The sequence below is a fragment of the Danio aesculapii genome, chromosome 11 (genome assembly GCF_903798145.1).
Source record: "Danio aesculapii chromosome 11, fDanAes4.1, whole genome shotgun sequence".
NCBI classification, from domain to species: domain Eukaryota; kingdom Metazoa; phylum Chordata; class Actinopteri; order Cypriniformes; family Danionidae; genus Danio; species Danio aesculapii.
In genome coordinates, this window is record NC_079445.1 from 30,673,191 (window position 1) to 30,817,369 (window position 144,179).

A 144,179-nucleotide genomic window follows, 5' to 3' on the forward strand; every position below is an offset into this window, starting at 1 on the left:
AATAAGCAAGGTAAGCAGCCGCTTAGGGCCTCAGGAAATATGTGGGCCCTTAATAAATATATGTAGAAGTTTCTTTAAATGATATATAACATAGTTTTCATATGTTTTATGATGTAAGTCTAACAAATAAAATGTCAATGTAATCATTACATCTGTGTGAACGTGTTCCCCAAATTGTGGAACATGCCATTAGTAAAACCTCAGCAGTAAAATTAGATGTGGATTTAGTTTTAAAAACAAAATGGTTTATTTAGCAGTGAAGTCATTGTAATTTCACATTGAGAAAACAAATTATTTAAAATGTAGATATTGCATTATGTACAAATTATAGAAAAGATTGCAGGTTCTGAAAAAAAAGTTAATATGTTTTTAAAGATTTTTAAAAAGTGGCGTCACGGTGGCGCAGTGGGTAGTACAATAGCCTCACAGCAAGAATGTCACTGTTTCAAGCCTCGGCTGCGTCAGTTGGCATTTCTGTGTGGAGTTTGCATGTTCTTCCCGTGTTCGCGTGGGTTTCCTCCGGGTGCTCCGGTTTCCTTCCCACTATTTCAAAGACGTGCTATAGGTAAATTGGGTAAGCTAAAATATATATATATGTGTGTGTGTGTGTGTGTGTGTGTGTGTGTGTGTGTGTGTGTGTGTGTGTGTGTGTGTGTGTGTGTTTCCCAGTGATGGGTTGCAGCTAGAACTGCATTTGCTGTGTAAAACATGCTGGATAAGTTGGTGGTTCATTCCACTGTGGCGAGCCCAGATTAATAAAGGGACTAAGCCAAAAAAAACATGAATGAATGAAGATTTGAAAAAATAAAAAGAGTTCAGGACTGTTGAGCCCTATAGCTGGAATTGCTTAGGGCCCCCTAATCACTGAATACACCCCTGCTGACAAGATTTTTGTTAGCCTATAAACTATCATTACAATTCATTAAACTTTGTTGTGTCTTCTTTAAAGTGAATGGAAAATGCATGATTGTTATTAATAATTTGAGAGAAAATTTAACAGGACACATTTTAATGTACAGGAAAAAATAAAACCAAATTACTGTTACTGTTGCGATGCAAACCTCTTTTATTGAGCGTTTATTCATTCATCCATTCATTTTCTTTTCGGCTTAGTCCCTTAATTAATCTGGGGTCGCCACAGTGGAATGAACTGCCAACTTATCCAGTATATGTTTTACGCAGCGGATACCCTTCCAGCTGCAACCCATCACTGGGAAACACCCAAAGAAAGAAAGAAAGAAAGAAAGAATGAAAGAAAGAAAGAACTTAATATCCTTACCCTGTATTGTAGAAATATTATTTATCAATTTAATTGTAAGTTTTTATCTGTATATCTCATTCCATTTTTTAATCATGAATAACCGCTAGATGGCACCATGCCATTTCACTAAGAATCACTTTATGCAGTCATGCAGAGTTTACAAGTATCCATTAAATTCTAGTTTAGAGTTTTTGCATATAATGTAGGTTTAAGATTATTCTCTATTCGCTATTAAAGATCTACTATTATTCTTTATATTCCGATAATACACAGTACAATTAAGAAATATTTATAGCTACAAAACTGAAGATCAAAACGGAAATCATTCAAATGGTAGGCAGGCAGGCAGGCAGGCAGGCAGGCAGACAGGCAGACAGACAGACAGACAGACAGACAGACAGACAGACAGACAGACAGACAGACAGACAGATAGATAGATAGATAGATAGATAGATAGATAGATAGATAGATAGATAGATAGATAGATAGATAGATAGATAGATCTAATAGTGGTTACTGTGTGATACTAAAATAACCCATTTTAAAATAAATAGAATACTAAAAACTACAGACATTTAAATATATAAATTTAAATATATAAATATATATATGTGTGTGTGTGTATATATATATATATATATATATATATATATATATATATATATATATATATATATATATATATATATATAACAAAATTATCATTGCAGATCAAATAAATCATTACATAACTATAAAAAAATTCTACATTACTTAACAGTAAAAATATGAGGTTGGGTGCTTCATAAGGTGGATTTTTTATCAAAACATGAATAAAATTATTACTAATTAATTTTTTAATTCACAAAAACTATATAAATAGCATATAAATTTATTTTCAAAAATATTTAACCCAACGCTGGGTTTGTCCATATGTACTTGAATGTGTCAAAATATAGTTGAAATATAGATTCATATTCATTTAGTGTAACAGATATAACAATGTAAAAAAATTAAACATGTTTATTCTGACCTGTGTTTATTGAAATATTTATTGAAATTAAAAGGTGGCAAATGGATAAAACATAGGATAGGTTTAATAAACAGGACAAACTGTACTGAACGTGAAAAATAAAACCATGTTTATTTTATTGTTGTAATGCAAACCCCTTTAACTTGATTTATATAACATTTAAATTGTTAAAAATAAAAGAAAGAAAAAAAAACGTAATACCCTTCCCCTGTTTTGAAGAAATATTATTCATTAATTTACTTGTAAGTTTTATCTCTATTTCTCATTCCATTTTTCAATCATGATTAATCGCTAGATGGCACCATGCGCTTTTCACCAACAATCACTTCATGCAGTCAGAGTTTTGAAGTATCCATTAAATTCTAGTTTATTTCTATTTTTTTTATTAAGTTTATTTCTCTGGGACAAACAGCATCTTTGCATATAATGTAAGTTTAAGAGTGACATATTTCCGCAATTTGCTATTATTCTCTATAGGCCTAATATAATTATGAAATATTTTATCTACAGAACCCACATAAGAAAAAAATATTCAAATGACAGATAGATAGATAGATAGATAGATAGATAGATAGATAGATAGATAGATAGATAGATAGATAGATAGATAGATAGATAGATAGATAGATAGATAGATAGATAGATAGATAGATAGATAGTAGGCCTAATATGCATAATACTAATTCAGTCATAATTTACGAAGTCTTTCTCTTTCTACGTGCTGTTCTTTTTCATCTCAGCAGAATAAACAGTGTGATCTGTCTGTTGAATTGATCTTTCAGCTCAGCCCCCACACACACACAAACAACCTCGCCAAAAGAGAACATCAATTTGGATGCATGCATGTATGAAATGTAACACATCCGAGCAGGAACGCATATTATCATTTCTCAACCGAACCCTTCGCTTCTTCTGGACCATTCTGAGGCTTCCTCCGTCGCGATTGGCCGCGGAGGGGTTTGGTTCGGCCGCTATTGGTGTGAACAGTCCGCCACTCACTCAGCTTGGTGCCGCTTCGCCTGGTCGCTCATTTATAAAGCCTACTATAGCGAACGTCTGGCTCATGAATATTAACCAGTCAGCTGATTGGACGAGTCCGCACGGATAGCAGGAAACGTTAGCGATACGTGCTTAATATTCATGAGCCGATCCTTCGTCGTACTGCGGTTAGTAATTTCGCGTTGTTAGGTTGTCAATGGCTCAGAATGAAGGTGGATACTGTTGCAGCTGTGATGATGGGTTACCACTGCAGGTGAAAATGAAAACATCGTTACTTGGCGACGCGAGAGGACAGTTTGCGCATCGTCGTCTTGGATATAAGTAAGTATTTCGGTTGTGGCTCTTTTCCGGTAATGTACAGTATTATCGCTGTGCTTGGTTTGTGCGCTTGATGTTAGATGTTTGTGGCTGTTACATCGCTGATGTGAACGGACAAACACGCACACCTCCTACCCACACACTCCAGGAGACCGAAGTCAGCTGTTGTTAATTATGTCATGGGTTTAAGACAGTATTAATTACGTAAATCGTCTTTATTTTGCCTGGCTACTTTGTACTAATGGTTGTGATTTTTTTTTTTCATCATTCTTCATCATATTTTTTTACTGTTCATTTAAGAGTGGGTGTGAGTGGTGTGGGCTATCAGTCATTTCTTGATGCTGTCAGGTAGATAAGATGCTTAAAATAATGATAGAACTTTCATCCACCTACGAATATTTCGAGCGCGCTCACACACATACTTACGCACGCGCATACCGCACAACACATCAGATGCAGACATGCGCCGCTTTTATGCTCAATGCACAAACATACAAGGAGATGTCGGCGTCACGACGTGACCTGCGAAACGCATGTGGAAATGCATACGAGTGCTAATGCAACGGGTTCTGGCCATAATTGCAACGCAGATGATACCTGTCGCACAGCTGAGGTAACTGAGATGATGTTTTTAACACATTACATCACTGACTTCTGGCTCGGTATAGGATTCTGTCCTTGTTCACCCACCTGTAATTCTCATTCAGACTGAGCTATGTTGTTTTGCTGTTCCCAAAACTATTGGGAAATTCATGATGCTGCGTCTTGAAGAACTGTGGCACTTGTTTATTATCACTTCAGACAAACCTAATCATGACAATCCTACACACATCCTGTCTCATGTCATTCCATGCACATACATATAAAATATGCATTAAACCGTGCTACTGATTCGATGCATATGCATGCAAAATATACATTGGATCTGCACGAATGACTCTGTTTGACCTCTCTTCTGTTCCTCCTCAGGTGAGCAAACGTGTGTGCATGCATAGTGTACTAGTATGTGTGTGCGTGGATTATGAGAAGAGCATTGTGACCAACCGGGAGCAGATTTTTGCTGCAATGACCTGTCTGAGCAGCGATTCCTGTCCCGTCCTCTGGCCTTCCGCTCCTCTCAGCCCAGACATGCACCACCTCGGCATCTTTTGACTTCATGAAGATTCCTGACATCGGTAATGTGATGAATAAATTTGAGGTCCTTGGGATTGTAGGAGAGGGTGAGCGCATCTTTTGTAGATATTGTTTGTTGATGAGGAATAAGCATCTATGATACTTTTAAGATTTGCAAATCAAACTCTTTTTTTTTTTTTTTTTTTTTTTTTTTTTTTTGTCATTACATAGGAGCCTATGGGGTGGTCCTGAAATGCAGACACAAGGTAAGACACGTTTTTGCAGAAACCTGTTGGTCAGCATGCTAAGTAGTGCTGAAGAAAGTTCTCTGTAAATATGTCAAGGCCCTGATATGCTCAAAGTGATTTTTTTTCTCTATAGCAAATATCAAAATGATGGAGGTGAGAAGAGGTAGTTCACTCAAAACCTTAAATTTGCTCACCATGTACTCACACAAATGATTCTAAACTTTCATGCGTTTCTTTCTTCTGTTGAACACTGAACAAGATATTTTGAAGAATGTCGGAAGAAAGTGGCCATTGAAGTTGAATTAAAAATAAATACAAAAATTCAGCATACATTTCTTTGTTCAACAAGAAAGAAACTCAAAGAGGGTTGGAACAAGTAAATCATGTGAGTAAATGATGACAAAATTTTCATTTTTTTGGGTGAACTGTGTCTTTAAGAAAGCATCTGATAATAGCTATGATGTTTGCGCAATCACTTCTCTATTCAAGTCACATTTACTATATAGCACATTATGCAGGAAACCACTTCAAAACAAGCAGCTTTACAGTATTAAACATAAAAAAAAAATGTCAGTTTTGCTTTAAATTACAATTGCACTTCAATTTTTCCTTTAGGCAATTTTTACCTGGTTTTCTGACCTCAATAAACAGAGTAAATTAACCAGAGAAGATTTCAAATGTCTCTTAATAATCTATATATGTCAAATCTATATTTCTTTCACGTTTAAAGGGCATTAAAACAATGAATTGTTCATTTAAGGACTCTTTTATTGTCAACATTTCACAAATCTAAAGCGCAATATTTACAATGATAAATCTAACCCTGGCTCACAAAACTCTTTGCTTATGTTGCATGCCTGCATATTTGGGAATTGCTAAAATACATTATATGAGTCAAAATGATTGATTTTTATTTCATGCTAAAAGTCATTAGAATATTAAATAAAGATCATGTTTCATGAAGACATTTTGTAAAAAAAAAAACGCATTAGTAATCTGCAATGCTAAGAATGGAATTTGGACAACTTTTAAAGGTGATTTTTCTCAGTATTATTTATATTTTAAATCCTCGGATTCCATATTTCAAATAGTTGCAACTTTGTCAAATATTGTTCTATCCAAACAAACCATACACCAATAGAAAAACGTATTTATTCAGCTTTCAGATAACATATAAATTAGGCCTGCACAATACTGGAAAATTCTAACATCACGATATTTTTTATTTTGCGATATATCTATCTATAAATACAATTTCACCAGATGACTTCTTTCTCTATTTGGAAAGAAATCATTATGTTAGATCAATTAGGATGATTCTGCAGTGGGAGTGCATCTGCATAAAATCTAATAAACAATCTATAATATTTTTGGGGTCCCCCGACAGATCTTCTTTGCAGTGCTATTATGTATTTGCATGTTGTGAGTATTTTCATGCACATGTTTAGTCAGAGATTGATGAATTAATGTTTACTATTTGCATCTCCATAAAATCTAATAAACAATCTGTAAACTTTTTGGGGCCACTGACACGTTTTCATTGTGCTCTGTGCTATTTGCAATGCGTTTCTGTATTAGCATGTGTTGTGAGTATTCTCATGCATAACAATCTATAAATACAATCAAGAAAGAGATACAACTGAAATAAAGTGTTTTATTGTTTCCCGAGTCTAACAGTATTCAACACTCTCAGAAATAAAAGTATGTGAGCTGTCACTGGGGTGGTAACTTTTCAAAACGTACACATTTGAACTTAAAGGGTGTATTTTGGTACCTCAAAAGTATGTGTTAGAACCTAAACATTTTAAGAAGAACACTTTTGTACTTTTTAGGTACTAATATGTACCATTGAGGTATTAATTTGGACCTTTTAGGTAAAAATTTGGACCTTTTGAAAAGGTACCACCCCAGTGACAGCTAACGTACCTTTATTTCTGAGAGTGAAGTACAGTAACTGAATGATATAAATAAAAATAATTCAATAAAATTAATCATAGTTAAGGTCACAAACGGTACAATTTCTTATACCTGAATGTTTTTAAAATCGTTAAACAATCACAGGCATCAAAAACACATGCAAATGATAAGTTATAATACAAAGTCAACATTGAATATCCTGCAATGTGTGATTGTGAACTATCAAATTGCCATGTCAATGCTGAAACGATATATATTATGCAGCCCTAATATAAATCTCAATTTCCAAAAATTTACACTTATGAATAGTTTTTCTATCCAGGGTCAGACATATTTCTAAAACTGAACCACAGCCACCTATTATTATGCTATCGCAGTAGACCAACAGTTTTCAAACTCCTGAAACAAACTCCAAAACGACCTGACTTTGTGCATAATGGTGTCATCTCAGTTCATTCTTTGATTTCACTTAAAGTATATCAGTGCCTTTATACAGTCTGTTTGATTCATGCTTACTTGCTTTTTGAAATGTTAAATATGTATATGCCCAAACACATGGCTTTCTGTTAATATGATCTGTAGAGGTGAGGCTAGTTTCTCATTTAACCGCAAGGGAAAAATTTGACTTAACCTTTATGGGCCTTGTGACTGTGACTTTCCCAGAAGAGTTGCACAACACATTTAAACTCTTTAAGCGGTACATTTGTTGAGAGATTTCTTTTACAAATATATTTTCAATTGTAATATGGCATGGTTCCCTAGCAACTGGTTCTTTTAAAATTGTGGGTTTCTCCAAATGCATTGCTTGTGGCCTAGTTGGCAGATTTGCTTCATTGTTTGGGAGGAATTTTCAGACAGCCGAACATCGCTAGACTAACTCAGAATAAGGTAAAAATGGGTGTATTATCAACCAGCAGGAGGTGCTTTTATTGAAATGACTGCCGTGCGGTTGGGAGATGCGGAGTCCTTATTTGTTCCATTATGCAGGGATTTCTGTGTGTTTTAGGCGCTGTATATGTTTAACGCTTCACGCTCATTTAGCCTCGGACATCACTGTTGATGTGTTTGATCGATATACTTAAAAACTAAGCATCCAAACTGAATTACTTGCTGTTGAAGGCAAACTTATTAACCCTCATTTGATATTTTTATTCTTTATTTATATTTCACAAGTGATGTTTAATAGAGCAAATAATCCACTTGCTCATTTGAATTGAGAAAATATTTGTTTATGACCACTTTTTTAGCTATATTGCACATTAAAGGGAATTTTATATAAAATGATGGTGTACACAACCATCTCTGGATCACATCTGCTGCATCACAGACACCAATATTTTAACAATTTTTAAAAATATTATCACATTCTGGCCATCTGATATTAGGTGTGGCTGAACTATTGTTTAAGCATCGATATCGCAATGTGTGTATCTGCAATAGTCACATCGCATGATTAGATTATTTGTAAAGATTAAAAGATAAAGATATTATTAAATATCGTTTTTTATTGATGCAATGATGACCATGTTTGTTTGTTTATTTTACATTTCATTGTTAAATTTTTGTAACTGAATATAGTTTGACTTGTCAGAAAATTAGAAAGTACTGTTTATTTATTTAATTATTGCTTGTTATTTATTCTAGTTTATGCAGACACTCTGCATAGAAAAAGGCTTGATCACCCCAGTCGGTCTAAATTATTGAAATCTTTCCAAAAAGAGATATTCAGATCATCAGCTTGAATTATATTCATATCGCAATATATATCGCAGCAAAATAAAATATCACGATGTCAGAGTTTCACAGTATTGTGCAGTCCTAATGGATACATCTCGAGGTTTTTTCCTTCACTTTCTTCACTTGGTGAAGTTTGTTCCTCGCTGCTGTCACTACTGGCTTGCATGGTTTGGGAGTGTTTGCTCTACAGTATTTGGATTTTCAGTAGTGAAATTTAAACCGCACTGAACTGAACTTAAACTCTGAAAACTGGACTGACACACTTTCAGTTTACTATATTCTTCTATGTTAAGCTGCTTTGACACAATTTACATTGTAAAAGCGCTATACAAATAAACATGAATTGAAGAAAAAAAAATTAATATATTTGTCAATGTGAATTTTATTTATATAGCACTATTAAACACAACCAGAGGTTGACCAATGTGCTGCACCATACACATCACAGGGAAAAAAATATAAAATTATAGCTAAAACAGACCATTTTCATTGACAAAATGCCAAATCAAAGAGGCAAGTTTTCAACCTAGATTTAAAAACAGACAGGGATGAAACAGATCTAAAACAAAGAGGCAGAGCATTCCACAACCTAAGACCAGCTACTGCGCAGTCATGTCACCTCTGCATTTTAGCCACGATTTAGGGATGCATAACAATCTCTGGTTAGATGACCGAAGAGACCGACCAGGCTGATGCTCAATTAACATGTCTGACAGATAAGATGGTGCAAGGCCATTTAGAGATTTAAAAACCAAGAGAACAATTTTAAAAGTGACTCTAGTGCACAGGCAGCCAGTGCAAAGAGCGTAAAACTGGCGTAATGTGGTCATGTTTCTTGGTACCTGTTAAAAGCCTTGCAGCAGCATTTTGAACTGATATATTGCGATCGTGATTTTCGAAACTATGGCTTTGTAAACGTTTATTGTTGAGCCTCCCCATAAATTTTGATATAGCGCATAGATCCGGAAGCTGCTTTGCATAACGTCAACAAAACAAGCAGATTTCCTATTTTTTTCCTTCTGGAAAAAAATTATTTATTTATTTTACTTTGGCTGAAATAAAAGCCATTTTTAACACAGGTTAAGGTCAATATTAACCTTTTTTTTTCGATTGACTACAGAACAAACCACTGTTGTCCAATGGCTTGCCTAGTGAACCTAATTAACCTGGTTACGCCTTTAAATATTGCTTTAAGCTGAATACTACTATCTTACAAAACAACTAGTGAAATATTATGTACTGTCATCATGACAAAGAGAAAAGAAATGAGTTTTTAGAATTTAGTTATTAAAACTCATTCATTCATTCATTTTTCTTTGGCGGCATCACAGTGGCGCAGTGGGTAGCACAATTGCCTCACAGCAAGAAGGTCGCTGGTTTGAACTGGGTCAGTTGGCACTTTTGTGTGCAGTTTGGATGTTCTCCCCGTGTTAGCGTGGGTTTTTTTCCGGGTGCTCTGGTTTCCCCCACAGTCCAAAGACATGGACTATAGTTGAATTAGGTAAGCTAAACTTGTCCATAGTGTATGTGTGTGAATAAGTGTGTATGGATGTTTCCCAGTGATGGGTTGCAGCTGGAAGGGCATCTGCTGTGTAAAACATATGCTGGATTAGTTGGCGGTTCCTTCCGCTGTGGCGACCCCAGATTAATAAAGGGACTAAGCCGAAAAGAAAATGAATGAATGAATTTTCTTTCGGCTTAGTCTTTATTTCAGAGGTCACCACAGCGGAATGAACCACCAGCTAATCCAGCATATGTTTTACTGGGTACTGGGAAACACCTATACACACTCATTCACACACAGACACACACACACACACACACACACACCCCCACACACACACACACACACTCATATACTACGGCCAGTTTAGTTTATTCAGTTCACCTATAGTGCATGTCTTTGGACTGTGGGGGAAACTGGAGCACCTGGAAGAAACAGGCACCCACACAAACATGGGGAGAACATTCAAACTCCACACAGAAAAACCAAGTGGTTCAGTCGGGACTCAAACCAGTGACCTTCTTGCTGTGAGGCAACAGTGTTCACCACTGAGCCACCGTGCCGCCGTTATTAAAATTATTACGTTTAAAAATCCTCATTAAAGAGAAAAAAATTCACAGGAGGGCTAATATTTTTACTTTATCTGTACATGGAGTTTAATAGGAGTTTACATGTTGAATTTAGTTTTGAGCAGATGTTCAACAACAGATTTGGACACGATGACATCACCGGAATTGAACATTTTTATGATCATATCTCTCTGTCTGTTGGGGTTATTTTCATGGTTGCTCTCTGTGTGTCCTGGATGCTGTTGGGATTTGAGTCATGTTTGCCTGGCCAGGATCTGTCTTCACGCCTGGCCAGACAGCAGCAGTGTGGCTCGATGATGAATGACAGTACAGTGCAAAAGCATGGTTAGGGCTCATTACACTTTAGATTTCACTGACCTCAGCGCACACACCTCAGAGGCAACAATGATGCTGTACCATGCACATTCATATAGCTGCCTTTATCTTCCCAGAAGCAGTTTTTTAAAGCCTAAATAAGATGTTTACTCTTTTCCATCATTCTAAATGTAAATGGTCCAATTTCACATCATCAAAATTCTGCTTATATGAAACCTAAATATGTTTGCTTTAGGGCTGCACAAAATATCGTTTCAGCATCAATATTGCAATGTGCGCATCAGCAATAGTTACATCGCAAGATATGCAGTGTTGAGTCTGAATTTGAGTTGACCAAGTGCTCCAGAATTGTAATGATTTATTTTTTTAGACTTAGTTTTTATAGATTTTTTTAAGAACATATAACCAGTGGGAACAAACAAACAAACAAAAATAAGAAGAAATTGGTGGCTCTTCTTTTTACCATTTGCCGGTTATAGCTTTTTTACTTGTTACAGAATTGTATTTAATTACTGTATTTATATGGAATTTATACAATTTATGCAAAAAAAAGTTCATACTTAGAACTTGTCTTGTTTCTAGTTCAAATATCTACATTTCAAAGTGAAAACAAGATTAATTTACTGGCAGATAATTTTGCTTGTTTTTGAAGTTGAAAACAAAACAATATTTTTCACTTGATCTAAGAGTTTTTAGATATTTGGACTAGAAATGAGTCAAAGCAAAGTAAGAAAAGCATTTTTTGCATTGTGATTTTTCAATTTCTCTACCCGAATACTGCTAGACTCCCCACAAAACAATCAAATAGTGCTATTAAAACTTTCTTGTGAAAAAGTATTTATTGCAGAAAAATAAAATCTAGCATTTTTCCAATATTGTGCAGCTCTAGTTTGTTTACATGGGAGTAAAGACAGATTCACAAATGTATGAATTTATAGCTTCAGAAATCGGAGATAAAATGTGGATAGACATTGCTTAGTTTAAATATTTTGTTTTTCTTTTCCCTCCATTAGAATGTGGAAAACATTCAACTACAACACGATCCTATTTTTATTTAAAAGTTTAATCAAAAAATACTGACAGCTATTAAAATGTCATTAAGTGTAACAATAGTTTATATACTAAATGATCTTATCGTGCATATTTAGAACATAAATATTCTGAATAATCCAAAATATAGTTTGGATTAATGATCAGAATGCTTCCCCAAAATATTAATTATTTATGATTTTTTAAAATCTATATACTTTGCCACAGTCCTTAAAACCACTTGGTTTACCCATTTGTCAGAAAACAAATGTAATGCTTTAAAAATATAATAAAATGTAATATGATATTTGTACATATTCTAACCTGTTCTTTCATATATTTTAATAAGTATGATGTTTAATTTTTGCAAACATATATCTGTTGTGTTGGATGAGAATGAAACATTATTTCAGACATATATTTACATTAGATTTTTTAGAAAAGTTCATTGAAACATTCAGTTTTGCTTTAGTACATTTTATTTTATGCAGGAACGCATGTGCAGCCTTTAAACATTTAAATTCACTATAGACTGTAAGACTTGTTTCTGTATGACGTAAGCATGTACTTATTTGTAAATCCAAAATTCCAAGTAGCTGAATTCAGTTGTTTATCTGATGTTTATATATTTATATATATATATATATATATATATATATATATATATATATATATATATATATATATATATATATATATATATTTATTTATTTATTTTTTTTTTTTTTTGTTTGTTTTTTGTTTTTTTTTTATATTTATTTATTTATTATTAATATTATTATTAATAGGGCTCCATTATTAATTGGAGGTGATTTTTTTTTTTTTTTTTTTTTTTTTTTTTTTATGCACATTTTGTCAGTAAGGCCGGATATGTAACCAGCAGTAAATCTCCATCACATGCTTTTAGATGGAGCAGAATTTATTACACAGAGCCATAGTTCCCTGACAAGCTACACAAAAAAATGCAGACTATTTAATGAGAGCAATGTGATTCTGTGATTGGACCACTGTTTGTGTCTCTTTCAGTGATCTACGGCTCTGTGTTGGCTCTACATTTAAAAGGATGTGAAAATATTACATTTAATAACATTTATTGCTTTCATTCCAAACTCACTTCGTAACTTCAGTCGAGTGTCTGAAATAAATCTGACTGTTAGATGATTTCATAATCATCATAATCATCATAAATTATTAATCATATTGAATCAATAAAAGCAGTGAAATCCTCTTTGATTTCCTGGGCCTCTTCTCTCTTGTGGCGTATTTGCAGTTTTCGGATGAGAGCGCCCTCTGGCCTTTTGAGAAGATTTACTACTGATCACAGAGCTGTCTTGACAAGATGTGCATTACAAGATTTAGCTAAATTGTGATTTTGATTTTATCATGCAGCATTAAGTAGGATTATTCCAGATCCACACCATCAGTTTTTCCACACCCTTGAAATTTTATTTGGATCTCACTGAATCTTATAATTTAAAGATTTTATTAAGAAAGTTTTCAATCTAAATTAACCGGCAACAGACTATATGGTTCATGTAGCTGCAGAAAGTCAGAAGTTTGTTTTGGCATAAGTTATGTTAAATAATCAGCGTGCCACAGAATTGATCGTGGATAGGAAATAAACCAATCATATTTCCATATATAATTACATTCTTCCACTCCAACTTCCCATGCATCATTGTTATGATAATGAAGCAGATAAATTGAGCAGCAAGTAAACTCCTCAGCTCGTGCCAGAACAGAAAACCAGGCTTGTGCTTTTAGTAACTAGTCAGTCAGCACTTTACCTGCTTCATTAAATACATTCCAAATTGCGGCTGAAATGGCTGTTTCTTTTTGTCACGTTCTGTCTTGTTTCTCTTTCACCTTTCATTATTCACTAATGTAAATATGTCAGCAGTCTATTTACAAACATTCAGAATAGCACCGATCACCAGAAGAAATGTGCTAAACTTGTGTTTTGCTACACACCTGATTAAGAACTGTCTGATTGAGGCTTAAGGCGGCATGGTGGCTTAGTGGTTAACACTGTCGCCTCACAGCAAGAAGGTTGCTTGGTTAAGTCCATAAGACTTTGCATGTTTCCCCCTATGTTCGTGTGGGTTTCCTCTGGGTGCTTTAGTTTCCCCCACAGTCCAAAGACATGCGCTATAGGTGAATTGAATAAACTAAATTGGCCGTAGTGTGTGTGTGTGAATGAGTGTGTAATGGTGTTTCCCAGTACTGGGTTGCAGCTGGATGGGCATCTGCTGTGAAAAACATATGCAGGAATAGTCAGCGGTTCATTGCGCTGTGGGGACCCCTGACAAGGGATTAAAGCTGAAGGAAAATGAATGAATGATTGAGGTTTTGAAAGCAAGGCTGTATCGAACCTTTTTTAGATACTATAGATTACAATTTTAGGGATGACTTTTCGTGTTGAGTAAAGCCATTGCTTGACTTTGGTTGTAGAATATAATAGATTGAATTACAGTTTGTTCTGGTCATTTATTTAGATTAGATAAGCTGCATACCACAAGTGCTAAACTGGGAATTGGGACATTTCTTGATTTAGTTTTACTTTGCTTGATTGTGTTTGTCAGTATATACTTTTTATTCTACTTTGCCTAGAAAATATATATTTTTATGCTATCAGTAGGCCCACACTGAATCTGCATGTGCAGAAACCTGCAGATTTTTATTCCATCATTGAATCTTTTTATTTACTCTATAGAGTCTGTTGTGTTAATGTGTGTAAATTAATATTTATTCAGCCTTTAAATTCATTTCAGGAATATTATTAACTGATATGAAAATGTTCATATGATTTATTCACAATACAGTTTGTAAAGTAATATTTTCTGTCATTATAGACATTATATGAGAGACTTTTGTTTACCAAATAAAGTAAATCAAATGGGATTTTCAATGTAAATATCAAATACAAGTTATAAAGGTATCATTCTTTTATTTTATATGTCAAGTTTTTAGTTATGATGCTCACAAAATCATTCTGCATAAATCTGCAGTTTTACCAAATTTTGCGCAGAAATCGCTAAAAATGTCAGCAGATGTCTGGCCCTAGCTATTACTCAAAGGTTATGGAAAAGTCAATAAGATGCTTATTTTGTCTTATTGTCAAACAATTATAATCTGTGTCTGTTTGCTAAAATAAATTCAGCCTTAATAAAGATAAGAGACTTTAAAAAAGAGTCATTTTAAACTTTTGACATTAGAGCCTCTCAAAAATGTTTAAATAAATGAGTTAATAAATTGTGATTTTACATTTTTGTGTTATCTTTCAAACCCATCCAAATCATTTACCCATTTATAAGCAGTACATTATTAATAATTTAAAAAGAGGGATCTTTTATTATAGCAAGTAAGGATCAGCTTATAGTTTTACATAAATATGTCTGTTATGCTGAATGGAACCAATAACATGGAATTTTATTCCACAAACATTATTTAAGGCATTAAACCGTATACTTTTAAATATGCTTTCTATCTTTATTAAAGTTTATTTTACTCAATAATATCTTGTTTATACAACAATTATATAAAAACAATAATAATGAAATGGTGAAATGATCACATTTGATGATGATTGATGTTCACAGTGAGCTGAACAGATCTTTAATCTCCATTGCTTTGTGCAACGTCCTGTCTTGTTGACATACCTGTCAACCCTCCCGTTTTTCCCGGGATTCTCCAGTATTTCTATCCCGCTATCATCCAGTAAAGGTATTTTCCCGCATTTTCTCTGCATGGTGTGCATATTCCTTATTTTCACATCCCAATGTTGACAGGTATGCTTGTTGATATCATTATACATGTTACTACAGAGACATGTTAATATGCAGCTGTCAATCAATTCGGTGGGCGGGGAAACCACACTGCTACATCATGTTGTGGTGGGCCTTGAAATGGGAGGGATTTGTATCCTATTTTAACGTCAGGAAAGTTAAAAAAAGAGGGTCACGCTTTATTTTGATGGACCGTTTGTTGAATTTAAGTTACATAATTCACAACTTATTCTCAGTAGATTATACGAAGATGTTGTGTTGGGGTTAGAGTTTGTGTAAGTTGACATGTACTTGTCTTGCAAAGTTTCTTATAGTCATTTAAATGTCTGTTGAAGGAGCGATATCAACAGATATTAAGCAGACAGTCTACTAATACTCAAATGGACCATCAAAATAAAGTGTTACCAAAAAGAGACTTGTTTCTATCACCCCAATATGACTGTGGACACACTATACCTACACACAGTTCTGTACAAACAGCTTACAAAAGATGATTTTCATCATAGGTGCTCTTTAAAAAATATATGTACTACAAGTTGTATTAATATTGATTTACACCAAGCACATACCATTCACATATTTAATCAAGCTTTATATGGCTACTGTGTGCATCCTGAAGCATCTCTCTTCAAATAAACGAATCAGCGATGCATTTGTGCATTTAAAAGAACCCACCATCACACATTCACTTAGAGCCGTAATGGAGAAGCACGTATTGTTCATTATTTTAACAGGCACAAATGGAAAAACATGAAGCTGTTAAGTCTGCTGTGGGAAAAGCTGAATGTGCATCTGTTGAGTGACTCTTTATACAGCAACTGGAGAGCTGATGTGTTATTATCTACAGTAATCGTCATAGTGCATTTTACTATCTGATTAGCATATCGGGAGAATATGTATGGATGAATAAAGGAGCGAGTAAGTAAACATAACACAGCATTTAATTCATTCATATTTAATGTTTACAATTATTACTTGCAGCAAAACACATTCAGTGTGTCTGGTTTAGTTGCAGTTCCCTAGAAGTATTTTTGAGATCCAAACTACCCAAGCAAGGCTTTAAATAGCTGAGCTCTTCACTCCAAACTGAAAACCCTCTTGTTTCTGACAATTGGCACTGGCTTCTGTATTGTTTCTCTCAAGTCTACCCAAGTGATGTTATCCCAGCAAGCAGGGGCCATGAAAAGGCTCTTTGTGCATGACCAAACACAACAAGAACTGCTGTTTGTGCCTGTCTTTGCTCAAGAAATTCTTCTGCACCTTGAATTTCTGCACTGTCGCCTTTGAGTAGTTATATAGATTATATAGAATAGAAAGCGGTTAAAAGTAAAGTTTACCCAAAACAATTATTCGTCCTGGTGTAGTTCTTTTGCTGTATGTGATTTTTTTTGGATCTGTTTTTGTAGCCTGTGGCTTTAAATTCGATTGAACTGCCTGTCCTCGTCCACTGTTTCCATGTGCGTGTGTGCTTCTCCTGCGTTTCATCAGATAAACAGCAGTCAGTGATTGAAACAGACTCAGATGAAGCTGAAATTCAGCTCATTAGTCAAAAACACCAAGTAAGTTTATTTTATGTATTTGTGGTGGAGTTTATTCAAGCCTTTCTGAAATGAGTCTCACACAAATGATGTTCACAGTACACACACATATTAGCGTTTACTGACACCATGCGGCTGTGGTGATTATAGCGGTTAAGAATTACGTAGCGATTTTACTACAGACATGCTTTGTTTTAAAAACATTTTAAACTTCTAAAACTTATAAAATCCATAATTATGGAAAAGATTGGACATATATTGAAAGGAAAATCCAAGTTATTTCAGGAGCTGTGGGAAATTCCTTTGACCTGTCTTGGCATTGATTATAAGCCTACTATTTATACTTAACTGTGCACACTGCGATATTGTAATATTGTTTTGAATTAGACCACACTGCTGGGTTTTTTTTAAATTAATTTTTATTTATTTATTTTTCTTTTCTCTTCAGTCTTTTTCCCTTAAAATACTATATACTGTTTACGTTCGACTCATTACTGTGTATACAACTCATTTTGAACAAATAAAAAAAACTCATCTGTTAAAAAAACAGATCTTTTAATCCCAGTTTATTTGCAAAAAATTATTCGGTGGACATGTGTATACAAGTTATTCTAGAAACATGCTGCCTGTCAATCAATTCAGTGGGCGGGGAAAACCACACTCCTACAACACATTGCACTGGGTCTCAGAATGACTGGGATTTGAGTCTTATTTTAACATCAGGAAATTTTAAAAAGGTTTTAAAATTTTGGAGAAATTTTTCATGTGTTTCTATCACCCCAATATGACTGTGGACACAACATACCTACACACAGTTCTGTCCAAACAGCTTACAAAAGATGGTTTTCATCATAGGTGCCCTTTAAATAATACATTAAATATAGTTTTGTTTTTTCCAAATTAACTCAATTGTATCTCTCTCAGAACACTTAAATTAAACATACAGCATGTGCAACCTGGGGCTAATCTTCATACCTTTGCATCTTTAAAAAACAAAAAGCTAATTCTGCCATTCACTGACATTATGTGGATGAGCGCTAACAGCATAGGCGAAGCGTGTGTAAGGTTGGGGAAGTCTTAGCCTCCACCTGGCCAGAGACCATGGAGATAGCAGCAAAGAAAAAAAATGCATTGAAAACATGTAACAGGTGTAAGGCGTAATATAAATGTAATTTAATGTTGATAATTAACAGAACACTTTAGCTATTGTAAGTTTATCAATCAAATTTAAAGTCCCCCTCCGCACAAAAATTAAACTATCCAACCCCGCACGTAGCACTATTGAGCGCTGTTTATTGCTGGAGTTTGCAGCAGCTCTGAAAACCAAACAAAAAGTGCTGGCCAGCGGACTATTTTGTTTTGCTGGTCAAGGATATAAGTAATAAAACGACAAATGAGTATTACGAGAGAGGTATTATATATTATTCTGGTTTTATTTGTTTTCAGCATAAATTGGTAGTTTCATTGTAACGTAGTCTAGCCTAAAGTGTAGTAATCTTGTTCAGGCAATCGTTTGGAGTTTTATCTTTTAAAGGTCAAATATTTATTGCTGAATTACAAGTTCGGTTTTCGATTGGCCTCGTGAAAAAGAGAATGATTTCATATTCTCGGGGCTGGCACGTCCAGAGGTGACCTAGGCGACCGCCCAGGGTGGCAGAATATTGAGAGCTGCGTCCGCGATGATACATTTTCAGCTTTATTACTTCTGTTTTCAGAGTCACATGATCCTTCACAAATCACTCAAATATTATTATTGTTATTATTTTTATTATTATTATTGTTAATAGTAATAAAAGCAACAAGTAGTAATAATTTCATTTGAAACTGCATACAGTAAGTAATAAATAAATATTTAATAAATAAGTATTTAGCAATTTTTTTATATTTAATAAATGCAGCCATTGATGAACAGAATAATTTTAATCAGATTTTTAAATAAAAGTAATAATAATAAAAAATAAATAAACTAACCTCAAACTTTTTAACCGGTAGTGTAGATCAGTGGGTGAGTTTAATAAAATAATTTAATGTGCATGTTGAATATAATAGACGTTTGTTGATAGGTGGTGCTTTTGTTAAAACCTCTTCTTAGTCGGTCGCAAATCTTTTTAAATGCATTAAAGGGCAGCGCATACAGTATATTAGCCTTACCCTGGAGTTTGTTCACACTCCGCCTAAGGCTAACAGGACATTGATTTAGTATTTTTTAAAGTGGGTTTAAAAAGGAAAGCCATACAACATTACAGCAACACCACAGTGTTTTTTAATAGACTGAATACATTTTTTTTCTTGAGAGAACTATCCTTCGTTATGTATTTGTCAGTCTAAATGTCATTCACTCTACTGCGATGGTCAGTTAAATTCTATTAGCGTCTCCACAGTTTGTTTTCAAGCTTGCTTCATTAAAATGAGTGAGAAGACATCAAATGCATGCAGCAAGGCAGCAATTTATTTATTTGTCAGCAATGTGCAATCACACCCACGCTGATTAGCATTTGAACATCTCATGTTTTAAGATCTATTAAACGGCTGTTTGATTTGCCGTTGATGTGAAACTCAATAAGGCTGTTTTATACGCTCTCTTCAGACGCACAAGGCCTGTGAGTGACTGGTATCATCTGAGTTTAAAAGCTTGTTCCTTTGGAGAGGAATATTTATTTTTATAGCGTATCAGTGGAATTGAGGGCAGAGGAGGAAGAGGGACGTGAGTTTGCATTAGCATTAAATAGGTCACCTTGAGTGGGATCGCTGGTTGTGTTCGCTGGCCGTGTTCAGATGACTGTGCAAGGCGCCGTGGATGAGATTGTGTGTGACAGAAATGCCAAGATGGAGAGAGATTGTCTACATTTGAATTCTAGCCTTTTTGATGCTTGAAACTGAAACTGGGTGGTGGTAGGGTGGCATTATAGTCAAACTCACTGGCTTGTTGGATTGGATAATCGAGTGTGATAATGGATGTTGTTCTAGTTCTGGTACTGATATTGCTTAATCATTTAGGTTATGTTAGTTTGCAAAAATCTTAATATCAAAGATTTTATCAGTTTAACAACAGGGTTTCTGCATCGATCTTTGATATTTTATTAAGGGATAGTTCACCCAAAAATTTAAAATAGCTTTTAATTGACTCACTGTTGTATACATACATACATGCATACATACATACATACATACATACATGCATATACACACAGTTGAAGCTCCTTTTTTTTATATATATATTTCCCAAATAATGTTTAACAGAGCAAGGAAATTTTCACAGTATGCCTGATAATATTTTTTTCTTCTGAAGAAAGTCTTATTTGTTTTGTTTTGGCTAGAATAAAATCAGTTTTAATTTTTTTTTAATCCATTTTAAGGTCAAAATTATTAGCCCCTTTAAGCTATATTTTTACAGAACAAACCATCGTTATACATTAACTTGCCTAATGATCCTAACCTGCCTAGTTAACTTAATTAACCTAGTTAAGCCTTTAAATGTCACTTTAAGCTGTATAGAAGTGTCTTGAAAAATATCTAATTAAAATGTTATTTACTGTCATCATGGCAAAGATAAAGTCAGTTATTAGAAATGAGTTATTAAAACTATTATGTTTAGAAATGTGTGAAATGTGTTTCTCTCCGTAAAACAGAAACTGGGGAAAAAATAAACAAGGGGTCCAATAATTCTGATTTATATATCTGACTATATATACACAGTTGGTGACACTTCAAAAGCACCATTACCGCTGCATGTGCCGCCCCGGCACTAAGGGATTAAGAATGTGTTTTTAGGTGTAACAGCAGTTTGCGACTATGCCACCAGGGGGCACAAAGGGACGGGATGCGAATAGACATATACAGTAGCTGTAAATACCCTGCTACTTGTAAATGAAGATGAAATAATGAAACAAAGCATTGTAATTCCTTCATTAATTATTAAAAAACTTGTTAACAAGCTTTATTATCAATGTACACATACAGTACCATCCTATCTAGTATTGTGAATAGAAAGCTGAAAATTGCTCATCAGTTTTAGCTGATGAAGTCTATGGTTAAAGCACCACCCAGCAGTCAAAAGCTGTAGGCGCATTTACTGCTGTGATGGTAGGTGCAGCAGCAGAGGAAACATATTGAACCGTTAACATCTGTATATATTATACAGTGCTCAACATAAACCAGATAATCTAATAAATATTTTTATCCATTTCTCAGTGAATATATGTAATATATTTTGGTGCATTTGAACAAAACAGATTTATTAAACGGATATATTTATTAAAATAATATTTTACTCACCAAACATCTTTAAAAATAGGAAGTATACAAAATATCAGCAAAATGTTTTAAAAAAAGTGCTTCTCTTGAATTCTGCTCTTTAAAAAAAAATGTAATTAATATTTTTCCCTAACATATAAATTTGGGTGTACTAATTTTGGACTGTTGTCACAAGGTATTTTGTTAGATATGCTCCAGATTTGGCTTCAGTGCTGACTAATCTAATGTATATGCACAAATATAATATTGTGTAGCTTCCTATAAAAAGTATGAAATATGGGAGAAAATTGTGAGGGATGTATTCATATATGTTGAGCACTGTGTGTGTATATATATATATATATACACACACTCACATACAGGCAAAACATAATACATGTGGAAAGGATGTTTTATTAATGTTACCAAATTATAAATACATGCTGCTGTTTAGGATTTTTATATAAATAAATACTAGGAAGGAGTTGGTTTGCAAAGCAATATTAACAGCTTTTAAACATTGATCGTGACAATAAATGTTTCCTAAGCAGCGTATTAGCTTAATTTATGACTAATAATTTGAGACTGGAGATTGGAGAAATGATGCTGAAAATTCAACTTTGACAATAAAAAAATGGATTAAGATAGAAATTGATTATCTGAAATAGCAATATATTATTTATATCATTGTATAATTCTGTATAGCCTTGTTGATCAAAAGACTTTTGTTATTTATGAATATAAAAGCTTTCCGTTGATGTTTTGGTTTGTTAGGATAGGACAATATTTAACTGAGATATTTGCTATTTGACGATCTGGAATCTGAGGGTTTAATAAAATACCTCTAAATATTCAGAAAATCGCCTTACAGTAGTAAATTTACAGTTGTCTTGATGAAAGATGATCTTTACTAAATATTCCAATGATTTCTGGCATAACATCTATATGAATCATTATAACTCAATGTATTGCAGGCTGTTCCCACAAATATACCCATGCAAAACATAAGACCTTAGTCCTTTTTCATCTTTGACCCCTTTATAAATCAAATACATTTAAGCCAGTCGTCCGTAAGTCTAAAAGAACAAGAGAATTAAACCAGCAGATTTACCAACACAAATTAAATTGTGAGCGGTGATTAATTTTAGCGTCTGGCCTGGATTAATCTGCAACCAAGCAAATGAGTTCATGTTATAAACGACACAGTTTGTTTCTTTCACTCTTGCTTTATGAGCGGGAATGGTGCTTTAATTCCAGAGGCGGGCCTGGTAATAAATTGAAAACATCATGAAGGCTTAAAATGGATTGTAATAACCGCTTACAGGGTATTCTTTAGCGTTTTTACACGTGCCTGTGTCATTGTGTGGCTCTCAAGGCTAAGCTGCCCCTCCGTGTGTCTAATGTAAACATGTCTGTGGTATTAATAGAACAACGGCTGCGTAGTCAATGAAACACAATCAATATGTGGGACTCTCTTGCTCCATTGTATGGATCTTATGGAAGACAACATGCAGTGCTGTGTGCTCTACTGGCCACAGCTTATGCAACCTTTCAGGAATGGCTAATAGTTTATGTCAGTGAGGAAAAAAAGAGCTGAATCAGCTTAGTCAATAACATCTTTTTTGGTTAATGTTACTGTTATACTAAGTATCACATAATAATACCCTGTAAACCTGAATTTGAACACAAGCAAATGCAAACTATTAGATTTTAGTTTATTCAAAGTGAAACGAGTTATGGCTTTAAATTTAAAAACAAAACTCAAAGGCTATCCTGTGGCCAATGGATTAAGGAAATGACTAGCAATCTTGCTCTGGAGAAGCTGACATACACCATAAAGCAAAATGACAAGATTTTTATCAAATATAGACTCCCTTTCAACACTTTCTTAACCAGGTGGACCATGCAACATTTTTTATGTTTGAGCTTTTAAACCCTTGTTGGTGTCTTATTGTATTTTTTTGGGTGATACGGTGGCTCAATGGTTAGCACTGTTGTCTCACAGCAAGAAGGTCACTGGTTCGAATCCCGGCTGGGTCATTCGGCATTTCAGTGTGGAGTTTGTTTGTTCTTGTTTTGCATGGGTTTCCTCTGCATGCTCTGGTTTCCCCCACAGTCCAAAGACGTGCACTATAAATGAATAGAATAAACAAAATTGTCTGTAGTGTATGAATGAGAGTGTATGGGTGTTTTCCAGTTCTGAGTTGTGGCTAGAAGGGCATCCACTGTGTGCTGGATGAGTTGGTGGTTCATTCAGCTGTGGCGCCCCTGATGAATAAAAGGACGAAGCCAAAAGAAAACGAATGAATATCACTATTTTGACTATATTTTTAATCAAATAAACAGCCTTGGGTACTACACGAATAGAAGTTTAATGGAAAATTGGGTAGCGCTTCAGTTTAATTAGTGAATTATTACCTGCATATTATTAATACATTGGCTATTTATTTGTGCTTGCACACATATTTTGCATGATCTTATTCTACATCCCTAATGCTACAAAACATAACTACAACCTGCATAAGTATTATTTAGAAATGTATTAGTAATTAATTAATTAATTAAGTATTATTATTAGAAAATTAGGAGTTTGAGGCAAAAGTCATAGTTAATGGGTTTTATTAGCGGGAATTGTACCTTATAATAAAGTGTAACCATATTAATATTTAATTCAAATGCACTGCTCAGAAAGTAAAGATGGATATTTATTTTTGTACTGTACATTATTATTATATGGTGACTGCTTTGTTTTAAATGAATGATTTAAGTTTCAGTAATTAAGATGAGAACGTGGTACAAAAGTCAGCAAGTTGCTTGTTTTTGGATAAAGAAATATTATTAACTGATCAGATGTTACTGTAAAGGCATGTATAATGTTACAGAAGATTTCTATAACTTTATATTAATGTGACACTGAATTTGTCTTCAGTTACAGACATAAATCATGTATAAAGTATATTTATACTCTAAGATAAAAACATAATAATAATATTACAAAATTGACAGTTTTTTTATCAAATAAACATCCTTTGGTGCTACAAGATTAGTAGTATAATGAAAAATGTTACTTTTTGTCATTTTATTTTTCACTTTTGTGATCCATACAGCAAAAAAAAAACCCAGATAGAGTTCCTTAAACAAGAGCTGACAAAAGTAGGAGGATTTAATACACATGACTCTGTGAGACCCCATGAATAGAAAAGCTATCAGATTTAGCTGTGAACTGCTCCGTTTCTCCTGGAGGCAAACAGGGCTTGAGTTCACCACGGTTTGCCAGCTCAGGAACCCAACTTGGCATGAGAGAAGTTTTGTTTCCTGTGTTAGCAGCAAGGACAATTAAGGTTGCACCAGCTTCGTTGGCAATATGAAATTAGATCCGTAGTGTGTAGTTGTACCAAAGTGCGTGCGGATGTTAGAACGGATGCCAACATTGTTATTAAAGTAAGCGATATACTAAATGTTGGCTGAACTAAGGTCTGCTATATTTTATGGTTTAGCTGTCTGTAAAATTGCATCTGATTATTTACTAAGCGACGTACAGTAACTTAATGCATGTGGTTAGACATGTCCCTGCACAGGTGTCTGTAAAGTTCAACTATTGACTTTCTGAGCTCATGTTGAGAGAAATACCCTCTCAGATGATCTGACCTCCCACCCTCTGAATGCCACAATGAAAAGCTGCGGAGCCAAAGGCACTCGATGAACCCAGCTCATGAAGAATATGTGTATGTGCTGGCGTTTTTGAAGAAATTAGATTATGCCGCTTCTTACATTACGTTTAAAGTGAATATTGATAAAAAGCTGATTAATTTGTTCCAGAAACTGATGTTTTATTTTGTTGGTTCACACACTTACAGTATTGTGGCAGTTTGGAAATCAAAACGGCGGAGAGATTTTGATAAGATAAATGGGTAACATTTTACTTGAAGGGCTGTTCATAGGTTGTGAAACCTTTATAATCAAATGTGAACACTCACAATTACCATAAAACACAGTAATTTTAACTGTTCGAACATTTAGTGTAGCTTGTGTTATTTACGAAGCAATACAGCATTTATCGCTAACTCTTTACTTGAAGGGCTGTTCATAAGACTGCCGTTAAACCTTTATAATCATGACATGACACGTCATGAATGTGAATGAGATTTTATGCATGCTTACGACAACTGTTATTAAGTGTCATTTGCTTAGTTACAAAGATGACATTGTTTGTCATGACAACTTGACATTACCAAGACAGCATAACTTGTCATAAATCTGTCATAAGCGTGATTGTCATGAGCCTGTGTTTGTCATTAAAAGTCTCATTACTCTGAGAAATCATTTTTAACAGCGTAATTAATATTCAATGACATTTTAATGGCAAATTTAGCTCGTGCTTGTGTAGTTGAGGTCAAAACAATATTAATGACGCTGTTATAAAATTCATGATATATTTATAATGGCTTCATGACAATCAGACTTATGACAAGTTGACAAAGTTGTCATGACAAAGACAAAAAGAGATTGTGATGTATTTGTGTATGTTAAGTTGTTAAACAAAGAATGTCATCTTTGCATTTAAAATGTCATAACTGAGTGATTGACACTTACATTAATACAAACTAATTTTGAGAGGAGCATGTGATATGATTGATCGTGGCTGGCCTATCATCTATAATCAGCAATAATTCAAATTTCACCCTACTACCTTATGGGGCTGGGCAATAAAATCAATATCGGTATTTATTGAACACCATTGTCATGTTGATAATAAAAAAGTTTGGTACGTAGTTTCGGTATGAAGCGCTATAGTTTAATTAAAACATGGCTGCTGAGTGCACGCCTTGGAAGCAATGCCAATAAGCTAAAGCCTGATTTATACTTTCGCCTGGCGCCACATCGTGCACCTTTGCTGACTGCGTGCGCACCTCACGAAACAGACGAGGCTTTATACTTTTATACTTGTTCGCCGTTGTGATATTCTTTAAAATGACAGAGGGTGGTCAAAAGAAACCCACCGTAATGTCAGATGGATAACCATAGAAGAAGGAAGTTTCCGGAACTACGTCATATAATTTAAACTCGTTCAAGATTTTAAAACTAAATATTGTTATTGTTTATATAAATTATTTTAATAAGTATAAAGATTTTTATAACCATTAAGATTTTATTTTAATCAAACTGTGATGCATCACTTGCTTTTGTTCATTATTAAAACTTATTAAAATATTAATGACAACAGAACATGGGTAGCTATAATTATCGATTTCGACTGATATGAAACATGATATCATGATAGTTTTATCTTCGTTTTGGAAGAATCCCTCCTTCCACCCCATCTCTTTCTTTTCCTCCATTTACCAGGGGGAGCTCTCAAGACCTACCTGATCTCGCACCCCCTATAAGCTTGTCAACCAGACAGGAGCCCTGGGTTCAATTATCTCAGATCTCAAGGTTCTGTCCTGGGACAGCATGCCAAACCTGCTAATAGCGTCAAGCATATCTAAGTGTGAACTCTTGAAAGTCTTAGTGATAAATGCTGTATTGCTTTGTAGTTAATATACAAGCTACACACTAAATGTTCAAACTTTATGGTTCTGTGAGCTGCCACACAAGATCATCACATTGGAAAAGTCATATATATCAAAATAAATATATAATACAGATGTTAAAAACGTTTAGTTTACAAATCATGCACGACTCCTGTCATCTCTGGCTCTGTTTATTCCTGATATTAAGATGCAATTTGGTCAATCGAATTGCAAGACGAGAAGACATTCACACCTAGTGTTTTAAATCCTTTTTTTATCAAGAGAGGGCAGAGTTTATAGGTGGGTGTAGTGTATGTATGGGCCTTTTCAGATTTTTCAGTCTAAATAAACTCATGATATTTACATATGAGCTGTTTCTGCTCTGATAGCTAGAGAGCGTTGTGCTTTTTACATCTGAGACATCTTTATGAATGTACTGTATCTATTGTGAAATGTTTGGCATATTTCTCGGTGATGTCATGTTGTGTTGATAACATGCTCAGCTTTGTGATTTTAAAACTGGAAATGTACAGATATGGACATTTTGGATGATACAGATAACTCTTGAAGCCAATAACTGATATACTGTATATATGCTGATATAAATCTTGATATATTGATATGATTTTTTTGAGCCTGATCACAAAAAATAAAGCAAACAGCGAGTATGTTTACATGGACACCAAAAATTCGATTTTAATCCGATTAAGACAATACTCTGATTGGGAGTCTACCATGTAAACAGAGATTTAGTTTTATTAATTTAATCCAATTAAGGAACTAAACAGAACAGAATTAGGACATGTGGGGTATGGACAAGTGCAGTACAGACATCTAAACACCACAAACAAATTATTGTCATAGTGTAGGATTTTCACTGCATGACTCCGCATACATGTAAACGTAGTCATATACAGTGGAGAGCTGATTTTGCAGAAGACAAAAGGTTTACTTAAACTTAACTTAAAATCTTTTCAAAATCGTTTACATATTTCTCTTCTAACATTTTATTGGTTTTATTTACATTTTTGTGGACTAATTTCAGTTCATTAGAAAATGGACATAAAGAGCTTTTTTCAACGAAAAGTGTAAGTCGCATAAACTCAAGTTCGCTACTGAATGAGTCCATCATGATAATGCCACTTTGCTACTGTTTTTCACCGCTTTTACGGTCAGTCTAACATTATAGCAGACTGATGTACTGTTAGTCTGAACAAAATTTCCTGAAAACTACATGTAAAAAATACATACCTACACCTACATGTAAACACCTACATGTAAAAGTATATGACCCTGCCAGTTCTCCTAACCTCTTAGAGTGACATCTCCAATTTTGGTTGAAACAATTTGTCAGAAAAACTACAGCCTGTGCTCCATATTTTAATAATACTATAAGACATGTTTAATTTGCACAAAAAATAAACAAAAGTCTTTATTAAACTCTCTTTTTATCAGTTAATAAACATTATTTTAACATGACAATTTCAGGCCTGAAGCCAGCTTATTGAAAGGAGGGGTTATTTGTTTTCTGAAAAACAGAACCTTTTTGCAGTTATTCACCTGATTAATTATTCATTCTGTTTAATTGAGGTATAGATATTACATTTTAGTCACATATTAAGAACTCATTTTTGCTGGATTATCTTGTTGGATAGTTATTAGAACTACCATTTTGTCAAATTGCTTTTTTAAAATAGAACTTAAAATTCTTAGAAAAAAGAAATGAAGAGTTCAGTTGCCAAAACCTCTAAAGGCCATGTAAAATGAGCATTTTTCTCAGCCTCGTATATTTATGTTCAGTTATTTCACTTTAAAGGCAATGGAAAGGATGTATTCGTCACTATAAAAGTAAAATCACACAGTCCACACACAGGAGTTGGAGAAAAATGCTAATTTTAGAAGAAAATATTAAATGGTATTTAGAGGTATTTGCATCTAAACTCTTCAAATATGAAAATATACTTATTTTTTAAATAAAAAAAAATTTGATCATAATTTTTTTGGGGGGAAATCTGTTAAAACTTTATTTAAATAAAAAAATGAAGCCCATCATCAAATGATAAACTGGCCAGTGCATTCAACCTTCCTCAGTGAGAATTTGGCCATTTGAATAAGATAAATTCAATAATAATAATCCAACTTTTGGTCTTTCAAACCACCTGAACCCTCTTGGCTACATGCCTGACTATTTAATTTAACTTATTAATTGTATAAAGAGAGGATTAATTAATAATATATTTTAATAGCAGTTAAATAATTAATAGCAATATATAATATAAAAATAATATTCATTCTTGGCGGGGGTGTGGAGGGATTGTATTCACTTGTCCCCACCAAAGTCAAGGGCAAACCTACGCCCTTGGTTCAACTAGTACAAATTAAAACAACTTACTCTCCAATAGCATAAACAAATAAGAATTTATTGTCCATTTCTGAAATGGCTGCTGATATACTGTATCATGCATCACTATTTACAACTAAAATATGTTAATATTGTTTTGTGAAAGTTTTCTGTGGCATCGCAGTTTTTGCTAAGGACAACGTTCACATTTCATGTGCATCATTTCAATTAAAACGATAAAAAAAATGCATAAACCTGTAACAAGGCAGTTATTCATTCATTCATTCATTCATTCATTTTCCTTTGACTTATTTCCTTATTTATCAGAGATCACTACAGTGGAATGAACCGCCAACTGTTCCAGCATATGTTTTACACAGCGGATGCCCTTCTAGCCACAACCCAGTACTGGGAAACATCCATACACTCTCGCATTCACACACACACACACACACACACATACACTATAGCTAATTTAGTTTCTCCAATTCACCTATACCACATGTCTTTGAACTTGTAGGAAAAGCTGGAGCACCTGGAGGTAACCCACGCAAACACAGGAAGAACATGCAAACTCCACACAGCAATGCCAACTGGCACAGCTGGGACTCAAACCAGTGACCTTTTTGCTGTTTGGCAAAAGTGCTAACCACTGAGCCACCGTGCCAGCCATAAGTCAATTATTGACTGAATAAATGAAAGAATTGAAAGTAGAAATGAAAGTAGAATAAAAAACAAAGTAAATCTCTGAACATAATAAAGAGTACTGAGCACAGACTGACCATAGGATGTCTGATTACACAGCTCACGTAACACTAGCAGAGGCACGTTTTTGAACCTTGTTAGGAATTAAAAACAACAAGCTTTTCACTTGTAATCCTACTGTCTACCCATGCTAGAGTTATAGACACACAGGCTCCCTCATAGACCCCCTCGGACTGTTGGTAATGATATATTGACTTCTCTGAGTGCTTTAGACCCCCATCAGCCCCTCTATGTTTCCCATCAACCACCCAAAATCAACAGCATGTCTTTCACAAGTACACCTGACCTATACATTAACATGCTGTAATCCAAAACGGAAACAACAAGCTTAAGATCAGATTACCTGTCACCAAATATGACAGACGAGGCATTGTTTGATGTCACTCTGTATCATCACAGGATTCTGGCTGGAAGGTAAAGGCATATTTTTAGTGCATATGTACTTTTTGTAAATAGAATTATGGGTTGGTCTCCATGGTTATTAGAAATATGAGACATGGACACTGTGTGTGTGTGTGTGTGTGTGTGTGTGTGTGTGTGTGTGTGGTGGGTTTCAAAGCTGTGAAAGTCTCAGCTTCTCCATAAACACCTTTCAGATCTCCCCAACACCCCCCCCCCTCCCTGCTTTCTTCACTGTCCATGACTCATTCACCCCCCTATATATACACTGAGACAGACAGACAGGTTTGTCAAGTAAGTGAAGAAGCTAAAAATATGCAATTCCTAAATGATGTAGCAAATGTGTTGAGGTTGTTACACAATTACAAAGCAGGTTATTATGCATTTTCTGCATGCGATACTTAAGACAGGAAGCATCCAAATTCCTGTAATTTAACGTGATTCGCTTGAGGGATAGTTTGACCCTAAAATGAAAATTGTCATCATTTACTCACCCTCATGTCATTCTGAACCTGAATGCTTATTTTCATCTGTAAAACACAGACACACACAAAAAGGAGGAAAATCAGTCTGGTCAGAACAACATTAGGTTTTAGTACTTTGTGTAAACTATAGACTGTAAAAAGATATGGGCGTAGTATCCGTGACATCACACATAGGTTTCTGTAGAGCGCAAATGACGCTACAAGTGGGTGTGGCCAACCGTCGACATTTTGTTCACTCGTCATCGTTCTGACTAGGGGTTACCAAAAAAGGGCAAAGAGGTGGGGCATGAGTGGAGCTACAGATTCCTGCTAGCATTTTGCTTAGACAGGCTTTTCTTTGGGAGAAACGCTTAATACTTCATAAGCTGCAATTCATTTGTGTTCTGATCACATGTGCTTGGTTGTACACTATATCAATAAAGTGTTTAGTCTTTTAAAAACACTGTTGTAATACATTGAGCCACTAAACATTGTTCTTATGTTTTTCTACCAGTGGAAAATGCGAATTATTCCAAACACTTTTTAAATATAATCTGTGTTAGTAAATGCAAGGCTTATTATAAAATCCAGGCATAAAATTCCATGACAACATTTCAGATGACTGTTTTATAGCCTACAGCTAATCAATCTGTCAGATTCTGGAGTGCATTCAAGTTCTTAAATAAACTATAAATGATAAATGATCTTAAATAAAACAAATACATTTACAGATATGGTATACACTCACCTGGGAGACGGAGGCCACTTGAACGGTTTGTGAGCACAATTAAGTGCACAGCATGCCATATCTAAAGCCACATTAAACAAACACAAATGCAATGTATATGCTGAGCTCAGTGGATAATCAGCCGGAATGACATGACTGTGACCAGCGAGACCTAACTGTCACTCAAGTAGCCACATCCTTAATTAATGCAGACTTAATATAACTTAATATAAATGAAACAGATGAGTTATAAAAAAATTCACCCACTCACAGTTGTCATGAAGGGTAATATTAGCTACTGTATATTACATTGGGGTCAATAGAAATGTGCTCTATTTTGGAGCCTGGTCTAGCATAATTTTGATGAATTGCAGTTTCAGTTACTTTCGTATTTGCTTCACGAGAAAGAGCGGGATGTTGCCACTTGGTGTAAACAAATAAAAAAAGATGTCCTACTAAAAAAGCATGCGTTTCATCTGTTAATTTACAAAACAACAACATTTTCTTGAGAATAGGTTTCAATTTGCAACTTTCTGAAAGCAATGTTGTATATAATATAACTTACTGTCTGTAAAGTCTAGTGTAACTATTTCAGCTACTTTGCTGATGTAACTGATTACATTTGTAATTTCAAAAACTTAATGTCAATACATGTACCTAGTTACTCCTCATTGTCTTCCTTCATGTTCAGAGTCAACCAGAAAATAATATTTTGTCACTGTGCTATGCTTAAAAAATGACTAAAGAACAACCACACATTACTACAGATGTACAGCCTAGGCTCTTTGGAAATACATGCTCCAGCCTACATTTTTGTAACTCCTGGTAGGTTTGGTTGTACATTTCAGATGACAAATCCACTAGAGGGTGCTGTCTACATTTTTGTGAATCTGAATTTTGTGAATCTGAATTTTGTTACTTAGGATGTTGTAACCAGGGCCGGCCACCTAGGGCGGCGTCCACAACAACCACCCCCTCCCCGTTCTTCACTTTCATGAGGGCGGCATGAACCTTGTGAAGATTGTCGTTTGCCCAGAGCACCAACCAATAGTATTTTCAAAAGCAAACATAAGAAAAAAGTGAGCTGTGACTATGTTGTTTTACCATGATTTTACATTGTGTTTATATGTCTTGTGGAACCATGCTTCACCGGACTCAAACCTGAGTGTCTTTATTAAGTACAGCACAGTACAAAATGAGTGATCTGACTAAAGTTGTCCATATATATATATATATATATATATATATATATATATATATATATATATATATATATATATATATATATATATATATATAAATCATCAGTGTGAAAAGGAACAAAATTTGTTGGCAGCATACTACCCTCTAGTGTTATTGTTACAGAACTGCATTTTTGCTGTTTTGCTATAGTGTAGGCCAGGGGTCAGGAACCTTTTTTAGCAAAGAGCCATTTCAGATTTTTTTTTTTTATCGAATGCATTTTTTTAAAGAGCCATATGGATTGTGTGTATATAACAAAATTTTTATTTATGTCCATGCACAACTCAAAGACAAACAAATATGCCCGATTCATAATGCATGAAGAAAGGACAATTTACTGATTTTTTCTTTTTCTTTTTACCATCGCCACTCATGAATGTTTGAATTTACGTGCATGAGGTTACGATAGAAATGTAAGAAATATAACTTGCCCTTTATTGTTGTCGTGATTCAAGTTAAACTACAGCACCACATATGCACATTGGTTAAAATGTCCTTTTATTGTAAACCAGGTTCTTATTCATTTTGCTGTAGAAAATACCTTATAAAGGGAACTGTAATTGCATTTTCAATAGGAAACTGTTTTCTAGTAAAAGGTGTATATATATATTTTTTATTTTGAAATATTATTGAAGAGAGAGACAGCTGGAGAGCCACATATTTTTGGTCAAAGAGCCACATGTGGCTCCCAAGCCATAGGTTCCCTACCCCTAGTGTAGGCTGAGCCATAGTGAAAACACTATCCGCAATCTCTAGATAGCCTTCGGTCTCTGCAGGTTATGTTCTGTGGCATAGGTGTGCACTGAAATGGGAAAAATAGGGCTTTTTAAATATGCAGCATCTTTTGCATGGAACAACCTGGAAACAAAGTTGCAGTTTAAAGAGTTGGTTTCATTACATGCTTTTAAAAAGATTTGAAATGATTTGGAATTTGAAAGGTTCTGACTAGTTTTAATGGTCATTGTGTGTTTTGATGGATGAATGATGCTATCTGTTTTTTTTTTTTTTTGTTAAACCCATGTAAACTGTATACTGCTTGATCTTGGCCAGGAGACTCTTGTAAAAGATTTTTAATCTCAATGTGCAGTTTTCCTGGTAAAATAAAGGCTATATTATTAATAATATTATATTTCCAATAAACTGTATTGCACATGTAGTAGTTTAATCTTGATCTAAAGCCTTGAGTCCTGGCCTTGTGATATAAAGCAGCCTGGTCTTTCTGCAAGAAGCCCATGTAGGGATCCAGATAACTCAATATATGGAAAAGCTACTCCCTTATCCAGCCCCACATGCATGCTGTGCCTCTTAATCATTTCTGATCGTGAATCATATCTCTTCATGACAAGCTGCTCTTAAAGTGAGAATGACTTGTAGTTCCAGTGCGGAGGAGCAGTATGAGGAAGCCTTCAAGGCACTCACTGCTGCACCGGAGGCGTCAGGTAGAGCCAGCGCCTCCATCCAGCCTTTTTGTGGGAGATTCAGTTGGGATATTCTTTCAGTCTAATTGCAGCTGGATCAAATGCGAGCCTCGGCGGTCTGCTGGAATCGGGCAATCGATGGATTTCAGCCAAGAGTTGACAAACAGGCTGTTGTGAAAAAAGAAAAATAGTGCAGTAAAATGCATACTGCTGTTGTTTGTTGACTTGATAATCTTTATGAAAAGTACTATTGTGGTATTGGTGGAACTGTGCTATAGTGATGCTATCAGCTTCTTGCACACCCAATGCATTTGATCTAATGTATGCATGTTCTATGGGTCAATCAGTATGTGTCATTTGATGACCGATGTTTGATAATTATTACTGATAACTGATATATTGAGCAATATCTAGTCAATATACCCCAATAGTTGATAGTTGATTCTGATTGGTCAAACATGACATTCCAATGTATATTAAATATCCTCATAACAACCAATTAAATGAATAACACAGGCTCATCTGTGTACTATGAATCATCTTGACTGTTAGTGAATATACACTCTAAGAACTGCTAGGTTGTTGTGACCCAACGTTAGACCAAACATGGATAAACCCAATGTTGGGTTCATTTTTTTTTAATAGTTTTGAATTACTTTTTTTTTTTTTTTGTAATGGCAGGTTTTTGTCCATATTTGAACCAATGTTACACTACAATAACCCAGCATTTTTAGAGTGTATTTATATATATATATATATATATATATATATATATATATATACATATATATATATATATATATATATATATATATATATATATATATATATATATATATATATATATATATATATATATATATATATATATATATATATATATATATAAATAAATAAATATGTGTGAGTGAGTGAGTGAGAGAGAGAGAGATGATCAGTCCCGCCACTGTTCTTTAATGTTTGGTGCCACCTCATGACAAAATAATAATAAGATAATGTAGCCTTACCCTAATCCTACTTTACAGGTGGACAAATCTAAACTAGTTTTCATTAAAACAAATATAAATATGCATATAATAAATAATACTGCTACTAATAATAACGTTATACAAAAGAAAGTTGTCATGAATAAACTAAAAAAGATGAGGCATGGAGGTAGTGGTTTTTACATTTATGTAGAAAATAATATTTTTGTAACATTTTAATCCTTTAACTTTTTTCATATGTAAAGGTATTAGTGTATTGCTGTACATCCTGTGTGTATTAAGCAATGTATAAGCATTTGGACCTGCATAGGTGCATAAATAACACAATGCGCTGGATTTTAGACCAGGTTTTAGTTGGTAAATGTCTTAGTCTATTTCAGTTTCTCAAAATAGCAACGCGCAACAATGCGCCTTAACACACCTCCTTTATAAACGAGCACACCCAAGAGTCCACGAAGTGGTGCAAATGGATTTGCTATTTAAACAACGTGGTGCAAAACGGGAAAATTAGGGTTGCGCTGGTCTGAAAATAGCAACAAATCACGCCATGCACCTCTTGCGCCGGGTGTATGATAGGGCCCAATATTTCTAGAAAAAAAAACATTGTGCATTTCCGAGTGTGCTTTACACAGGTGAGTGAGCTTGACAAACCACCTGTGGAAATACTCTTCTTTCTACATACACCTGACACTTTACCTAAACACCATCTTACAAGGACTCAATAAGGAAAACAATGTTTACCTGTGAATGTGTCACAAATCATTTTCACCACTTGTTTTCTTCAAACTTAAATAACTTTTTTCTGCACAATATTGTTCGGTCTTATGTAAAAGTACTTGTGTAGTCTGATTTAGGTTATGTGTATTTACTGTACAATATGTACAGTTTGTGTAGTTAGTATAGTTAGATTACCACTCCTGTATGTTAGTTATGTAGCTCATACTTCCAGTGTTGTTTTCATATTCATAATTGTTCATTCACGTATCGCCGTGATCCTGCGAGAGACAACATTTTGTTCCACTGTATGTCCACACATGTAGTGGAATGACAATAAAGCTCAACTTGACTTGAATTGACTTGACTATTTCACATGTATAAGTGTTTATAATATCTCTCGCATTGAGCTATTTGGTTCGCAACCAAAAAGTATTCCTACAAAAACTGAATTCACACAATTCTCTAATGAAGCATGAGTGACTGCAACAATGGTACATGTAGTCCCAATACAAAATCTTAAAGATGGCCACACGCTTGTTTTGCTGGTGAAAAAGGCCTATACTAACTCTAATAGCTAGCGACACAAGCACTGCAATTATATCCAATTTAGTGGAGTACAATTAGATGGCTTTTTGTGTGTGTCCTCTGTGCAACATTTTAACAACATCAGAGGGAATACTGGTTACACCATATTACAGCATGAATATCTTATTAAATACTGTGGTATTTCTATAGTCCTCTCAATTACTTACAGGAGACCTATTATACAACAATCACTTTTATAAGGGGTTTAAACACAGTTGTGTGGCAACAGTCTATGAATATAACCAACTTCTAATGGTAAAAATAAGAGGTGTGACGAGACACCTTCTCCACAAGACGAAACACAAGATCAGGTTTACGAGAACGAGATGAGATTTTTACGCTATTTTAAAGATATCTTCAATGATGAAATGTATATATGGAAAAAAGTATTTCATCCAACTGAGGGTGGTGGGGTGGGGTAGAGGAATCACAAAATGCAAAACTATTTAGGTGCTTTTTTTTTAAATCAACTTGCAGTGAATGTTATTTATTTCACTTCTATTTTAATGAGTTCTATGCAGTAAAGGTCATGCAAATTCTGCAAAATATTTAGCTTATATATGAATGGAAAATAGGGCGGCGAAATGGTGGCCCAGTGGGTAGCGCTGTCGCCTCACAGCAAGAAGGACACTGGTTTGAGCCTCGGCTGGGTCAGTTGGCATTTCTGTGTGGAGTTTGCATGTTCTCCCCGTTTTCGCGAGGGTTTCCTCCGGGTGCTCTGGTTTCCTCCACAGGTCCAAAGACATGCACTATAGGTGAATTGAATAAGCTAAATTGTCCGTAGTGTATGTATGTGAATGAGAGTGTTTGGGTGTTTCCCACTGTTGAGTTGCAGCTGGAAGGGCATCCGCTGCATAAAACATGTGCTGGATAAGTTGTCGGTTCATTCCGCTGTGGCGACCCCTGATTAATAAAGGCACTAAGCCGAAAAGATAATGAATGAATGAATGAATGGAAAGTAGTCTTTTTATATATGATTTTAAATATTAGCTAAATATTTGCTAATGTTTATATGTATTTTGTCTGCGGTCCTTTACTGGCTAAATAGGTGCTGAGAATTGTGTCAAACAGCCATCTGTCTATGGCTTATCCTGTAGCAAAATGCAGCTGTAAGTCCTAAATGACGGTAATAGTTTGACTATGGCGTTTACATGTCTGTACTGCACTTCAACAATGTGACTAAAATAGGAATACTCTTAATTCGATTTGTGCTTATGACTATTATGACTTTAAGCATATCTAAAGTGCTAATCCATCGCATGGGTTCGAAGCATGGTTAATGTGTGTGGCTGTAGTTGTAGCCTTTGTTGGACCGGACGCGGCAGCTGTTAAACTCCAGTGAAAAAAAAAAAAAAAAAAAACAGTTACATCACACTAGGGTTGGGCCAATAGACATCACGATCCTTTGCCCCGCCCCTTCACAGCAGCAACACACTCGTGAAAAATACACACTTAGTCCCCGTTTACACTAATTAGTCTTAGTATTAAAATGGTATTTTAGAACGGAAACAATCCACATCCGCACTGGCATTTCACCTAGCATTTCTGAAAATCTCTCCTTCCACACTATACCGCTGAAAACGAACATCACGTGTACACACTGTCATGTGCTGTAGCGTATGCACGCGTCAGCGGGTGCTTTGGGCACAAAACCCCAGAGAACAGTGCAGGTCGGACAGTTTATCAAGGATGTACCAGTAGATCGTGTCTCACTATAGTTGTTAAACTTGATATTCTATTAATCTAACGACTCTTCGATCTTTTGAATCAATCAGGTAACGTGTCTCAGCGTCAGTACACTGCTTTAATCATTCACTTTCACGCTTGTACGTTTTAGCTAAAAGCTCAGATACTGTTGGTTAGTTTCTGTTGGTTGTGCACCTTTTTTACCAACCAAGTTTGTCGACGCTATTATAACGACACTGATCACTCTGTCTATTTATTGGCAGATTCCCACGAAAAAGTGATTGACAGGTGGTAATTTGTGTGTAACTTATCTTTATTTATTTGTGATTTGGCTATGGGTAAAACAAAGACCATGTGGGTCAGGTAGTTGAAATGCTAAGCTACAAATGATTAATTCATTATGAAATAAAGAATTATTCATAAATAGTTAATTCACCACTGTCTATGAAGATGATGCCATCATCCATAGTGATGTTTCACATTAGACATCGTACGATGCCAAATTGGTTGACATCGCCCAACCCTACATCACACCCGCCCACCCAACCATGGGACGCATGCAACACCAAGACCGGTCTGGGTTTCCAGGTGTGTGCAAAGCACTTGATTTGCACTCCAAATTCAAACCTGCCTCCAATAGTCCATGCTAGTTTCACCCCCACGCTCCATCATGCTAACTCATGAGACAACGTTTCACCTTGACGAATCTCGTCCCGATTTAATCTCGCAAAATGAGATCTTGTCACACCCCTAGTAAAAATTATTATTTTTTTATAATGACACTTGATAAAAAAGTCTGCAGAAACACTTTGATTGACATCATCTCGTTGTGCATGTCATCAGAAGGCAATAGCCCCGCCCATTAGTGACAGTCTCTCCCTCATTAGCATAGGACATTAGTCTTGTTTTTGAATCTGCCACTATGCTGACACACAGGCATTTGTAGCTGTGCCCTCTTTTGAAAAGAGCTCAATCTCATTTGAATTTAAAGCGGCAGTCACCAAAATGGCATAAATAGGATCAAAGCATCAAAGGGGCAGTTAGCAGCTGGCAGTTAAAACACAGTCTTGGTTTTTGACATACAGAAGAATGATGGTTCAGTATCCATTTATCTGGGTGTTGTGGTCTAGAAGACTGTCTGGAGTTTGTCCTGAGTGAGTGTTTACTGTGTACAATTGTGATAAATGGATGGGTTTTAGCAGCTAGCATGATCTTAGTGTGAATGCCTTTGCTATGAAGGGAGCAAATCGAGAGCTCTGAATGATAAAGATAGGAAAAAGCAGCTTCGTCCAACAGCACAGATGACAGGGACTCTGTGTGACTGACAGTGGGTGAGCGTTTCTCCACCGCGAGGCCTGCTGAACACATGGCTAAATATGTGCATGCAATACTTCCGCCTAATAATTAGACATCCCAGTATAAAATGATTATCTATTCTTTGAAAACAGGCGCATTGTTCCATTTAGCAGGATTGTCAGGGCCTTTGTCATGAAAATACGCCATTGTGGCTTATTTGAATTTGATGCAACCGGAAAGTGGTTTGTCTAAGGTTCGGTTCTTTTTTGTGCAAGTCTCAGTTGTTTGATTTACATGTCGAGCCTATTAAAAGCTTGTTAATAAAGCGTGTGTTTGAGAAACAGCTCGAACTGATTTACATATCTGTTTTGCAGGAGACAAAAGAGCTTGTGGCCATTAAGAAGTTCAAGGACAGTGAAGGTAAAAGGATACAACTGAATGCTTACTGTTTTACCACACATGCAATTTGCCAGTTGTAGACTTTGAAATGAGCTACAATAACATTGATGCGTGCCATTAAGTGTTACTTTCATTAATCAGACTATAACTGACTGTTTGGTTAGTTCTTAAGCAATTATTGTATAAAAAATTATTTATCTGAAATCATTGTAGCTATTTTATTTATTAGAGATGCACGATATATCGGCAGCCATATTGTTATCGGCCGATAAATGTTATTTTTATGCATTTAACCTATTATTTTTATGCAACAGTCAAGTTGCTTGTTAATTTTCTATGCAAAGAAAAGGAAATAATCTATTTTTGGCATGCTAATTTATGTGAAATCGTGAATATAGGTCTATATAATCACCTTGCAGTTTTGAAATTATTGTTCTTTTTTGCTTTGAGTATGCTACTCTAAGATCTGTTCAAACTTTTATAATGTTTTTAAAATAAAATCAGTTGATCACTGTATAAAAATATAACATTTTGAAATATTTATTTTTATTGGCTAATACATCGGTTATCGGCCTCCAAATCTAAAAGTTATTGGTTTTCGATATCAGCCCAAAAATCGATATCGGTGCACCCCTATTATTTATGAGTATAACTATTTAAATGCAGTAAATAATAATAAAAATAAGCAGCATAAAATAGAATTTTATCACTTAAATGGCAAAACTATTTACAGTTGAAGAATTATTAGCCCCCCTTCGAATTTTTTATTTCTTTTTTTAAATATTTACCAAATGATGTTTAACTGAGCAAGGACATTTTCACAATATGTCTAATAATGTTTTTTTCTTCTGGAGAAAGTCTTATTTGTTTATTTCAGCTAGAATAAAAGCAGTTTAAATTTTTTTTTTAATTTTAAGGTCAAAATTATTAGCCCCTTTAAGTTAATTATTTTTTTAATAGTCTACAGAACAAACCATTGTTATACAATAACTTGCCTAATTACCCTACCTGCCTAGTTAATTGAATTAGCGTAGTTAAGCCTTTAAAGGTCACTTTAAGCTGTATAGAAGTGTCTTGAAAATATCTGTTAAAATATTATTTACTGTCATCATGGCAAAGATAAAATAAATCAGTTATTAGAAATGAGTTATTAAAATTATTATGTTTAGAAATGTGTTAACAAAATTTTCTCTACGTTAAACAGAAATTGGGGAAAAAATAAACAGGGGGCTAATAATTCTGACTTCAGTGTATATATAATGAAAGGGTTTTTATATTTGACTAAAACCAAACATTAACATTAAAACAATATTTAACATTCATATTTGTTTTACTCTATAAAGGTTTCTATAACACTTTTTTAAAATTTCAAATAACAATATTATTATTTAAGGCTTTTTTTCAGAAAATGAAGATTAGACTAATAAATGTTATTTGTTGTCCTTAAATCAATATTGTGGTTTCAGGTATAAAACATTGGTAATGTGCTGTCTAAAAGGTTATACACAGCAAATTGCAAAGTTTTAATTTCACTCTCAAAGTATGAAAATGAACACTTATTCAGTGTTTATAGATGTCCACACTAAATCGAGTTAAATTTACACTTGAAATAGAGTTATATTTCTTACACTTGCGTAGTGTTTAAAAAAACACTGCTAGTGTTAACAGTTAGCTCCCTTTCCCACTCCCTTTCCCTATTTGTCCGGAGAAAACGTTAAAACTACACTCAGTGTTAATAACTTAACGCTAAGAGTGTTCTTCATTATAGTGTTCATACTAGGTTGATATTTAAAGGTATTTTAGTCATATTTAATATTGATTGCATTACAGGACAGTCTGCATTGATAAGGTAAAAAACAGTCAAAACGATGTACAAGTTTAAGCTTTTATTTTTAACGATGCACCTTAAGTGCAACAGTTAAACCCATAAAAGATGTTTACTGTCGAAAACTCTGTGAGAGTCTTAAATGGGAAATTAAAGACATGCCAAGTGGTACACATAGTAGACTTATAAAAAGTTCATCAACAGCACTCAAGGAGTTGGTTCCTGCACAAGGGATAAGATGTTGGGATGAGAAATTGTCGATCCTCCCTGATCCTAGTAGATATGGCTGGTGGCCATCCCTCTCACTGATAGCCTTCAATGCTGGTGCAAGTATGCAAAAAAAACAGCCAAAATCATTCCATGAAATGCAGGAAACCAGTTAGGAAATGTTAAATGCTGTTGATGAAAACAGCACTAAAAATAAAACAAAACCACACAAACCACCTTAACCCAAAGTACAAAAATAAAACCTTTAATGGGTCCGTGTATCATCTGTTCATTTGATTATTCTATTTATTCTGGAAAACAAAACAAAAGAAAAATATTCAATATTTCGTTTTACTGTTTATTCTGTAGGCACAAAAAAAAGAAAAAAAAAGCTCATCGGTTAACCTGTTTTTAACTCAAAACGGAGAATTGAAACAAACACAAAAACAAAATAACGAGTCAAAAAACTGCATTTATTTATTTGACGAACGCCAAAAAAAAAAACTTTTTCTGCCCACTGGTCAATAGCTATGAGACTGTAGGATTTAAAATCAAACTTCACTTATCCACTCAGGCATAAAACAGGTACATATACACCTAAAAATTACTCGCGTATACACCTATACTATTGGATGTTCAAAACAATATGAAAAATATGAAACTAGCGTTAACATGAACTTGATGCATGCATACACCCACATACACACACACACACACATATTCGCAACGTGCAAACACACCTATACACACTGCTTGACCTTCATTGTAGTAGTGTGACAGAAAATTTGTTTTTACCACAAAAAAGTCATCCATTTTTTGAATACCCCCTCAGTCCATCCGAGATGTAACTTACTTTCTTCAACAGAATATAACTTAAGAATTGTGTGGAAATTCAAGTTCTACAAGTTAACAGCATTCAAGTGACTGCATAAAAAGTTTCAAAAGGTATATTTTTAACATAGACTATCAAAAACATGACATTTTTTTTATATAAAAAATGCTCTTTTAAATTTCAATAGTTTAAGGAATAAAACAAAATATGTTTTCCTCAAATACAATATAGATTTAAACGTCAAAAGAGATTTATAGTCTTAATATTTTTTTAAAAAGTACATTTTAAATTGCTAATAACACTACAGTAGTTACTTAATTATTTCTTTTATAAATGATATTGGAAACAAAACAAAATAATGGTAGAGGTTTCAATCGTTAATCAATTTTGCATCAAACAGCATTAAAATATAGTTAATATTTTATAGGAGTTAAATATGTTTATTTCAGATCTAGAGGTTTTCACAACAAAAAGAAAAGATTTGCACCTTTAATACTTTAAAAGGTAATAGCACACCAAAGTATATCCTATTTATGAGAAGAGCCTTTTATAATGCCACCTTCTTCTGAGAGCTCCAAATCACATTTATTTTACTCTAGAAAACACAAGCACCCTCTCGATCCTCTCTAACCCCCAGTGTGTCTCCACAGAGAATGAGGAAGTTAAAGAGACGACGTTACGGGAGCTCAAGATGCTCCGTACGCTCAAACAAGACAACATCGTAGAACTGAAAGAGGCTTTCCGTCGACGGGGGAAACTCTACCTGGTGTTTGAATATGTGGAGAAGGTCAGATTTTTTACTTTCATTTATTATTTAATTTGTTTTTATTAAATTGCCGTGGCTTATACTATGCCAGATAAAACACATTTCCAAATTTTCATTGCCAATCTTGTAATCGTTTTTTGGTTTAATTTTGAATGTACACAATCAGCGCAGAGCCTCAGGGATCAGAAAGAGGCTGGATTGACCCCTTCCAGATCCAGATTTTTTTTTTAACTTTCTCAATAATATGTTGTTGTTTGAATAGTTGTCAAAGATGATGATGTTTTGATATGTATTTCAGAATATGCTGGAGTTATTGGAGGAACTGCCCAATGGTGCACTGCCTGATAAAGTACGAAGCTACATCTTTCAGCTGATCAAAGCTATTCACTGGTGCCACAAGAATGAGATCGTCCACAGAGGCATGACAGTGTTTATATCTTTATTTTTTAAATAGTTTATAGGTTTGTTTTACTTTACAAAAGTTACTTGTACTTAAAAAACATAATAATATATGTGTGTGTACAGGTTTATGTGGTTTACAGAGATACAAACTTTTATAATGACATGGGTATAATGTAGTTGTTAATGCTATTAGGGTTGATGGATGGATGGATGGATGGATGGATGGATGGATGGATGCATAGATGGATACTATAAATGGCTGTGATTTAATACTGCAGAAGGATGATATTAGGGTAGATTGGATGGATGGATGGATGGATGGATGGATGGATGGATGGATGGATAGATGGATACTATAAATGGCTGTGATTTAATACTGCAGAAGGATGATATTAGGGTAGATTGGATGGATGGATGGATGGATGGATGGATGGATGGATACTATAAATGGCTGTGAATTAATACTGCAGAAGGATGATATTAGGGTAGATATGATGAATAGATGGATGGATGGATACTATAAATGGCTGATGAAAAAATAATGCAGAAGGAAAATATTAGGCTAGATATGATAGATGGATGGATTGGATGGATGGATAGATGGATACTATAAATGGCTGATGGATACTATAAATGGCTGATGAATAAATACTGCAGAAGGATGATATTAGGGTAGATATGATGGATGGGTGGATTGGATGGAGGGATGGATGGATGGATACTATAAATGGCTGTGAATTAATACTGCAGAAGGATGATATTAGGGTAGATATGATGGATGGATGGATACTATAAATGGCTGATAAATAAATACTGCAGAAGGAAAATATTAGGCTAGATATGATAGATGGATGGATTGGATGGATGGAGAGATGGATACTATAAATGGCTGATGAATAAATACTGTAGAAGGATGATATTAGGGTAGATATGATGGATGGATGGAGGGATGGATGGATACTATAAATGGCTGATAAATAAATACTGCAGAAGGATGATATTAGGGTAGATATGATGGATGGATGGATGGATGGATGGATACTATAAATGGCTGATAAGTAAATACTGTAGGGGATGAATGGATTTAACTTACGGATGGATAATATAGATATATGAAAAGAAACTTTCATTGGAAGGGTAGATGAATGGATGGATATACTGTAGATAGAAGAATACAATGGAAGAATAAATAGATACTGTAGATGGATATACATGATAGATGGATGCAAATTGGATTGGATGGATTATATAGATATATCGACAACTACTTCAGTGGATGGGTGGGTGAATGATGGATCAATACATAGGTACAGCAGATGGATAGATGCTGTAGATGGATGAATATGATGGATGGATGGAAGGATTATATAGATGTATGGATAGATACTGCAGTGGATGGGTGGGGGAATGGATGGTTATGATGGATGGTTATATGGATGAATAGATACTATGGATAGATAGATATATGGATGGATGCTTCAGATAGGTGGATAGATAGGATAAATATGTTGTAAATATGCATAGGATGGATGGATTGAATAAATAAATACTATAGATAGATAGAAGGATAGATCCTATGGTCGGCGCCAATGGTGTAGTGGTTAGTGCGTCGACACATGCACTCCGGTGCTCATGGCGACCCAAGTTTGATTCCCGCCTCGTGGTTTTATGCCGATCCTTCCCCTCTCTCTGCTCCCCATCTACTGTCCTATCCATTAAAGGTGAAAACCCCGAAAAAATAATTATAAAAAAAGGATAGGTCCTGTGGATGGATGAATACATACTATAGATAGATGGATAGATAAATTGTATAGATGGCTAGACACTGAATAGATATGGGTGGATGGATGGATGGTGGATAGATGGATGGATAGACATACTTTAGATAGATGGATGATGATGATAGATTGATACTTTAGATGACTTAATATGATGGATGAATGGATGGATGGATGGATGGATACAATGGATAAATAAACAGATGAATGTGAGTGGGTAGTATATAGAGAGATACTATCTGGTGGATAAATGGCATGGATGGATCAGACAGACAGACAGACAGACAGACAGACAGATAGACAGACAGACAGACAGATAGATAGATAGATAGATAGATAGATAGATAGATAGATAGATAGATAGATAGATAGATAGATAGATAGATAGATAGATAGATAGATAGATAGATAGATAGATAGATAGATTCTTACTAGACTTAATTATGAACTGAATGTTTGTCTTTTATTTTAAGTAATTAATTATGTGTGATCTGTTTAATCTCATTTTCAACATCTCTCAATAATTGTTAGTGCAATTGTTGTGTACAAAATGGTGTTGTGAACACAAACTGAGCTTTCTAAGAAAATCTCCATCTCCTTTGATCTTATGTGCAGATATCAAGCCTGAGAATCTCCTCATCAGCGCCAATGATATCCTGAAGCTATGTGATTTCGGTAAGAAGAGGCTTTCACTCGTCTGATTCAGGACCCGCCACCCCCATATTCACACTGATCTCTCGCTGAATGCTCGGTTCTCCTTTCCAGGCGTCATGAGTCCCACAGTGACGTCTGAAAACAAACAAAAAAAATCATCTGAAATTGGATTTAAGTGGAAAAGGAGTTAAACCATTTGTCCAAATCACACTGCACGCAAAGGTTTGAGTGACCGAGCTCATTCTGTGCAATGCACATTCAACATTGATTTTTGTGTTGTTTCAGATTTTATGAAATGCAAGATGAAAGAAAAATTCACGCTTATGACAGAAAATGACAATATTGGGAGTAGCAATAAATTAGTATTAGTAGCATTAGTAGTATTATTATTAGTAGGAGTATTGTTGTTATTGATATAATTACTGTATTGTTGCGCATTTGAGGTCCTAACAGTATATTTATTATTTGTGGATAATATAATATAATTAATCAAATGTTATGGGAGTTTTTTTGTTTGTTATTTAGTTAAGTTATTTTTTCATTGATGCTATGCTACTGTACATAAAAATTGCTCTGGTTTAAAAAAAAAAACATTTATATTATCATATATCATAAGTGTGTGTATGAGCAATATTACACAAGTAGCATTTTGATGTGGCTGTATATCGGCACTGGTGGGAGGCATGCCTTAGTGTCCCACCTGTGATGATATACAGCCACATCGCACTGCTTTGAGTGTGATATTGCGTTTATACCACAGTTTGACAGCATAAGCGTGTATATAAAAAAGAAAATCAAACACTAGAGCACGGGAGTCTAAAAACACTTTTGTAAGAGGAACTACTTTCTTCCACCACTCCTTCACATCTGCAGCTGACATCAGAACAGCAAAAACTGTTCAAAAACACAACTTTAGAGCTAGTATTTGAATGATTCTCTAGCGTAATGTCTAAAGTGATGACAAAACAGGTGATTTTGCTTACATTTTAAGATTATAAGGCTGAACAGCATGAAATGCCATCAGTCTACAGATATAGCTCCCAGTATTTCTGTATTGCAATCGGAAGATCACAGTATTGATATGGTGTACAGCACTACAATATACAAAAGATCGAATTAGAAAGAAGTTTACCTGTTTATTAATAATTAATTATTAATCATTTAATAATGATCCGCTGTAATTACACAGTTTTTCTCTTAGGGCTTATTATGCGGTCTCTGTTGCCATATTGTGAATGAATACGTCAACAATCTTTGCCCAAAAACAGGCTAACTCTCTCTGAGTTTTCGCTCAGAATATCATAAATATTTAAAAACAGGCACTATCCTTATAAATAAACAGCATAGTTGCAGTCTAAACAACTACATTCTCAACTAAAAAAGCCTCAAAAGTACATTATGTTGCCCAACAGCAGCAATATTTGTCAAATTGTAGAGTGTCCTCTGCTTGGTGCTGTATGTGGGGGGAGTAATACACAAGAGTGCAGGGTTAAGAGGCTGGACAAATGCTGCCACTGGCAGATTATTGCACTGCTATCAGCCAATATATATATATTGCTTGTTTAATCAAGATTAAATTATATATCAAGTCATTATATCTTTTATATAATTGTAATTGTATATAATCAGTTACATAGATTCATACCTTGATATAAATGCATAAATTAACAATATACACAGTGCATATAAAGATATTTTTTTATTTGTATGTATTATATTGTATATCAACAACATACACTTAGGTCCATTAATATTTGGACATCGACACAATTCTAACATTTTTGGCTCTATACACCATCACAAATTTGAGTGTATTTACATCCAAATCAGGTGAACGGTGTAGGAATTACAACAGTTTGCATATGTCCCTCCCACTTGTTAAGGGTTCAAAAGTAATTGGACAATTGGCTTCTAAGCTGTTTCATGGCCAGGTGTGTGTTATTCCCTCAACATCCCAATTCCAACAGTAGATAAAAGAACCAGAGTTCATTTTAAGTGTGCTATTTGCATTTGGAATCTGTTACTGTCAACTCTCAAAATGAGATCCAAAGAGCTGTCACTATCAGTCGAGCAAGCCATCATTAGGCTGAAAAAACAAAACAAATCCATCAGAGAAACAGCAAAAACATTAGGCAAGGCAAAAACAACTGTTTAAAGCATTCTTGGATCCGGAAGACCACGGAAACTACTGTGGTGGACGACCGAAGAATTCTTTTCCTGGTGAAGAAAAACACCCTTCACAACAGTTGGCCAGATCAAAAACACTCTTCAGAATGAAGGTGTACTTGTGTCAGAGTCAACAATCAAGAGAAGACTACACCAAAGTGAATACAGAGGGTTCACCACAAGATGTAAACCATTGGTGAGCCTCAAAAATAAGAAGACAAGATTAGAGTTCTAAAAAAGCCTTCACAGTGCTGGAACAACATCCTATGGACAGATGAGATCAAGATTAACATGTACAAGAGTGATGGGAAGACAGTAGTATGGAGAAGGAAAGGAACTGCTCATGATCCCAAGCAGTGAAGCATGGTGGTGGTAGTAGTGACATGGCGTGTGCATGTATGGCTGTCAATGGAACTGGTTCTCTTGTATTTATTGATGATGTGACTGCTGACAAAAGCAGCAGGATGAATTCTGAAATGTTTCAGGCAATATTTTCTGCTCATATTAAGCCAAATGCTTCAGAACTCATTGGACGGTGCTTCACAGTGCAGATTGAGAATGACCCAAAGCATTCTGCAAAAGCAGTTTTTGAAGGAAAAGATGTGGAATGTTATGCAATGGCTAAGTCCATCACTTGACCTGAATCTGATTGAGCATGCACGATGTCACTTGCTGAAGACAAAACTGAGGAAAAAATGCCCCAAGAACAAGCAGTAACTGAAGACAATTGCTGTAGAGGCCTGGCAGAGCACCACCAGAAAGGAAACCCAGCGTCTGGTAACTATGCATTCCAGACTTTGTAACCAAATATTAAACAGTGCAAGTTTGATTTATGATTATTGTTTTGTCCAATTACTTTTGGCCCCTTAACAAGTGGGAGGCATACATGCAAACTGTTGAAATTCCTACTGCGTTCACCTGATTTGGGTGTAAATTCCCTCAAATTAAAGCTGACAGTCTGCAGTTAAAGCACATCTTGTTCATTTCATTTCAAACCCATTGTGTTGGTGTAAAGAGCCAAAAATGTTAGAATTGTGTCGATGTCCATTCCAAATATTTATGAACCTAACAGTATTTAGTAATAAAAAGATCTAAATGAACAATATTAGATAACATTGAAATTGCCCAGTATCTTAAATATAGTAAGTTACTCTGTGTTTGCAATCTTTAAGGATAATTTGAGCATAATTTAAATTATGAGCGCCTTGTTGCCTGACAATATGTTTCAAGCTCACTTGGGTAGTATTGTTTGACTCTATAAGATACAATCAAAACACAAGCTGTCATCTCAGCACCTGATGAATCACATATTGTACTTGGTAACCTCCAGGTTGTGCTCCTGATTGAATGTATATATTCACTCAGGGTTCAATTTTGCCTCCACACAATGAATGGCACGGAAATTGAGCATGACTCACTCCACAGGCTTCTCTCTAAGACTTTTATTTTTAGAGGAAAAGAATATGGAAGATTAATTAAGGTCTCTGAATGTTGCTCAGATATCTTTTCTCTCTCTTCGTCTCTCTCTTTATGTCTTGATCCGGACCGGTCACCCTTTAGGTTTTGCCCGAAATCTGTCTGAAGGTAGCGATGCCAACTATACCGAGTATGTGGCGACCAGGTGGTACCGTTCACCTGAACTGCTCCTCGGGTAAGCCCTGATATATGCACTTTCTATTTCATGCTTTTGAAGGTGATAACAACTGAAACATGACAACAAATCTTTCATCTGTAAAGCCTGAAGGCATGATAAAAAATCAAACATGAGCGCTAATATGCATCAAGGGCAGAACCTTTTTAAAAATGTAGATTTGATATATCCATTAGATGTGACATTAGGAGTGCGGTGCATGATTATTTGTCCTTGTCGCCATTATTTTCTAGTGTGTGTGTCACTAGACTAGATGAATGCTGTGGAACATTTTTTGAAACTCTCACCATTTAAATTCCTCCCACACAAATATTCTCTCCCTCCCTCTTGCTGTGTGTGTGTTAGTGCAAAGATTTGTGTCTCAGTGTTATGTCTATCTATCTGCCTCTGTCTCCGCATGCATCTCTGCTCATGCCTCTTCCTTTATTATTAGTGTTTTTTTACAAGACCTCAACCCTTGACGTGACACACATGGTGGTGTGTTAATCGTCCTGCACTGGACTGAATGATACAGCTTTGAGAACTGTTGCTGTTAACTTTACTTTTCTGAGCAGTCACATTTAGGATTTTGGCTTGATTTGTTGTCTTGACTTGGTTCACAAATGTCCAAATATCTCAAAATTCTTAAATCATAAACATTTTCTACATGAGCAAAAAACATTGTCTTGTTTGAAGAGTTTTTATACAAGTAAAATAATCTGCCAGTGGGGTAAAGTATAAGTAAAATAATCTGCCAATGTGGTAAAGTATAAGTAAAATCTGTCAGTGGGGTAAAGTATAAGTAAAATAATCTGCCAGTGGGGTAAAGTATAAGTAAAATAATCTGCCAATGGGGTAAAGTATAAGTAAAATAATCTGCCAGTGGGGTAAAGTATAAGTAAAATAATCTGCCAATGGGGTAAAGTATAAGTAAAATAATCTGCCAATGAGGTAAAGTATAAGTAAAATAATCTGCCAATGTGGTAAAGTATAAGTAAAATCTGTCAGTGGGGTAAAGTATAAGTAAAATAATCTGCCAATGGGGTAAAGTATAAGTAAAATAATCTGCCAATGGGGTAAAGTATAAGTAAAATAATCTGCCAGTGGGGTAAAGTATAAGTAAATTAATCTGCCAATGGGGTAAAGTATAAGTAAAATAATCTGCCAATGTGGTAAAGTATAAGTAAAATAATCTGCCAATGGGGTAAAGTATAAGTAAAATAATCTGCCAATGGGGTAAAGTATAAGTAAAATAATCTGCCAATGGGGTAAAGTATAAGTAAAATAATCTGCCAATGGGGTAAAGTATAAGTAAAATCTGTCAGTGGGGTAAAGTATAAGTAAAATAATCTGCCAATGGGGTAAAGTATAAGTAAAATAATCTGCCAATGGGGTAAAGTATAAGTAAAATAATCTGCCAGTGGGGTAAAGTATAAGTAAAATAATCTGCCAATGGGGTAAAGTATAAGTAAAATAATCTGCCAATGAGGTAAAGTATAAGTAAAATAATCTGCCAATGAGGTAAAGTATAAGTAAAATAATCTGCCAATGAGGTAAAGTATAAGTAAAATAATCTGCCAATGGGGTAAAGTATAAGTAAAATAATCTGCCAATGCGGTAAAGTATAAGTAAAATAATCTGCCAATGTGGTAAAGTATAAGTAAAATCTGTCAGTGGGGTAAAGTATAAGTAAAATAATCTGCCAATGGGGTAAAGTATAAGTAAAATAATCTGCCAATGTGGTAAAGTATAAGTAAAATCTGTCAGTGGGGTAAAGTATAAGTAAAATAATCTGCCAATGGGGTAAAGTATAAGTAAAATAATCTGCCAATGGGGTAAAGTATAAGTAAAATAATCTGCCAGTGGGGTAAAGTATAAGTAAAATAATCTGCCAATGGGGTAAAGTATAAGTAAAATAATCTGCCAATGAGGTAAAGTATAAGTAAAATAATCTGCCAATGAGGTAAAGTATAAGTAAAATAATCTGCCAATGGGGTAAAGTATAAGTAAAATAATCTGCCAATGCGGTAAAGTATAAGTAAAATAATCTGCCAATGTGGTAAAGTATAAGTAAAATCTGTCAGTGGGGTAAAGTATAAGTAAAATAATCTGCCAATGGGGTAAAGTATAAGTAAAATAATCTGCCAATGTGGTAAAGTATAAGTAAAATCTGTCAGTGGGGTAAAGTATAAGTAAAATAATCTGCCAATGGGGTAAAGTATAAGTAAAATAATCTGCCAATGAGGTAAAGTATAAGTAAAATAATCTGCCAATGGGGTAAAGTATAAGTAAAATAATCTGCCAATGGGGTAAAGTATAAGTAAAATAATCTGCCAATGCGGTAAAGTATAAGTAAAATAATCTGCCAATGGGGTAAAGTATAAGTAAAATAATCTGCCAATGGGGTAAAGTATAAGTAAAATAATCTGCCAATGTGGTAAAGTACAAGTAAAATAATCTGCCAGTGGGGTAAAGTATAAGTAAAATAATCTGCCAGTGGGGTAAAGTATAAGTAAAATAATCTGCCAATGTGGTAAAGTATAAGTAAAATAATCTGCCAGTGGGGTAAAGTATAGTAAAATAATCTGCCAATGGGGTAAAGTATAAGTAAAATAATCTGCCAATGGGGTAAAGTATAAGTAAAATAATCTGCCAATGGGGTAAAGTATAAGTAAAATAATCTGCCAATGGGGTAAAGTATAAGTAAAATAATCTGCCAATGGGGTAAAGTATAAGTAAAATAATCTGCCAATGGGGTAAAGTATAAGTAAAATAATCTGCCAGTGGGGTAAAGTATAAGTAAAATAATCTGCCAGTGGGGTAAAGTATAAGTAAAATAATCTGCCAATGGGGTAAAGTATAAGTAAAATAATCTGCCAATGGGGTAAAGTATAAGTAAAATAATCTGCCAATGGGGTAAAGTATAAGTAAAATAATCTGCCAATGTGGTAAAGTATAAGTAAAATAATCTGCCAGTGGGGTAAAGTATAAGTAAAATAATCTGCCAGTGGGGTAAAGTATAGTAAAATAATCTGCCAATGGGGTAAAGTATAAGTAAAATAATCTGCCAATGGGGTAAAGTATAAGTAAAATAATCTGCCAATGGGGTAAAGTATAAGTAAAATAATCTGCCAATGGGGTAAAGTATAAGTAAAATAATCTGCCAATGGGGTAAAGTATAAGTAAAATAATCTGCCAGTGGGGTAAAGTATAAGTAAAACAATCTGCCAGTGGGGTAAAGTATAAGTAAAATAATCTGCCAGTGGGGTAAAGCTAAATAGTCTTGTTTTTGCTTTGAAAGTAAACTTTTTGCTTGCCCCATTGGCAGATTATTTTGCTTATTTTAAGTAAAAACTTGTTTAATTTGGACGTTATTTCTAAAAACAAGATAAAAATGTGATAAAAATCATCTTTTTGAAACTGTTTGGGCAGATCTGAGTGTAGGTATATATATATAGTGTGTCTACAGTCATATTGGAGTGATATAAAGAATGTGTTTTTTTAAATTTCCTTATGTTAAAATAGGATCCAAATCCCTTCCATTTTGAGACCCACCACAATGTGATTCAGGAGTGCGGTTTCCCCGCCCACCAAATTGATTGACAGCTACGTATTAACATGTCTCCATAGTAACGCATATAATCATATCAACAGGACAGGACATGCACAAAGCAGCTGGGATTAAAAGATCTGTTAAGCTCTCTGTGATCATCAATCATCATCAGATGTGATCAAGAAATCGGTGTTTGTAATGAATTACAGCGATTTTTACCGTCTTTATCATCACAGCCGCATATCAGTACAGTTATAAAAGAAGATGCTTTAATCTCAGTTTGTGGATGTTAAATCAGGTTTATTTTGTACATTTAACATAACGGATATCCATACAGCAGTGGATATTAACGTGTATCCTGTCACATTTGCCGTGCAAAAACTGTGCGCGCTATGTTTAACTTTGCACTGTTTTTGCACAGCAAATGTGACAGGATACACGTGTGGTATTTCTTACAAACGTTACATGAGATCTGCTTCCTTCATGTCTGTCACGGTGCTGTTTATCTGATACAGTTGAGGCAGAGATTGAGGCACTCTCTGACAGGCACGTGGGAACGGTGGGCAAGGAGAACTAGCATTAAAGCCACAGGCAACAAAAACAGCTAAAAGATGCTCAGAGCTGAAATTTGCAAACTTCTGAAAGGTATGATATATAATCTGATGGGTGTTTTAGCTGAAACTTTACAGACACATTCTGGAGACACAAAAGGCATATTTTAAATCTTGAAAAAGTGGTAAAATAGGTGCAAATTCCTTATAATATAAGTATAAAACATAAAAAGTATAGAATTTTTTTCACAGGACATCATTCCGTCTTAATTCTGTAAACTTTAGATCTCAGAACTTCCTCACTGTTTCAAAAACACATTTTCTCAAGCTGCCAAACAGCTTATTTCAGATGTTGTCTTAGTATGATGTAGTAGTTTGAAGAAATATGCATAGATAGTGGAGACTAGATAGTATACTAGAGATAAGGGCTGCACAATGTATAGTTTCAGCATTGATATCGCAATGTGCAAATATGCAATAGTCACATCACAGAATCTCATTTACAATTAGTTCTGCTTGTACTTAACCAGGAAACAGTTCAAAAACACAAGCAAAGTTTAACCCTAATTGAGTGAACAAAGTGTAAGCGTTTAAGACTGCAAGCTAACTGAAACCATTTGAGAACAAGAAATCATGAAAAAATGTAGGTTTATAATAGATTAATTGTATTTTATTACACTGATGATTATACGGTGTTATTATTTTACATCTGATTGCATGGTTTAATTACGTTTTACCTCAATACAGTTAGAATATCCAGAAAACCGTAAAGCACCGTCTCTTTTTCATTTGTGTCTTTCTTCTATTGTATTTGTGAAATTTGTTTATTATACTTTATACTTTATAAAAATTACATCAATATAACAATACTCACAGAAAAACTAAATATTACATTGTCAGTTTTGTCCAATATCATGCTGCTCTACTAGAGATGCAAACACAGGAATCTTCAAGCAACAGAACAATAGACATGTGTCGTATGTTTAGAGTACAAGATGTTGTGAAGTGCCAAGCTTTGGTCTATTGTATTGCCTTTCTTGCCATTGTAACACCATGTGTGCATTGGAAATGTACCTTTGTCATGGTACCTTTGTCTTTGTCTACGGTATTTCCTGATGTCAGAAGTACACTGAACACCATAGGAACATCCTTGATACTATATGGAACTTCCATAGTAACCACCTAGCATCACCCTAGATACTACCCTTAAAGGGATAGTTCCCTCAAACATGTAAAGTCTGGCCTATTTTACTCCTCCACTTGTTCCAAATCTATTTGAATTTCGTCTGTTGAACACAAGGGAAGGTACCCAGCAAACAATTCTGTGTTTAATAGACGTCTAATAGACATTTAAACTTAGATAGCTTGGCTAAAATAAGGCTAAATTTTGGGCTGTCAGTGAAAATCTAATAGACATCTAAGAATATCCCAAAACTAGACTAGTCATCCAATAGACATATTAGACAGACTTTCTAAGTGTAATCATTAATTTCTGCTTATTTTATGACTAGACTAGTCTAGTTTTGGCTTATTCTTATACGTGCATTAGATTTTCACTAACAGCCCAAATTCAGCATTGTTTAAGCCAAGACGACTATGTTTAGATTTCTTTTAAAAACAAAAAATGCTTGCTGGGTATATTGAATAATGTTGGAAAAACAGAATACGGTCAATATTTAGAATATCTTCTTGTTTTGTGTTGAACAGGAAAAAAGTTAATTAATTACTAATATGAACCAATTGAGTGTGATAACATTTTAATTTTTGGGTAACCTAACCCACAGGTTTCAAAACAACCAGCTAGCAAACACAAGATATTTCTATAAACACCCATAACAATCACCTAGTAGCACCCTAGGTACAAAAATCTAAGCAACCACCAGGCAACATCCTAAGATACTAGCCTTAACTTCCATAAGAACCACCTAGCAACACCCAAGACAATACCCTCAACTTTCATAGCAACATCCAAGTTATTACCCTAAACATCAATAGCAGCTACACAACGTTGAGTTATTTATTTATCCCAATGGTTGATTTAAAAACATTTGGTGCTTTGTTGGGTTATTTTTAACATTTATTTGTGTTATTTATTATTAACTCAACCAGTTGGATTATATATTTGGTGCTTTGTTGGGTTATTTTTAACCTTTATTGTGTTATTTATTTAATAACTTATCCAGTTGGGTTTAAAATTTTGAATTTCAAGTCAACAGATTTAACTGACGCAGAACAGCTGTATTAATATGCGTACGTAATGTTGTTTTTGCATTGTAAAGTTTATTTAAGCTCTAACGCAATAATATATATACTTTTAATTTACCTCTCTGTGTCATGTTTTTTATATCCGTTTCACCAACATTCTTCATTATTGATGATACATACGCACGATTCATAGCTGATCTATATTAAATTGATAAAAACCCTTAAGTGTCTGGATCTTATAATGTAATGAAAATAAAGCATTATCAATATTTTTAAAAACTGCATGTTATTTATTTACGCAGCCATAATATAAAATTAATAGTAGTATTAGTAATTGACCCTTCGCTAAGCACCCCCCTTCTTAGTTACTGTTGTTACGCCTGTCAAGCTTTCATGCCTGGCACGTCTAATACAATATGTATGCGCCGGTCTCAGACATTGCCAGCGATATCATTTGTTATTGTTGGTGAACAGGTGAGATATCTGAGAAAGCCAGACAAATAAGAACTGCAGTATGCATTACAGGGGTATATTCACGACATAATTATCAACCGATAAGCAAATAATTTAATCAAAATTGAAGCTAAAGCCTAGCCGTCTCGTACGCTGACCATTCAGCAGATTAGTTCATGCACAGCAGCAGAGGTGACATTTAAAGATAATCGAATAATAACAAATTAAGACGTGATTTCCCTTTTTTGCCAAAAAGCCTGATAGACTAATTGTTGAAATATAGCGTTACTAACCGACGAGGAAACATGCATGGACTTCTACATAATTTATTCATAGAAAGAACAGCCAGAAAGGTGAAATTGATGAATTTGTGCCAAATATTAGCACCTATAACTATATAAAAAAATTTATAAATTGAAATGCAAATCAAAGTATAAATAGCAGAAGTGAACAAATAGATTTTCACTAGCAGCAAATATTAATCCGACACCAAATATAAAAGTAGACACCAACCCGCTATAACGTCGTCACCAATGACTAAATCTCCAAAAGACAGACGAAAACAGTGAATTGTAGCTCTGACATGGACATGGGGGTTATTAATGACTGAAAAACAGCTGCGGGTGAAGTATATTGATCATAAGGGCTCAGTTTGTGATCATATCTCGGTTTTGTTCTGTTAATATGTAATCCAAATGTTAATAGCTTGAATAGATAGAAATATTACTGGATTGTGCTGCTTTTACCGCCCCTCACAAAGCTTGATCCATGCAGGCATTTCTCCCCTTGGGTGTTAGGTTTTGAAAAGGGGGAAAAAAATTTATACCACCCCATCTAAACTTTTAGGATACCGACTATAAGATTTGCACAATCCATATGCACAACTCTTTGGCTTGTTTCCCACGTTCGAAAGCTTGACAGACCTCCCGCGTGTAGCTACGATTGCTAAGCCACGATTGGTGTGTGGCAGTCTTCGGGTGTGGCTTAGCGAAGGGTCAGTAGTAGCAATAGTAATACCAGAATGGAAAAAAATAACATTTAATCAAAATAACCCAGTGCACTGGGTTAAACTATATTACCCAATGCTCTAGGTTAAAATAACCCATAGCTAGTAAAGTGCTATAATAACTTATAAATGGGTTATATGTTAAGGTATTTTTAACCCAACTATTTTAACGGGGTAAATATTAACAGCCTTAACATTAACAATATGGTAAGTACCCTCTAAAGGCCATACTAGCTGCAACATCCCATTTCTTCATTCTTAACATCTTATGCAATGTCAAGCACCATACATTTCCTCAGAAAACTTATCTCTTATCTGTCAACAAAACAAAATCTACTTTACTGGTGCCTACTTGACCCTTTTACTGATACGTTTAAACAACTTGAGTAATTTAACTACATCTATTTGTCCATCTTCTTTAAAGATGTGATGTGAAGTCGATCTCAATGTGGTTGAATGCTTGACTTATATTTGTCTTCTGCTTGGCTCTCGTAGGGCTCCATATGGGAAGGCGGTGGACATGTGGTCGGTGGGGTGTATTTTGGGAGAGCTCAGTGATGGGCAGCCCCTGTTTCCGGGCGAGAGTGAAATCGACCAGCTCTTCACCATTCAGAAGGTGTTGGGCCCTTTACCACCAGAGCAGATGAAGCTGTTCTACAACAACCCTCGTTTCGCCGGACTGAGAGTAAGGGCCTGTTTTAGTGCTTCTCTCCAATGTCCTGTTCTGCCCTGTGCTTCTCGCCTCTTCTCTCCTCTCCTCTCCTTTCCGATGGCACAGATCCCAGGATTCTGAATAAGTGGCTGCCTGTGACTCATGTGTCGCTATCTGCCGGCGTGAAACACAACTGGCTTTGCCTTGACAGAGCGGATCACAGTACATAATATTCACACGCATGCACATACGCTCACGCATACATGGCCTCAAAAAAAGTATTTGGAGCCTTTTGGATGTTCACGTCTCATTTTAAAGATGTTTTGTTTCTGGAAGTGGTTAGAGCTTGCCCTTTCGTAAACATTTTTGCAGGGGTTTTCATTTGCAGTAAAAACTGACGGGATATACATTAGCTGATTGCACTGCCAATTACCAAATGAAGGATAAATGTATGTGAAATTTTGAATTGAGTCACGAGTTTACATGTAGTTTAGCGAAGGATCAGTAGTAGCAATAGTAATACCAGAATAGAAAAAAATAACATTTAATCAAAATAACCCAGTGCAGCACTGGGTTAAATTACTTAACCCAATGCATTGGGTTAAAATGACCCATAGTTGGTAAGGTGCTATGATAACTTATAGTTGGGTTATATGTTGGGGTATTTTTAACCCAACTATTTTATCGGGGTAAATATTAACAGCCTTGACATTAACAATATGGTAAATACTCTCAGAAGGTTACCAAATGACGGATAAATGTATGTAGATTTTGAATTGAGTCACGAGTTTACATGTAGATTAGTTTATAGATGTGAAAACCAAGGATTAAAAAACACTTGTCAAGTGCAAGCAATCACTTTAACGTGTTTCATTTACTAGTAAGTCGGCAGCTAGCTCTCTGCAACTCTCACATGGTTGCCCACTGAAGCTAAGTAGGGCTGCGCCTGGTCTGTACATGGATGGGAGACCACATGAGAAAGCTAGGTTGCTGTCGAAAATGGTGTTAGTGAGGCCAGGAGAGGGCACTCATCCTGCGGTCTGTGTGGGTCCTAATGCTCCAGTATATAGGGGACTCTATACTGCTCAGTGAGCTCCGCCTTTTGGATGAGACCTTAAACTGAGATCCTGACTCTCTGTGGCTTTGAGTGTCTTGAAAAGCGCTATATAAATGTAAGGAATTATTATTATTATTAGTAGTAGTAGTAGTAGTAGTAGTAGTAGTAGTAATTCAGTAACTACAATTGTTCATATTTGTATTTTTCCATTTTATTTTATCTTAATTTCATTTGAAGAACTGTAAAAATTGTTTAGTCATTTATTTATTATAGTCATGCATTTATTTAATGGTAATGCTCCCTTAGATAACAGTGAAATACTTAAAGTTATATGCAGTTGCCATTCTACAAAACCGAGAAGATTTTCATTCAACTTCAAAAGACAAATTAAGGTTTGTCTTTTGTAAGTTCACCAAAATTTTTGACCACACTAGTGAATATAATCCAAAGCTCAAAGCAAGCACCACTTGAAAGTTAATCAGCGTTTATATATGAATTATAGACTAAATTAATCCTACATCATGTGAAGTGGGGGTTACACTGTAATGTGTAAACTCTGCACAGAAACGTCGGCTGGATAAGGACTAGAACCAGTGACTGTCTTGCTGTGAGGCAACAGTGCTAACCACTTGGCCACCATGCCACTTATCTAGGAAAGGAGGAGGAGTAGGGGTGGAGGGGGGATTCTTTAAAACGAAGATGGCTGTTATATGGACTTAGGGTATTTATAGTGGTTTAGGAATCGTCTGTTGGTGAATCATAAATTGAATTTTGCGGGACCAGCCGCAAGCAATCATAAGGACGTGATCCTCTCGAAATTAGTTTAGAAATAAACTTCACTTTGTGTTAATTGTATCCATTAGGGTTGGGCGATGTCGACTAATGTGGTATCATACGATGTCTAATTTGAAACATCGTGATGGATGATGGCATCGTCGTCATAGGTGGTGGTGAATTCATTATTTATGAATAATTCATTAATTCATAACAAATTATTTATTTGTAGCCTACCATTTCAACTATCTGACCCACATGGTCTTTGTGTTACCCATAACCAAATCATACATAAATAAAGCCATGAATAGACAGTGATCGGTGTCATTATAATGGCGTCGACAAAACTTGGTTAGTAAAAAAGGTGCACAGCCAGCAGGAACCAACTAACGGTATCCAAGGTTTTCGCTAAAATTATTTTTTGTAAGCTGTTTGGACAGATCTGTGTGTAGGTATAGTGTGTCTACAGTCATATTGGGGTGATCCAAATCCCTGCAATTCTGAGGCTCACTACAACATGAAGTAGGAGTGCGGTTTCCCTGCCCACCGAATTAATTGACAGCCGTGTATTAACATGACTCCATAGTAACGGGTATAAAATCCACAAGACAGGACTTGCGTAAAGCAACTGGGATTAAAAGATTTGTTTAGGTCTCTGTGATCAGCTGCACCTCAAGAATGACTTTTATAACTTATTATCACGATTTAAAATCAGTGCTTCTTTGTAATAAAGACAGTAGCATCGCTGCGTTATTCATTATCACAGCCGCATGTCAGTACAATTATAAAAGAAGACGCTCTATTCTTGTCTGTCACTGTACTGTTTATCTACGTGAGACACAGCAGGTGAAGGCTACACCCATCAGAGCGATCTCTTTGGCTCAGTCAGGCACAGTCAACAAAAACAACTACAATGTCTTAAAGGCTCAAATTTCCCAGATTCAGAAAGGTACAATAAATAATCTGATGGGTATTTTGAGCTGAACAGACACATTCTGGAGACAAAAGACTTATCTTAAATCTTGAAAAAGGGGTAAAATAGGTGCCTTTTAAAGCACTCTATTCATATGGTTTTTGTTGTTGTTTGATCGTTTTGAAGCATCAGGGTTTTTGCTGAATAGACTTATGAATGTTGAACTATGAAACAAATGTCTCATTGTTTATGATATCAGAGTGAGTAAATCATGTTTTTCATTTAAATGTAATTAGCCAACCATTATTATATAATATTTCTAATTAAAAATGTAGTTGTTCTGCATTATTCTGTAGTCCTCTCTGTCTGTGTTTAATTATATTTGTGTGTGTGTGTGTGTGTGTGTGTGTGTTTTGATGACAGTTTCCTTCTGTAAGTCACCCTCAGACGCTTGATCGAAGGTACCTGGGCATCATCAGTGGACTCATGTTGGATTTAATGAAGGTAAAGCAGTCTGTAATGCTCATCAGAGAACAGCATTCCCTTTCCAATCTCAGCCGCTGTGATATATTTGGTGTTGATTTATTTTTAAATAAACCGCAGATGTCATATCACCCCCAAGTGCAAAGTGTTATTAGAGATTGAATTTGAATGAGCTTTATTGTTCTACTGTGGCACGACTCTCCTCCGTTTTTTACTGTATCAGAACCTGCTGTGCCTGAACCCCACCGAACGCTTTCTGACAGAGCAGTGTCTGAACCACCCAGTGTTTCAAGGTCTGAGAGGGCCTGAGCAGCCAGCTGTCCCGTCACCCACCCCGCCGCGCTCCTCCAAGAGAAAACCCTATCACGGAGACAACACCATACCCAGCCGGTCAGCTATAGCTACTTTAATTAATGCCTTGAAGACGAAAGTTGTGCTTTCTATGTCGATAAGCAAGGAAAATGCTCAAATGATGATTGATAAGTGTTTCGGCTCAGCTTCAGAATTGTCATTTTTGTAGAAAACACACAGTAGAGACCCAAAACAGCCAGAGTAACACCTGATATTTTGTACAAATGTATTTAGATTTTTAAAGGTATTTACACATATTTAGATGTATCAAAAAAGCTGAATATATACCTCACGTTTTGTGTGTGTGTTCTATTTATGTATAACTTTATATACACATTTAAGAATTACTTAAAGTAAGAATTTAGCCTTGAAACAAAGTTTTTTTTAAACCATTATTGTATTTATTAAAGGTGCCATATACTGCATTGGTTTAAGTTAAATTGTTCTCTGATATCTACATAGTAGGTTTATGGCTTCAGTAAGTTAAAACAATCTCCAGAAATGGATTTTTAAGCTAATTTATTACTCCATAAAATATCCATAGAATCAGAAGGTCCATGATTGACCATATATGGTTTGTGTCTGTAATATTAATGATTTTTGCTCTAAAGTGCCACTCTTACAGACACACACACACACACACACACAGCATGATGTATGCTGAACACAGACAAATATATACCCAATCAGAGAAACGATAACCTATTTTGCTCACTAGATCTGTTGTAGAAAAAGGCTAAATTATAATTAAACTTGTGTGACAGAGATGTATTGCGTTGTATTTTGTTACAAGGCAAAGAACAGATGACAATTGAGCTAAGTGATTTGACAGGATTCAGCAGTCGACACGTGTTTGTTGAAACATACACATCAAATTTCATATCATAAAATTTCACATTCAATCAACATGATAAATTAACAAAAGATGTAACTAAACAACCCTTATGCCTCTTCAGTGTAGAGATGAATAAATGTGTAATCAGTAAATCATGCATTTTGTATCCTGAGGCCAGTTTGACACGTGCTATTGCTGTCGTTGTCCAGTAACGCACAGTAAACAATTTGGGGCTCACATTTTCAAAATAAAAGTCCCACATACATAGTGAGTGAAATATGTGCTTAAAATAACAGAGGGAGGAAAATTATTACTGTTGTATCACTAGAACACATTTGGCTTATCAAAAGCAGTCTGAGGCGTGCATATTGATAATCTCAGAGCTTTTTTTAATGATTTCAGAGCTGCGTATGAGTTGTGTTCTTTTGATGATGTGTCTGGTCGTCAGGTCTGAATGAATGACCAAAAGTAGGTATACATGCAAATGCGGAGGGGGTGGCCCATGAGTCTTGTCACAGTTTGTTTTGTCCTCTGATTGGCCCGTTGTTCACTTCCGTTGTTTTACACTTGTGGAATTTACATGAAAACTAGGAAACAGTGGTGTCTGAGACTCACTGTATGCCCATTTCCGTATAATGATCTTTTATTACTTTACTATGCCTTGGTATACCCAGATTTGAATTATAGGGCACATTTAATATTTTGGATTTTCTGTTTTGTTTTTGTTGTTTTTAGTAGGGATGAGATTACTATGAATCTATGGGATTAACTATACATTTTCATGATTTTTTTTAAACAAAACATTTACAATGCAATTTATTTAAAGTGATGCATAACGTAGGATATATGCATTCTACATGTATGCCTACATGTATACCATGCAGAGTTTGTCCAAACCACAACCGTATCATGTGTCTCTCTACAGAAGTCACGGCAGTAAGAGTTCAAGTCACCGGCGTGCGAACAGCAAAGACTGCTCCTCTCTACCACGCCACGAGGACCTCCACAGGAGCACCGACAGCTTCCTAAACGGCACCAACATGCCGACCTCATCCACCTTGAGTCCTACACTACACCCTAAAAGCTACCAGGCCCAGACTCTCAGCCGCTCGGCCTCTTCCAACAAAGACCTGGCCAACAACAACCTTCCACATCTTCTCAGCCCTAAAGATGCGAAAGGAAAGACAGAGTTTGATTTCAATCTGGGGCCTAAAGTTGGAGTTGCCTCCGTGGGTATGGACACCTCTACCGGCAAGTACCTCAAATCATCCAAACAAGGCCGTCACTCATCCTTCCTGGAAGGGAAGACAAGCACGCTGCAGTCCGGGGACAAGCACAGTCGGCACAACTACATGGAGTCCTCGCACGGATCCATGCCTTCCACGTCCTCCTCCAAAAGCTCCTCGTCCTTCCTCAGCCTGTCTAAGAGCCACGGCGCACTTAACGACGCCAAGTCTGTGAGCAATATAGCAGAGACACGACTCCACCTGGATGATCCCATGGCGGGATCAGGTTCAGGCTCCCGATACTTCCCGTCCAGCTGCCTGGATCTAAACGCAGCTCCCGGTAGCCCCAGAGGTGAACGGCATGCTGGGACGGAGCGGCAGGGTCATAGTCCCAGCGGCCGGGGGAGCAATCGCCTCGAAGGGGGGACTCTAGACTCGCGGCGCTCCTCGGGACGGAAAAAGACGCCAGATGAACCGAAGCCTACTGATACTCTGGATCCAAGCAGAGCTGCGGGAGGCCATGCTCACAATCTCCCATCGCCACACGAATCCTATCCTTACGGTCTTGGCTACACCAGCCCGTTCTCCTCGCAGCAGCGGCCTCATCGGCACTCCATGTACGTGCGGAGAGAGCGACACCGGCCGCACGGCCAGGAGAACAATTTGGTGGTTGGACAGGGAGTGCCAACGCGTGCCAGCAGCCTACAGCTCCTCTCACCGCAGCTCCAGCACCGCACACTCCCACGCCACAACACCAGTTCCTCCAGAGAAGAGCTCACGCAGGATCTGAGCAGGGTCAGTGACCTGCTCTGCTTTCATCCTAGTGTCCTGTGGCATATTAAACCTTAAAATCTCGCTAAAATGCTCTACTCTGTCCATTCCCATGGTATTTAATATCTAAGCAGGAATGCCCTGTATATCTCTGTCTGAATATTTACACAATTTTTTTTCCAAACAGCAGTGCTTGTTCACCGTAATAATTTCTTGAGATTCAATTGTTGTGTTGGCTTGTGTGTGTGTGTGTTTGTGATCTAATTTAAGATACAGCTCTGCTGCATCCTGTATTCATGCATTTTGTTTCGTTCTATCTGATTATTACATGCACGCTCTCAGTGTCTCCCAGTGTCTGCTTATTTTGCTGTGTGTTTATGTCTGCAGAATGACCAGTCTCCAAAAGAGAAGCCTCATTCTCGCCCTCTGATTAAAGATTCGACGAGGGACAACACAGCTTCCTTCCACACACAACGCCCAAAAAACGAGGTCCGAGGTCTCAGCAGGACCCTCAAAACGCGTCCACTCACACACTCAAACTCGCAAGATGCTATTGTTTTTCATGCTTTGTCTTACCTTTTTTTTAATGCATTAAAGCAAATCACATTTAGCTTTGAGATCATTGATATGGATGTTTTTTAAATGTTCATGTCATTGCATTAACTGCTAGCTCATTGAAGATCTAGGTTGTCAGTTAAAGGGAAAGTTCATCTAAAGCCCAATGTATAGTTTATTTTTTTTACACATATGCAAGCATCAGTTTTGTAACATGTTGCCTGATTTTTTTTTTTTTCTCTCCTTTTTTTATACCCTTTCACATACACCTAAAGGGTGCTTTCAAACCGGGCTCATATTTTCAGAAGCTGGTATGTTTATTACCTATAGCTTAGTTCATTTGGGCCAATATGAACACAGCAATCAGGTTTAAAATGAACTCTGGTGCAGTTCACTTGTAGTGAAAAAGCAATCTGAACCAACAAACTAATTGGCTTTATTGTAATGTAAAGCAAAAAAATTAAAAAGATTTAGTTGAAATTTTGTAGGTTGTAAATTTCTTTAGCAAATTTAGTTTGAATTTAATTGTATTATATTTCCATTTCCAAATATGTTTGGTGACTAAAATCATTTTAATAAATATATCTGTTTAATAGATTCAATTCAATTCACCTTTATTTGTATAGCGCTTTTACAATGTAGATTGTGTCAAAGCAGCTTCACATAAAGGGTCATAGTAAATAGGAACAGTGTAGTTCAGTTTGTAGTGTTTAAATTCAGTTCAGTTTAGCTCAGTTCAGTGTGGTTTAATAATCACTACTGAGAGTCCAAACACTGAAGAGCAAATCCAACGATGCGCAGCTCTACAGATCCCGAACCATGGAAGCCAGTGGTGACAGCGGAGAGGGAAAAAAACTTCACTAATTGGCGAAAGTGAAGAAAAATAACCTTGAGAGAAACTAGACCTAGTTGGGCACGACCATTTTAATTTCTCGGCTAGCCAAACGTCTTGTGCAGAGCTGCAGTCTCGGTGGCGGAGGCTGGAAGCTGGCCTCAGCAAAGACTCGTCTGTCCCTGGAAGACTAGACTAGATCTGTTTTGTTTAAATGCACCAAAATACATTGCCTATATTCACTGAGAAATTGATAAAAATATTCATTTTTAAAATGGGGTGTACTCATTTATGCTGAGCACTGTATGTTAAGCTATGACTTCCCAGAATAAATTGTAAGTTCACCTGAAGCACAGATGATGTGAAGTACTTTGAAAACACTGTGTTCGACTGTACATTTAAGAATAAAAATTATACTTTGGGCTTAAAACGAAAGTTTTTGCATACCATCACCATTATACGAGGGTGAGCAAATGTGACAGAAATGTCATTTTTCTGGTGAACTATCCCTTTAACCTTTCCTATTTTTCTTCAACTTAATAGTTCTTTTCTCCCCAAACCAACGATCAGTTACAGTAAGAGTATGTACAGTCAGCAGCTAAAGCCCTGTACTTTCCTGTATTGTGACCATCTTCTTGTAACTCAGGCTGGGATGTACCATGACACTCATATGGAGGACGGGACCTCATCCAAGGAGAACAGGATCATCTACAGTGACTCCATGCCTCGTAGAGTAGGAAGCTTTTACAGAGGTAATAACTTTTTTTTACTGTTGCACAATAAACAAACCAAATGTTCATTTGCTGATTTTTTTTTTTTTTCATTTTTGAATCCAATTCAGACAATCTCTTGGACTGGTGGTAGCACTTTTAGCTTAGCATGGCCGCAGCAGACAGAATGATAGTGTGCAGTGCTGTTACTTTGCTAGGGGATATTTTCAATCACTACATAATGTTATTGCGCCTGCTGCAGCCATGCTATGGCAGCAAAGTTCTTACGCTGGATAGAGAGTACCCAGGAAGCAATTTTGTGGTTAATAGATGTCTAAAAGACATCTAAACGTAGACAGCTTGACTAAAACAAGGCTAAACGTGGACTATCAATGAAAAATCTAATAGACATCTAAGAATTGCCAAAAACTAGACTAGTCGTCAAATAGACAGATTAGACTTCATATGTGTAGTCATTCATTTCTGTTTATTTGATGACCTGTCTAGTTTTGGCCTATTCTTACAATAGATGTCTATTAGATTTTCACTGAAAGCTCAAGTTTAGTCTTGTTTTAGCCAAGCAACTATGTTTAGACGTCTACTAGACATCTATTAGAAATCATTTAAAAACATGGTCGTGTAGTTTATGTCTACATTTTTATATTAATGAAGTATAATTTGTGACTTAAGCTTTGTTTCTGGGATGTATTTGTTGTTTTTTTGTGCAGTCCCATCTCCTCGACCTGACAACACGTTTCATGAGACCGCTGGACAGAGCAGAGTACAAGCGGTGGCGGCAGAAAACCCAACCATGACGAACCACTCCAAACGTCAGACCAATTTTGACCCTTGGTGAGTACAGACGCTTGTTGAGGAATCACACCCTTTGTCTAGATCAGGGGTGCCCAAACTTGTTCATATGAAGGGCCAAAAACCAAATATCATTAATAGCCATAGGCCAAAGATAAATATAACAAAAACTATTTACATTAAAATTGCCATGGGTAGTTTCCTAATTAGTTTCAAAATATTAAAAAAATAAATAGAAAACATTACTTTAAATCGTATTAACTAATGCAGTATAACTTTAGAACTTATTGCAATAAAAACAATCACATTTAGGCAAGCAGAATCTACCTTTGCCTTGATTTGCTCACCAAAGACTCTGCATTGTCCTCTATCCATCGTATTTTAAACTAAATCTAATTAATTTACATAATTAACATTGAAACATTTATTTTCATATAGCTTTTTGTAGCTGAAGAGTAAAACCAACAAGTAAAAGGTTACATTAAATTCGAATTGATGATCTCTAAACCATTCTCAGATGGCCTAGGGGGCCAAATCGAAGGTTACCATGGGCCAACATTGGCCTGCAGGCCCTTGTTTGGGCATCTCTGATCTAGATAAATGCATCACAGACTTAACACATCACAGACTGTTAAATTACTCATGCCATCCAAGATTTTTATCTTAGGAAAATCATTAAAGATTTTTGCTGAAAGTAAATTTGAGCAAACTTTCATTTTGGGTTGACCTAATTTTTTTAAACATAAAGTGAAAAAAATTATTTCTTTCAACTTTATGGGATTATTATTCTTTATACAACAGTTCTGTCTGGTTCTTGAATCTGATTGGCTGATAGCCGTACAATATTCTGCCAGTAACAGCACTCGTGCAGCCTCTTAACCCTTCACCCTTGAGTATTAATCCACCCACATACAGCAACAAGCAGAGGACACTCTACACTTTGATAAATATTGCAGCTGTTGGACAACATATTGTACTTTTGATGCTTTTTTAGTCGCAAACGTAGCTGTTTAGATTGCAACTATGCAGTTTATTTATAAGGATAGCGCCTATTTTAAAATATTTATAATATTTTGAGAGACAGCTCATCAGTTGCCATTACCCTGTCTTTGAGCAAAGACGGTTGACGATGTTCATCCACAAGATGGCGACAGAGAACACTTAACAAGCCCTAAAAGAAAAACAGCGTAATTTTAAACTACAGCTGATCAAATCATTATTAAACAGGTAAATGACTTTCTAAGTCGATCTCTCTTTTTTGTATGTTGTAGTGCTGAATTTATACCATAGTAATATTGTAATCTTCTGATTGCAACAGAATCAAAAATCTCTATAGACAGATGGCATTTCATGCTGTTCAGCCTTATAATCTTAAAATGAGAGCAAAAATGACCTGTTTTGTCATCAATTTAGACATTACGCTAGAGAATCATTCAAATACTAGCTTTAAAGTGACGTTAGTGAATGAGCAACGGTTTCTGCTGTTCTGACGTCAGCTGCAGATGTGAATGAATGGCGGAAGAAAGTAGTTCCTCTTACAATAGGGTTTTTAGACTCTCCGTGTTTGATTTTCTTTTTTATATACACATGATTATGCCATCAAACTGTTGTATAAACACAATATCACACTCGTAGCAGTGACATTGCACTACTATGCTTGTGATTTTGCTCCTTAATTTCCTTACAATGCATTTATTATACAGTTTTTACATTTATTTTATTTTTATCTTAAAACACAACCCAGATCTGTATTTCTCTGTGAGATTCATTCTGTAATATGTGCATATTTATAGGAATAATTCGGAGGCTATGGTCATGAACCCACCAGAGGTCCCGAAACAAAAAGAAAAACAAGGTTTCTTTCGAGCCATAAAAAAGAAAAAGAAAAAATCGCAGCCGGTAAGAATGACCTGTTCACCTGAGTACTCATTATATTTCTCTTTGTTGACTCAAAATGGTATCAGATGGATTAAGGAGATATTGTAGTAATGCTTAAGCCAGGAAATCTTTTCTGTCTGAGTATTGTTTTTATTATTATTTTTTCACATGTATGTATGCGTGTTGCTTAGCTGCTGTGTTTGTGTGTTTATGTATGTCTGTCTGCTAGTGACTGAACTTAATTTATTTTATACACAATAGTGTGGGACAGAAGAATACTGTCTAATTTTAGAGACAAGCTTTTCCCTGTTCAGTCTCAATCAGTTAAAAATTTAAAGTGGACGAGTCATCCTCTCCCCCCATAAAAACAGGCCGTCCACTTGTCCAAATAATGGCGGACAGAATCCAGCAGAGACTCTCACTGCAGTTCAGTAGCTTTTCCCCATAATAGCCATATGGAGAGCATTACAGACCCAAGCAGCATGTGTGTGGCAGAAACTGTGCTCTGTCCACAAATATTGAGCCAGAGAACCGTATGTTCATCTGCTGTATTCAACAACAAAAGATGTTTGCTGATAATAGAATGAGCCACTGGGGTTTTGTGCGTCTTATATTGCAGACGGACGGCAACGCGGGAAGGAACCCGAGCATCAAGAAAAGCCTTTTCCCCCTCTTTAACTCAAAGAATAGCTTAAAGCATAACTCTTCTGTCAAAGTGCTCCCTGTTGTCCCGCAGCCCATGGTATTGCTCGCATAAAACCGCGCCGCTGTACTAAATAAACACATCTCCACTGCATGACATGTTAAATGTAGTGGTGTTCTTTCACTGGGTGTCTTTTTCTGATTTTTTTTCTTCCTTTTTTTCTTTTGACAGAGACATTTTTAACAAGTAAAACATCAGGTCCAGATTTGATGCTTTAAATATTGTAAATAAATGAATTAGATAATATGTTGATTAATTTATTGAGATTTCTTTCTATTTTTTTCTATTTTATTATATTTGCTGAGAAAGAGCTCCAGGTTGTATCATTTTAAATTATGTAAAACATTTATTGTGGCAATAACTTAACTGACATCAATGTAAATGTGTAAAATTATATTAACACTGTTTCTACAGGTTTCATCAAATCAAATTTAAGACTTTTTAAACACCATTATGAATAAAATTTCAGACTTACACAAGGCTAAACTGTTATCTAATGGCCCAGTTAAACCATTAAAAACTAATGTTATTGTAAGGAAAATAATTAAACCATATGTTTATACATGGAATCTTAAATAGAGTTGGTAAATAAGAGTTAATAAATAAACGTTTGTTAACTTTTATTGAGATGAAATGATTGTGATGATGAAGTGATTGCATTGGTGTTGGCCCGATTGGGTAGCTTTACATGGACATAGGCAAATTAAGACTTGTTTAAAATGATTTAAGACCTAATGCACAATATTTCAGTGAGTTTAAAACCTAAAATTGTGATTTTGAAATTTTTAAGACCGTGCGGGCACCCTGATTAAGGTTTAACTCAAATGTACATCATAAAACTAATTGCACATTTTATTGAACTGTGTATTGAGGCATATAGTATTGTTATTTATATAAATATTATTACATTTATGTATATTTGTTTATTTTGTAAAATATTTAAATACATATTATATTTAATTTATATGTTACTTGTTAATATTAACATAAATGCCTCCCTATATAAGTACTGAATTAAAAATGACTGACAAGAATGAATACTTTGAAATGATGTAATGCATGTCTTGTGGCAGGAAGTCATTTAATTTAATTTAATAACACTTTTTTTTTTACATAATTTATTGTGTTTGTGTGTAGATTCATAAAATCCAAAGATAATTTTCGCAAAATAAACTGATAAAAATGAAAAATAAACCAGCTTTATAGTAACAAATATAAATGTGTAATGTAAATGAATGTAAAAGTATATTCTCTATATATTTATATAATATATATTAGAGAAAAAACACTAATTGTTTATTATATAGGCCCTTTTAGAGTACAACAAAGAATTTTTTTACAATCCTATTTGCTAAAATAATAAAAGAAAAACTCCATGATGGTGTTGTCAAGACTTTCAGAAAAAGGACAAAAAATAGTGCAAGACTGATGACAGCAGCCAGAGGAGAGAATAAGGTCAGATTTACTCTCAGCCCTATAGATGCTGCATTACAAACACCTCACATAAGCGGTAATTTGTTTTGTGTAATTTGATGCAACGATGATATAATACATACATAAATGCAAATAAATGTTCATACGTTTTTAAAAATTCAAATATTAAAAGCTTTCAATAATTTAAGATTATGATGATTATTAAACGCATCATAACAGTCTTGTGAAAATGGTCCAATATTGTTGTATATAATGAAAGATATTCAATTTGATGGGTATCAAACCAAATGAGGCAAAAAAATACTGATGTAACAGATCTGGTTCAGTATGTTTTACACACCAGACATCATTGCTTTTAGTTATCGCTAGCATCGCAGAAGCATCAGCATGTGCTGTGTAAGATGCATGAACTCATAACCGTCTTTAGCAGTGCCTGCTCAAAGAAGATGCACGTTTTCTCATCTACCATTCTCCAAACCTGGGGCAGAGCAGGAGAAGTGCTCAAAATATCTTCAAAAGCAAACTCTCTGTCTTCTCTACACACACATACAGACACACTTCAGAAACATTTGCACATTTTAGTACAAAAGTTCAGAAACTGGGCACGTTCCCCAAACACACGGCTTCAATAAACCTGAAACACTTGTCAAAGGCAGACACTGAAATCAATGATTTTAGATCTCAAATTGTTTCCATCAAATGAATGTTGTGAGCTGGCTAAAAGGGAACGTTTCCAGTCTTCTGACCTAATGCACGTCATTATTATGAGTGAATTTGAGTTGGGAAAGGCGTAAAGTGTGCGTAAATCCCAGCATTCAGATGGTTTCATTGCTGTTGTGGTTTGCACTGTTTGCCAGGTACCTAGTGAAACCCAGCAGGACCAGCTCGTGTTACAGAGACCGGTCAAATCCTCGTCTCATCACAGCAGTCGACACCGCAACCGAGACCGCGAGCGCGAACGGGACATGGAGAGAGACCGAGAGCGCGAACGGGACCGAAACCGCGACAGAGATCGTGATCGGGACAGGGACAACACTTGGCCTCCAGAAAAGCAGCCAGAAGTGCAGCCTCAGGTGAAGAAACTCTGATCTGACGATTAAATTCTTTATTCCTAATGGGTTCCATGCCATGTCTTTAAAATATGGGGATTTATTTTAATCAAATCAAATCACTTTTATTGTCACATCATCAGCAGCACATGTGCTGTGTTGAGTGAAAAGCTTAGGTGCTGGCTCCACAATACAGATTTTTACAGACAGGTGCTGGCTCCAGACAGTGCAAAATACAGATTTTTACAGACAATTTAATATAGTATTTTCAGTTTCAACAAATAAATGAATGCTTAAATCTATTTATCTGATGTTGTAAAAAGAACCTTGTGAAACTGAAAAAAGTCACATTAACCTTATCGGTGGCTGTAAAACTCTTGCTGTGCATATAGCCCATACATTCATAAATGTTTGATCTTATTTGGACACATTCATCAACGTGAACCGCATGTAACGACGTGAAACATGCATGTTTATTTTAAAAAAAAAATGGTTCTATTTTTGCTGTTAATTTTCTCAATTAATAGCAGATTAATTCCAGCTGTAGGTGACTTTATTTCTTCAGCAGTGATTTTAAGCTAAAACTGTTGCTTTCAGCTGAGAGTTAAAAACAACAAAAGCTCAAACAGGCAATGCCAAACATGTTGATACATTGAGAAATGGAATAATCAGTCTGTGCAGTAAACAACATTATTTACAACATGATTAGGATTCAACAAGTAGCCAGTTTAGGCTGTAAAATATGCTCTAATATTCTACTGAGAAAAAAAAGTCACCTAATTTTAAGGTGCAATAGGTGATTGACTTCAGAAACTATGCTTTTCTTGCTGGTTGATAATAATAATTCCTTACATTTATATAGCGCTTTTCTAGACACTCAAAGCGCTTTACACATTGAGGGGAATCTCCTCATCCACCACCAGTGTGCAGCATCCACCTGGATGACACGACGGCAACCATATTGCGCCAGACCGCACACCACACATCAGCTGATTGGTGGAGAGGAGACAGAGTGATGAAGCCAATTTTGATATGAGGATGGTTAAGAGGCCATGATAGACAGACGCCAGTGGGCAAATTTGGCCAGGATTCCGGGGTTAAACCCCTACTCTTTTTTGAAGGGCATCCTGGGATTTTTAACAATCACATAGAGTCAGAACCTCAGTTTAACGTCTCATCCGGAAGACGGCGCTCACTGAGCAGAATAGAGTCATCTGCTGGCCTCACTAACACCACTTCCGGCAACAACCTAGCTTTCCCATGTGGTCTCCCATCCAGGTACTAACTGGCCGCAGCCCTGCTTAGCTCCAGTGTGCGACCATGTGAGAGTTGCAGAGAGCTAGCTGCCAGTAAAAAGTTAAAAGTCTCTACATATCCTGATAGAAATCTTTAATGTTTCCAAGAAATCAAAACCCACCATATGATTTTGTGCTAGTTATTTGGTGAACAATTCAAATATGTAATATGAAAATGCACTTTCTGTTTGTTTTCAGTTAAATTGTCACTGTTTTGTCATTTAATATTCAGTTTCTCTAGGAACTGCGTCACAATACAAAAGAAATTAACGATTGCAGCTTCCGGTTTATGGGGACTTTAAATTAAGTTGTCCAAATATATTTATACAGTATGTATTTTAATAATCTGGGGAAGGTGTAGGAGAAAAGTCCAATCAAAACATTCGGTAGAAACGTAAGGATAAACTGTCCTACCTGCCCGTCAAAAAAAGTACAGTAATGGCATACCTCTCTGCACTCTGTTCACACAGAAATGATTATGTCATCGGTGCACAAACATCAACAACCTACCTTCTTTTTTAAATTTTGGTATTGTAATTACTAACTTTACTATAAAGTTTTCTGTTTGGCGAATGTCCTAACCAGATTCATCCAAACCTGAACTTGTTTACTAGTGTAATTAAATCATTTTAACAAATATATTGTAAGATATTGAGTTTTTTTTTTGTTATTTTTTATTTTAAATGCTTCATTTATTTTATTAAATTAATTTAATACATTTGTGAAATACTGTTATAGTAGCTGCACAAGATTTTATGGTCATTTATTGCACTTCATTACTATAGCTTTCAGTGTCACATGACCTTTCAAAAATCATTGTGATAATGACTTGGTTCTGTATACATTTATTACTACACTTAAAATCTCTTGTACTGCATGTACATTTTGTGAAATATTTTATTTGTAATATTTAAAATCTTATTTGATGCATATAATGAATCCTTGCTGAATACGAGTATTAATAATAAAAACCCTACCCTGGCATTTTATGCATGCACACACAAACCCAAGCACACAGACATGCATTTTTAATCCTGTTTTCCGGTTTTAGAACCAGCCTCTAAAGTCCCTGCGGAAGCTCCTCCACCTCTCCTCTCCTGCTACATCCAATCAGCCTCCACCTCCCGATCGCTCGGCCGAACTGCGCTTCCAGCCCCTTCCAAACCCCCCTTCGAAAGCCAACCTGAATGAAGTCCGAGGACACCCGGCAGGCAGCCTGACCCCCAACACCAAGAGCCGCAAACCCCACAACTACCCTCTGCCAGGCCAGATCGAGTCCAGCTGGCACGTCTCTGCTCTGAATCGGGCAGAGGGCACGCCGTACCCCGACCAATTGGCAAACAAAGGTGGGCAGAACGGTATCGGCTTCACTAGAGCCGCACGCACCAGGATGCCGAACCTCAATGATCTGAAAGAAACGGCCCTTTAGAGAAGGAAGGCCCCCAGGTGGCCGCTTGGTGTACTTGTTTTTTCCCTCCTTTTCCTTCCTGGCTACCTATGGAATGCTATTGTTCATACAGTGGTACTCAATGCCACTTCTGGCCAGAAGGTGGCAATAGTTATGTCTCAGATTTGTTTTTTAAAGCATCCACATTTGATAGAATTTGTATTATTGTTCATTACATCTGGGTTCAGTTTTCTGTTGAATATATCTTATTGATGACGATGATATGAATCTATGTATTTGTATATGGAAACTTAGGGACGGGGGAACGACAAAAAAAACTAAAAAAATCTGTGGAATTGTAAGAGCTTTAGTTTATACACAAGAGAATGTATAAATATTTAATGTGTAATAATTCTATATTTCATGGAGATTATTTAATGAATTATCGGTGTGTTCATAGTTACCATGTACAGAGTGCATTTTATGGTTGTAACAAAAGTACTTATTGTTTCGGAGTTATTTTCCTCTCTTTGTTTTCTGATATGAATTCTACAGTGCGGACTAGGTCAATATTACACACTGTCTCATACTGCAGGTTAATGAGTCCATCGGTTATTGAATCAGCCCTATTTAAAACGGCATATCAGCAAACTACTGATGCTTCCTAACCAGGTTCTGTGTTATTTTTCATTAAATCCACATCCCATGATGGCTATTTGTCTCACTTTACCCATAGGCCATGTTTTACAGTGTTTTGCTACCTCCCGTAAGGTTGCTGTTCAAAACTGGTATTAAACTAACATTAACCAAGGGCCCTATGATCTCTGTGATGCAGAATACAGATGGAAACCAGTCATAAAAATGGGATTTACTGCATAACATGGAATTTCACAGAATTTGCCTAATTAAAATTAATCAGAAACAGGCATGTGCACATGATCCAATTAAATATGAAGTCACAACAACAACAAAAAATGTAAATATTGAGTCTGTGCAAGAAGCAGTTACACTCATCTGCCGATATAACTACAAGGACAGGAATTTCATCTATGGAATGTGATTGGGGCCAAAAGTATGATACGATGATTTTTATCTGGTAAAATAAGAAAATGCTTATAAAGTGATTCTTATCTTATTGGCAAAATCTGACATTGCAATATTTTGTTTAGCTGTGTTATCTATTGCGAAACAAATATAATTGAATAGCTCTATTTAAAAAGATTTCAATTTTTATCAAGTGGGGTGATCAAGTCTTTTTCCATGAAGTGCGTCTGCATAAAATATAATCAATTACAAATATATGACAGAGCAAAATTCCAAGTTAAATAATCAATGCTTTATGGTTTTCTGTGAAGTCTAAGAGCATATAAATACAAAAATGTAACAATCAAACCTGAAATAATATGGTCATCTTCATATAAATCATTTCATACAATATTATCAAAATCAGGGGTGCCCAAACTCAGACCTGGAGGACCGGTGTCCTGCAGAGTTTAGTTCCAAACCCTAATTAGACACACCTGAACCAGCTAATCAAGCTCTTACTGTGTATACTAGAAACCTCCAGGTAGGTGTGTTAAAGGAAGTTGGAGCCAAACTATGCAGCACACCGGCCCTCCAGGACTGGGTTGGGGAACCTCCGATCAAAATAATATCTTTATATTTCAATATTTAGAAAATAATCTAATCCTGCGATGTGGCTATTGCGGATACACACATTGCGATAATGATGATATATTGTTCAGCCCTAGCTCTGTAGTTTGATATGGAAGGCTAAAAGGGCCAAAAGTGTTTAAATGAGGCGTCTGAAATTTGAGTCTATATATACAAACATCAGGTGTGAAATTTATTCATGAAGGAGACAAGCTAAACACTTTTGACCCCCAATGGCCTGCATTGAGTCACTTTACAAGCATTTTCTCTAAGAAAAAACTAGCAACATGTCATAAAAAAGATATTCGAGCATCTTTATGACCACCTTTTAAAACATCTATTTTAAAGTTTAATTTAAAGAAATTGAAAGAAAAGCAGACATACTATAACTATTGTACAACAGAATGTACTTCCTAATGTAATGCTGATAATACTATTACAACAAAGGATTTTTACAATATTTCCTCCACTAACTTTAATTTTAACAAAAAAAAGGAGATTTAATAAGTAAACAAAACATGTTTAATGTAGAAAAAAACATAAGTTGTAACTTTTTATAAATATAATTTTAAGTTTCATGATGACATCAAATGAATTCGAAAGTTAACAAAATGGAATTTGGAAATGGATTTCATAGGGCCCTACGGTACATAATGCACGGGGATCAGATAGAGCTTGTTTTTGGCGTCAGTTCATTAGAGCCCAGATCCCTGAAGAGCTGGATTTCCTGTGAATAATGAATTTGACCAGGGGCCCCCGGGGGCCTTGCCGTGTCTCTAGACCCCACCAGCTGGTGAATAAGTGTGACTTTGCCTCTAGCATGAGCGATGGTTTACTCAAGGTTGTGCGAGTTAAGTCTGTTTCTCTGTCCTGACATGACTTCCAGCAGGGATTCAGCAGCATGTGCGCGTGATTCTTTTAACAAACTGAATAACTGCCGCTTTTATTTTAATCAGTTTAACGGCATGTTTTTTGAAGAGATAAAAGCATTGCCTCGGGACCCGGTAAAAGGGTTTCAAAGACGTAATGCAGTTATTGATCTGTTTGCAGGTGGGAGATGTAGTGAGATTTGCGAGTGGCCCCTGAAACACAGCACATTACCATTCAGTGAGTACGTTGACATGGACACCAATAATCTGATTTTAATATGATTAAAACAATACTCTGATTAGGAGTCTACCATGTAAACAGAGATTTTTGATTACCTTAATCTGACTAAAGTCATAATCGAACTAAACAGAAATGGAATTAAGAGATGTGGAGTATGCCGCTTTTAGTCGCATTATTGAAGTGCAGTACAGACATCTAAACAACGCAATCAAACTATTTTCGTAGTGTAGGATTTTCACTTGCATTTTGCGACAGGATAGTCTATAGACCATTTCAATGTAGTCATGTCATTGGCCCTACATTTCCTGCTTGTTATCAAACTATTTCATAACTGTAACAAGAGCCAATTCAATCATAACTTAATGTTAAAACAGCTATCATAATATTATTTATCAATATGCGACTCTTTTTGGATTCTCAGAAGCTACAGAAATTAAAGGAGCATTGTTTTTGTTTACATTACTCAAAATGGTCTATACACATGGCTGTTTGTCACTATTCTCTGCACCTACCGAGTCAGTGAAGGACCACAGACACGTGCATTGCGAAATGTGAAGGTTTTTTCCCATACAGTGTGCGGTATCAAATTCCATTAAAACAACACTTTTCCAGCAGTTCATACTCGTCCAATATCTCGTTTGTCATGGAGGGTGTGCATGAAATGTTCCTAAATGAAAGTGAAAGTGCCAAACTGCAGTTAAAGTCGACAAATTAAAAATAAAACTCCCGTATTCACATGAAACTCCGGAGGAAATGTGGATCGTGTGGTGACGCAATGATGTTAATCGAATTATGTAAAAGGGGATCATGAAAGGAACATTCAAAAAGCAACTCGTGTAAACACCTTAATCATATTATTGTCTTCTTCAGATTAAGGCAATTAATTTGATTACTGATGTCCATGTAAACATAGTCAGTGTTTCCTTTAGATTTATCTCACTGTACGTGTTTTATTTTTGTTTAAATACATTCTACAAACACAGATCGAAATGAGATGGATATGAAATATGCAAAACAGCCGTATTACAAATTCCAGGCATTTGGAAACCGATGCAAACAGAGCAATATATCATAACTTTGAGGTGAATTTACAAGCCTTGCTTATATTTTTAATTATTTCCATTCACTATCACAACAGGCACTTTGCTCAACAAATAAACCTGCTCACAAAATTCCCCCCGCAAAAAAACAGAGAGAGCTTTTTAATTTCAGCTACTCTAAGTGAAATGCATCTTTAATATTATTTTCTGTTTGGTTATTTTCAATGGTGCACTTTAATCAGACATTTCTCACAGGTGTTTGTGTTGATATGGTGTTTGACTAAAGCAGATCTCTGTACCTATCTAATCTTCTACATACAGTATCTGAGCTCCGTCCTTCACATGGATGGTTTCAGATTAATTATGTTCAAGTTACACATTCAAAAACAGTATTTACAGTAATTTTCTATTGAACATCAAGTCATATTTTATCTGTTCTTGTTTATATCTGTTGATTCTGGCATCTAAGCACTATTTTACAGTGTTATGTGTTAAGTTCTTTTTCTTTTTTAGAAATTTTGGTTATGGTCTGTATATCACCAATCAAGTTCCGTTGTTTTTGTCCATTTTTGCTGTGTTTCAGCACTCATTGTTAAACTGCCATGCAATAACAAACTGTTGGTTTTTGTTTTGTTGATGATGATGATGATTTGTCTTCAGTATGCTTGGGATAGTTCACCCAAAAATTTAATCATCATTTACTCACCCTCAAGTGGTTTATGAGTTTCTTTTTTTGCCGAACACAAAGACATTTTGAAGAAAGCTGAAAACCTGTAACCATTGACTTCCATACAGGTATCTAGTGTGTGTGCCAGTACAGGTGTCTTAGAATTTAATTGATAACACCCTTTCCTTTGGCCCTCATGTTCAGCAACTAATGAAAAAATTAAAAGGAATTAAATTAAAAGAAATCTTGTCTTTCGGGCAGCACGGTGGCCTCACAGCAAGAACGTCACTGGTTTGAGCCTCGACTGGGTCAGTTAGCATTTCTGTGTGAAGTTTGCGTGTTCTCCCTGTGTTCGCGTGGGTTTCCTCTGGGTGCTCTGGTTTCCCTCACAACTCCAAAGACATGCGGTACAGGTGTATTGGGTAAGCTAAATTGTCCGTAGTGTATGAGTGTGAATGGAAGTGTATGGGTATTTCCCAGTGATGGGTTGCAGCTGGAAAGGCATCCACTGTGTAAAACGTGCTGGATATGTTGGTGGTTCATTGTTGTTGTCTGTTGGAAGGAATGCGTCAATAGAGCCGCCATTTTAGTACAGGGTAGCGCTTCCTTGAAATGAATGTGGGACCAAGGTGCAGTGGAGGACTGGCCATCCAGAGAAAGAGATATATTCACATATATATTCATGTATAATCAGGAGTTTCCCGGTGGTCAGTATGCAAGTATTTTATTTAATATCGAAAATTATAATTTTACATCACTTTTCTACATGGATAGACAAGTGACCGTACGGGCATTCCTGACAAAGAGCGTGTGCTTGTGTGCATAGAAATGTATTTTCCTCCCTCCCTGTTAAATTGGATTTAATCCATGTCCTGAAACACAATCCTGCTTTCACTTCTAATTCTAACAAAGGGAGCGATTCGTTTGTAAATGAATCTTCGTTATGAATGATTTACTTACTTAGCCAACAATAATACAAGTTTCTAGCACCACAGCATCTTGTTGTCATATTTATTTTTCACTGTTTGCTTATTTTATTCAACAAAACTAGCATAAGCCTAGTATTTAGTGCGACAACTTACGACTACTACTTTAGCTACTTTGCCTTATAGTCAGTGCAGTAAGAGACTGTATTATTTTCAATAATGTTTCCTGTTTAGCACAAAAGTTCGTACCATACAAAAACGATAAAAAATGTAATCTTACCTATAAATTGAGATGCCTCTGTGCTTTGTTTTCGTTGTTTGCTCGTTACTACACCCGTACACAGCACTAAAGTCCAGCATCTTCACATTGGCTTTAGTCTTGACTAGTGCAGTTGAATGACATTTGTCCTGGGAGCACTGTACAAATGTGGCGGCGCTATTGACACTCATGGTCCGTATGCAATATCTAATATATATATCTATGACTAAAGTAATCATTGGCGGGCACGCAGGCGTCCTCTCAGTAGTAAACAAACAGTGTGTCAGCATGTGCGTGATTTCGTGACCGCAAATATGTCATTACATTAAGACAGAAATGACATTTTTGGGAGATTTATACCTTAGAAATACAGTATGTGACACTTTTAACACCATATGGAGGTGTCCATGTTGCTGAGCAATGTATATAAGACAATGTGAAGACTTGTGTGACCACCTTTACGCTTCTCTCCTGATCATATAATTAATATAATTATTATAACTTAATATAATTAGCTGAAAGCAGAATTAAGATCGCATGTAAGATCAAATCGAGATCGCAATCTTTCAATCCATCGTGCAGCCCTAGTGCGTACTGGAATGGGAAAAAAGCTACTAAATATGCAGCACCTTTTGCATGGAATAACCTCCAAGCAAAGTTGCAGTTTAAAGAGTTGGTTTCACTACATGCTTTTAAAAAGATTTGAAATGATTTGGAGTTTGAAACATTGTCCTGTAGATGTTCTGAATAGATACAATAGAAAATACAAATACTATAAAAGTCAATGGTTACAGGTCTTTAAAATATATATTCTTTGTGTCCATCAAAAGAAACTCATAATGTATTGAAACAAGGAAATGTTGAGTAAATGATGACCCAATTAGAATTTTTTGGGTGAACTATCCCTTTAAGTATTTTCAGGTTAGCATTAGAGACATGAATCACTTTGTTCCTGAGTAGTGCTGTTTGCCTTTTAAGAGTACTTTATCCTGCCCAAAGTATTAGAATATGATTCCATCTCTGCCGGATTAACACCTTGTCCATAAATGCTCTGACATGCTTTAATCTGCAGCACGTTGGCACAGTTTGTCTCAGCGGTGCCAGGTAATCCTCCATCCACCAGCTGTTAGGGCTGCCAAGATAAATAGTTTGGCTGCGCCAGCTGCGGTGGGGTCACCTGCGAGTTTTCACTGACCAGCCTTGTAAACCTACATTTGCATTATGTAGAATGTCATTTATTCTGCATTTACTGTCATTCTTTTTATGTTTTTTTTTAATTGTATGAAGTTGAGTCATGCAAACAGAAAATCAGGGCAATTCACACCACGTCACTATACCAGACTACTAAAATATTTCAGTTTCTAACATAGAAAAGGGATCTTTGAAGGGCTGCATCTGTCAACATTTCTGTCAAAATAGAGCCTGATGGATGTGTGATATAGGGTGAATATACTGTACAATACAGTTTTAAAGTTTGGGGTCAGTCATTTATATATATATATATTAAAGGCGCTATATTTTATAAATGATTTTTGTTTATTTTTATTAATTCCTTAATAGGATGTGATGATTGTTTCATTCTGTGACACATGAAACACATGCTTATAATGCACAGGGTATAATGTAATGCATTGGTTTTATCATTCTGCCTTGTATTACTAATGTGACATAAAAAATAAGGGACCAATTCAAACTAGTCTTGCATGGCCAGATTGCGTACAAGTGTGGCGATTTGTAAAGTTAAGATTCCTGCTATTTTAACAATTAAATTATACTGCTTAATTGTGACTAGTTTTCACTTTACTCCTTAGACATTCTCCACAAAAAGTGAAGTAGCCATGTTTTGTTTAGTTTTTTTGGCGCGTTTGTTTAACAGTCGTTTAATACCATGTTTAAACCTTGGTTATTGTCGTAAAACCATGTTGAGCGTGTGTGGTGATCAAAGTTTAATGAGATAATCGTGGTATTTTTGTATTAATTGTAGTAAAATCATGGCTTATTTTCCTGGGGGCTGTTTTCCCGTTAAATAGCATCGTTAAGTATGTGTATTATATAACATCAGATATATTTTATAATCGAACTATTGCCACAGTATAATCTTAATTAGACCTACCTCATCTGCTGACATGATAACGCTGAATAACAGAGCTTTCTTGATGGCTTTCTCATCGCTTACTCGTTTCTTGCCTGTTTGTTTTGTTTCTGAGAGGAAAGCGCGCGCTCGGACAGTTATAATACACATTCATTTGCGTTCATGTTTTCGGCTGCAGTTCAGTAAATGACCACGGGTGTCGCTAAAAACAAAACTTTCTGAATCTACACAGCCTCATTAAAACATTCAGGAAGGATGCAATATATTGATCAAAAGTGACAGTAAATATAATAATACAGTTTCAAATGCATTCTGTTCTATTGAGTGTTCCATTTTAAAATACTAGATCATTTTATAGTAAATACTATAGTGTTTTTGAATGAGAGCGGAGATGAAAGTACCATTTTTAAAAGATAATGTTTTAGACAGAAATATATTTTTGCTGTGGTTGCTAACTCATAAGTGTGGTCTATCAATATGGGGTGGTATTTTGAACAAATATAGAACAACTTAAAAAATAATTTCACTTTAAACATGTTGCTCATTTGACCCCATCAGCAGGGAAAAAAGTAACAACAATATTTGCTAGATTTACTGGCTTAATCCTGTTAATTTTAAATATATCTGACTATGACCTTGTTAATGTTTACTAAAAACATATTTTGCAAAAAAAAAAAAAAATTAAACAGCATTTCCATTTTAAATTTCAGCTCCATCAAATGTTTCAAAAGCAATTCATCAATGCAAAATGTTAAATATTTTTTAAAAATGTGAATATTTTTATTAATATTTTTTATATTTATTATTATTGGCAATTTGCATTCACTTCATAAAACATCTGAATCAAAACACTGAAAACTCTTATGTGTAAATGAAAAATAAGGTTTGTCTATTAGCAGCGGGACATAAATAACAGAGTAACATTCATCCCCACAGAATGAACTTTTATGGATGATTTACTTTTAAACTGAAAAACTCAGAGACGTTCCTGGAGGCCCACCACCTCTGCACATTTTCCGAGTCTCCTTAGCCAAACACACCTGAATCAGATCATCAGCTTATTAGCAGACTGAAAGACCTGTAAAGGGTGTGACAGACAAAGGAAACATCCAAAACATGCCATGTTGGTGATCCTTTCGGAACATTGTTGAGAAACACGGCTGTAAATTGATCATTACTGTGATGCATGAAAAGAGAAACACAACTTGTAATAAGGAAAAAGTACCGCTCTAATAATTCACTTTCTGCATTTAAAAACTGAAGTTCAGACCTAACTGCCGGACACGGTCCCGAAATCAGCTGATATTTGGCAGCTTTATCGGGGGTTGCATGCTAAATGTGCTGTTATAGCCTGGAAAGCAAATGTTGCCAGGGCTTTAAGAAAATAGCTTTGTTACTTTCGTCCCACGTTACTTTCGTCCCCACTTCTCCTAATATATACTGTAGTGGTGTATTATAGTGCTGAAGTATTTAACACATGTTGCTAATGTAAGCTACAGTGGACTGTATTGTGAACTGATAAACTATAATAAATACTGGAGTATACTTTAGTTTTTACTACAGTTAACTGGGGTGTATAGTATAATATAACCTATATTGTAATAATTTCTATAACAATAGTTATTGCATTGCCACAGAAATTATAAAACTACCAAAACAGATTAATTTAAGTACTTTACTGTGGTGTGGTTCAAAACATTATGTATCTGCTATAAATTACTATAGTATTTTTTCATACTGCTCAGTTTTCAACTCTAGCATATTAACGATTTCTGAAGAATCATGTGAACCATTTTAGTGTATAAAATCACTATTTTTAAATAGAGTACAATAGATAACAGTTCATTCAGGTTGTCATAATTACATTATATTATGACATTGTTATATTATTATTATTATATACATTTACTGTATTTTTGATCAAATAAATGCGCCTTTTAAGAGCTTTTTCAAGAGCATTTATGAATCTTAAAGACCCCAAACTTTTGAACGGTAATGTAGGTGAAGTCAAGATGGTATTTTAGGAATGGCTAATATATTGGACTGTGTTTTTAATAAGCAGGGTTTTTGACTGCCTTAAATGTATGTGAAGGAGACTGTGAAGGTAATTTGCTTGTTTCTTGGTTCACTGCCATACCGAAGGATACCTGCAGGTACTGACAACTCATCTGTCATGGTTTAATAGCCATTGACAGCTTGTCTTATGTTGGCTTGAAGCATCTATCATCCAAAGAGGATGCCGTGAGCGTTCCAGTATCTGAGCTGTTGAATGCAGAGATATAAACATTCAGGTTCATCCCCAGAAGTGCACAGAAAAGATTAACCATTCGTTAGACATCTTCATATTTGCATATTCCTGTGGCTTAGCGATGACTAGAAGCTGTATCCAGTTAGAATGTATTTATCGCTTCTGTCAGTTTACCATTGGACAAATGTTGATGTCTGCATACGAATGTACTGTGAGAGACCCAGTGGTCAGATTGCATCTTTCATGATTATCAATCTTTTCTACTTCACGCATATTTCCATCTATAGCAGTTGTGCCAACTAAAGCCATTGTGAAGGCCAAAGGTTTACAATCTATCAGGAACAGAAGTTTTTTTCTGTCAGATGAGCATCTGTTTTGTCTATCGTTCTTTTTATTTTAGTAGAATGATGTCTGAATCTGTCATAGAATGTACTTGGATCTGTTTTTTGTTTTATTTAAATGTTAAGACTGTTCCTATTAGATGTTGAACTGTTTTGCTGAGTCTGTTTGAGTCCTGTTTACTGATTCAAGGTCTATTGTTGAATTGTGTCCTTGCTCTTTCTGCTTGACAGGATTGATATAAACAACATACTGGATTTGTTAAAAAAAATCAAACTGTTTTCCATTTAGACAACAGCCATCATTTAGGTTACTAGGAATCAGCTACAACCACAGAGAATCAGCATTTTTTCACAGCTTGCATGTTCGTTTATGACATAATTGGCTTTTAAATGTTGCTTTCAGTTACTTTTAGATTTAATTACACCTACAGAACGCATGTGGAACACAAGTGGAACACAGGTGGAACACAATTGGAACGCATGTGAAACACAAGTGGAACACATGTGGAATGCATATGGAACACAACTGGAATACTAGCGGTGGGTTTGGAACATTTCTGTGAAAGAAAATGTTATTATCACTTTTTCATATAAAAATGTTCCAGATTGTTGTGTTCCATGTCACATTTCCATATAAAAAATGTGTCCACATGTTCCACTTGTGATCCATTTGTGATTTTACCATGTGAATCTCTCATATTAATTCCACCCAGCAAAGAAAATGCTATGAGAGTCCACAATCGGGTGGATAGAACCTGCATCTATCCACCCGATTGAGTCTGTAATCTGAATGTTTTGCTTTTCCTTTAACATTTAGCTCAAACAAAATTACCACCACTCACTCAGCACTTTTGTCTATGTCTTTTGTGAAGACTATTTGTCTGTGTGTGTTCTCTTTAGGGTACAAGGGAGGGGGAAAGCACCCTAAACATTATTTGATTTAAGTCCAGGCATGTCTGAATTCAACAGCGTTTATAATGTATATTCTGCTGTAATTAATAACAATTAAATAATAATGTCTACCCAACTGCTGTATATTCTAGCTTGTATTATTTCATTGCAAACACCTGTCAGTGTACATGCATATTTGCTCAAGTAGCCTGAATGTAGCCTTAAACCACTTTCGACCATTAAATATCCTGGTTAATACCATTAAATAACTAAAAATATATATATTGGTCATCATTCATAATATCTTCACGCACAAAAAAGGACATAAATAATACAAAGATTTCATAGTAGCATTGATTACAAAAATAAATCCTCAAAAAGAATGAAACAGACAAAAGAAACCAGCCTTCATTTCTGTTCTCCATCAAACGGCATATTGTATCTAGCAATGTGCATCAACAGATTGCCTGGGAAGTTGAATTGAGTTAATTGCATGCAATGAACCATTAAGTGGGTCACAGAAGGTGATCGTCCGGCTTTATAATCTGCGATCATTTGGCTATTTCTCTCTTTTTTTAACAGACAACAGTCGGACTGGGATGTGAACAATTTCAAAACTAGCTTTCTGCAGTAAAGGGAGGAGCTTTGAGATAAAGGGCATTAGATAAGGCCATTAGGGCTCTGTGGATTACAGTAATCCAGCCCCTTTAACATCAGTGCGGTGGTCCACCACTCGAAAAATAAACATCATGGAGTACAGACTGCAGAACACGGTACTGTTAGCCATCCTGCTGGTGTCTCAAGGTATGTGCTGTTGAGTATTTTCACTACATTTGCAGTAATTAATAAAAAAGTGGATTAAATTTTTAAAAAGTATGTAATTATAAATATTTTGTAAAAAAAATGTTTTTATGCATTTAAATAATCTGCATTTAAATCGTGTCAATTAAAATAATAAATAATAATAATAATATTTTTTTACTCTCCAACATTTTCCATAGGTTTTCTTGGTCTGCAGGCACAAACGGTAATTAAAACATTTGATATTGATATTAAAAGTAATTAAACAACAATCATTTTTATAATACCAATGTGTGTTCAGGATGGCGAAAGCAACGATACATGGGCTGGAAAATCCTGCAAATGTGATTGCGATGATTCCTCCAGCAAGATGCTTTCCAAGGGTTCATCAAGTTGGCCACAGGAGATGGGCTGCATGCCAGGTACAAAAGAGAAAAACACTAAAATGTTGAAGAAAATCTGCTATTCATGTCATGACAATGTGTTTTTAGACTTTTATCATTGGTTTCTGATTTTGCTCTCAGCTCTGCTACTATCAAGTGTTTTAAATCAGAACGTGTCAAGCAAATGTATCATTTATTAATTATTAATTCATTAAATAGTAACTGTTTTAATTGGCTTAGGGTGAATTTTAAATCAATTCCCATTGAAATCTGAATGAAGCTTTGCACTGTTAAAAAAAAATAAAGCTTTCTATTGGCATTGATGATTCTATGAAAAACCTGTAACCTCCACAAATGGAGGATGCTTAAAAATATGTTTTTAGAAAATGGTTCTTTTTCAGTGAAAGGTTCTTTGTGGAACCCATAATGGTTCTCAACGGACTCACTATAAAAATCCCCTTTTTATTTTTAAGAGTGTTCGCTCTTTGGGAATTGAGATGGATGGATTAGTTAGCAGTAGCTGGTGCCCTTCGGAAACAGAAGGCAGGGCATGTGTGAATGAGCTGGCTCCCGGACAAGCCTCCACCTGCAGTGGCACAGAAAGTCATTAATCATTTGGTTGCAGCGTCACCTGGGCCATGTGCGCCATCACCGTATCCCATTGGCACACCACCACAGGGCAGACATGCTCCATTAACACAGAGCAGCTCGTGTTCAGAGTCCTCCGACGAGACTGATGTGTTACAATTAAATGATAAGGAAAGTTGAGAAAGATGGAACAAATCAGCATGCAGGTTGGTAATCTCATTATGTGGAGATGTTAAGATTACCAAGAATTACCAAGACTACCAAGATTACTCAGAATTGGCAAGATTAACAAGAATAGGACCTGTCAGTCAAACTATTGAAAGCAGGGCACGGACAGGTCAGAGTGGCACTGGCTTATGACCTCAGGACAGAACTTTACAATTGACATTATTTGTTTACGTTTTAAGCTAAGGAAAATTTATATTGAGATTTGTGTTTATAGGCCTATTATTGGTTATCTGCTATTAATGAGATTAAAAAAGGAGTAAGAAAAATAGTTTAAAAATGTTGGAAACCTGAAATTTCATTTAAGCTAAAAATGTATATAAAGATTTGTATTCATTAGCCTGGATATCGGTTATCGGTTTCCAAATATAATGACTTATCGCTTAACAATATCATACAAATTTATATGTTGGTGGAAGTTAATTTCAAGATTTGTGTTTACATGGCTCTTATATGTTATCTGCTTCCAGATATAATGAGATTAAAAATCTGTTTAAAAAAATGTTTAAAAATGTTGGAAACCAGCAATTTCGTTTAAGTGAAAATTCATATAAAGATTGTATTGTATTCATTAGCCTAGATATCGGTTATCGGTTTCCAAATATAATGACTTATCGGTTAACAATATCACCCAAATTTACATACTGGTGGAAGTTAATATCAAGATTTGTGTTTTGATTGTATGCCTAAATATTGGTTATCTGCTTCTTCACAAAAAAGAGTTAATGGTACAACAGTAAAAAAAATATATTATCTCTTAGCCTACATATCGGTTATTGACTTCCAAATATAACAAATAGACATTTATTAGTTAATGGTATAACCTAAATTTCAATATTGGTGATAAAAATTTGACCTAGATGTCAGTTATTGGCTTTTAAATATAAAAAATAATTGCTAATAACTAAACATATTCATAGGTCTAATTATTGCTTTATATAATGATTATCAGAGTATCAAAATTTCCATATCGATACATACCTAATCCAAAAGATGACGTAAAACATGGCATCATGGCAGCCCAATAAGATCATTTTTGTCCTTTTGTTTAAAAAACAGCATGTAATATCCCTCTATAAGGATTACACTATAGGTCTGTGTGCTGTGTGCTGTCAATTATGCATGTATTCTGCTGATAAAGTCCTTTTTCACGTTTTATTTTCAGTTATGGCAAAAACAAATCCAGCTTAAACTGTTAAGCGTTCTCTCTTTCAGCCAAAAATGCTAATGCAGCTTTAATATGTGCATTTTTATCTCATTTACTTTAAAGCTATGTATGTTAGGTTACAAGTACGCCACTATGAAATTACTGACCTTGCTACTAATTAGTGTGTCGACACCCTTAAAAACAGAAATTTAACTCAGGATACATGTGTTTTATTTTCTTTTAATTTCATTTAAAGTACTACGCGAAGTTGGCATGTCAAAAAGAGCATCCTAAATCCTTGATAAGAGGGACTGTTATGTAAAAACACTGATGTGGAACTGAAGCTTTAGTGTGGAACGTGACCATCTGCCAGCCTAAAGTCTTAATGGATGTTGATCTTTCGGTATGGGGAACTAAAGCTTTTGGGATTGAAAAAAGTCACAAGCAGCAGAAGAGCGGAAGCATGGATTTATAGAGCCGGCAGATTAACGCTTTGTCCATTTCTCTTTAACACAGCGGGACAAAGAAATCTCTCTGATCGCGTGACTAATGTTTTATTAAGCCTCCTGTCAGATCCGTCGGACATCCTGCGAGCTTTTTTTGAAAAAATTTTGGCAATTCATAGCTGATTTTGGAGTTAGAAATCCTGAACTGAGCTGATGCATATTCATATTTCCAATTTTTAAAATATCGACAAAGTTTAAATATATGGGTGTTTTTAATCACTATTGTGTCAACAACAACAAAAAAATCTGCTTAAGCATTTTGGCCATTGTCGTAACAATAGCATTTTGGGAGCCTGAACATGCAAACTTGATAACATGCTAGTTTTTGAAACCTTTATTGTCTCTCATGAAACCACAAATGTGAAATTGTGAAAATGGTGACATCATGAGTGTTTTGCATGCTAAAGTTCATGTAAACCAGAAGTTACAGACCCTCTTATTTCAGTATGTTGATGTACTTCCAACTGAAGTTGAATATTGAGTAAGGGGCAAGGCTTTCTTTTTGTGCATCATTCCCTCATAGCAAACTAATGGTAAGAGGGGTGTGGTTAAGAATACTGTACCTGATTCTTTTAAACTGACTTCAACAGAGAAGGATCGCCACTGTGTGGAAGCAAATGGTCAGACTTTGAAGATTACAAAAGTTTTTTTTTTTTACAGTGGATTAACTTGCAGGTATTAATTGTTTACCTAAAGATAATCAGTAGCTATGTTTCCATTCAATGATGTGAATTAAATTTATGAGTAAAAGACGTGCGAATAAAGCAGCGTTTCCATCCAATCTCTGCAGACACAGGATGTCAACATGACGTCATGTTGACGTTTTGCCCCAACGTACCCCAGCGTCATGGCGAAATTGGATTTTGTTTGGAAATGAAAATCAGGTTGACGTCAGAACCCAATGTCAGGCTGACGTCAATGTCCAATGTCCAACTTAAAATCAACCAAATATCAACGTCATGTTACACCTTGACGTTGTGTGGACGTTACCACCATGACATCTATCAGACATTGGATTTTGGTCACTTTCCAACACAACCTAAAATCAACCAAATATCAATGTAATTTGACCGCGTTATTGGATCAAAATAACATTGTTATTAGACGCAGGCTAGACATTGAAGTTTGGTCACCTGACATCATGACCTAAATCTAACCTAATATTAACGTCTTATGATGTTGTGTGCCTGCTGGGATGAGTCAAAGAGAACAAAATCGTAACTTCTTGATTAACTGGTGCCAAATATCAAAAGTAGCAATTTAATTTATTAAGGTATAAAAACCTGTGTGAATCTTTTCCTTATTTGATAAATTACTTGCACCTCAGAAGACTATGAAATACTTTGCCGACATGCAATAAGCCTATGGCAGCGTTTGAAGGCATCAGACGTCAAGCACAGACGCTCTTGACAGTTCTGAAGGTAGTTAATAATATAATAACACTAACACTGAAACGGTTAAGAATGTTTTCTTTCTTTTTAGAATGACCAAAACAACATTTTAGATGTTTTACAATGTGCTTAGCCTGCTGGTTTGTTCATTTACACACATTTTTATCATCACATGATCTCTTATAACAAAATCACATGACTTTTTTATTAATGCGCATACTGGAATTTGTTCGGTAAACGTGTTTCCATCGTAGTTTATGCGCATCTTTTCTTATCGAATAAAAAGTTTATCCTATTAAGTTGTGCGCATACATTTTTTATGAGCATTTTCAAAATTGATGCGCACGTTGGCGTTTACATTAAACTTTTTTGCAGATATCCAAAATTTGCATTAAAACAGGTGGATGGAAACATAGATAATGTGTGCTAGCTAAATAATGATTCTAAATTTTGATTTCACTCACTCTTTGTGTACAGGATGTGTCAGTACCTGAGAACTGAATCAGGAATTTGTTGAAATGTGCTCAAACACGTAGTATTTCTTTACAAACTAGCATCGCCATCTACTGGTCTGGTATGCATAATACAGTGATTTTAATCATTTTCGCTGAGCCGAATTGCTTTGATAAGTTTTAAGTACATTGTTATCATGTAATATATCATAGTATATTGTGTATCTTCAATTTTCTATCCAGAGTGTCCCTACCATAAACCTCTGGGTTTTGAGGCAGGATCTATATCTTCAGATCAGATCAGCTGCTCTAATGAAGACCAGTACACAGGCTGGTTCTCCTCCTGGACGCCAAACAGGGCAAGACTAAACAGCCAAGGATTTGGGTGAGTTTTTAATATACTGTTTAGCATAGATTAGTTTGTAATATATAGCATAATTATTATATATTTATTTATTCATGAACTAAGTTTTCTTCGGCTTGGTCCCTATATTCATCAGGGGTCGCCACTTATCCAGCATATGTTTTAAACAGTGGATGCCCTTCCAGCTACAACCCAGTACTGGGAAACAACCATACACACTCATTCACACACATGCACTACAGCCAATTGATTTATTTAATTCACTTATAGCGCATGTCTTTGTACCTTGGGGAAACCGGAGCACCCAGAGGAAACCCACGTGAACATGGGAAGAACACGCAAACTCCACACAGAAATGACAACTGACCCAGCCAGGGCTCGAACTAGTGACCTTCTTGCTGTGAGACAACAGTGCTAACCACTGAGCCACCTTATATATTTATATATTTCGTTAAAGTGATTTTTTTTTTTGGTAGAAGTATTTCTTCCTCTATATAAGAGTAATATAAATTAGTAGAATCAACCAAGAAAATCACATTTTCAGTATACTTTTAAAAGTATGAAGATTTCAGACTTCAAAAACATTTAAACAACTGTTTGAATGCTTTTGCTCCTATTAAAACCAAATCCTATCCAATGATTTTCGGGATTTTGATCTTCCAGAGATCTTGACTGTGGGTTCTGTGAATTTGTGTATGTTCCCCCCTAGATGTGCCTGGCTGTCCAAGTTCCAGGATACCAGCCAGTGGCTTCAGATTGACCTGAAGGAGGTGAAAGTGGTTTCTGGAATCCTGTCCCAGGGCCGCTGTGACTCTGATGAGTGGGTTACCAAGTACACTATGCAGTACCGCATTAATGACAGTCTCAACTGGATCTACTACAAAGACCAAACTGGAAACAACAGGGTAAGAAGACAAATAGCCTGTCTTGGAAAATCACAAGTTATACTGTAGGTTATCGACTAATAGGCTTCCGCATATAAAGCATTATTGTCTATTAATATTGAGCTAAATTTCTATATATTTGTTATCAGTTTCCAAATATATCAGCTTCTAGATATAAATTTCCATATCGGTTTATTCCTCTTTAAAATGATTATGGAAAACAATGATATCATAATCGCAACACAAATAGATCAGATGGTATTTTCACCATAATTATTAATTCAATTATTTTCCTTCGGCTTAATTACTTTATTTATTAGGGATCGCCATAGCAGAATGAACCACCAACTTATCCAGCATATGTTTACACAGCGGATGCCCTTCCAGCTGCAACCCTGTACTGGGAAACACTCATTCACACACATACACTATGGCCAATTTAGTTTATTCAATACACCTATAGCTCATGTCTGTGAACACACAGAAATGCCAACTGACCCAGTAGGGACTCGAACCAGTAACCTTCTTGGTGTGAGGAGACAGTGCTAACCACTGAGCCACCGTGTCACCCACCAAAATTATTTGCAACGTTATTTTTATCTTTAAATTACTTGAAACATCAATTACTCGCCATTTTCTTGTTCCAAGCGACTTTATTTACAGGTTGAACAGACAAGAAGATATTTAGAAGAAAATTGTAACCATTGAGCTGCATAGTATTTTTTTTTCTACTATGGAAGTCTATTATGATTCCAGGTTTTAGTTTTCTTCATAAAATCTTCCTTAGTGTATTGAATTGAATAAAGAACTCACTCAAGGGTGAGTAATGACTATCCATTTAAAATACTTTCTACATAACACTTGTAAATTTAATTTGATGTGCAAAATGGGACAGCTCATCTCAGACCCACTCTGAAGTTGGCATTGATGTATCTTATTGTAATTGTTTTTCCTCAGGTGTTCTATGGGAACTCCGACCGCTCTTCCACAGTCCAGAACCTGCTGCGTCCACCAATCGTAGCACGCTACATCCGTATCCTCCCTCTTGGCTGGCACACTCGCATCGCCATGCGCTTGGAGCTGCTGCTTTGCATGAATAAATGCGCCTGATCTAGCTAATAAGCAAAGCCATTCCCAACTATTTCCTTTACACCATCCATTTCTTCTATCACAACATGCCAAAGTGAATATCACTGGCCAATCTGTTTTATTTATCATCTGGTATGGATATCGTTTGCTTTTTATTTTATTTATGTGTTTTATTTAACATTCTGCATCTAACTCGTTGATTATTTGATTATTCACATAATTTTCTTTCATTTCCTGGGAATTATTGTTAGAATATGTTATGGGTAAATTACTTTATGCTTTCTTTTTTTCACGTCATGTCATGTTTTTTTATATATATATATATATATATATAAAAGAAGTATTGCTTTGGCAAATCAGTTATGTTTACATCCATTGCATGCTGAAGCCATATTATTAAACCAGATATTCAATCTGGATAGAAATGGGGAGATCCACTGGAGTTGAACTCAGTGTTGTGTTACTGTTTTTCTGATGTGGTTTGTGAGTGTTTTTGCTTGTTTGATTCCCACTGACCAATTCCTTTTTATATTCATTATGAGCCTGTACTGTTAAACTGTGTTTGTGGCTTACCTGAGAAACAACACACTTGAATAAAGGAAATCTTTCTCCATATTTTCTGATTTATTCAGCCTGGATCCAATTTTACTCTGTAATTTGGACAACAGATAAATGCACATAATTAAAACAATTATAATAATAACATTAAAATATGTTTACATTTTATATAAAACATTTTATTAGGGGTGTCACGGTGGTGCAGTGGGAAGCACGATCACCTCACAGCAAGAAGGTCACTGGTTCAAGCCTCAGCTGGGTCAGTTGGCATTTCTGTGTTTGCATGTTCTCCCGTGTTTGCATGGGTTTCCTCCGGGTGCTCTGGTTTCCCCCACAGTCCAAAGACATGTGTAATAGGTGAACTGAATAAACTAGAATTGATGTGTGTGAATAAGTGTGTATGGATGTTTCCCCGTGATGGGTTGCAGCTGGAAGGGCATCTGCTGCGTAAAACATATGCTGGATGGTTTGGCGGTTCATTCCGCTGTGGCGACCCCAGATTAATAAAGGGACTAAGCCGAAAAGAAAATGAATGAATGAATGACATTTTATTAGAGCAGGTTCATATATCTATACATTAATAAATAAATAAATATGAACATTTATTTTTAGCTAGTTGCCAAAAATCTTTACTTTAGTTCTAACTTCTAAACTAAAACTAAAATAAAGCTTAATGACAAGTGAAATTATTATAAAACTAACAAAATGAAGTTTAATAATAATATGATATTGAAAACCACAGGTCCACAATTATAGTGACAAATAAATTATTTTTTAACATAACTATTTTGATGGAATTAGTCTGACAAATGTTGAGAAAGTTTTCTGAAAGTTTTAAGACTGAAAGAGCTTAAGATAAACGTAAATATGTACTCTAAATTAATAAATTCCTAATCTAAGCGAGTGCGCATGCGCTCCAAATCATCTTAAGCCATGCACCTGCTTGTTGACCAGGTGAATTGATTGCATGTGCTATAAATTGTATCCTCTGTTCAGCAGCAGTTGTTGTTTCCTCACTTTTCTGTCCACCATGAAAGCTCCTGGTCTTAAAGGCAAGCGCTGCACGGCATCTCGAAGCGCCATATCAAAAAACAGAGGACACGCTTCATTGATCTACACGGCCAGACAACAGGTGTGTTTTGGGTTCACAAAAGGGAGTTTTAAAAAGTATACAGATATTTATACACGCAACTGAATTGAATGTACAGGTGAATCCGATGGCAGAGAGGCGCGTCCATGAGCCCAGGGGTTTGAGCAGATATTTGCTGCAAAGAGTGGGGTCCGAGGCCGCGCGGCTCTCCTGTTTTAGCCGCCGCAGGAGCGTCACGCAGAGGGAGATCTTGCAGGCCTGGAGCCAACTGAGAAGCCGCCGCGGGAATACAGCTGCACTGGCTGGAGCTTGAGTCTGTCGTTTTTAAACAATCTTTTTAAGTGTATATAACTATTTTAAATGCATGTTAATATTTATTTGTTGCAATAAAGCCCTTTTGCTAAACTGGTCTCTTCCTGAAGCATGGTAGTTTAACTTCCCCTCCCTCAGGCGAAGCTAGCTCTGGACACGTTCAGTCAGTTAGTAGAGCGAAGAGAGGTTTTGACATTAGAAACATAACTCAACTACAGATTTATTCATTTTTCTATTTTTTTTATTTATTTTTTATAAAAGCCTCTTTGTCTTTTTGGTTAAAGTGTCTCATTGTGGTGAGAGGAATAAAATGATTTGGTAAGTTTCAATGGTAAGACTTGAAATACAAACATGTCACAAGCACATTGTTCAGCGGTGTGTAATGTAAGGCCTGTAGTCAACATGATAATTATTTTTTTTTTTTCCCTTCTCTCAAAGTTGGACTTTCTTGCAATTATTTGCCTAATTTTCTATTGCGCTGACATTTTAAGCATTCTGAGTAAGCTTGTCGCCTGATTATAACCACTTTCTTTATATTTTAGCCGAAATGGTATTCAAATTTCACGTTTGGTGCTTTACAACTTTTTGGTCATAGTGTCCAGAGGTTCCAGAGAAGTGATTTCTTGTCTTCATTTGAAAACAATACAGTAAAAATGACTTATTTTATGTTAGATTGTATTTTCTTGCACAGCTAGATGTTGAACTCATGAAAAATATTTGTTAGCATTGGCCAAAACATATTAGCTAAAGTCACACCAAAGCGAAAGCCAAAAGAGGATTAGTCTTAAAGCGTTTTTGGTGGGTTGTTACCATTTATTATGGCATTGCAGTCAAAATAAGACAAATAAGCTTATGTATGGGACACATTCTGTACCTTTAGTGAGGGATAGATCTTCCGAAACCACCTATCGCCACATACGGGCGTAGGTGCATAAATGAACCGCTGAACAAAACGTTTTACCGAACGAATCCGAAAGACTCGAGTCACTGAGATGAATCAAACAAACCCTTATCAGACTCACGAGTCAGTGAAGGCAGGTGCTGCGCTCTCAAATTAGACAGACTCGGCATTTTGTGCTGAAAGCTTTACCTCATCTGAAACCTGTGGCGTTTGTATTCGCACTCCTCCACATCTGGAAATACGTGCTAGATTTGATTTGTGCTGCGTTTTATCCAACACTAATTTCCTCACGTAATCGCGTGTCGGTCGTGGTAAGTGATGGACAACAGAAAGGTAACTTGTGCTTTTCGTTTGCTATGCGTTGTGTTTTTGTTTGTTTGGCGTCTGTGATTGTTCGAACATCTATGGGGTCCATTCATGAAATTAACCTCAGTCACGCTCAGTAGTTGTATTAGTCTATTATTATTTATATTATCAATTTAAGTTAATATATGCACAATTTACGGCAGTTTTGTTCTGCAATATATCGTTTTCTATATAGATTTTACCCGTTTATTGAGGCTAAAAATATTAAACCTCTTTGGATATTTAGGCTAAGAAGTTCAGTCAACATATTTAAGACATAAATAGACGTTGTTTTGTCTATGTTACTATTATATTTGTAACTCTGAATATGACAGTCAACAGTCTCTATCTCTCTTTGTGCCATCTCATAGAGATTGATCACTGTTAAAAGGACCTTTTGAAAGGCTCTTTAGAGGCACAGATTAAAGTCCAGCATGATTTGCAGTAAGTATCTTTTGTTGCTTTATTCCCCAGGGACACATTATTGTGATGCTGAATTAATTCCAAACTGTATTGCTTTTTTCTATAGCCATTTTCTGACAAATATCTCTGTTATCGTTTATGAGTTTTTAAGAATAAACCTCACAGAATATATATATTTATATATATATATAAGTTCTGTTTATTTATAGTGGTAACAATAGCCACAATAATGCATTTTCAGTATTCAGATTTGTGTTAAAGTAAAATGTATTTTTCAGTTTCATATTTTAAACTATTATACATCTGGATATTTGGTAGTGATAATGCTTAAGCTGTTCTCCTGTGTTGTTTCTTTGCATAAGCATTTCTGGACACCAAATGATAAAGACAATCCCCCAAATTTGGGAGATTCATGACCAGAAGCAAACAGTACCATCATGGGATGCGGCACTTCCATTGCCATTGAGAACCAAACACGACCCTCAGAAACAGGTAAAATAAAAAATAATATGCCTATTGCTTTGTAGCACACAGTAGCTTAACCTCTTGTCCCTCCCGCATTTGCAACAACCCTGGATTCAACAAGTTTGCATTATTAATTTGTTGAAAAATATGGCATTGCATTTTATCTCCAGTTCTGTCCTTTTTTTTCTGTTTTCACCCCACCCACAAGGTTTTACTCAAATTATTCAATTTAATTTAATCACCTCTCACACAGATGGCTCCATCAAGCAGTCCAACCCAGCTCTGAGTAAGGCACTTTCTTCAGCATCTGTCATCGCTGTCTGTGTCCCATTTGTGGCTATAGAGAAGTAGCACAATTTCACCAATGTAGAAATGTACTTTTTAAAAATGCAAACTCAATTGTTTGCCATATATTTTAACTCAAAGCACCAACCTGCATGAGTTTTATCAATTCTATGAGAGGTTTTTTTCTTTCTCTATGCATTTGAATTATTTATTCTTAATTATGAATATCATTATGAATTAGTTCAATGTACAAGCAGTTACCCCATCATTCTCAAATGCAGCTCAGATTTTGTCTATGGGTTTGTATACTCTCGAGAAAAGCCTTGTCTCTAATGTTTGTGTTGTGTTCTTTCTCCTTAACTGCTCCTTGCACTTCTTTAATTAGCACCTGTGATATAGACCCCCTGAGACATGGTTATATTTGGCACCGTTTTTGCGCTCAAGTGCTCTAGAAAAGATGCAAGTGTCTGTACCATGAGTCATACTGTATGTGCGTTAAAGCATGACGTTAGCATGGTAACACGGGCCTTATGAGACAATGAGAATCAGGAAATATATTTTGAAAAGGTTGCTTATGTCTTAAAATGAAATTTATATTTATTAAAATTTTTATATATACATATATAATGTATAAACACGTCTATAAAGTTGTATCTAATACATTTGAGCATAAAGGTACATAATTGTAATTCCAATGTTTGAAAAAATCTATATAATTAATTAGATATTTTTGGATACAATCACTGGCCACTTTATTAGGTACAACATACTAGAACCGGATTGGACCCCCTTTTGCTTCAGAACTGCCTTAATCCTTAGTGGCATAGATTCAACAAGGTACTGGAAATATTTATCAGAGATTTTGGTCCATATTGACATGATAGCATCATGCAGTTGCTGCAGATTTGTCAGCTGCTTATCCATGATGCGAATCTTCCGTTCCACCACAAGCCAAGGGGGCTCCATTTGATTGAGATTTGGTGACTGTGGAGGCCATTTGAGTACAGTGAACTCATTGTCATGTTCAAGAAACCAGTCTGAGATGATTCACACTTTATGACATGGCGCGTTATCCTGCTGGAAGTAGCCATCAGAAGATGGGTACACTGTGGTCATAAAGGGATGGACATGGTCAGCAACAATACTCAGGAAGGCTGTGGCGTTGACACCATGCTCAATTGGTACTAATGGGCCCAAAGTGTGCCAAGAAAATATTCCCCACAACATTACACCACCACCACCAGCCTGAACTGTTAATACAATGCAAGTTAGATCCATGCTTTCATGTTGTTGACTCCAAATTCTGACCCTACCATCCGAAAGTCACAGCAGAAATTGAGACTCATCAGACCAGGCAACGTTTTCCAATATTCTATTGTTCAATTTTGGTGAGTCTGTGCGAATTGTAGCCTCAGTTTCCTGTTCTTAGCTGACAGGAGTAGCACCTGGTGTGGTCTTCTTCTTTTGCTGCTGTAGCCCATCCGCCTCAAGGTTGGACGTGTTATGCATTAGAGATGCTGCTCTGCATACCTCAGTTGTAACGAGTTGTTATTTGAGTTAATGTCGCCTTGTTATCAACTAGAAACAGTCTTGCCATTCTCCTCTGACCTCTGGCATCAACAAGACATTTGCACAGAACTGCCACTCACTGGATATTTTCTCTTTTCCGGACCATCCTAGAGTTGGTTGTGCGTAAAAAATCCCAGTAGATCAGCAGTTTCTGAAATACTCAGACCAGCCCGTCTGGCATTGAGTTGCTGCCATGTGATTGGCTAATAAGAAATTCGCGTTAATAAGCAGTTGGACAGGTGTACCTAATAAAGTGGCCGGTGAGTGTATGTGTCCCATATATGACATTTTATATATATATGTATATATGTGACATCCAAATATGAACTTGTATGTAATTTGCTTATATTGGGATATATCAGATTTCTATATGGAACGTGCATTTTAAAAAGAGCTCAATTGAGGGTACATGTACACATAAAAAAAAACTCCTCATTATAAACAAGGATTGTTTTTACAACATTGACATCTGTACAGAAAACCTTTAAAAAATGCAAAAGAAAAAGTTGTTTTAGTGTATAATCATCTTGGACATAAAAATGTATAAATAAATGTACAGCTTTTTTAATCAGACGCCAGCCATGGCCTTATGGTGTTAAAATGTTTGCATATATTTCTGAATCTCACAGGATGTATGTCCTCTTCCCTAATTGTGCTTTATGCTTACTGCATATTTAAACATATTGCTGCTTTTTTCATTGGGAAATGTGTATATTTGTATGTACTGTAGTCATGCTGTAGTCATTTTCCCCTATTCGAAGGCACCAGTCAGCAAGTATTTATAAAAAAAAAAAAAAAAACATTACCTGTACCTCTCTTTCCAAATACTTTTTGTCTTAAACATGTGGTCTACGAGTATCATTTACAGCTACTCCTTTCGTTCTTTGTGTATTCTTAACATATTTAGCCATAAAAGCTGCCATACTGATCCAGCGTTGGTACAGACGCTATGTTGCTCACCTGGAGATGCGAAGACGCTACACGTGGAACATCTTTCAGTCCATTGAGTATGCAGGAGAACAGGACCAGCTACAGGTACAGTAAAAGAAAAACACTTTATGTCATTCTGTTGTTTTTGGAAGGTACTCTGTTGTGTTTTTTAATTGCTGTTTTTTTTCTGTATGGTTCATTTTTAACACTAGTTTAAATGTTTCCCTTTTCTAGCTCTCAAGTTTCTTCACTTTCATGTTGGACAACTTCACTCAGATGAATGGGAATGGACCAGGTAATAAAATGTTTTGTTTTCTCAATGGATCAAAGACATTTTGGTGGTTAATGAAATTTACAGAAATGTTGTTTCATTCTTAGAAAGTGTATTAAATGGAAGTGCCTTCATTTCAATTAAATTTTATGGAAATTAAATAGTTTTCATTTTCCATTGCCATTCAGCATAACATGTTTGTGTAAAAAATAAAAACAGCAACAATGTACTTATTCTAACAATACATCATATTATTCATCATACTGATCATTTTATTATATTTTAAATGTCTAAAATCTATTATTCATAGATATAATTAGATTCTAGTGGTTTGATGGACAGTGGGAAAGTTTATAGATCAAAAATTACAATACATTTGTTGTTTGTGATCCTTAAGTACAGTCGTTTATTGTGGTGTTAAATGATTTTTATTTTTTTTTTGTAAATATGCATGACATTTCTTTTGGTATATAAACTATTTTTACACTGAATGATATTTTAAAGGACGTCACGGTGGCGCAGTGGGTAGCATGATTGCCTCACAGCAAGAAGGTTGCTGGTTCGAGCCACGACGTTGGCATTTCTGTTTGGAGTTTGCATGTTCGCCCTGTGTTGGCGTGGGTTTCCTCCGGGTTCTCCAGTTTCCCACACAAGTCCAAAGACATGCGTTATAGGTGAATTGAATAAGCTAAATTGTCCGTGTAGTGTAGCGCGTGTGAATGGGAGTGTATGGGTGTTTCCCAGTGATGGGTTGCAGCTGGAAGGACACCCGCTGTGTAAAACATATGCTGCATAAGTTGGTGGTTTATTCTGCTGTGGCGACCTTGACTAATAAAGGGACTAAGCCAAAAAGAAAATGAATGAATGATATTTTATTTAATGTGTCTTTGTAAATCTTGGTAAAATAGATAGTGGATTTTATTCATTCATTCATTTTCTTTTCAGCTTAGTCGCTTTATTAATCTGGGGTTGCCACAGCGGAAAGAACCGCCAACTTATCCAGCATATGTTTTATGCAGCGGATGCCCTTCCAGCTGCAACCCAACACTGGGAAACATCCATACATACTCATTCACACACATACACTATGGACATTTTAGCTTACCCAATTCACCTATTGCGCATGTCTTTGGACTTGTGGGATAGTGGTTTTCTCTTGCTTAATTTTTTAAAGAACGCATTGTAATGAATGAGGAAAAACAGTTTGTAGTTTCATTAAACTTAAACTTTTTTAAATTAATTTTGCACAGACCTATTTTTTTAAGCTTAAGTAGTAATATTTACATAGCTAAATATAACTATTTTAAAAATGCTCCCATTTGTCTGAAATGTTTTGAAGCATACTGTCAGGCAGTTTGGGATTTGTACTTTAAAAAATATATAATTTTACTCATTGATTTTTCTTTTATTATCCTCTGAATCTAGCAGTCCCTCAGCACACTTTTGGAAATCTCCAGTACATGTGTTTTTTTTTTTTTTGTTTTTTTCTCATCATTTGGTCTCCCTCTGGAGTGTTGCACCTATCCTTTCAGTGATCCCAAAAAACACTATAGGGAGACCCAGTTGCTTAGCAACCTTGGGAGATCCCATTTTGAGTGGTGGTAATGGAGAGAGAGCCAGAAATGCAGCACCCAGCCTCCAAAGGCAGATGTCCAAAACGCAGAAGACAATTAGACCCATCTTTAGTCAAGTAGAAGAGCAGAAGCTCAAATGAGACGCACCAGAAAGAAACATATGTACATAGAACGTTCTTACACTGTTGAAGAACCAAACGCATATATTCAACTGTTTCACCCAATGGATGATGCTTTCACTGCTTTCTATTCTTCACATTGAGGTTCATTTCATCAGCCTGTGATTTCACTTGGGGAAAGCCGTGTTTAATCAGTTCCCGTTGTGTGGGCCTCAAATGCACATGACTGGTCTTGTCAGGTAATCACGTGTCTTAGGTTTGGATTGGATTGTTTTTAGATTCAGCTTCTTGTTTCTGTGGCTCTAGTGTCTTTTAAATGTTGACAATTATGAGGTATATTATTGTTATAGTGCTGTAAAGTTGTAAACTTAAACATTGAATGTCTGCAGTCACAGCTATAGTGAATTGAGACAAATTAATTATTTGAAATGGAAATAATATGCAGTAAATAATTTTGAATGGTAGTACATCTGCATATTTTTTTCACTCAAATTTTGACCTACGTATATTATTGTTATTATTATTATTATTATTATTATTATTATTATTATTATTATTATTTTTTTTTTTTTCAAATGGGGAAAAAAAAAAAAAAAAATATATATATATATATATATATATATATATATATATATATATATATATATATATATATATATATATATATATATATATATATATATATATATATATATATATAGATATGATATAGATATAGCAAGGTTTATACATATAGCAATTGGCAAGGTTTTATAACAGAAAAGCATTATGTTGAATAGGAGTTATTCTAAATCCATTCAGAAAAAAAGCCGACAATATATATTTTTGATCATTTGTGTAATCCAAGAAATATATAATGAGAATTATATTTTTAACAATTATCAACTTTTTTCATTAGAAAAAAAACATTGTTGAAAAAAGTATATACAACTATTTTCTTGTTTTGAATCATTACAATATGTGACTAATAGAAATAACTAAATTAGATTTTTTTCTTTTGTTGTGGCAAGCCAAAAAAATAAATAAAAATACAGCAACCTGGCCATTAGAAATAAATCCCTAGTGCTAAGCTCTGTATAAGTCTAAAATTTCATTCATGATGGTCTTAAATTTGACTTGATAAAACCTGCAGAAACCCTGATCTGTGAAACTGAATGATGGTGGAACATTATTTCACTCATATTTTGACATTTTATTGTAAGTACAATATATAAGTATGATGCTTTAATTATTATATACAATTAAATCAATTTTGTATTTTTTTTTAATCTGTTTAATAAACTTTTACATAAATAGCAGGATAGTTTTACAGAAAAATAGAAACAAATATTATTCCCAACCCTTCCCTCATAAACAAAATTAAATTAAATTTCATTTATTTTTATGTTGACAACAAAATGGGATATCTTTACCTCAATATTTCTCATTTAATCAAGTTTTATTTCATAGTAGAGCTAACATTGCTTCTTTTATGGACCACTAAGGATGCAGGAAATGATGTCCTGTAGATGTTGGCTAAATCAAGACAAAGAAAAAAAAATGTTGCATTTGCGCTCACCTCAATACAAACATCTGTTCCTGAAATTCAGCTCTCTCTGCATAAATTTATGGGAAACACAGCAAATTTACATTTTCAAGAATGACACAATGGGTCAGCACTCTCAAATCCCTGTGCAGAGCCAGACGCTATGCAAATTGAAGCATTGCACATTGTGTTATAGCGACGTGTGTTGGGTATTTTTGATGGACATTAAAAAAAGGCCTTTCATAAAAGACCCCAGGTTGAGAATTAAGCATTCCTTTATTAACTGAAACCGATATTGCCTGTTCGCCTGCATTGCCACGTGTCCAGCTCTGATAGACAATAGCACAAACCTTTGATGTTCCGAGTGTTTCATGATTCACATTTACATTATTTTATCAGGCTGAGAGATTATAATGGAGAGTTCTCTCACATTTACTGTAGGTTGACCAGTCGTCTCGATTTTCCTGAGTCCTGTGTTCCAGTTCTATTTTTAGTCTCCAGACTTATCAAAATGATCTTCTCTTTGGAAAAAGTAATATATTTAAATCTTAAGTCACTTAAAAAAAGTAATTGAATGTGTTACTTTTAAAATGAAAGTAATGTGAAATTAGGTGTTACAGTGGGGAAAACAAGTATTGAACATGTCACTATTTTTCTCAGAAAACATGTTTCTAAAGGTGCCGTTGACTTGAAATTTTCCCAGGATGTGGTAACGACCAAAGAAAAATATGCAAAGAAAATAAATTATAATTAGTTTACAAATTAAGTTATGCATGATAAAATAAAATGACGCACCGAAAAAGTATTGAACACATGAAAAACGGGAGGTATAGAAAAGCAGTGAAAGCCCAGACAGCAGCTGAAAACTCTCAGTAGTTATTTAGCAACCCTCTAACCTTCATCATTGTAATTTAATATGAGCTGCTTCAGTCCAACATCTACATTACCAGGATGATGAAGAAGAAACTAGGGTGGACTTTTCAGCAAGACAATGATCGAAAACACAGCCAAGGAAACTCAAATTCTTTCAGAGAAAGAAAAACAAGCTGTGGAATGGCCCAGCCAATCACCTGACTTGACCTGACTTCAATATAAAATACAAATTAAAGATCTGATCTGATCTGATAGACAAGACCCACAGAACCATCAAGATTTTTACACTATGTTGAAGTCTGTGAAAAACTCACACCTGAGCAATGCACGTGACTTCATTCTCCATATGAGAGGTGTCTTTAAGCTGCCATCACCAAAAAATCCTTTTATATAAAGTATTAAATACGTTTCAGTAGTTCAGTACTTTCTCCGTGTCATTCCATTGTAATTACACACAACTCACTTTACAGATTTTTTTTTTTTGGTTTTGCTTTATTTTTATGTTTGCATTGTTTGGGTTTTACCAAAATCTTGTTTAATTCCATGTCAACCGCTTCTTTAGAAATATTATTTCCAGGAAAAAACATGTTCAATACTTTTTTCCCGCTGTATGTTGTTTTTTCTTAAGATAGGCTCAACATTGTAATGTATCACTTTTTTTAGGCAACACCAATTGCAAAAAACGGTGTTTCAAATGTGTGCAAATATATTACAAAACTATTAACACATTACATTATGAAATTGGGCCAACTAACTCTGATCTCATACTGATTGGGGAAATAATGTTATATCTTTTTATGACTTTAAACACAAAAAAAAATGTACTGGCCAATTTTAGTAATTTTGGTTCCATTTTGGGAATTACAGAGCAAAATATTATCCACTTTATTCTCCAATGTAAAAAATTGACAGTAACTGAATGGGAATTTTGGTTGCCAGTAAAACTGAATTTACAAGCACACTGTAAATTAACAATTACAAATGTAATTTAAAAATACAGCAGAGTTATGAATATTTATTTATAGTGTGCATGTAAATTTACAGTTTTACTTGCAACCAAGATTGTTGCCTCACAGCAAGAAGGTCGTTAGTTCAAGTCCCGGCTGGGCCACATGGCATTTCTGTGTGGAGTTTGCATGTTCTTCCGGTGTTCGCGTTGGTTGCCTCCGGGTGCTCCGTTTTCCCCCACAGGCCGAAGACATGCTCTATAATTTAATTGGGTAAACAAAATTGGCCGTTGTGTTTGAGTGTATGTGTGACTGTGAGAGTCTATGGGTGTTTCCCAGTACTGGAAGGGCATCAGCTGCGTAAAACGTATGCAATAGTTGACGGTTCATTCTACTGTGGTGATCCCTGATAAATTAAGACTTAAGCCAAAGGAAAATGAATGAATGAATGAATGAATGAATGAATGAATGAAGTCATACAAAAAAACTAAACATTTTGCCTTTTTAAATTTATTTTAAATAGTTTATTTGACTGTCAGAGATTTATTGTTCATCCCTCCTTCCGCAATCCAATTTTTCATTTCTTTGCTCTCTCATACCAGGATCATTGAGTTGCATGTCACACTTGTTATAGTATAGGCCTGTGTGATTCTGCTTTCAGTCTACCCTCATAGTCACCACAGCCATCTTGTTTTCTTTGCCCCAGACTTGATCTCTCACCTGCTGGACTCTGTGGTTGATCCTCTGACAGAGGAGGTCAGGCAGCTGAAGTACGAGCAGATTATGGTGCCGGAGTCGTACAGCGGCCCTCGTCTCTCCTTCCCACTGAGCGTGACTGATACCAATGCCCTGCTCAGTGCCTTTAAAGAGGAGCAGGTACAACACTATAAAACTTTCACTCATCGTCTAACCAAATCATTATATACATTATTTATTTAAAATTGTACCTAGTTTCAAATTATGCTTAATTTATGGCTTATTTTCTCAGAATGCATTTTTATTATTTTGTAATTGTTGTTGCATATTTAAAAGGTTATATACTTTAAAATAAGACATATTCATGGAATGCTAAAGCAGATTTTTTAATCTTTAGTATCAAATTCTATCTTTTGAAATCATTCTAATATGCTAAAACAATTTAATTGTCATTTTAAGTATTAATACTTTGACACCATCCTTCAAACCACTAGGTTTCACCCACCATTTGCTAGCAAGATGCTTTTCATTATGCAAAATTTAATTGGTATGATTGTAAGTATTTTTTTTATTATATGTTAATATCTACAGGTTTCATTTTAACATAAATATACACTCATCGACCACTTTATTAGGTACTCCTTACTAGTACCAGGTTGGACCCTCTATTGCCTTCAGAACTGCCTTAATCCATTGTGGCATAGATTTAACAAGGTACTGGAAATATTTATCAGAGATTTTAGTCCATATTGACATGATACCATCATGCAGTTGCTGCAGATTTGTTGGCTGCTCATCCATGATGGAATCTCCCATTCCACCACATCCCAATGGTGCTCTATTGGATTGAGATCTGGTGACTGTGGAGACCATTTGAGTACAGTGAACTCATTTTCATGTTCAAGAAACCAGTCTGAGATGATTCGCGCTTTATGACATGGCACATTATCCTGCTGGAAATAGCCATCAGAAGATGGGTACACTGTGGTCATAAGAGGATGGACATGGTCAGCAACAATACTCAGGTTGGCTGTGGCTATGACACCATGCTCAATTGGTACTAATGAGCCCAAAGTGTGCCAAGAAAATATCCCCCTCACCATTACACCACCTCCACCAGCCTGAACTGTTGAAATAAGGCAGGATGGATCCATGCTTTTATGTTGTTTACTCCAAATTCTGACCCTACCATCCAAATGTCACAGCAGAAATCGAGACTCATCCGACCAGGCCTTGTTTTCCAATCTTTTATTGTCCATTTTTGGTGAGCCTGTGTAAATTGTAGCCTCAGTTTCCTATTCTTAGCTGACAGGAGTGGCACCAGGTGTGGTCTTCTGCTGCTGTAGCCCATCTGCCTCAAGGTTCTACGTATTGTGCGTTCAGAGATGCTCTTCTGCATACCTCGGTTGTAACGAGTGGTTATTTGAGTTACTGTTGCCTTTCTATCAGCTGGAATAAGTCTGGCCATTCTCCTCTGACCTCTGGCTTCAACAAGACATTTGCGCCCACAGAACTGCCACTGACTGGATATTTTCTCTTTTTCAGACAATTCCCTGTAAACCCTAGAGATGGTTGTGTGTGAAAATCCCAGTAGATAAGCAGTTTCTGAAATACTCAGACCAGCCCATCTAGCACCAACAACCATGCCACGTTCAAAGTCACTTAAATCACCTTTCTACCCCATTCTGAAGCTCTGTTTGAACTGCAGCAAATTGTCTTGACCATGTCTACATGCCTAAATGCTTAGAGTTGCTGCCATGTGATTTGCTGATTAGAAACTTGCATTGACAAGCAGTCAGACACCTGATAAGTCAGTACCTAATAAAGTGGCCGGTGAGTGTATATCTGTTACACTTTATGACCATGGAATTAATTTATTTTCACATCTGTAAATTTTATTTGACAGAGACACCAAAATGGGACCTCTTGCCTTGAATCCTTTATTTTAGGAACTTAAGTTAATAATGTAGGCTATAACATTTAAAGATATGACTGCGTCTGATTTTCAGACTCTTCATGGGAAATATGTCCTGCAGTTACTGTATGAAACCAAGAAGTTCTTGAAACAGATGCCAAACGTCATTTATCTGTCAACGTCCTATGCCAAAGAGATAACGATCTGTGGTAAGACACGATTTTTTTGTATAACACTGTTTATACTACTATAAATTATTCTGTAAAACTGCAGTTTTATAAGGAAGTATGCAACATTTCAGATTTTCAGAAAAATAGAGATGGCGCCATGAAGGAATTTGGACGTATATTGCATATCATTTGTACGTTTGTTGTATATACAGTGCCTATAGAAAATCATCATACCCTGTGAAAATCTATACTTGTATCTTTATTTACATAACACCCTGCTTTCTCTTCAGGGAAAAGTTGTAGAAAGACACAGGTTAGAAGAAGGCTACAAAAAATGTCAAAGCTGGAAAAGTTATTTAGCAATGTGATTTGATTTCAGGCTGAATGACAAATAAAATCATTATTTCAAAGGGGTGTCATGATTTTATATAGGCATTGTATATATACCATCTGCTCCAACTGTGTGTTCACGGTGTATGTTTGCATTTGAATGACTTAAATGCAGCACAAATCCAACGTATACCATACTTGCCCAAATACTTGGTAATGACTTTTTTTTGCTTTTGCTTTTGCTTTTGCTTTTCCTTTTCCTTTTCCCTTTCCTTTCCTTTCCTTTCCTTTCCTTTCCTTTCCTTTCCTTTCCTTTCCTTTCCTTTCCTTTCCTTTCATTAGTTTGTGCTTTATCTGCAACAGTGCATTTGAGATATGGGCAATATTTGTGATATGTTGCAGGGAAAATACTGATAGCAGCATGAATGAATGAGTGCTTACTTATTTTGCACTTGATAAAGCACTTCACTGTACCTCAATGGGCTCCTCACAGCACTCCTGATTCAATTAGTGCAGAAAAGCATGCATGAATAACTGAATTCCCATCTTGGAATACTCTGAAAGAGATCATGTTTACCATTTATACTGTTTATATTTTGCATGCTTTCATCACTGATACCAAACATTTGATTTTTATTCCTTGGAATGATCTTTTTTTGCATGCTGACTGTTTCACTCAGGCGATCTGCATGGAAGGCTGGATGACTTGCTGCTTATATTTTACAAGGTAAATGCAGATTGATTGTTTTAGATGTAGAATATCATTTCTTGTAATTACATTTCTGGATATTGGCACCAGGGTAATGTACCTAAGCAAAAGCTATAGAACGAGTTCATTAAAGTCACTTGGGCATCACTGGTGAATTATTGAATTCAATATGTATTGCCTTATTACTCAGAACGGTCTGCCCTCTGCGGAAAACCCCTACATATTCAATGGCGACTTTGTGGATCGAGGAAAGAAATCTACAGAGATTATCATCATTCTCTTTGCCTTCGTTTTGCTCTACCCTGACCACATGCATCTGAACAGGGGAAACCACGAGGACCACATCATGAACCTCAGGTAACAGGATAAATCATGTTAACAATAAATAGGGTAAAACTAATAGTCCTCACCATACTTCCCGGTTTGATTTGTTACATTACGAATTACAAACAAGTAGTCTTGCATACATTTCTAGCACAAAAATCTGAATATTGAATGAAGTCAGCTTCTATTTATTTATTTATTTTTACAAATGGTTTTTACTTAAGGGATTGAGAGTTTCTTCTCAATCCACAATTCAGAAAATACTACAAAAAGGTTTTTTCCATAATATTTTGTTGAATAAAGGATAATAAAGTACAGTATATGGTCAGACAGATGATGTACGAAAACATCACCTTAAAAATATAGATATAAATAAAACTGTGAAGTCTTACGCCTGTTTCACGCCGCAAGCGCAAGCAGTGCGTGAGCAATGCGTATGAAGAGCAGAAGCAGTGCACAGGCGTATGCCTTTCACACCGACTGTGTCTGCAGTGCGCAGCTCAACAGCAGCTGCTGCACAAATCAATTTCTCTCTGTCTATTCTATCTAGTTACCTATCGACATATAATTACAATTTTTTTTTTTACTTTTTATTTGCACCAAGGCCCGCGGCAACTTCCTCCTATGCTGTTTCCTTAACCTGCAAGTTTTTTTTTGACAAATTACATAGATCCTACAGGACTGCTTCTCAAGCTCAATGAGGAGTGTCATTCATGTCTGGTGCACACAGAAGACAATCGCCTGTGATATCATGTCATTTGGTTTTTGATTGACAGGATGTTGTAGGCCTGTAGTTATAATAATATTTATACAATATAGATATAATGATATTTATACAGGATCAAACTAGTGTACAACTTACTAAGCAAAACTAATACTAAAGTTGTTTTACATTTGGTTTTGTAATTCGGGCCTAAATAAATATTTGTTGCAGATTTTAGATTAGATTAGATTCAATTTATTGTCATCACACATGTACATGTACAAGGCAACGAAATGCAGGTTGGCAACGAAATGCAGGTAGGCAACAAAATGCATTTTAATTGTTTAAGTTAGTTTCATTAACTATATAGAAGTCATTGGATATTATTGATGCATTTATTGGGTAAAATTGCTACTTTTTACCGTCATTCATTGTGTTTTGGTCATTATTAATGCACTGTCACTTTAATTGAACGTGAGCAGCGTGGCAAAATAGATCCAGCGCTGAAATCATCACGGCACTGCTGCTTCAGGGACGCTCACGCCTCGCGCTGACGTGCTGCTTCTGTGTGCGGTATGAAAGTTCTAATCTGTTAACATGGATGCCGAAAAAACACGCCCTGCTCACGCTCTCCTCACGCGCTGCTTACCCTTGCGGTGTGAAACAGGGTTTAAGTTTGTCTCAGTTAAAAAAAAAAATTCTCATCCCTTTTGGTAATTTAAAAAAAAAATATGTATTGTAATTGAAGTCTATGGACACAAATGGATAAATATACTTATACTGAACATTTACTTAACACTTAACATGCATTTTGGAGGTTTTCTTTACATTTAGAATTTAAAACATTGTCTGAAATGGACAGATTCATGAAAAAAAAATTTTTGCTTGAAATGTCTCACCTCAACTATAAAGCTCCTCTTCTGTGCTCACTACATCATTGCAGTTTTATAAAGAAATTGCTAATTGTGGGGAAAACAAAATCTGGTATACAATGCAAAATACCTTTTTTTGCCAACTTTGTAAAAAAAAATCTACTTTGTATTTCTTAGTGAATGTATGTATTTGCAGATATGGATTCACCAGAGAAGTCATGCAGAAGTATAAGGTAATAATTTAGTAATAACCAGGGTGTCTGCGGGGTCTTAAAGTCTTAAAATGTCCTAAATGAAAAAAATTTAAGGTCAGTAAAAAGTCTTAAATTCACTGAAATATGAAAATAAAATGTATTATCTATTTAGCAATATAGTGGAATTATCTTCATTCTGTCCTTATCATCACATTTGTTTAAAAGTTCTCCCTGTATTTATGAATAAATTCATGTTGTACAAAAAGTTTGTTTATTATAGCTTTTAAAACTTGTCGTTTTTAAAATGAAAAGTCATGCTAATAGAAAATATATGTAAACAACTACATTTTGCTTGTTTTGACACATTATTCAAAATATGTGACCTAATAAATAACCAAATCTTAATTTTATTGGGGCTGGTAAAAAAATAACTGGCCATAACTAAAAATTCTTAGCATTTTACCCTGTGAAAGTCTGAAATTTAATGTGATGAAACCTGTAGAAAAATGCTTCGGTTTCTTTGGACAAATGTTCATTTGTAAATGTAAAGCCAAGTTTTGTTTCATTAAAACTCACTAATATATATTGATTAACCTTCCTGAAGTTTAATGTAATACATATTACAGTTCGTTTTTAATATACTTTTTGTCCTAAAAAAATTTAAACTATAAAATAAGTATATTGTTTAACAGTGTTTAATTAATAAAGATTTTCTGTCTTAGACATTGCTGCCTCCTACTGGACATCTAGGGCAATTTTTACAAAATTTTCCTGTTCTGTCAATAGACACATGGCAGGGAAATCCTGCAGCTCCTTCAGGATGTGTTCAGTCTTCTTCCTGTTGCAACTGTCATCGACAACAAAGTTCTTATTGTTCATGGTGGCATATCGGACAAAACTGATCTGGACTTTCTGAGCACTGTTGAAAGGCATAAAGTAGGTCTTTTTAATCTTCTGGTGGATTTATAGTCTTTGTTTTTACTTTAAAAGTTACTTTAAACGTTTTTATATTGATTTGTAGATTTATTTATTTTGGGGAAAAGCGTAAAGTGTAGAGTGTGTTTATTTTTTGTTTATTTGAATTTTTTATGTATTTAAATGTGTTATTTTTTAATTATTCGTATATTAAATGATTGATTTATTTTAAATATTATACTGTATATTTTAAAATTCTTTTTCAGATTTATTGTATTTATCCATTTATTTGTATTTAGATTTTTTTTTATGTTTTATATATTCTATTCAGAAATATAATAATTTATTATTTATTTAATATTTATTGACATATGGACTTTCTAAGGATTTTTGAAAGGCAGAAAGTACTGTAAACTTTTATTCATCTTTTTATTTAATTTATTTTAATGTATTGGATTTATGCGTTTTATTTATTTATAATCTATTTGCATATTTTTTTAAGTAAATGCATTTGTTTTAATTAATTACAAATTACATTTAATTATTTCCTTTTTATCTTCTTTAGATAAATTTTTTTTGAATTATTTATTTGCATTTGGTTTTATATTTTTATTTGAAAATTATAAGTGTATTTATTTATTTATTTTCTAAATACTGCTGTCAGCCAAATAGTTTTACCTTTTATTAAAAATTCCATTTAACTCTATAATACAAGTCTAATTGAATTTGATTTGTTTGATATTGGTTTTCATATTACATAAACTAATATCTAAAAGTCTAAATTTGTTATTTGTTTATTTATTTAAATTAGTTAGCGAACTACTCTCTAATGCGCAGGATAATGTAAAAACCCTACTCTGTGTCACACATACACATGTTTTTGTCAGGTGAAGTCAGCTCTCCGTTTGCCGAAGCGCAGCACTGATCATCTGACGGTGCGCTCGTGCAGTCGCAGCAGCAGCAGAAACAGGGGCAGAAACAGCAGATCCTCCAGCCGACACTCGTCCCGCAGCAGGAGGAAGAACCTTAGCAAGCAGGGCAGCCGCTCCTCCTCTTCATCCTCCTCCTCATCCTCTTCTTCCTCCATGTGTTCGCCGCGGGTTTCAGCCAGAAACACTCCACGACGCCCTCCACCAAGCCCCACAGATATGCTCCAGGTGCCCTTTCTGGACTCATTCGTGTCCCTTGAGCCTCCAGAGCCGCCCAGAGAAGAGCTGGAGTGGCAGCAGGTCAGTTGTTACGTTTTCAGTGAATGTGCGATTTGAGTTTGTGACCAATCCTGGATGTGGAGCAGTTTTTCTGTTTTGGACTCTATTTGGTATAATTGCCAAGTATACAGTATAACTATCGAAGAAGTATGAATTTCAGAAGTGCATTTTTTTCACATACATTTTATTTTTGTTAATTTTTGATTCATTCATTTATTTCTAAATGTATTGAATTGCTATATACATCAAGCTCAAAATTATTCATACCCTTGGCACTTTCTGACTAAAAGTACATTTTTTTTTTTTTTTACGGAAATGACACAGCTTCTTCCAAAATATATTGAAATAATGTACACGAGGCATTAATGTGAACAAAATAAATATTTTTCTCAGCATTTATTTACTTTTGAACAAAAAGTATCTGTCAGAATTTGCTAAGGGTATGAATATTATCGGCATTGACTATTTATGTTTAGTTTGTTTTATTATTTATTTATTTGTTGTTGTTGTTATTATTATTATTATTATTATTATTGTTATTTATTTATTTATTTTTTTAATAGCTGCTTTTATTTTTATTGTTTATAAATTATTTGTCTATTTAATAGCTTTCAAACTAAATGATTGTATTGTGGTTAATGTATTTTATGATTTAATAATATGATTTTAATTAATAGTATGATTTATAAATGATAATAAATGTTAAAAAGCCTTTGGGTTCTGGTTATGTCCTGTAGTATTTCTGTACTCCAAATTAAAATTGTTCTAGTTATGCAGTTTTGTTTTTCATTTTAAATTAATTTAGTTTAGCAAGTTTAGAACTTTATTTATTTACTCATAATCTATTTATGATTATATTTTTAATGAATTAAATGGTTTTGTTTCAATTATTAATTAAATGTAATTATTTACTTATTTACTTTTCTATATTTGACAATTCAAATAATTATATTTTTATTTGGAAATTATAATAGCATGTAACATATAATAACATATCTGCAAGAACACTTAGTCACTAAGAAATATGAATCGGATATTTTCAGAGGCATAAAAAAAGTATTTTATTTTAAAGTATTTTGCATTGCATACCAGAGTTTTTTCCCCTCACAATTTACGATTTATTTATAAAACTGCAATGATTTATTTATTCATTTATTTCTTAATTGATTCAATTTTCATAATATAATATAATATAATATAATATAATATAATATAATATAATATAATGTAATATAGGGCGACGTGGTGGCGCAGTAGGTAGTGCTGTCGCCACACAGCAAGAAGGTCGCTGTTTTTTTTTTTTTTCTTTTTTTCAATAGTCTACAGAACAAACCATTAATACCCTATCCTGCCTAGTTAACCTAATTAACCCAGTTAAGCCTTTAAATGTCACTTTAAGTTGTATAGAAGTGTCTTGAAAAATATCTAGTAAAATATTATTTACTGTCATCATGGTAAAGATAAAATAAATCAGTTATTAGAAATGAGTTATTAAAACTATTATGATTAGAAATGTGTTAAAAATCTTCTCTCCGTTAAACAGAAATTGGGCAAAAAATAAATAGGGGCTAATAATTCAGGGGCTTTAATAATTCTGAACTGTAATAATAAATGTTAAAAACGTTTGGGTAAAGTCCTATACTCCAGATTGTGTGTGTTATATCCAAATATGTGTTATTATTTGAAAATGTGTTTGATGCAGGTTGTGGATATCCTGTGGAGTGACCCTAAACACCAGAATGGCTGCAGTCCCAACTCTTTTCGTGGTGGAGGTTGTTACTTTGGGCCTGACGTGACCCAGACGCTGCTGCAGAAACACGGCCTCTGTCTGCTCATCAGATCACACGAGTGCAAACAGGAGGGCTACGAGCTCTGTCATAATGGACAGGTGAACACACAAACCTTCATCCCCCAAACCTGATCCATTCTTTGACATTACATTTAAATTTTTATTTAGTACAGTACAGGTAAGCTTTTAAGAGAATTGTCACAGTTAAAGCAATAGTTCACTTCAGTATAAAAAAAAAATATTTTAATTGTTTTTATTTTAAGTTTGTTTTATTTATTTATTGTTAATTAATAAAAATTATTTTTTTATTGAATTATTTACTTTTTTGTAACTTTTTAAAAACTTTTTTTAGACTTTTTAAAATTGATATTTGTATTTATATTCAATGTTTTTTATTATTTTTTTATTTAATTTATTTATTAAGTCTAATTTATTTAATCTATATTTATCTTTCTGTTTTATTTATTTGTTTATTTATGTGTTGAATTTATACATTTACTTATTCTTTATTTATTTTTGACAATTTTAATTAATCGCATTTATTTGTTTTATTTATTGATATTTTTTTACCTTTATTGTTGAATATATTTTTCCATTGACTTATTTGTATTGTCCTTATTTTTGTATTTTATATTTTTATCTGAAAATTATAATATTTTTTCATTCATTTATTTATTTTCTAAGTGTTTAAAAATTAAATGAAAGAAGCTACTATTATTTATTATATTAATGAAATTAAAAAAAGCTATTTTAAAGAATGTTGGAAACCTGTAGCCATTAACTTGCATAGAAAGAAAAAATATGTACTATGAAAGACAATGCTACCAGTTTTCATAATTTTTTACTATTCCAATATAGACGCATTAGAAATATAAAAGAAGAAATCAGGGAGGAAGAAATATAGAAGATATATCAAACAGGTTTGGCCACAAAAGTTCAGTAAGCATATTTTCAGGAATTTTCTTCTTTTATCCAAGGTTATCACAATTTTCTCTGCATCAAACTACTATGAAGAGGGCAGTAACCGCGGGGCTTATGTCAAACTGGGGCCTGAACTTGTCCCTCGCTTCTTCCAGTATCAAGTCAGTCGAAGCACCAGAAAACTCACCCTCCATCAGAGGTACTTCGCACATTTTCAATCACAAATATTATTAAGGGTATACAATATAAAAAAATGACTAAATAAATTATATAAATATATTTTATATATATATATATATATATATATATATATATATATATATATATATATATATATATATATATATATATATTTATTATTATTATTATTATACATACACACATATATTTTTTTTTAAAAACTTTCCCGATAATGATAATTTTATGCCAGTATTGTTTTGAAGATAATACCCTGTGTTAATAAGTAAATCATTGAATCATTCATTCAAATCATTCGTTCAGATTGGGTAATTCACTTGAAAACCAAGTATGTGAGAAAATAAAGGTATTTTTAGCAATAGATCACGGAGTAATTTTCTTTTTTTATTATTTATTTCATTTTAACTTTACATTCATGTAATACAGAAGTAAAAACAACAACAAAAAACAAACTAAACAGAAAAAAGTAAGGAAAAAATAAGCTTCTCAGTATTTTACATCAATATTTATGACCTCTTATTCATCAGTAAACAAATTTCCAACTCCACCACATTTTAGAAACAGAGTAATTTTCTTAAATGATTTGTTCAAAATTCAGAAATTCAGTATATCTCTGAGATGGACAAATGTTTTGCCCCAAATTTGTTAGGACCTATGTTACCATTGGTGAAACAGACAGTACTCTAAAATGTAATTTACTCATTGTTGCTAACTTTTGCTGTAGTGAAAATCAGTATAGTGATTTAATGCTTGAAGGAATGAATGAATGCATTAAAAGGAATCAATGAACTAAGCTTTATGCACTGTATGTGTGATGAGTAATGAAAGTGTTTGTTTTAGGGTTCGTGTAGCTGAAGGTTCGGCACTCAGGGCTCTGAAAGAGAAACTTTATGCTCATCGCTCTGAACTCATGGCTGCCTTTCAACAGTATGACATCGACAACACAGGTATATTATATTATATTGTATCATATTATATTGTGTCATATTATATTATATTATATTATATTTTATTATATTATATTATATTATATTGTATTTCATTTATAAGGTTGTGGTTGATAAGATTCCTCTAAAGTCACAAATGTTACTAAACCAGGATTTGTTTGTTCAAACAGAGTAAAAATGTATTATTGTGGAATAATTTTACAGTAAAAATTTTTTTTTTTGTATTATAAAATGTAGTAAACTCCACTGTTGACCAAGCTGAAACAGTGATAAAAAGTGTTGTAAACCATGATAGACATAGAAGAATGGCCAATAAACAGCATTTATTTGAAACCGAAGCCTAATTATAAGTGTGTATTTATAATTACTATTATAAATCTTATAAATGTTATATTATACACTTTTGTTGTTACATTTTGCAAATGCATTCCTTTAAAATTATATTTAAAAATAATACAAAAAATCTTTAGAACTACCAATTTTTTTATATATTATATTATATTATATTATATTATATTATATTATATTATATTATATTATATTATATTATATTATATTATATTATATTATATTATATTATATTATGCACCTACATAGTAGTTAGTTGAACATGAAGTTTACAAAGACATGATGTTGTTGTTGAAAAGTACTTCTGTAATGAGCACTACTGAAAAAGCAGACAAGCCCCAGTACGCTCTACTAAGATGTTACACCAATATAAAATGTTTTTCTGTCTGTTTCTCTCAGGCCGTATCTCCACTAGTGAGTGGGCACAGGTGGTGGAGTCTGTTCTGCGTTTGGATCTGCCATGGAGAACCCTGCGCCCACGCCTGGCCCGTCTTGGCACAGATGGCAATGTGGAGTACGAATCCTGTTTTGAGGACATCAGTCCAGGAGAGCCCATCCCTCCAGTCAGCATCTTCATTTATATTCATACTATTGCTCTTATCTGACTAGGGCTGGGTATTGATTCAGATGTCCTGATTTGATTTCAAATTCACAAGCTCTTTATTCAATTCGTTTCAGTTCTCGATTTGATTCTTCATTCAATTCTCAAATCAGTTGAGTGAATATAGATTTAATACAAATGCTACTGATATTTGTAAAAAGTATGAGTGTGAACAACACTTTGATTTAGGTGAATTAAAACAGAAGCCACCTCTCTATTTCAGATGAACTGAATAAATAGTCATATAAAATAAAGCATGGATTTTTTTCAAGGTCTTAAAAAGTAAATAAATCAATTTAGAGAAATTTAAGGCCCTTAAAAAGTATTAAAAAGTCTTAAATGCTATTTTACAAGGTATTAAATTTGGTATCAGTATGCTAAAGTTTGCTTAAATATCTTTGAATATTGGCATGCTGTGTAGTTTATGAAATCAAACAAATCCTGCCAGATTTGACATCACACTGCTTTGTTTAGTGCAGTATCCAGAGAAACACTGTTATGCCTGCTGTTGAAAAGGGGCCACCTGCTGGATTAACATTTTTATTCAGTATATAAATACAGTTTTAGTTTAGGATTCATTTCTTGCAGTCAGTATTTAGTAAATATACTGTATAAAATGTCGCTAATGTTACTGGTTGAAACCTTAAGTGGTGATGAGGCCTTAAAAGATACTGAATTTGAATCTCTGATTCCTGTATATACCCTGTTATAGACAAATACACACGCTAGTATGTACATAGATTCCAAAAAGATTTATAAATATAAAAATTAATAAATATATGAAATTTGTTCAACATATTATTTTCTACTTTGATTAATATTAACAGCACAAAGTGTATGTTATTAGGCTGGTGTTGCTTTAAGTTATTATACATGGATAATGTCTGCTTTCACTTTAGATATGACTGACTGTTTACATGAATATTGGTTTCATCACATAAACATATACAGCAGTCAACATTTAAAATAGATCATCACCTTTCATCAAAGTGGTCTTAAATGTATTGAACAACACCCATTCTTGTCCTAGGACAATTTAGAAAATCATTTTTGATTCACTTTGAATGTTGACTACTGCATATTCGCCCATTTGAGTTAAAATGAGTTCAACTAAGCTCTCTTTTTGCGTTTTATGTTTGTTACAGAAAGACACCTGTCAGTCTCTCTGCACACAAGCATAAACATACAGAAAACTGTACATAAACTATTTAGAGAAATCTTAGTTGATTGGCATTATTATATACATTTCATTAATATTACATACATTATTATATCACTATAGAAATATAGAAAAAAATTAATTGCTTTATGACTTGTGATAATATTGAATAGTCCAAATTGTTTGACAGACCTATACAGACCTATATATGACCTTATATTGTAATATAATATACAATGTAAGTTTTATATATACTTTTACTGTATTTGAGGCCAGTGCAACCTCATTTTTATACAGACTTAATTGATATGATTTTTTGGTTTGTTTTTAGGTGACTCCAAACTTGGCTGAAACTCTTTATAGATATAGAACTGACCTGGAGATCATATTCAACATCATCGATAAGGATCACTCAGGTTAGCATTACTGTTCAGTGAGTTTATAATGCTAATAATTGTTATTTGTTGTTTATAACCGTCCATCTGCCTACCACGTGTAGGTCAGATCTCCATCGAGGAGTTTCGTCAGACCTGGAAGCTCTTCAGCTCTCATTTAGGGGTGGCTGTGAATGACCAGACTATAGACGACATGGCTCGAAGCATAGACTTCAACAAAGACGGCAGCATAGATTTTAATGAGTTCCTGGAGGCCTTCAGAGTAGTGCATAAACTGGATGTTAAAGAGCAACAGCAGGGTTAATTCTGGATCACAGACAACACAGATTTACAAATCTTTTTTGGCACTTCAACTTTTTAGTTTTTTTTTTTTTTGACAACTTACAGACTCCAAATACATCATTTATACACGATTTTACAGGTTTCCATTTCTTTCATAAAGGTAAGTGGTTTCAGTCTTTTTTTGTGATATAATTAACTGAAGAAGCGCTAAAGAAAATGTTCAAATATATTGAATGCAGTCACAGTTATTGTGTTGCACTGTTATTCACAAGTGCGGTTTAATTGTTTGGCAGTACGTAAGCCTATAATTGTGACTTCACTTTGAGTCATACTCATGAGTCATTTCTGTTGTAGATTTTGTCTGATATTAACTGCTTTGTTCTTGTGCATGGTTTACAACGTAGTATCTATTATTATTATCAAACCTGAAACATCAATTTAAGCTTTATAAGACAAAATTTCAAATGTTAATGCTTGAAAATTGAGGGGAGATTGAAACCGTACACACACACACAAAAACATTGCCTACTTTGTTTTTCATATTTGGTCTCTCAAAAATTCTTTGATTTAAATTGCTAGTAGCGCCACATTTTTCATTTCATTTTTATTTTTTTATTATTTGACACTTACTGACACTTTACTGATTATTCAACTAAAAACCATTTTTGTCAATTATCATGCAATATCCCTACTTAGGAAATTCCAAAGGGTGGTCCGCTTTAACTCAACAAGTAAAAATATCTAATAAATACTGTAAATGTAATCTCTAAATTTAATTGTATTTAACATCCCTACACACTTTGTGTATAAATTAGTTCAATAGAAGTGTAAATATCACATTATTTTGTTTACATTATTGCTATCATTAAAAGAAGGAAAAAGGAGAAATAATTGTTATTGTTAAATAAAAAATGATCAATATGTATTTTATATAATTATTATTGCTTTAATATTTAAATAAGCATTAAATAAGCGGTGTAGAAGATATTAAAGTTAAATAGAAATATTAAAAAACAAAAACTAAAAAATAAATAATTTTAAATAGTGCTGGGATTAATTACGTCCAAAATAAATGTTTGTTTTGACATAATATACAGTTAGGCCCATAAATATTTGGACATCGACACAATTCTAACATTTTTGGCTGAAGACGGTTGCTGTAGAGGCCTGGCAGAGCACCACCAGGGATGAAACCCAGCGTCTGGAGATGCGTTCCAGACTTCAGGCTGTAATTGACTGCAAAGTATTTGCAACCAAGTATTAAAAAGTTGGCAGTTCATTCCACTGTTGCGACCCCTGATTAATAAAGGGACTAAGCCGAAAAGAAAATGAATGAATAAATATTATATATAACAATAATAGATATAAAAATTTGTATCATACATATATATTTCATTCATCATTCATTCATTCATTTTCTTTTCAACTTAGTCCCTTTATTAATCTGGGGTCGCCACATTAGAATAAACCACCAATTTATCCAGCATATGTTTTATGCAGCGGAGGCCCTTCCAGCTGCAACCATCACTGGGAAACATCCACACATACTCATTCACACACATACACTATGGTCAGTTTTAGCAGACTCGATTCACCTATTCCACATGTCTTTTGGACTTGTGGGGGAAACCGGAGCACCCGGAGGAAACCCACGCGAACACGGGGAGAACATGCAAACTCCACACAGAAATACCAACTGACCCAGTTGAGGCTCGAACCAATGACCTTCTTGCTGTGAGCGCTACCCATATATATTTTAGATCTAAATATAAATAAGCATTTTCTCCAATACATGCATGTGTGTATTATATAATAAATATACACAGTGCACACATTTATTATGTCAAAACAAACTTTTATTTTGGCTGCAATTAATAACGATTCCTTTTTGTTTAGCACTGATTTTAAACCAAAAAGATTTTAAACTCAATAAAACAAATAAAACATTTTAAAGAATAATGTAATAGTATATCAACACAAAACACTTTTCCATAGCCACAGAGACAAAAGTTTCATTTGTCGTGTGTGTGTGTGTGTTCATGTGAAGTTAACTGACCTGATGTTGCTCCTCTTAACAAGAAAAAAGCACACTGTTTCTATGTTTTCATCCTGTTTTGAAGAGGAGTGTCCAGGACACTTTAAACGCCTATTACTCTGTCTCATGTCTCCTCCCCTTTCCTCTCTCTTTTTTTCTTCTCATCTGTTCAAGACTCCTCTCTCTAGAGTTCAGTCTGCAGAGTGATCTTCAGCTTCAGTCTTACATTTTCTCTGGACTTCAGCAGCCTCTTTTTTTTTTTTTTGAAGGGGAATTAGCTCAGTCATGTTGGGTTGGAGAGGAGCACTTCTTTGTGCATTTCTGTCCCAGCTTTGGACATTAACTCCAGGTACGCCATCATGATTTAGACACTTGTGTGTTGTGTCTGACATTGTATATTGATTTAGATAAAGCATGTGCTTAGTGTAGTTTAATCAATCACATTAAGCTATAGCAAATCAATTCTTTCAATCTGTGCTTAATTTATCGCTTTTGTACTGCAGAATTAATGTAGAAGTTTTAGCTAGTATGGTGATGTCTGGTGGTTTTCATTCAGGTTCTGCTGATAAAGCCTGCAGTGGCTTCGGGCACTTGGAAAATGGACGTATGTTCTTTCGTTATGGAGGATTGTATGTTACCTTCACCTGTAATCCAGGATTTCGGATACACGGTTACCGTACTAGCAGTTGTGTGTCCGGACAGTGGGCTAGAGACCCTCCACTATGTGTGGGTAAATATGTCTCAGAAATGTATTTTTATATATATATATATATATATATATATATATATATATATATATATATATATATATATATATATATATATATATATATATATATTTATATTTATTTATTTATTTATTCTATACTTAAAATGTGTCCTTGAAATAAACATATGAATTTAATGAATGACAAGTGCATTTCAATATATGATTGAAATTCCTTCAATCATTCTGTGTGTTTGGACTTGCTATCAAAATTGTGATGTTTGACATTAACTGATGTTATACTTCTTTAGTATCCTCAATTTTGATCAAAATTGTCAAAATACTACAGTCAATCAATATTAAAGTTACCTACGAGAGTAGTACATTACAATATTGAGTTACTCCCCCAAAAATGTAACTAATTGTGTTACTTGGTCACTTTTTATGGAAAGTAATGCTTTATATTACTTTTGAGTTACTTTTCCTTACCTGCCTGAGGTTTGATCTCATTCAGAACTTGCAGGTGTTTTTTTCACCTTTTTTACAGAGAAGCTCTGCATTTAACAACCACCTACGTATATAACCTACACCTTCATAAAAAAATCAAGTATAACATTATACAGTATTTTGAGAACTTTCTGAGCCCAGAGTTATACATACATATACAGATTAATGAAAGCATGTAATATGTTTGCAACTTTTGTATGTTTTGTATTACAAGTTAAGTAAATTCACTGTCCATTGAGATAAAGATTGCAATAAAGCACAAGAGTACTAACAAGAAATAACTTAAGGCAAAAACAGATTTAAATTTTAAAAAATGTTTAATAACAAAATAAACAATAAGACGATAAAAAACATCCCCAAAACAAAATAAATCTTTGAGCTTTATACATTAAATAAATTGCTTTACGTGGCCTTAAGAAAAAAAAGTGTAAATGTGGGTTGTGGGTGTAGTGCTTCGCATGCTGTTTTTTTGCGATGTCATGTTTCTTGCAGTTGTCAAGTTTTACTTACACAATCTAAACTTAAAAACAATCCATTCCTTTTCTTCGATGAGTTCAAAATAACAAGAATCCGTTGCAAAAATGTAAGTCTCTGGTCTGCCGTTGTTTCTTTCTATAGTGATGACGGGCGATTCGCAAATGAATCGTTTGTTTTAACCGTTTCTTCTAAGTGAACCGGTCGAACCAGTTCATTAAATTGAAGTTTGCGTCTTCAGTAAGTACTAACGTACCGGATACCCGTTCTGACTCTAAATAAACCCATATCAGTTAGTAGAACAGTTAGTCAGTTAGTAGATTTAGTAAGTAGAATAGTACACTGACTCATCTGCTGTAAAAAAACAGACCTGATGATGAGTACGAGTCGATTGTCTGTTCTCTTGGAGCATGCTTCGGTATTATTTTAATCATTAAAACATTTGGATTTGATTTGTTTTCCTGTTAAATCTGGCAACACTGATAATCAAGACACCTACTTTATTGTGATTTCTTGCACCATGGTTACAGAAAAGTAAGAAAACACTAGTTTATATAGTTAATTATGCTCTAGTAGTTGTTGGTTGCTGAATGCAGCTGTGTCTAAATTGCTGAACTGTGTGTGTACAGAACAGAATTACAGGGACAGTTCAACCAAAAATGATTCATTTTCTCTCCCATCACTTGATCCAAACTTCTCTAAATTTCTGTCTTCTGTTGAAAACAAAAGAAGATATTTTAAAGAAAGATGAAACTTGTAATAATTAACTACCATAGTATTGGTATTATATAGTGTTTTTTCCTGCTGTAGATATTAATGGCTAGGTTTTCAGCTTTCTTTAAAATATCTGCTTTTGTGTTAGAAACTCATAGGTTTAACACCACTTGAGGGTGAGTAAATAGTGAGCTAGTGTTCACTTTTGGGTAAACTATCTTAAGTGCTTAAAGGTGACCCGAGAACTTAATTTTACAAGTTGTTCTGTACTTTAGCATCAGGATGCCCAGGTCCAGGTGATCTCCTGCATGGCAGCGCTGTGGTGTCTAAAGACAGATCTCTGGCATCCTTCAGCTGTGGTGCTGGATTCAGTTTGTCTGGATCTGCACTGCTCTACTGCAAGGGGAAAAACTGGAACAGCACTAAACCTGTCTGCAAAGGTATGCCATTTCAATCAAGCATGTAATGCCAAAACAGTTTCATCTACTACCATATATTTTTTGCCTTGCTGTTTTTAAATCACTGCTGCAGTGACTTCCTGTACAACTGACTGTCTGTTTGCCTTGGCTCTGTCTTGTTTCTCCTGGTTCTTATAGTGGCAGATATTATGAGTGTTCTCCATCTGAATCAAGAGTTTTTACATGGTCCAGCACATGTTCCTACAGGTCTAAAAAATCACTTGCAAAGCCATTTAAACACCATGGCCATCACAGCTCACAAAGACGCGTTTCTCAAATCAGCTTTACTTGAAGTTCCTCACATGACAATCGACTCGAAAAAGCCCTCAAAGAGTCTTATGTTTGCATCTGAGCCAATCAAAAACCCTGAAAACATTAAGGATCCAATCAGGAGCTCTGATCTTCAGAAACCAGTTCCAGTGACATCCAATGTGAACACGATGTCATTGGCAAGTTCCTTTAACAATCTTATTTTAACCACTGCATCAAGCAGCTTTAATACTCCATCAGTGGACCCTCAACAAGTCAAAATCATGCATCAGATGTTTACTGAAACACCATACAGAAGGAATGAGAACAGATATCAATTCACGCTTAGTACAGATACAACTTCAGTCACTACATCTGCTGAGGTTTTACTGGAATACATTAAAAATAAACCATCAACTACACTTGCACCAAACATCAACACATTGGGCACAAATGACTATCTACAATCAGGGAGCCTTATCAATGAACATCCAGCCACTTTTATATCTCCAACAGCAAGATATCCTAGATTTATAGTCTCTGAAAATGAGTCTGTTAACTATCTGAAGCCCAGTGCTCCTTCTACTTGTAGAGGACTCTGTGAACAAGATGTTCAGAAAACATCTCCATCAACAAATCCCATTGGACCTGCATCATCTAGCATGGAGATCACTGAAATAGCAACTGATCTTCCTCCAGTAGATGTTCATCGCTTCATTGATAATGCTGAAGATCAGCAAGTAAATGACAAAAGCAACCAGAGTGACCTTAAACTGACATTTGAACCTCTTGAAGATGTTCCAGATTTTCCAACTAGAAAACGTCCTGTTTGTCCCTACCCTCCATTTCCTTCTCATGGAACGTTCTACTTTCGGTCGATTAAGAATCCTGGGCCACTTCAGTATAAGCATTATATTCAGTACGCATGTTATCCTGGATACACACTGACCAATGGTGACGTATACAGCTATTGTCAACATGATGGACAATGGAGTGGGCAAACACCTCTCTGCTTAGGTGAGTTATGACAATATGAGATGTGGGGTTTCTTTTTGCAGGATGAAATTGCTTTTTTTATGTGACAAACAATTCAGTATATGCAGAAGTATGTGGAAGGACTTTAAATTTGTCAGTAACCCAAGTCAAACGCTTCCGGTGAACTGTATGCCATTAGAAGATCGGTGGGTTTAGGGTCTGTTTTCTTTAAAAATCAGAGATCTCCACTGGCTAAGTGATATCCGATATAAAGTGGGTCTTTGATTGTACAAGAAGCACTGCATTAAATAACATTTTTCCCCGCACCATATCTTTAAAATATGAACATTTATTTTACCCCAGTATATTCTATGGAGCTTCTACGCTAGCCTCGTTTTATGCTTGAGCAACTAAATGAATGCCAAAGTCTATTTAACTGATTGTATTTTAATTACATTACTACATCGATGCTGTAAAAAGGAAGCGTATAAAATGAAAAAAAGTAACTTTAACCTTTCACCGGAAGTTTATCAGTATGGGTAGAAACACTAGCTCCACATATACCCTATACCACAAGATTCTCACTTACAGAGCAGAGGCAAACAATATTATTATGATAAGAGTTGGGTGTAAGGCGTTCCATAGTGATGCGTTACAGTATTCTAATTACATTTTTTGAGGAACATGTAATGTAACGAATGACTTTTTAAATTAGTATAATTTGATTACAGTTACTAAAGTCAGTGTAATTGTGTAACAAATATAGATTTTGGAAGAAAAAAAATTTCCTTTTAAATCACGTTTTTAACGTCATTTAATAAGCATGCGCATTTAAATTGCTGCAGAATGTGAGCCGAAATGGTTGCTGTCAAGAGTGGTTGCTTCTTCAAGTGGAAATACACACATTACTTTTATATCATTAAGCGTAAAAACAAAAATATTGCTGTGAAATTCAATCTGTGTCCAGTCTTTTTTATGACAATACTCGTCGCCAATGAGGACACCGAGAAACGCACCCCTGCTGCAAAATGCACCCCCTCTGAAATGTGCATATATTAACTTAAATTGATGAAACAAATTAGTAATAATGGAGTTATGACAACTAATGACAGTGACTGAGGTGAGTTCCACGAGGGGAACCCTTCCCTTAGAGAAGATATATATTTAAATAAATAAAATGATTTAATTTAAATACAATACCGATGAGATTAACTAAAGTGAATTGTTTAATGTGTGGTTAAGTTGAAAGTGACAACAAAAAAACAGCAAAAAGCCTAATTTTAGAAACAAGCTCATTACATCAGTCTATACTGCAGTCAATATTTTTATTTTACATTTATTTGTAAACCTAGTGTGTTTTAAAATGCGTTACATGTCTTGTTCCTGCTCAAAATAATAATCATATTACGTTTTAATCAATTATGGCTCTTGATTTTTTTTTTATTTATTTTTTTTAATGTAGACTGAGAATACTAATGAAAATCTATGAAGGGGTGCATTTTACGGCAGGGGTGCATCTCTCGGCACAACACTGACGCCCAAAAACACGGCGGTCCAACTCGGCCTAAACAGGCTAAATTAATTTTTTTTGTGCAGGATCGGGAGTAAAGGTATATTCTGAATATGAAGAGAAGCGTAGCTGCTTATGGGGCTGTTCACATATCGTGAAAACCATGAGTCACGTTACAAGAACTGACCGATCAGCTTCATGCTTTGGAATATACACATTTTGGTAGATTAATTACCTCAGACAAACACAGAACACCTAAACACTGCAGTGCTTATTCATACTATGGATGTCAGTGGTTAAAGGTATCCCGTTTTCTTTTTTTGTGTTAAAAACAGGTTTAGAACAAGTAAATGATAAAAGAATTTTAAGTTTTGTGTAAATTTTTTAATATTTTGAATATGTCAAGCTGCTGTGATCAACCCATTGTAATGTTTTTCATTGATTATTAAACTGCTGAAAGAGCTGATTTATTTTGTATCTTTTAAAGGTATATTTTATATACTTAAAAGTAACTTCAAAGTAAACTAATTAGTAATCTGACTACTTTTTACATGAAGTAATTAGCAAAGTAATCATATTACAATTTTCCAGTAGTAATCTATTATTTTAAAGTAACTGAATATGATTACTATTTTTTAAATGATTTGATTTTATCTGTGAAATCTACAGTTAAAGACAAATCTATTAGCCCTCTTGTAAAATTTATTTTTCAAGTATTTCCTAAGTGATGTTTTATAGAGCAAAGACATTTTTACAGAATTTCCTATTCTATTTTTCTTCTGAAGAAAGTCTTATTTCTTTTAGTTTGGCTGGAATAAACAAAAAATATGTACTGTTAACATGCCAAAGACAAGAAATTAGTTATTAGTTAATATTAGTAAAAATATGTGGAAATCTTCTCTCTGTTAAACATCACTTGGGAAATATTTGAAAAATTGACTAATAATTTTCCCTTCAACTATATTCTGCAACATATGAAATAAAATAGTGATTTGTTAAATTGTATTTATAAAAAAGAAGCCATAGGACATAGCAAGTCATAATTGTAAAGACACAATTTTATTTAAGATTGTTGTCAGGATAAGACTTTTGACTTATTTTAAACACAAGACTTGAGGCATATTCTTTATTTTAAGAAAGGTTTCATCTGTCAGATTGCAGATATATGACATCTGTGTTAAATTTCTACTCTAGACAGGTGACATGCTGAAATATTCAACACAGATGGCCTCAGAATGCCTTTAAACATCATCAGACACCTCTGGGAATATGTGTTTATACTGGAGGATGTTACTCTTTTGACCTCTTTTGAGGCGTTCTGTTAAATGCATTATCTTATTTCAGAAATGCACATAAAAGTAGCTTAATGAATCAAATTCAGTTCACCGTAGTGCTTTTAGTGTGCAGTCTCTGTCAAACAAAAAGTAATCTTAAAATCATTTAACCATTGAATGTGTTTTCTGTCTACACAAGGTAAATTCATCAGTCTCTGTAAACCACTGTGGATGTGGGATTTCACTCTCATCAGCGAACAAATCATGTCCTGTTCTCTAAATTTAAACCGTGAAGTCTATATTAAAGTATATGATTTGAAAAGGGACGGATCGGCCTGTCACTTTGTTGCAATTGAAATTAAAAACATTTTAGTTGGATGTTAAATTGGGCGACATGGTGGCTCAGGGGTTAGCACTGCCACCTCACAGCAAGAAGGTCACTGTTTTAAGTCCCGGTTGAACCAGTTGGCATTTCTGTGTGGAGTTTGCATGTTCTTCCCGTGTTCGTGTGGGTTTCCTCCAGGTGCTCCAGTTTGCCCCACAGTCCAAACACATGCGCTATAGGTGAATTGGGTAAGCTAAGTTGTCATTAGTGTATGAGTGTGTGTGTGTGTGTGTGTGTGTGTGAATGAGTGTGTATGGGTGTTTCCCAATACTGGGTTGCGGCTGGAAGGGCAGCCGCTGTGTAAAACATATGCCGGATAAGTTGGCGGTTCATTCCGCTGTGGCGACATCTGATGAATAAAGGGACTAAGCCAAAGGAAAATGAATGAATGTTAAATTCCTCATGTTTATTTTAATTTCAGAATTAACTCCTTGCACCCTACAAAATGGTGGATGCTCTCAGATCTGCCGTGTCAACGAACATCATAGTGCCCAGTGTGTTTGCAAACTAGGATTTCTGCTTTTAGAGGACCAGCGCACTTGTCGAGGTGAGAGACTTTAAAAGTCTTGAAAGTAACACTCCACTTTTTTTACAGGTCATTTTACAAGTCAGCTTGAGTTAAAAAGTTGAGCATTTTTAGCTTAGCGTAGCATAGATCATTAAATCAGATTAGACCATTAGCATCTCTTTTAAAAAAATTTTAAAAAGTTTTCAATTTAAATTATTTTACTATTTAAAGCTTGACATATGTTTCTGATATTACCTAGCACTGTTACCTAATTACCTAGGTGGGCATTATTTTCAGGTGCTGCATAATATCATTGTTCCTGCTGCAGCCATGGTACTGCAGCAAAGTTCCATAATTATTACACCTGAATGAGAGTATAGTGCCCGGCCTTATCAGCCAAGAAAATAGCAACTTTCCTTTTTTCCAACAGTTTTAGTACACAATATAACTACAGAAATGTCAAGATTTAAATAGGAAAATTATATCTAAACTATTTTTAAAAGTTTTGAGTGAGATGCTAATGGTCTAATCCAATTTAATGGTTTATGCTAAGTTAAAAGTATTCCTGCCAGATTCACAATGGTGAAACTGTTTAACTCTAGGTGATTTGTAAAATAAGCCCATTTCCAAAAAAAGTGAAGTGTTCCTTTAATACTGCAACACCACTGCAGAATAGCATTCTTTAGACAGCCAGACTCCTGTTATTAAAGGTTTTTTTCACTTTAGGAATGGTGGCTTTCTCTTTTTTTCCATTATGAGGTGGTCCTGACTCCTGACACTAGGTTAAAGGATTGTTTATGCATCCTTGACCTGTGTGAATTAGATTTATGGGTTTTGGTTGAAAACCAGCTGTGATGTGTCTGATGCCTACAAGACTCAACGTGACACCCTCTGGTGTCACCCTGGGACTTTGAATTCTTGACCCCTATCAGAAATTGATTGTATCTGAAGCTAAGAGACAAGATATAGCACATGGATAATATTCTGCAAAAAAAAATAAAAAATCTAAAGGGATAATTCAGCCTAAAATTTTTATTTACCATTTACCCTCACTCACCCTACCCTCAAGATGCAGGTCACTTTTTTCACTGTAATATTAAGGAAGATTTGAGCTTTAATTGTGGAAAAAAACTTACTGGAAATACAAACTTGAAACGTGGTTACCTGAAGATACACTGAAATCTTGTGGAGCAAAATGATTGGTCTTAAATTACATGGCCAATATTCTTTTTATCATTTTCCAATACAAACATCTAAACATAATTACTATTAAGATATAAATTTTTTTTATTAATCAAAACTAAGTGAGTTCATGCCTAAAACAAGGTAAATTCAAAGGCAAAACCAGTATATAAATATTTTTTGACCCCATGCTTGGTGTTTTTAAGGTTAATTACCTATTTCAGATTGATTCAATTATGATAAAATGTTATTCCACGGCTGCTTAGACTTCTACTTCTGAAACTAATAACAGTCTCATCCAGGAACTTCAAATCATCTTGACCGTCGGTGAATGTTCACATCCATATTCCTGTCTGCCAAGCCACTTTTTTTGACTGGGGCCATTTTGTGACTAAATAATGTGTAGGTTATTGTATGCTCCATTCAGCCGTTTTTGTTTCTGTCAGCTTTGCTTTTAAATAAACAATTAATAAACTATTACAGCACAGAACAACGTTTGTCTAATTTTTACATTGAGTGCAAATAGCTGTGTAATAAAGTACATCCAGGCAGTTTTGGCAGAACAAAACCCCTTTAGTCTTTTACATGCAGATAAGTCTGTCTGACTTTATTCTGCAATATCAATCGCATGGATGTACTTTTTCCTTTACCTAAACAAGCCTGATTTCTGTAATCGCAGATTTAGCGTGGCCTTGGTCATGAGTGTTTTGTCAACATTTGATATTGTTATCATTCTGAAGATGTGTTTATGCATGTCAAATGATAAGTTTATGAAATAGTTTAACTAAAATGTTGAGGGATACAAGGAAAAACAGTTAGTACATTTGATAAATCTCTTTACTTGGTCATGCATCTACAAATACAAACCATATGCACATGAATATGTTTGGATTCATGTGTTCATGTTTTCACATGCCAGTACCTGCTTCTAGGTGTTTTTATGTGTGTGTTTGTGGTATTTCTAGATTTGGATGAGTGTGTGGAGGAGCTGCACCTGTGCCAGCAGGCCTGTGAAAATACCTTGGGCTCCTATAGGTGCAGTTGCAGTCCAGGATTTCAGCTCTCTGCAGACGGGACATCCTGCTCTGGTGAGTGAATCAACGAATTTACTGTGGTTGTTTACAGTGAACAGCTGATTCACAAACACATTGATATTATTTACATTCTACTGCCATTTATTCCTATTAAATTATTCATATTAAATAATGTTGAATGTGACTTTTAGTAATCTAACAAAAATCATTATAAAAAAATTAAAATTGCAAAAACGATGAATTTATTTGTAACATTATTAGTTAAAAGGTAATGCTAATATTAAATTAAATCCACTCAGTAGGTGGCGGTAGGATGCAGTCTTAATTCATTCAAATGGAGAACCTGAATAAAACATTAATGAATCAATAAATAATAAATGATGAATCTCATTGCATTTAGAGACAGTTAAGATTTAATAAAGAATTGTAGTCATGCTGGAACATTTACATATAACAGATCATATAAATTTATTTATAGCAGCGTCAATGTGAAAATAAATCCATTATTGAGGAAATAAACAATAAGTGACTTTCCTTGAAAATAATAGCTTATTCCTATTCTTAATAACTTAATCATGTTTAAACTCAGAAAGAAGTTCAGTTTTTAAAGATAAACATTTGGACACATGCCCAATACTGCAATAGCCTTAAATCACAATGTGCAATATTAATATTTTCATTTGTAAATATTCCAGAGAAGTCTCCAATTTATTGAAAGGTAAACCGGAACTAAAAATACAATGTGTTGCATATAAGGGGAAGTGAAGTGACGTCATTGTGAAAAGGGTCTATTACTCACTCTCATGTTGTTCCAAACTCCCTGAGACCCTTGTTCATCTCCAGAACACAACTTAAGATATTTTAGATTGGCTCTCTTTTTTTTGAGAGCTCTCTCATAAACGGCAAGGGTTCAGACCCTTCAAAAATACCAAAAGCATCCTCAAAACAGTTCATATGCCTTCAGTGATTCAATCAGAATATCAAGCTGCAAGAATATTTTAGTGTGCACATAACAAACAAAATTGACTTTATTTAACAGTTTCTTCTCCTTCAAATCATATCCATTTTTTTGATGCCATACCTAAAGTTGATGTTATTGAGCTAGAAAATGTTAATCTTTCTGCCTGCAGATGTGGATGAGTGTCAGCTTGTTGGTCGGGCTCTCTGTGAATTTGGCTGCATTAATACGCCAGGCAGTTTTCAGTGCTTGTGTCCTGAAGGCCACCAGCTGGACAGCACCAACAGACATTGCATAGGTCAGTTGTCTACATATCCAGACAACACTTGGTCAAAGAAAGGTCAGAAAGACATATGTACAGAGTGTATATATGTATGTGTGTATATATGTGTGTATGTACAAACATATATGTGTGTGTATGTATATATGTATATATGTATGTGTGTATATAAATATATATATATATATATATATATATATATATATATATATATATATATATATATATATATGTATATATACACACACACACACACACATATGTATATGTACAAACACACATATACATTTTTTTTTATATTTCCTAAATGATGTTTAAAAGAACAACAAAATTTTCACAGTATGTCTGATAATTATTCGGCTAGAACGTTTTTATTTTTTAAGAACCATTTTGAGGTTACAATTATTAGCCCCTTTAAGCTTTTTTTTTTTCTATAATATACAGAACAAACCATCGTTATACAATAACTTGCCTAATGACCCTAACCTGCCTAGTTAACCTAATTAACCTAGTTAAGTCGTTAAATGTCACTTTAAGCTGTATAGAAGTGTCTTGAAAAATATCTAGTAAAATTCTATTTACTGTCATCATAGCAAAGATAAAATAAATCAGTTAATAGAGATGGGTTAATAAAACTATTATGTTCAGAAATTTATTGAAAAAATCTTCTCTCCGTTAAACAAATCGGAGGAAAAGAACAGGGGGGCTGATAATTCAGGGGGACTAATGATTCTGACTTTAACTTTGTTATACATTTATTAATGTTTTAGTTTTACAATGTTTTAATTTACATTTTTCTGCTATTTTATTTTAAGAACTTTATCCATAATATGCTTTTTTTGGTTTGGTTTCAGACATTAATGAGTGTGAGGACACAGACGTCATCCAGCAGGAACAGTTGCAGCACATGTGCGAGTGGAAGTGTGTGAATCTGCCTGGTACTTACAAATGTATCTGTCCTCGTGGATACAGACTGCACTCTAATAGACATCAGTGTGAAGGTCCGCTTACAAACACACATAACTTGCAGCACAGACACACAACAAAATCTATACTGAACGTTGATATTAACATATATTTGAGTACCTGCATTTCTAGAGTTTTTTTCTTCTGTTGTTTGCCAGATATTAATGAGTGTGAACTGAAGAACGGCGGCTGTTCACACCTCTGCATAAACCACAGAGGCGGCTACAAATGTGCCTGTCCAGAAAAGCACAGAATATCCCCATACAACACAAAAAACTGTCTGCCAGTAGAGAGAGACACCTGAAAAGGACTTGAGGACATTTGTCTGGTTTTGTATATTAATTTACCCAACTTTTGTATTGTGTACAATATAGTTCATATTTTAAACCCGCAGTTTTATATATATATAAGTAAGCTCAGATGGTGATAGAAACATTGGTCCTAACTAAATGTGTAATTTATATGTATGTACAGTACACTGTATTTATAGTATTTATTATTCCAAATTCATGTTATTGCTTACCAAGAATGTGGTGATTTTTAACCACCTGTTGTTTTATGATGGTAATCTAATGCAGTGTTTCCCAACCCTTTTCCTGGAGGCACACCAACAGTACATATTTTGGATGTCCCCCTAACCTGACTAATTAACTTCAGGTTTTGGAGTCTCTTCTTATGTTCTAATTAGGTGATTCAGGTGTGTTTGATTAGGGAGACATTAAAAATGTGTACTGTTGGTGTGCCTTCAGGAACAGGGTTGGGAAACACTGATCTAATGGATTGTTTTTATTTTGGTTGAGATGTGATGCTGCAGCACCACCCAGTGGTCAGATTGCTGCGTTACATTCCTGAGAAATGACCGCATAAACACCTAACAGCCATTTTATTAGCGACATCTTGCTGTTATTATGTCACACTCATTTTCCCTTCACATCTGCCATAATTCACTGAGGTATATTTAACACGGTGCTGGAATTATTCATATGAACCTTTGATTTATATCATCAATTTGTTGCTGCACATTCATAAATCTCAAACGCATCGCAAAGGTTCTCATTTGGATAGAGATCTGATGGTGGTGGCATTTTGAGTATACCAGTGAACTCATTATGATGTTCAAGAAAATTGTTTGTGATTATCTGAGTTTTGTGACATGGGCTGTTTCTCAATTCCAAGAATGCAGAGAACTGACTCGTGTTCTTGTGAAGACCGGTCTTGCCAGGTCACCTCAGAAGAACGAACTTGGGAGACCACGAGAACACAGAACGTTTCCTGTGAGAAATGAGAAGCTGCGTTCTTCCTGATCTTCACGCGTTTTTAATGAAAAACATTACAGCATTCATACGATTTATTGTTTTTTCCCCTTTTCAAAATATAGACTATGCATAAAGACTTTACAGATATACAACACAATACAAATAAAATGGATTTTAATACAAATTTCAGCAAATAAACACCCTTAATGTGTTTATGCCTTTATAAAGATGTTCATGGTAATGTTTACTTTCACCGTTTCATTTAGGGAAACTCCTGACTGCTAAATAAGTTATATCGCTGAACTTTAATAATAAATCTATATACAGTATAATGCTGTGCTTCCCACCTCCAGTCGCAATGACTTCTGGGACTTCTAGAGCGAGTTCGGTGCTCAAGTCTGCATCGGTGTGTCCTCGATACCAAGAACACATCCGGGAACTTTCATGCATCCTCCGTTCTTACGGTCTTGAGTATTGGAACTAAACTTAGGCAGTTGAAGATGACCTTACACGAGAACACAAGGACGCAAGATCGCTGAAGAACGCATACTGAGAAACAGCCATGGTGTGCTGTCCTGCTGGAAGTAGCATCAGGTACAGCTAGGCTGTAGTGTATTTACTATGTAACATTAACATTAAGGGGATAGTTCACCACAAAATTTTGGTTCTGCCATAATTTACCCACCTTACCCTGATTTTTGTTTTGTTTTGTTTTAACACACAAGTAGATATTTTGATAAGTTGTAAACCTATTAGTAGGAAAACTTCTAATTATTTTCTTTTGTGTTCAACAGAAGAAAAAAAACTAAAACTGGTTTGGAATGACAGAATTTTCAGTTTTGGGTGAACTATCCCTCTTAAGAGGCCCAACGTGCTAATAAAATCCCCCACACCATTATAACACAAAGATGGGTTGGTTCAATGCTTTCATGTTATTTATGCCAAATTCTGACTCTGCCATCTGAATGTTGCAGCAGAAAATAAGACTCATTGGATGAGGCAACCATTTCCTTATCTTCTGTTTTCAATTTTGCTGAGTCTCTGTAAACTGTAGCTTCTGTTTCTCCGTTCCTAGCTGACAGGAGTGTGCTTTCTGCTGCTGTAGCTCATCTGCTTCAACTTGTGCATTCAGAGATGATCTTTTGCTTACTTGTAATAAGAGGTCATTAGAGTTACTAGTGCCTTTCAGTCATTTTAAATCTAGTCTAATCTAACCATGCCATGCTCACAGTCACTTTAAATAAACTTTTCTTCCCTATTCCAGTGTTTGAACTTTAGCAATTCGCCTTGACCATGTTCGCATGTCTAAATGTAAAGAGTTGCTGCTGCTGTGTTATTGGTGTATTAAATGCTTGCGTATTTGTAGCAAACAGTGTAGGTCATTGGGTTACTTGCGCAATAAATGATTAGTTTTAGGTTCAACTTGCTGCAAAGAGATGTGTATCTGACTGACATCCTGAACACATAAACTGTCTAGTTAATTTGGTATGATTTCATCAGGGAGCTCCACAACGCCTAATGATCAACACGATGATGATAGGAGTGATGAACTGAATTTACAAGTCCACTGGCAAAAAGGTAAACATTTCATTGATATGCATTGCATAATACTAGCAGCATTGATACTTGTTTTTAAAAATAAGAGAAAATTGTAAATAAGGAAACTGGTGCAACTAAGATGATTGAAACATCAATGTTAAATGAATTTGTTATATTCACACCTCTCATGACTGCGTGTGATTTGAAAGCAATGTTTACATTTTCGTCAATTTATTATCTGCATATGAACCCCAGGCTAGAAAGAGTAACAAAGGTCCTGGTATATCAGCCAGTAAAAAGAAGGCAGAACCTAAGCAGGACTTTGTACCTACATGTCATTGTGATGCATATGTATTGCCTTATTTTTGTAGTCAAAGTAATTGCTTTTGTTTCTGTCTGATTGTTCCTTTCATTTAAGAATGGCCCTTAAGGTAACAGATCACACAGCTGAGTAATCCTCTCAGGAATTCACACAGAAAAGCAAGCCTTGATCCAGTTTGTTCCAAAGAGCACTGAGGAGAGACTCAAAGAGAGTGGTACATAAAACATTGATGAATCCTTGCCAGAATGCCTGTCTCCTCTAGCACACATGGGCATCCAAAGATGGGACTGGTTGCATTTATTTGGTACATCGTTCTCATATTTACATCTGCAGGAGAGACTGTGAAGTCTAAAGAAGCTAACTGGACTGGTTCACTTTTAGTGATTCCAATGGATGGGAGTCACTGGACTGGTGTGAAGGCTCTAGCGGAGGAGATGGGCCGCAGGGGACACAAAGTGACAGTGGTCATTCCGGAGGTCAGTGTACTTCTTGGACCTGGTAAACACTATGTGACTAGAACATTTCCAGTTCCGTATGGAAAGCAACAACTGGATGAACTTCAAGCTCGTAATGCTGAGGTGATGGAGAGTAAGCAGCTTCCTCTGATGGAGAAGATCAGCACCAGAATTACTAACATGAGGAAATTTGTGGATCTCCAGCGGGCCACTGCTGAGAGTCTATTATTGAACCAAGAGCTTGTGGATTTCTTGAGGAAGCAGAACTTTGATGCCGTTCTCACCAGCCCGGCTGTGCCAACTGGAGCCATCCTGGCATATAACCTGTCCTTACCTGCTGTGTATATGCTGCGAGGCTTACCCTGTGGACTGGACTCGGTGGCCACGGCCTGCTCAAACCCTCCCTCTTACATACCTCGGTTCTTTACACACAATTCGGACCGGATGACTTTTGGTCAACGTGTGGTGAATGTTCTAGTGAGTATCGTAGAGCCTTTACTCTGCAGACTGATATATTGGACAACTGAGGACGTGGCATCCAGTTTCATGCAGAGAGATGTGAGTGTGGCGGAGGTCCTGAGCAGTGGAACTCTGTGGCTTCTGCGGTATGATTTCACTCTGGAGTTTCCAAAACCCTTAATGCCCAACATGGTTCTAATTGGTGGGATTAACTGTGCTGTAAGACGCCCTCTAACTAAGGTGAGTGCACAAATGTTATCCTGGCCCTCCACATTGGGGGTTGAGCATTGGGCTAACAACTCACCTCATAAAAACTAGATGTTATAAAACACCAATATGGTACGGCTAAATATCAACTTTGATATTAATGGGCCTGGGAGTAAGTAAACGGTTAGGGATGTTACATTGTTTCACGCAAAGACTATTGGTATACAAAGACTTCACTCACATCACTATGAATGGTGTAAAATTGCGATGCTCAGTTTGCCTGCCACAGTGAAGGAAGTCCTGCTTTCTGGTCAAAATAGCCAATGGTGAATCTTTATACATGGTTTTTGGGGGCAGGGCTCTGTACAGGTTCACTTGTTCATTATGGCAAGCCCTGTCGTTTGGCGTACATACATTTATTTTGACAAGAGAAATAGCATCATGATCACTTCCCATAACATGCAGGTTTTTTTCTGTTATTCCAGTTTTTTGTTTTTTTTGTAACCACATCTAATTTTCCAATGAAAGACCCATAAAAGAGATGCTGTCAATCTTTGCACATGTGCAGCAATTGGAGCAAACTGAAAATAGCATATTTAGTACTTAATTAGTGCAACAACAATAAGACTATGAAATATGGAATATGATTGTGGGTTCAGTGAGTAAATAACATACTCAGTGAGAAATATCATACATAGTACTTAAGCAACAACAATCACTTAACATTTTGTTTCTGATTTAAAATCTTGCATTTTGCGTCCTGAGGGATGTTTTAACATACCTACCTCATGCTGTCGTTGCCCAGTAATGCACAGTAAACAAAATGGTGCTCATGTTTTCAAAATAAAGGTCCCCCATAGTTGGTAAGTGAAATGTATGCTTAAAATAACTAAGGGAGGAAAATTATCATGGTTGTCTCACTAGAAACGTTGTTGCTTATCAAACGCAGCATGAAGTGTGCATATTAAGGATCTCATAGCTTTTTTATGATATCAGAACTTGATGACATTGCTGCTCGTCAGGTCGCATGAACAATCCAAGTGAGTCTTGTCACAGTTTGTTTTGTCTTCTGATTGGCCTGTTGTCCACTGGGGTTTTACACTCATGTAATTTACATGAAAACGAGGAAACAGTGGTGTTTGAGACTCACAGTATCCCCATTTCCACTTACTGGTCTTTTATTTTTCTACTATGCCTTGGTATACCCAGATTTGCATTTTAGGGCACCTTTAAACATTAATGGTAACTCGTCGCTTATACAGATTTTATGTAATTTTAAGCAATGACAAAAAAAACGTAATTATATGTGGAAATTTGGTTGTCATTCAGAACATAGTTCAAGCTTCAATAATGTTTATCACTGCCAATAATGACGTTTACACTGGTAGTATTGCAATAATTTAGCCAGAAAAAGTTGTGTGAACTGCAAACCCTTTCAAATGTTAAGTTGAGCTTTCTGTGGTTTTTAAATTGTTATATTTGTTTTGTGCAAAAGCACTTTTTTGTGATGGATTTTGTTCTGTCAAAACACTATAAATGTGTTTTACAATGTTAAAGTCCCTCCCATGTCATGTCTCTAGCCATTAATATGCTGGAAAGCAACGTACTTGTTGTCTGATTGTAAATTGCATAAGCAACTAGTTTATACATTTGCAGATAGTAAGTCAAACAGACACAGAGGTAGCTTATTTTCTCATCATTCAACTGGGCAAACTAAAATAAGGTACTTTTCCTTGTTTGTTGTAAATCAGACCCCAGACAGCTTTGCTTTTAGTAAAATCATCATCGTTTCATGGCCTAGTATAATGAAGGTCCCTCCTACTCCATATGTCTAGCCACTAGCAAGCTGGATCTGTGGGTTTTGTCTGATAGAGAATTGCGAAAGCGGTCAGTTCATATACTCGCATAGAGAGCAGACACAGAGAGGTAAAGGTTTACAGTGTTAGGAGAACCCTTGATGACTATAACAATGCACTTAGGTGTGATATTTAGTCTAGTGGTCGGTGTAGTCTGTTCTGCAGTGGTGGATCAGAAACCGTCCAGGAACAGCAGCTGGACTGGGAAGCTCTTAGTGGTGCCCATGGATGGAAGTCACTGGACTGGGGTGAAGGCCGTGGCAGAAGAAATGGGACGCAGAGGACACACTGTTATTGTAGTGATTCCAGAGATCAGCATGCGCTTGGGTCCAGGCAAACACTACATCACAAAAAAGTTTCCGGTTAAGTGCAAGCCAGATTTACTCAACCAGATGATAATGAAACGCATTAATGAATTGTCATCTCCAGAGCAATCCTTATTGAAGAGTGTGACTTCAAGTATCTACCATTTAGGAAAGGTTGTTGACTATTTCATCTCTACAACTGAGAGTCTGTTCCAGGAACAGGAGCTTATAGAGTTTCTAAGAGATCAAAACTTTGATGCTGTTTTAACTGATCCTGCTATGCCAATGGGGGCCATCTTGGCATATAACTTATCCGTACCTGCAGTGTACATGCTAAGAGGATTGATGTGTGAATCTAAAGCTACAGCCTGTCCAGACCCTCCTTCATACATCCCACGTTTCTTCACACAAAACTCAGACCACATGAATTTTGGTGAGCGTGTAATGAATACACTTGCAAGTTTGATGGAACCCCTGATGTGTGGATTTATGCTTCGTACTTTTGAGGAAGTGACGTCCAAATTTCTGCAGAGAGATGTGAGCCTGACTGAGATCCTGAGCACTGGAGCTGTTTGGTTGATGCGTTATGATTTCACCCTGGAGTTCCCCAAACCCCTGATGCCCAACATGATTAACATAGGAGGAATTAACTGTGAAGTTAAGAACCCACTGACAAAGGTGAGCGTCACAATTATACGCGTCAAGTATAGTGTTTAGTGGGTAACCAAAGTTGCAATTTCAGTGTACTGGACCATTTATATTCAGCCGTTTTTTCTCAAGAGAAAGTCACTTACTCCTAGTTTCACAGTCAAGGTTTAAGTCTAGTCCTACAAAATAATTTAAGTCTGAGCTGCTTAAAGTGAAAGAAACCTGCACTGATTAATTTTAAATCAATCAGAGCCTTTGTTTTGTCTTAAGACCGACACCAGTAATTATTTTTCTTAGGCCATGTCCATTGAACCAGGCCTTTGTGTTTAAAGGTTCAGAGATGAGGAGTTTTTGAAGAAAGGGTATCATTTGCCTTGACAAGCTTCTGACTGCATCGTGTTAGCTGGTCATGGACAACTAGATAAAGATGTTTGACACACCTTGAACAATACCACACCATATTTGTTCAGTTAGGCCAGTGCAGTTTGGGATGTTTGCCACTTTCATATTTAGCTTGCTTGTTTGGGGACTTAATGCCACAAAACGTTATGAACTTTGAAAACTTTATTCAATTCAATTCAATTCAATTCACCTTTATTTGTATAGCGCTTATACAATGTAGATTGTGTCAAAGCAGCTTCACATAAAAGGTCACAGTAAATAGGAACAGTGTAGTTCAGTTTGTAGTGTTTATCTACTGATATGATCGAGCTTGATTTAAATTCAGTTGTTTGTTCTCATCTGAAGAGCTATTTTCTCCTGTGGGGCTCCTCTACAGCCAAATCACATCTTACAAGGTCAGCACTGAACTAAATAAACACTTTCGAAAGTTGAAAAAGATGTGCCTTTTGTAAAACTACATAGTCCTGAAGTGAGCTCAATGCTAATTTGATAAAACTGGCCTCATCTGAACAATAACACTGTTGTCTTTTAGAGCTGCTTCCTAGCTGAGACTTTTCCCTAAACAAATAAAGGGTGATGAGTTTAAAAAAGTCCTGATTAACTTACCTCTATACAAAGCTTGATTATCACTTTGAACAAAGTTCAAAATTTAAGCACTGTTTAGCACTGCCAATGATGACTTTTACAGTGGTTATGTTTAATCATTTACCCACAA

At 35.2% G+C, this 144,179-nt stretch overlaps 5 protein-coding genes across 8 annotated transcripts in view; all 5 read left to right on the forward strand.

The window, feature by feature from the left end:
• Positions 1–3,478: 3,478 nt before the first annotated feature.
• cdkl5 (cyclin dependent kinase like 5) lies at positions 3,479–76,863 on the forward strand. 2 transcript variants are annotated; one of them, XM_056468649.1, is made up of 19 exons: positions 3,479–3,593; positions 4,560–4,810; positions 4,935–4,969; positions 40,113–40,158; positions 43,652–43,788; positions 44,066–44,186; positions 46,563–46,622; positions 50,328–50,418; positions 58,661–58,850; positions 61,985–62,065; positions 62,268–62,434; positions 64,156–65,251; positions 65,615–65,716; positions 67,261–67,366; positions 68,053–68,176; positions 69,928–70,033; positions 70,632–70,754; positions 73,007–73,222; positions 75,545–76,863. In XM_056468649.1, exons 2-19 carry the CDS (start codon positions 4,747–4,749, stop codon positions 75,920–75,922), a joined length of 3,243 nt encoding a protein of 1,080 aa, XP_056324624.1. In that variant the 5' UTR covers positions 3,479–3,593; positions 4,560–4,746; the 3' UTR covers positions 75,923–76,863. The 2 variants fall into 2 exon arrangements, with proteins under 2 accessions (XP_056324624.1, XP_056324625.1); XM_056468650.1 differs by lacking the exon at positions 70,632–70,754 and having other exon boundaries at positions 75,545–76,862.
• A 10,993-nt stretch (positions 76,864–87,856) lies between these two features.
• On the forward strand, positions 87,857–95,062 carry rs1a (retinoschisin 1a). The gene is made up of 6 exons (XM_056468749.1): positions 87,857–87,911; positions 88,109–88,134; positions 88,210–88,330; positions 92,844–92,985; positions 93,674–93,869; positions 94,806–95,062. The coding sequence occupies exons 1-6, from the start codon at positions 87,857–87,859 to the stop codon at positions 94,956–94,958; spliced, it is 693 nt and encodes a 230-aa protein (XP_056324724.1). The 3' UTR covers positions 94,959–95,062.
• Positions 95,063–98,934: 3,872 nt separating this feature from the next.
• ppef1 (protein phosphatase, EF-hand calcium binding domain 1) lies at positions 98,935–124,099 on the forward strand. The gene is made up of 17 exons (XM_056468463.1): positions 98,935–99,058; positions 101,793–101,920; positions 102,050–102,110; positions 107,831–108,000; positions 109,830–109,944; positions 110,916–110,962; positions 111,135–111,301; positions 113,040–113,076; positions 113,824–113,973; positions 114,840–115,181; positions 116,863–117,048; positions 117,927–118,069; positions 118,909–119,015; positions 119,763–119,926; positions 121,455–121,539; positions 121,623–121,960; positions 124,010–124,099. The coding sequence occupies exons 1-16, from the start codon at positions 99,004–99,006 to the stop codon at positions 121,820–121,822; spliced, it is 2,157 nt and encodes a 718-aa protein (XP_056324438.1). The 5' UTR covers positions 98,935–99,003; the 3' UTR covers positions 121,823–121,960; positions 124,010–124,099.
• A 10-nt stretch (positions 124,100–124,109) lies between these two features.
• Positions 124,110–138,771, forward strand: si:dkey-163f14.6 (latent-transforming growth factor beta-binding protein 3). Of its 2 annotated transcripts, XM_056468461.1 has the most exons (9): positions 124,110–124,184; positions 124,392–124,565; positions 126,512–126,676; positions 126,833–127,960; positions 131,509–131,634; positions 133,743–133,865; positions 134,942–135,067; positions 135,904–136,050; positions 136,174–138,771. In XM_056468461.1, exons 1-9 carry the CDS (start codon positions 124,121–124,123, stop codon positions 136,317–136,319), a joined length of 2,199 nt encoding a protein of 732 aa, XP_056324436.1. In that variant the 5' UTR covers positions 124,110–124,120; the 3' UTR covers positions 136,320–138,771. The 2 variants fall into 2 exon arrangements, with proteins under 2 accessions (XP_056324436.1, XP_056324437.1); XM_056468462.1 differs by lacking the exon at positions 124,110–124,184 and having other exon boundaries at positions 124,478–124,561.
• Positions 138,772–139,261: 490 nt separating this feature from the next.
• The window catches only part of LOC130237513 (UDP-glucuronosyltransferase-like), a 31,526-nt gene continuing 26,608 nt past the window's right edge, over positions 139,262–144,179 (forward strand). The window contains exon 1 of one of the 2 annotated variants that reach the window (XM_056468465.1): positions 139,262–140,286. In XM_056468465.1, coding sequence (XP_056324440.1) covers positions 139,378–140,286 — 909 coding nt within the window. In that variant the 5' untranslated portion in view covers positions 139,262–139,377. Of the gene's footprint in view, positions 140,287–142,205; positions 143,093–144,179 lie in introns of those variants that run through there. The other variant, XM_056468467.1, reaches the window with a different exon arrangement.

Coding starts and splice junctions, on each gene's coding strand:
- cdkl5 (XM_056468649.1), top strand. CDS start 4,747: ATGAAGATTCCTGACATCGGTAATGTGATGAATAAATTTGAGGTCCTT. Junction 62,066..62,267: donor TCATGTTGGATTTAATGAAG/GTAAAGCAGTCT, acceptor TTACTGTATCAG/AACCTGCTGTGCCTGAACCC. Junction 70,755..73,006: donor CTGTTGTCCCGCAGCCCATG/GTATTGCTCGCA, acceptor ACTGTTTGCCAG/GTACCTAGTGAAACCCAGCA.
- rs1a (XM_056468749.1), top strand. CDS start 87,857: ATGGAGTACAGACTGCAGAACACGGTACTGTTAGCCATCCTGCTGGTG. Junction 88,135..88,209: donor TTGGTCTGCAGGCACAAACG/GTAATTAAAACA, acceptor ATGTGTGTTCAG/GATGGCGAAAGCAACGATAC. Junction 88,331..92,843: donor GGAGATGGGCTGCATGCCAG/GTACAAAAGAGA, acceptor TTTTCTATCCAG/AGTGTCCCTACCATAAACCT.
- ppef1 (XM_056468463.1), top strand. CDS start 99,004: ATGGGATGCGGCACTTCCATTGCCATTGAGAACCAAACACGACCCTCA. Junction 101,921..102,049: donor GAGAACAGGACCAGCTACAG/GTACAGTAAAAG, acceptor TCCCTTTTCTAG/CTCTCAAGTTTCTTCACTTT. Junction 110,963..111,134: donor TGCTGCTTATATTTTACAAG/GTAAATGCAGAT, acceptor CTTATTACTCAG/AACGGTCTGCCCTCTGCGGA.
- si:dkey-163f14.6 (XM_056468461.1), top strand. CDS start 124,121: ATGTTGGGTTGGAGAGGAGCACTTCTTTGTGCATTTCTGTCCCAGCTT. Junction 126,677..126,832: donor CACTAAACCTGTCTGCAAAG/GTATGCCATTTC, acceptor TGGTTCTTATAG/TGGCAGATATTATGAGTGTT. Junction 131,635..133,742: donor GGACCAGCGCACTTGTCGAG/GTGAGAGACTTT, acceptor TGGTATTTCTAG/ATTTGGATGAGTGTGTGGAG.